Source organism: Pinus tabuliformis, chromosome 1_1 (genome assembly GCF_031772625.1).
Source record: "Pinus tabuliformis cultivar Carrire ecotype Pingquan chromosome 1_1, CPIR1, whole genome shotgun sequence".
NCBI lineage: Eukaryota > Viridiplantae > Streptophyta > Pinopsida > Pinales > Pinaceae > Pinus > Pinus tabuliformis.
The window spans coordinates 520294752-520438930 of record NC_142297.1 but is presented as its reverse complement, the minus strand read 5'-3'; the positions used below and the strand labels follow the sequence as shown (position 1 = coordinate 520438930).

The 144179-nt window shown below is 38.0% G+C and overlaps 1 long non-coding RNA gene across 1 annotated transcript; it reads left to right on the top strand.

Annotated features, from left to right (window-relative positions):
* Window positions 1-16627: 16627 nt before the first annotated feature.
* On the top strand, window positions 16628-18309 carry LOC149214081 (uncharacterized). Its single transcript, XR_016250373.1, has 2 exons — window positions 16628-17412; window positions 18005-18309. It is a non-coding gene; the product is annotated as an uncharacterized LOC149214081 (long non-coding RNA).
* The last annotated feature ends 125870 nt before the right edge of the window (window positions 18310-144179 follow it).

Below are 144179 nucleotides of genomic sequence, written 5' to 3'. Positions count from 1 at the left end.
ATAGCTGCTGGCTCATCTGCTTCTGGAGGGCAAGCTCATGCCCATATTGCCAGTGAAGCCCTAGCTCCAACCGTCCAGGTGGTCCATGCCTCACTCGATGAGGCTTTGAAGTTTTCCGAAAATTCCCTAATCTTTCGGTTCAATGGTTTTTGGCCGCAGCTGACAGCTCTTCACAATTGGATCTCAGAGGTATGGAAGCCTATCATTTCTGATGAAATTAATATCTACCCCTGTGCTAGGGGTTTCTTTATAGTAGATTTTGAAAATCCTAAAAGCAGACAATGTATTCTAGATTCCGGCCCTTGGTTTTGGGAAAAATCAGGCCTATTCATGAAGCCATGGAACCCATCATTCGATCCCTCTACAACAGTCATAACCTCAGCACCAGTTTGGGTGAGATTGGCAAGCCTACCTTTACATCTCTGGAATCTCTCCTCACTAAAAGCCATTGGAAATGCAATTGGGAAATTTTACTGCAGGTTCCCATAAATAGAGGAATATGCGAAAACCACCTATGCACACATTTGTGTGGAAATGGACTTTGGGGCTGGATTCCCAGCTGAAATAAACCTAACAAGTAAAGACTATGTGTGGAACCAGAAACTCGATTATGAAAGTGTCCTCTTCAGATGCCAATCCTGCTTTGAGACAGGCCATCTAGCCAAAAATTGCCCAAAAACATCCCAGAAAAATTCTGCTAGAAAAAACCACCACAGATCTACATGGTGGGAAGGAGCACAAAAAGAACACTACACTATCATCAAAGAAGAATACTCTAGAGAAACTCTAAATCACAAGAAATCGGGCAAGAAAGAAACAATTCTCGAAACAAGCAAGGAGAAAGCCCCGCCCAACAGATCAACAGCTATGAGGATTTGAATACCGCACAAAATAAATCTTCATTTAACAGCAAAGCAAATCTCCTATACCAAACTTCTTCTCCGACTATCTTCAAAAAGACGAACACAATAGATTACGAAGTTAAGACACCAATGTCCCAAGAACTAGAAGAGATGAAGGAGATGCAAGATAAAGGAAGTTGGAAGAAGGTAGAGAAAAAAAAAGAAAGCTATAGCACCAATCTCGCCAAGAAAGACGAGGAGCCAGATAATTAAAAACTAAGGAAATTGTAGGTCTGATAGACCAATTTGGTCTCAATGGACGTTAACCACCATCATCATCATCATCATCATCATCATCATCATAAACTAAAATGACCATATAAATTAAATTCCTAGTAAATTTTGATAGACATCAAATACATACCTCAAAATACATTTCACATGCTAAACTTTAAAAGGAATAACATAAAAAAATAACTTCATTGTTATTAAAATGATTAATATATGAATAATATATTTAAAAGAACATGTAACAGGGTTATTAACCATGTAGATTCAACACAATATATTTTGTTACAATATTATGAACTAATACCATGGTATGATATTTTTTAAATTTATTAATTTACTTAAAAGAACAAAAAAAAACATAACTATTTTCAAGATAAATCTCAACCTTTGATTTATGAATATTCTAACATATTTTTAGAGATTAAATCTTTACCATATACTTTATAGTTATTGATATTTAAATTAAAATTTTGAAAATTATATTAAAAAATAAACATATCTATTAAAATAATAATGCATATCAATTTATTATAATAAACATAAATAATGTAAGTGACTTAAATTTAAATTATTACAAATATTTATGAAAAAATAAATATAAAGATATCACTTGTTATCTCTTTTGATAAGTCCATTTTAATGGATATCAGGGTTTGTACAACTCATTTGTAAATGATATTTGAATACCATTTATTAAAGGAGTGTTGAGATTAAAAAATAAAAAGTAATGTAAAATTGAGCCTTTTTTTCTCTGTCGGTATTTTAGAAGATTCTTGGAAGAAATTTGAAAAATTATTCCTTTTAGAGGAATTGAAGTTTAAAATACAAAGCTTCTCACTATATAAGTGTATTTATTAAGGATTCCTCACTATCTTGTGAGAGCACTACATGAAGGACATCATCAAGCTACTAACAATCATGTAATCAAAGAAAGAATCGTGGCCATATACCTCATTTACTAATTATAATCATGGACATTTAAGTCATGAACTTAAGGAAAATTCCAAAGAATATATCACAAGTATAGTTGATATGCAACTCTTTTAAGGACAAAATGCACATACAATTTCAAATGTGAAAAACACTTCTCTAATACACCATTCTATATCGAGACAAAGTTTAGTCTATCAATATAATATTCATTACAAAATGAGAAAATTATTTTTACACAAAACACTAATTAAAGCTCTAAATGTCTCCAAGTTACCTAAACATGGTGAATTGTTTTAGTTCTCAAAGTGGTAAGCCTAGTGGGTTTAGTAAGAGCAATACTAGTTGAGCATATATGCTCTATGTATTGTTTTTGAGACTTGAACCCACGTGCTTTCAAGTCTTTTGGTGTAATTTTTGTTCTTTTCACCATCCCAAGATCATTTTCCCTTTTTTCCTTCTACAAAAGTTAGAACATAATCAATAATATGCAAATTGATATCAACATAATAGAAAAATGGGTTAAAAAATGTAATATAGTATGGAAATAATGAATAGATGGGCACCATGAAAAATGGAAGAAGACACAATGCATTGAAAATCTATGCAATTATAATGTATGATAAATTATATGTCAATGTATTATGAGTTATGGTATAGGGTATACAACTTACCTCTCCCAAATTCCCTTGAAGACGAGGCGAACATCATAATTGTTGCGAACAATGTGGCTTTGGATCCAACACTTGTTCGATATCTATTATATGTGGATGGCTTTGAGGATCCTTTATTATAGACATAAGATAGTAAAAAAAGATATATAATTATGAATCTCAAACCAAATTAAATGTAAAAACTAATTAACAATCATAAAGAATTATTTAAATAGTACTTAATCCATCTCACTTACGTTCTTTTCAAGACCATTATCATGTTCTGGTCTTTCAAATGATTGTATTGGTTCCAAAAACAATACCTGCATACATTTTCCTTATTATCATCCTAGTAAAATATAATAATAAATAAGAAAAGAAATCTAAAAAATAAAATATTTGTTTTCTTGCTTGTCATCCTCACAAAATATAGTAATATGTATGCTAATGTTGATGCGAAATAGTTTGTATGGAAACAAGACTTACTTCTTCCAAAACCTATTGAAATCTAGGTGAACTTCACAATGGTTCACAACTTGATGTATGTTGGGTTTCCAAGTTAACATGATGTATGTTGGGTTTTTGAGTTACTGGATTTAAAATCAGTGGCCAAATAATGTGGAGATATCTCTATGGAATTATGTTCATTATGCTAAAAATATCAATAAAAATGGGAAATTAGTTTACAATTGATAGTAAAAATAAACATGTTATTTAGTGTGAAAATGTCTTGAAAATAAATGCAAGAAAAAATTATACTTATGTGAGTGTGCATCTACCTCTTCTTCCCCTACATCATTAAAAATCACTTCTCTTTCTTTTTGTTGCAAAGTCATTTCTATGCGCTTATTTGTGTCCATACGTCTACGAGGTAGACTATTCTCCCAACGATCCATTTTCTCTTTGATTTTGAGTTTTGAGACATCATCAAACTCATCAATCGTAGAAACTGACTGCATAAAAAAATTCAACAAATTTAACATGTAATTATAAATTCATGTTATTATAACAAGACACACATAACCATGCCAATAAATACTTACAATAGAAGTAATTTCTTCATGAACAAATCTTTTATATGCTTGTTTGCGCGCACGACATGACCTTGCATCTACATCATATTATATCTTTTCATTATGTTTTTTAATCTTGCTTGGCTACTTGACCCTGCATCTAGTATTATGGTCTCTTTGTCTCCCTCTCGGACGTGGAGGAATAGGAAGGAGATTGTGCATCATTATGCGATGGTGATTAAGACTACTTAATTTTGATGAGTGAATATACCGACACAATCACCAATTAAACAAGAAAAAATATGTTTGGTACCTTGGACAATGACATTCCATTCATGTTTATTTTCCTCTATTTTCTCAATTCCCTACACATACATAATCAATTTTTGTTTTAAACAAAAAATATTATAAACTTTATTTAAAAAAAAAATCATAAAACACAAGTATATGATAAACAAGGCACAATATATCATCTCATGGTAAATTCAATTTATTGTATAAATAAAAATAATTTCTTATGCGTTGTAAAGAAATCCATCCATACATATATAGATAAATTTTGAGTCTAAGTTAGTAACCATTGGACTAATGGACATATAGCATCTATCTCCTTATAGGAAACAATCCTAGACTCTAGCTAATAGGTCACAAGAAAGAAAACCCTGGTTCCCACCAAGACCTCCCAAGACTACATTGTTGTTGTTATTAGTTGCACACAATTTGGAAATAGTACCCAAAGCAAAAATACATAATAAAATTAATATAAATATGGTAAAAGATATTTTCTCATGAGCTTTACAATATATATACAAATCAGAGATAAGGGAAGAAGCCATGTAACAAATTTAAACATATTAAAATCTTGTAAAAGAAAATTACTCATGCACTATTGTTGATTCTGTTGTAAAAGAAACCGAAAGAAATTGACATGTCATTTTCCGTTAGAGTTTTCAAGTAGCAAAGAGAGAATAGAGTTCTCAAGAAAAACGTTCAGTAGAAAATCTAATAAATAGAAAGACTATTCCAAGAGAAAATAGCAAAGTAAAGAATGTTTTGTAATTTTATCATCTTTATATAGACTTTTTTTTTTTTTAACTTTCATTTTTAGCCAAACCTATATCAATTTCCTAAAAATTGAACCTGAGTTATCCTTAAACCACAGTTCAGCCAACATTTTACATATTTTATAATACATATTATAATACTGTGAAAAGTCACATACATACATCAGTCAATTTACACAAATCACCTTTTAAAAAACAAAGCTTTGAATCCAAAAAACTAGCAACAACATGTATTGATAAAAACATGATAAACTCGCTTTATCAGGAGGCCTCAGAAGATATGTCCCTGAGATACATTCAACATTTGAAACTCTCCTTGAGTTTGGGCCAAAACAATCCACAACAAGATACAAATTAAGCCAGTAGACAAAGGTACCATGCCAATAAATTTGCAGGCCACTTAAGAAAATGAGGCCAACAAAAATTGTCAGTACTATCAACAACAGAGTTACATAAATGTAGTATGGATAGTACAACATTGAAGGTGATGTCTTGAAATAAAAAAACAAGCAATGAAAATTTATGCATAGTACCTAATGAGAGTTCATGCACTGATCCAAATATGGTGTAGGATTGACTAAATGGAAGACATAAATCTAGCATGTGGTGAATTCAAAGTTCCATTGTCTTCTCTAGCTATGCAACATGAATTTTTGAGGCAGGGGCATAGCATTGTAAATATTATATTCATGGGCCAAATTCAATTCACAAGTGTAGGCAGTGGTATTGATGAAGTGTAAGGGATGGCACTTTTGCAAAAAAATACCCTTATCACAAATTAAATTAAATTAAATGACACTCTAATAACATAAGGCCTTGTGAAAGGAAATTAGAGCACAACAGAAAGCAATATCTAAGCACTTCACAAAACAAATGTGGAGATAAAAAATTATAAGAATTTTATGTTATTAGTAACATGCATCTTAATGTATTTGGTGTTTTTTTAAATAAAGCACTAGTCTCTTTTAATTGGAATGTGGTGATATAATTTTTTATAAGATTATTATGTGTTTTATCATTTGAATTATAATTTTAAATATAAAAATACATTTTATTTTAAAAAACTATATTTAAATTATATCAATTCAACCATATAAATTTTTCATTTCTCCAAATTCTAGTTGAAGTTTGAAAAAAAAATAATAATAATAATTTCCAAAATCCACCTCTTCACACTATTGTTGTCTTACTCATTTCAATTAGAGCATGACATTCCTTAGCCTTCAGACTAGTGCTTTCCTACTCATTGCAACTGGAACAAGACAAACCTTAGACTTCAAAAATAAAGGGGTGGAATTTACTCTATAACAATATGATAATACCATATGATAGGTGTAGTAAAAGTAAAAATGTAAGAAAAATCTTGTAGTTGCAGTAAAAGTAAAAATGTAAGAAAAATCCTCCATGAAAAAATGTGCACATGTTGAATGCTTTAAAAAGAGTTTGGTGGCATACTTACTACTAAAGTGTTTGTCTAAGCATCAAGAAAATAGCCTACACAAGAGAGATAATTGACACAACTGCTAGGGAGCTTATCCTTTAACTTAATTCTTGGGCCTTAAATGTTATACATGTCGTTAATATATTGGCAAAAAAAAAAAGTCAAACAAGAGGATGTCTAACAATGGTTCTATCAACCATTACAAAGTCATGAAAGGAATTCTAATCCATGAATTGAATCAAGTGCTAGAGAACATTATGTTGGAGTTGATCTTTTAACCCATGGAGTTACTCTTGACCTTCCTATTTGCAAGGTTCCATTTACAGTTGTAACATTTTACGCAAACCTAGATTTAATGAAATAATCTGATGGCAACCCCTAATGTCCCCTTCGAACTAATATGTTAAGACAATTTATAATATATTCTTACATATAATTTGTTAGTTAGTTACGATTAATTTCAGTAAAATCTATCAAATGTGATAGTCTTTTAGTCATTTCTAAAGTATAAATATATTAAAAAAAAAATGTGTATGCCTTGACCTATTTCAGGTAAAAAGCTAATTTATCTTGATTGAATTATGATATATGATTGTTTCAAGCAGCTATAAGTGTATTGAAGTATTTTGTAAGGTTAAATATTGAAGGGCAGAAAAACTATTACAAGTACAATTAGTAAAAAAAGATTCAACGCATTTCAATTAAATTCTGAAAAATTGATTAAAAATGTTGAATGAAATTCCGGAAAAACTACATTGAATAGCTTCAAGTATAACTAGTCAAAAAAGATTCAATGCATTTCAATTAAATTCTAAAAATTTAATTAAAAATGTTGAATGAAATTCCTGAATTTTCAGTGGCTTTTGTCGCCAAAAATTTAAATTCACTATTTCTTCTAATCAAATACCTTAGATTTATCAACCTCTGCAACAACAAAACTTAAATTTAATAAAAAGATGAATGAAATACCTTTTTTCACTAACAAACTTAAAGTTACTAATAATTTGAATGAATGCCCCGAATTTAGCAGTCTTCGCAACATGCATAAATTCTAAGAAATCTAATGAAACCTAAATTTGATTGAGATTGTTTAGACATTAAATTTAGTGTTTTATCGAATTAATGCCATAACAATAATCGACCTGGTTACTATATTTGACATTATCGAATTCAAAGCCATGTCAATGTTTTGTAAGGTGAAATATTGAAGGGCTGAAAAACTAGAGTGCAAAGCTACATGTACACCTGGTGAAAAAAAATTCAACCTGGTTACTATATTTGATATTATCAAATTAAAAGCCATGTCAGTGTTTCGTAAGGTCAAATCTAATGAAACCTAAATTTGATTGAGATTATTTGGACATGAAATTTATGGCTTTATCGAATTAATGACATGACAGTAATCGACCTGGTTACTATATTTGACATTATCGAATTAAAAGCCATGTTAGTGTTTTGTAAGGTGAAATATTGAAGGGAAAAAAAACTATAGTGCAAAGCTATATGTACTACCGGTGAAAAAAGATTCAACCTGGTTACTGTATTTGACATTATCGAATTAAAAGCCATGTCAGTGTTTTCTAAGGTGAAATGCTAAAGGGAACAAAAGCTACAGTGCATAGCTACATGTACAACCGGTGAAAAAAGATTCAACGCACTTCAATTTAAACCAAATTCTGCAAAATTCACTTAAAAATGTTGAATGAAATTCCGGAAATGCCTTTTTCCGCCAAAAGTTTAAATTCACTATTTCTTCTAATCGAATACCTTAGATTTATCGACCTTTGCAACAACAAAGCTTACATTTAATCAAAAGATGAATGAAATACCTCTTTCCACCAGCAAACTTAAAACATCAGGGGTAAATTTACTAAGAATTGGAATGAAACCCAAATTTGATTGAGAGTCTTTGGACATGAAATTTATGGTTTTATCAATTAAAGCCATGACATTATCGAATTAAAGCCATGACAATAATCTGACCTGGTTACTATATTTGATTTTTTCTCTGCTTCTCCGATAAGGTTCCCGACACCGGTAAGGATTACTCTTTTTGTTCCACAATCCAGTTTGTGTTTATCACAGTGGTAATCCTTATGGTTTTGATTCCTTTAGATTTATGTTACAACCACACATATCAGAGAGGATTAAATGCATGGGGGTATTTCCATCATCTATGTTGGACCTTTGTTTCGATCACATTTGTCAACCGTAGCTAGCATGACAGACTATTCTCAGTTTTAAGTTTTTTTCATAATCAAAACCTTTGGGCATCTTCTATTGGGACCCTGGCAACGTTCTTCTTTAAAAGTAGAAATAGGATAGATTCTTTTTTGTTTATCAAGTTGTCTACGATTCTCCAAACTTGACCTATGGCTTGAGGAGCTGCGACCCAGAGGCATCTAATCCATCAAAGTCACTCGGGGATCGCACCCGACCTAGGCCACACTAGCCCTAAGATGATTGGATTTTTTAGCATGTCTCCTCCCCTAGCACAAGGCATAACCACCCCCCGTGAGGTTTGATCCTATGTGATTTCTCTTATGTGATTGCTACCGAAAGACTTTACTTAATTCATTATGGATCAGAAAAGCCTGAATACAGAAGTTACTACCCTATAAGGATAGATTTTGTCATCCTCATTTACTCCATTTCGATTTGTAAAGGTGTAACGGAAACTTGCAATTGACTCCCGCAAGGTCTATACCTACAATCAAACTTGTTCAGGGGATCTACAGTCTACCTAGCGTCCCTGAATAGAATTTGGATGTGCCCCTTATGACAGGGATGCCCCAAATTTGTTATACGTATCAATTTCATTGAACCATCATGTGATTTGATCCACGAAAACCATTACCATTGCAGGTAGCCCATGGTTAGGTCAAATATTTGAAACATTGACTGTCTGAGAAAATTGAGCCATTACAGATACAAGAGATCCAACCTATATCTACAATTACAACAATAATTTATACATGGGCAATGCAACAAACTAAAAACACCTTGCATCAGATGCCTTGAATCCAAAATGGTATGATATTGAACAAACAAAGAAAAGGCCTCCTACCGATGGAGAGGTCATAAAGGCATTTATGGCAGCAATAAAGAAGAGTTATAGTCCAGATTCAAAGAAAACATCTCTCATCTGAACTCCATTTTCCCAATTTTCATATGGGTGAGGTGTTTTGGCACAATGGAGGCATGTGTGTTGGCCATCGTCGCAAAGATTCAATAGACTGGTGGCACAGTTCCTTGACGTATTAGAGGGATTTTAATACCTAAAATTTTATTCAAGCAGTGAAGAGAAACCAGTTGGGTTGTAATAAGGCAGAAACATTCATTGTACACTTTATCTTTTTGCTCGGAAAGACCCTAGGTACAAGGATGTTCCTTCTAAAAATGGGATCAATTTACGGATGACATTTGCGGACTGTGGGGATGGGTGGGTGCTATGAGTACACAAACCACCAACAATAATCAGGCTTGGTTACTTTGTTTACTGAGGGCAATTTATCCTTGTATCCCTATGTCATATGCCATAGATCAATGGGCTATCAACTTCTTGAACTAGAACAATACTGGCAGATAATTGAACAACTGACTGGTATAAAAATCATCTAGCTTTCTCAAGTCCTTCAATATATTAAAGGAAAAAACACACGGTTGGAATACCTTTAAAGCTTTCTCCTTGCATAATTTACGATCAACATTGAGAAATATCATGGATTTTAGGAGAGATGTACCTACCAGAGAAGAGGAGAAAACGTTCAAGCTTAAAATCCTGGATATCCTGGATTTCATTGCTGCCAATGAAGCTCAAACCACAGAGCTAGAGACTTTCAAGCACAGATAAGAGGATTTCAAGCACAGATCAAAGGATTTAGTTACAATGAAGATGAGGGCAAATACGGTAAATTGGAGTAAATCGAGGAGGCTAGGAAGAGTAAATTGCGATGAAAATGTGGTGGCATTCACGATCCACATAAATTTCCACATTGAATGTGATTTGAGTGTGTACGGTACATCATGCGACCATTGATGTCAGCGAACAAGTCGACGGTTGATGTGCAAAGGAGTGGGGTGATGTGCCCTCAGTTAAACGCGACGAGCTGGCGCATGACGAGTTGGTGGGCAGTGAGCATGTGCGACAAGTTGGCAAGCAGGCGAGTCAGTCGCGGCGTTTGTTGTGATGATGGGACGAGTTTGTGTTGCGACGAGTTGGGGCGATTGGTTAAAGGCGCACGGGACATGAGTTGCGACAAGCCAATGAAGAGTCGAAAAATCAAAATTTGGCTAAGTGTGGAGACTTTGTGAAGGTAAGCTTATATGGTGCGAAGTTGGGCATGTGGACCCAGCAGGGCGACGACATGGGTGAGCCGACGTAAAGTGGGGGCATGGTTGGCCAAGTTGAGAGGTCGGATTGCACACATTATATCCTTGGAGGGGCGTATAAGTAGAGGACACCATTGAAGAGGAGAGATCATCATTCAAAGTTCAAAAATATTAGGCGATTTCAAGGCAATGGTGGACGAGCTACAAGGTGGACAGATGGAGTAAGGGCGAGGTGCAGGTGGCTCTAGATCAAACCACCGAGCCAAGGAGAAACAAAATGTGGTTTCCAGGCAGACAGGTTATAGGTTGGGCATGTCTGCCTGACGGGCGAACCGGGTAGGGCGTCGCTGTACGAGGTGGGAAAGTCTGCCCGGCAGGCGACCCAGGAAGGGTGTCGCTATATGACAGGGGCACGTCTATCATAAACGACGAGCTAGTAGGTTGCGGTAAGACTGTTCGGAGGTGAGGGTGAAGTGCTGAAGTGTTGGGGCGAGCTACGGACAGGCGCCAGAAGGGCGACACGCTGAACGAAGAGTCGAACAAGTGGAATCATAGGTAACCAGTTTGTGTGACAAGTGAATGAAAAGGGTGGCCTGAGGTGGGTGCCTTTGCCTGACGAGTTGGACGACCCGACCTAATAGGGGTGGGTGCTCTTGAACGATAGTTTGGCACTGCTGAATGATGTAGGTTGAAATGTGATGTTTGACAGAATTGTTGAAGGGAAGTTTGGGGTTCCTTCACAAAGGCTGTAAATGTATGTTTATTTATAAAAGATTATTATTGTGGGCAGACTCATATTCAGGGAGTTGCCCCTCCCATTAAATATTGTATCCGTTATGTACATGTTATAAATGATAATGATGATGAAAGAAGATTAAATGAATGTTTTCGCTGTGTTATGAATGTTAAATGCTTAGAAAATGAAAAATAAACTAAGTATGGAATGTTAGGCGTAGTCCACACTTGAAAGTATTGTTGAAAAGAAATCGAGTGGTGGTGTCGCACCTACCTATGAGCGGTTGAAAGACTACCGCCAAGATAGGGGTGTGACAGTTGGTATCAGAGCTCCGTATTCTGCGGGCTTTGTTGAAAAAGAAGAAGAAGAAGAAGTGCTACTACTACACTTCGTGACATGTTTAGCAGGAGTGAAGCATTGTGCTTGGGCCAAGTTGAACGACGAGACATGGCAAGTTTGGAAGAATGCCAAGGGAGGTTCTTGCTGACCTTATATAGGTTGAAGCGAATGAAAGAGGAGAACCCACAGATTCAAGATGAAATTGAAGTCTTGGAGGAAAATGTTGAAGACGAACTTCTTCGACTTGGTTGGGCAATGGAGCAGGATGTAGTTGCAGATTGCGATGATGAAGAAGCGGAAGTCGTGATGTTTGAGGATGTTGCAGATATGACAATGATAGAGGAGGAACTTGAAATTGCTCAAGTTGGACTAGGATTGTGTATTTTGTAGACATTGATAGATGATGACACTCACATGGAGGAGACTCATGATGAAGTAAATACTCCTATTATTATTACTTGTGTTTTATTGTAGTTTTTGGAGGATGGGCCATATGCAGTGAAGGTAAAAGTCAATTTGTTGATACAATGGACAACCTTACCATGGATGTCTATGCTGAGACCTTGTATGGAGAAGCAAGGACCATTGATTGTTGCAGAGCTTGTTGGGGTTGTTTGTGACCTTGTGGAAAAAGGTGCAAATGCTCGTGACAAGGGAGGATCATGATGATCATTATGGAGGATGGGTCATGCTTTAGCCATATGGAGAATTGGCTAAGCGCCCGACATGACTCATGGACTATTTGGAGATATGGCACACACTTTGGTTTTGATGATACTTGGGTGGACTTTTTAATGGCTGAGACCAAGAGGTAGACTTGGTGGACCGATGGAAGGGACTTATGTGACTTGATGATATATATGGTTTGGGTGACCGAAGGGCACTAGACTTGATTGAGGACTTGGATGAAGATGACCAATGTTGTGGTGGGTCTACTTAGTTGGACAACATGGGCAACTTGAGTCATGGACATCAAGTTGGATAGATGGAGCATGACAGTCTTATGCAGGGACATTATGCAAGAGAACTTGTAGAGATGTCACTTATGGGCATCCAATAAGGAGTGCCAAGGTAGGGGTGTTGTATGGACGGATTTGCTGATGTGACATGGAGATATTCTACTTATGAGCCGATGGAGATATTGTGCACTCTTGTACAACAAGGCCATGGACTGGTTGGATTTGTGAGCAGACTATGGAGTATCCATACTACATGGAGAGTTGAGGCATCTTGCAGGGACCTTTGGGCCAAGACATGTATGCTTGCTGAGATGTTGATGGAGGTGAGGACATGAGATTGTTGCAGCGATTAGAGACTTCATATTATAGTGGGCTTGGAGGATCTAATGCATTGAGTAGCTGAGGTCAGTGACTTTGATGTAGCATGGGCTGCATACTTTTGAGTACATTTATGGGTGTGCTTGGGAGAGTGACTTGATGAGGAGGATTGAGACAAGACACTTTGGAGTTGATGGAGTTACAACGATGATGATACCTTGGTGGTAACACTTAGGCATGGGTTGCGCTGAGACCTGACCACATTGATACTTGGGAGTTGATTGGTTTCTAACCATGGGCAGCACATGGATGATGAGACATGTGTATACTTGTTTCTTTGACAGACTTGAGGGATGGCACATTACAGATATGATGGAGATTGCTTCATGGACCTGGATGTGGCACATCGAAAGTCAGTTTGATGAGAGGATCTCTTCATTTTGAGGAGATGAATCCTACTCCCACATATGGATGATGATGTTGGGGTAGATGCGACTAGTTGGCATACATCACATTGACACCAACATCATGGACAACATGTTGCAGATAAGATGGAGACTACTTCATGGACCTGGGCATGGCTTACTTACATTTTGATGGAGATAGGATGGATTCTTGATCGAGTTGATGTTATGACAGGATGCTGAGAGAAAAAGCTAATGATGGCATGAGGAGGTGCATTCTCATGGTTTAAGCGCGACAGTTGGATTAGCTACCCAACTAGTTCGAGTCATGGGGGATATGTGTTAGAGTTGGGTTGGAGTACCATGGCAGTGGTTCACACGATGACGATACATGATGGGGTCGACATGATATATGTTGTAGCGAGCATGTAGCTTGAGTTGGGGGGACCAACCTTCCACGACGAGGCAACATGTGGAGTTGTGACGGAGGTGGTTGATGATCATGGATTGAAGAGAATTTCCTATTCATTGAGACATGAATCTTTATAGTTTGTACTGGATATGGCCCAAAAATATAAGATAATGCAAGTATACCCAGAAATAATAAGATAGAAATAGATAGAAATGATTCTTTATTGATATCAAACCCTTAAGGTAGGGCAACACCATACATTCACTTCTTAAAGAAGGAGAACACTCCACAAGCCATATGCCTGTTCATACAATAATCCTTGGCCTCTCTCCATGTGGAGTTTCTAGCCTCTATATAGGCCTCATACATAGAATACCATGGTTCCCTCAATACCATCTATCTAATACCATCGGCCCATTACATTATTACTAACTACTTGTGGTCCCTTACATGATACGAGTTAACCACCTTATTTATTACTATGGCCCATCCCATTATTACATTATTCCCTTGGGTACCTCCCTTTGTACCCCATATTATCCCCCCTAGGTATATAACAGTCAACATGATATATGTTGCAATGAGCATGTAGCTTGAATTGGAGGGACCAACCTTCCACGGTGGGGCAACATGTGGAGTTGCGACGGAGGTGGTTGATGATCATGGATTGAGGAGAATTTCCTATTCATGGAGACATGAACCTTTATGGTTTGTGCAATGGTAGAGCATAGGTGGGTAGCATGAACATTTTGGATGTTGGAGCTAGCAACACTTTGCGATGTCATATGATGGTGTTGTCAAGGACGACAACCGTTTAGACTGGGGGAGTATGTTAGCCCACGAGTCGGCGGTTGATGTGCAATGGAGTGGGGTGACGCGCTCAGTTAAACGCGACAAGTCGGTGGGCAGTCGCCGGTGTGACGAGTTGGAAAGTGGGGGAGTCAAATGCGATGTTTGTTGTGACGAGTTGGGGTGGTTGGTTAAAGGCGCCCGTTACACGAGTTGTGACAAGCCAATGGAGAGTCAAAAAACTGAAATTTGGCTAGGTGTGGAGACTTTGTGAAGGCAAGTTTATACGGTGCAAAGTTGGGCATGTTGACCCGGCGGGGCGACGACATGGGTGAGCCAACGTAAAGTGGGGGCATGGTTGGCCGAGTTGAGAGGTCGGTCTGGGCAGGCCAACCCACATTATATCCTTGGAGAGGCGTGTAAGTAGATGACGACATTGAAGAGGAGAGATCATCATTTAAAGTTCAAACATCTTAGTGCGAGCTCAAGGCAATGGTGGACGAGCTACAAGGTGGGTGGATGGAGTAAGGGCGAGGTGCAGGCGGTTCTAGACCGAAGCACTGAGCCGAGGAGAAACAAAACGCAATTTCTAGGTGGACAGGTTGCAGGTTGGGCACGTCTGCCCGACGGGCAAACCGAGTAGGGCGTCGTTGCACGAGGTGCGCATGTCTGCTCAGCGAGCGACCCGCGGAGGGCGTCACTACATGACATGGGCACGTTTGTCCGAAACGACGATCTGGTGCAGTGAGGTTGCGGTAACACTGTTCGAAGGTGCGGGTGAAGTGCCGAAGTGTTGGGGCAAGCTGTGGATAAGCGCTAGAAGGGCGACACACCAAAAGCAAGGCCGAACAAAGAGCCGAATAGGTGGAATCACATGTAACCAGTTTGTGTGACAAGTGAGTGTGGAGGGCGACCCGGGGTGGGTGTCTCTGCCCAACGAGTTGGGCAACTCGACCCGGCAGGGGTGGGCGCTCCTGAACGACAGTTCGGGCACTGCTAAACGATGCAGGCCGAATTGTGATGTTTGACAGAATTGTTGAAGGGAAGTTTGGGGTTCCTTCACAATGGTTGTAAATGTATGTTTATTTATAAAAGATTATTATTATCATTGTGGGTAGACTCATATTCAGGGAGTTGCCCCTCCCATTAAAGATTGTATCCGCTGTGCACATGTTATAAATGATAATGATGATAAAAGAAGATTAAATGAATGTTTCTGTTGTGTTATGAATGTTAAATGCTTAGAAAGTGAAAAATAAACTAAGTATAAGATGTTGGGCGTAGTCCACACTTGAAAGTGTTGTTAAAAAAAATTGGGCATTGACACTGCCCCTGCCTATAAATAGTTGAAAAATTACCGCCAAAATGAAGGCGTGACCCTGAGATACCTATGATCCATAAATGTATAACCTAAGTTATAACTTTAAGTGTGTACGGTACGACCCTTGAAACGCTGATGTATGACCTCCGAGAGTACTAATTAATCTATTAGATTGGAAATATTGGTTGCCTTGAATTTCATACTTTTGATCAACTTAGGTCCGTTCGTGATCAACGCGAGAGGAAAAGTCTTGACCCTGAAGAGTGCGAAACGAATCTGCTTTACGGCCATCGGCGCGCTCTCTTTCTGTCATTGTCTCTCTCCCCAGAATAGCGTGAACTGCCCGCTGTAAATCTCCCTTCTTAAAAACAAAAAGCATGAATGGAAAGAAGCGATTTCATCCACTTTTTTGGCTTTTTACCTACAGCTTTTCGTCGGTTATTTTGCCAATTTGATGTATTCTTATTATACAAAATTGTGTAAAATTAAATCAACAGACTTTTGGCTATGGGAAAATACTTAAAAAAACATATTAAAAATGTCTTGAAACTTTCATTTTCAAATATAAACAATATAAATGCAACGCCTCAATGTCCATAAGCTTATTCACTATGTCCAAGTGGTCAGTATGTTCACCAATGTTAACCAAGAGTAGTAATAAAGCTTTGCTCTAACCTTAATACAGAATCAAACCCTATCGGTCTCACCCAACCATTGCCATCATACATCTATTTATATCCATTACAACACCATATTAGAACATCCCCATTCTACCCCCACGACCTTCCTCATGTTCCCTTATCCATTCTCTCGTCTCTACCTCGACCTCCTATCTTGAGATGGATTCCCAGCTTTTCTTGAACATGGAGGACCGAGACATCCTTATTTGCATGGGAGAAGAAAATGCTATCGAAACCGCTTCTGTTGAGATCGACATTTCTGTTCCATGAATAATGTGGGGTCAAATTGGTGGTTGAATGATCATCTGCACCTCTCAAGCCTTCTGATCCTTGTTGGACCGACAGACAAAAACGGAGTCATGCTCAAGCCCTTCCCATCCATGAATGGATATCGCCAAGAATCGCTCGCCGACGGACCAATATTTTCAATCCCAGCTGTTCTGTGAGTGATAACGCCAGCTATTGATGAATGGGTTAGTGGAGGGCAACTTTCTTTGAACTTATGTTATCGAGCAGACTTCATTTTTAACCTATGCATTAAGTGCTGAAGCCGAAGTTCCTGCAAATATTTGGAGATTGAAGGCTCTCTAAACCCTGACGCACTTGTTTGTAGAAGATTGGAACAGACAAGAAAGTCAGGAATTAAAATGGGTATAATGGGAACTTGGTTGGAGATGAACCCCTTATCGTTGTGATACATGCAAGTGTTACGCGATTTGATAGAGGATTTTCTTCAGGACATGAAGAAACTACAAAGTTTCAAGATTGGAACAGGGCAGGAATGTCAGAAATTAAATTAGGCATAATTGAACGTGGTTGGAGATGAGGCCCTCCGTTACGCATATCTGGACATGAAGAAACGACAAAGTTTCATGATGGCTCACAGCTGTAAGTCTGCGCAATTTTAAATTTCAACATCTTCAAAGGTAAAATTACATCCAACTGCGAGAAACCTTGGAATTCCACGAGGATTCCAAACGGCAAAAGTCCTATTATAGTCCTTGGGAAATCCAAGGTTGGTTGAGTTGTTTAATTTGATGGACTTGAATACAAAGAGTTCCAGCGGGCAAGTGGATTGCATTAAGTTGGTTTTGCAAAACCTATACATGTTACAGAGTATTATAGGTCTTATTACCATGAATAATGAGTTGTGGAATGAACTCCATGTCTTGAAAATATATGGTTCAGTTTGTGGAAAGGTTTCCTATGGGCATGGAAACCTTACCCAATTTCAGTGTTCTGTTTGGAAAAATAGAAAGGTGGGAAACAATAAATTGGGAAGAAAATAACATTTTTTCATTTCTAGAAAGATAACGTAAAAAGTAAGCAATTGTGTTTTTTTTATAAATAAATTTCATCCATTTTTGTTTTAAATGTAACGTTGATTAATATTTTTTTGTTATTCATGAGAATTAATTCTGTAATAATGTCGATTAAATATGAGTGTATAAGATGTGAAATGTAAACGCTTGGTTAACAGTTGTTGCAGAGTAGACCGTGGTGGCATTAATGGAGATAAAGAAGAGAAACCACATTCTTAGGAAGGAGATTCTAGTGGCAGACAAACTTGAATAGCAGTGCCTTACATTTTGGGGAACTTGAGGATTTCTCATTAAGACCTGCTGAAGAGGTATTTAATATTTGTAATGCTAATAGTCCTTTGTGAAGATACTTCATATACTACAAAGAAAGCAATATGTACAAATAGAACAACATATGTACCAGAAATGAGATTGTACGATATTTTCATATAGCTACAATCTTTTATGATGATACAATTAGTAAGTTGGCCTTTTGACAGATGCATAACACTAGAATTGTGAATTTCTTTCGTCTTGGAATATCGTTTCATCTTCGTTTTATAGGGATAATGCATGTTGTTCACCGCCAAAGAGCTTGAATTTTCTTGATTGAAAAGTATATCTTGTATAATCCTACAGGCAGATGTTTACAGTGGCAGAACAAGGGCAATAATGTGCTGCTTTTCTGTCAAGCATGGATGTTAGATCTGGTATAAATGTATCTTTTAGAGTTTGAGATATGACCTGCATGAATGATCTGTTAGCAGACTTCTTGATTGCATAAATATAGGTTTCAATACTGCTGATGGGAGTTGCAGTCTTTCTTAATTGCATGAAGGTTGATTGAACTGGCATTTAATCGTTATCCATCTAGCAGTGTTTATAATCAACATTTTATGTATTGCATGATCATATTATATTTCTGAAACAGGGATAATGTTTGCTAGGCTCTGGAAAGGATAACAATAGGGATCTGAGTGGTTAGGTGTTAAGATTCGAAAAGGGCGTGATTATCTATTGGCATAGAAAATTAAGACACCTATTATAAATTATCAAGCAACCACAAACTGATGATGCTGAAAAACCAAATAGATACCATGAACTCAATCCTGCCGAAAATATGTATGGAAAATTAGCCACTTGCCAATATTAGGCACTAAAATTTTTGCTATACGAGATAGAACTTTCAATAAAAAGTCCACGTGGCAAGTTGCAGTCTTAGCCAATAGCTAATAGCCAGGTTGTATTAGCTGAAATGGATTATTCCTACCATCCCAATAACTGTACATGTTTCTCCTTGATGGTAATATCTACAATGAAAACACTTGTTTGATACAGTGCCATAATTGCCTCATGTACCATCCCTGCAAAACGAAACAAGAATGAAACTCAAGAGATGAAGTTGACAACTAAAAACACCTTAAGAAAATGCAAATGAGAAGCCTGAGAGGCTCATAGGGAGAGTTGTGTGGCATCAACAATTTCCACTTGGCATCCAAACTCTGCCTTCTCCTAGGCACTTTTGTGAAGTAGTGTAAGATTAAGACAAACACCACGCCAATTATAACTGCAAAACATAGATAATTTGCTTAACATAATCTGGCTAACTGTTATCCAGGTCTGGTTTGACCTTCAATCATCCTTACTATGTTGCATCCCTGATTGCATGGACAACATATTCCTGCCATTTCCATGCTTATCTTATGCGCTCTACCTTTACAGTCCTAATATCCATGCCAAAGTATTCCATTTATCTGGCAGTTGATGTCATTTTAGTATTTTATATTTCTTCCCACTAAATGTTATTTCATTGTTCTATGCCATTGTTTTTGCCAACTCGTAGACCCTTGTGCTCTTGCAGAGAGCAAAAGACAAAGCAGTTGTGGAAAGATTATCCTTCCGTTTTTTTACTATTTACAGGCAACTGATTAAAAGAGCCGAGTTAAATTCTCCTGTCCATTCATTATTGCATCCTATTATTTCCTTTTTTTGGCTTTTTCTCTTGTCCATTGTATGTTGGTTAATTGTTGTTTTGCTACTACTACTGTCAATTTAAGACATTTTAATCATATTGACTTCACAGTGGATCTGTCCCAGATTATTCGGCCAGGATTTGTATATATTTGTTAATGCCTTAGCTTCTATGATTTACATCTTTATTTCACAACTAATAACAAAATTCTCTAACCCTGATTCTTTCCGGTAGCCTTGCCTCTTCTTGCAGTTATAGTTATTTTTTCCATTTTAAAAGGGTAAATAACATGGAAGAAAGGCATATAAAGAAAGGAATTTGAATAGACAATATAGCAAATTTAACTTGAATGTGCCAAGTATTGAAGCACTTTTCAGACGTATTATATCTGGTATGAGAAATATTTAATCCTCTATTAGAATTGAAAATATGGTGTGAAAACTCCAATACAAAGGCAATTAGGGCACTTCCTGTAATCAGATCCCGGGGCATCTGCAAAGCGAGAAATTATAGTAATTTTTTGAATAAACGCATTCCTACTCTCAAGTGTGTTACTCAAGATTTCATCATTCAGCATTATTTTGATGAAACAGAGTAAGGATAAAGTTCGAAACAGATTGTCCGGAAGCGGATTGACAACTAAGGTGCTGGCCTATTTTGATGGTTCATGACAAAGGGACCCTGGAACCTATGGAGCTGGTGGGTAGTCACACCTGGGAGTTGATTTTTTCTTCAATTTCAAAGAAGGGCTGGACCTAGAACTAACAACCTTGCTGAGTTAATCGCTTTGAGGTTCACTTTTTCATTGGCTATTGACAAAATTGTTGACAGATTGCAAATGTTTCAAGACTCACTTCTGCTTATTAAATGTGTGGAGGAGGAGTTCATTATGAAACATTTATTTTTATAGCCTGGTTAGATGAGATTCTAAATATGTCCCAAGCTTTTGATAGGATTTTTTTCACCATGGGTGTATATGCAGAGAAGCGGAGCCACAGATGGGCTTTTCGAGGATGGTGTTTTGTTGGTTTTGGATTATTTTTTATTACTGATTCATCATGTGTTGAAAAAGATCAAAGATCAAATTCTGTGAGGTGAATTTTTTTTCTTTTTTAATCTCAAATTTTTTTCATCTGGATAGGCTTTCTCTTTCCATGTATGATCAACTTTCACTTAAGATGGATTTAAGTAGCTTATATATATACACACCATGTGTCAACTCTATATTAAGCATATGAGGTAAACATTTCCATCTTATGTAATAATATTACATGATTGAATTTTTTTACTTTGGATTGCTTTTTATATATATATATATATATATATATATATAAAGTTGATAGTGAAATATTTATTTATAACTAACATTCAAATATTTTTTCATTATTAATGTTGTTTTTAAATGGCATATTTTAGTCTCATGATAAATATGTATGTGCAAAATAAAGAGTTTTTTACTTTCATTTTATTTAAGTTGGATATTGAAAGAATTTTCGGGTTATTAATATTTTTGTTAAATGCTACTTGTCAATTCCATGTCAAGCACAAAAAAATTACACGTTGTTTTCACAGTAAGCATATCTTAAAATAATGAAAGCATATTTATGAATATAAACATCCTCTATTTATAAAGTTGATTATCAACTAAATTGATAGTCTATACCCAAGGCAGTCGCTGTAGGTATCAACATGGATTATAATACGGTTTTTGAATCATTCTGAGCTCAACACATTTGAGTTCTACACAGACTTTCCTCTGTTTCCGAGTGTTTTTTATTCTGGAACTTCATTGTCAGTTTTCAGTGTGGGGATTCGACGTCATCTATCCATTGCTATCTACAGGTTGTTGCATAGTTATTTGTATGTAGTCGCTGTATGTATCATTATGGATTATAATACAAATATAGAGTTTTTTTGTGCTGAAAAAAAATTGGGAATGTTGTATTAGTGTACATTCCTAATGGCCTATTAATTCCTATGTTAGCACACATAGAACATATCTTTGTATTTTAGTTCGATCTCTCTAGAGAATCTTATGATACATGTAGTTATTTATTGGTCATATTTGATACTATTAAGCACAAATTCTTTTATGCTTCATAGTCTTGATAAGGTTTGGTTTTTTTTTTTTTTTGGTTAATATAAAGAATGTAATTTTTGTTTCTTTTTAATAAACTTATTATTATTATTTTCATATTTGATACTATTAAGCAGAAATTTTTTTATGCTTCATAGTCTTGATAAGGTTTGGTTTTTTTTTTTTTTTTGGTTAATACAAAGAATGTAATTTTTGTTTCTTTTTAATAAACTTAATAATAATAATATTTTTTTAAATCATGGTCAACAAAAAAAAGAGAAGTTAAACAACATGGATTATAATACGGTTTTTGAATCATTTTGAGCTCAACACATTTGAGTTCTACACGGACTTTCCTCTGTTTCCGAGTGTTTTTTATTCTGGAACTTCATTGTCAGTTTTCAGTGTGGGGATTCGACGTCATCTATCCATTGCTATCTACAGGTTGTTGCATAGTTATTTGTATGTAGTCGCTGTATGTATCATTATGGATTATAATACAAATATAGAGTTTTTTCGTGCTGAAAAAAAATTGGGAATGTTGTATTAGTGTACATTCCTAATGGCCTATTAATTCTTATGTTAACACACATGGAACATATCTTTGTATTTTGGTTTGATCTCTCTAGAGAATCTTATGATACATGTAGTTATTTATTGGTCATATTTGATACTATTAAGCACAAATTCTTTTATGCTTCATAGTCTTGATAAGGTTTGGTTTTTTTTTTTTTTTTTAATGTAATTTTTGTTTCTTTTTAATAAACTTATTATTATTATTTTCATATTTATAATAATAATAATAATAATTTTTTAAATCATGGTCAACAAAAAAAAGAGAAGTTAAACAACATATTTCACCATTTAAAGATTAACTATGATCCATGAAACATGATGCATGTAAATCTTAGAGATTTATCTAAAAGAGACTTGGATCTCTTATATGATAGTCAAGAGGTCTCACAATCTTGTTATTTTCTGAACCTTTAAACGGATTTATTCCTTAGAAAAAATACACAAATGTATCCTAGTACACAACATTTACATGACACAACCCTGACTGTTTGTCAAGGAAACGTCCATGAGCAAGGCAAATAGGATTCTATTGCAGTAGAAATATTACAATCAAGCTTACTCGTTCATAAACTACCTCTATTAGAATAAGCACAACGATATTTACATAACTAAATTAGTTTTACATTTCCATTTTCTTTTAATGGTTGTTGTCATATTCTAATAATCTCCACCCTGACAACAACTTTCCTAATGCTTTGTCAATGTCCTTTCACATTTTGTGCAAGCCAAAAGAAGTCATACACCACTGTAATTTCTCTATCAACACTAGTTCTATAAATATTTCTGCATAGTTTTCTTAAGTGTGTGTTGGCATTATGGTTCAGGTGTTGTCCTTGATGGCAACCCATTCAGGTGGTAGATCACTGTTCTTCATGTCAGCAGCAAAGGTTGATGATCAGCTCTCAATTTATTGGAAAATTAAGAAGGACGCAGGAAATCAGTTCAGAAGGTGCGTACCCGCAGGTGAACCATGCAGAAGCCGCGTCCAGAGACGCAGCCCGGCCGTTCAGGAGGTGCGTCCACCAGTGCACACTTTTTAAGAGAGAGAAAAGCACACGTGGGGGTTTCTTGTGATTTACTCCTGGTATCTAGCCGACGGTATTGTGTTTTTAAGGTGTCGGCTCGTGGTATTGTTCCTTGATTTGAGGAGGAGCTTGCCTATATAAAGCAAAGGTGATCATTTGGCTTGTGTATGTCTTTGGTTGAATATCTTAATGGGTGAGATCTGGTCTAGATCTAAAGAAGGCGAATCTACTGAAGGACTAAGATCTCTTTGGCGCATGATCAGATCTGTAGATCGGACTGTTTGGGTTACTCTTAAAGTCTTGAAATCATTCATACCCAAAGGTACGCAGGTACAGTGAAAGGCAAGTGCGCCGGGACGCAGTGCAGTAACAGGAGACCTGCGTGCGGACGCAGTACAGACGAAACTTAGGTGCGTCCAGGACGCAGTTCAGTAACTGGAGATCTGCGTGGCGACACAGAGCAGAATAAGACTCAGGTGCGTCCCTGCAACAAAAAGACGCGGCGCGATAGTATCTCTGGGTGCGTCCCTTCAGCAACAGGACGCGGCGCGATAGTATCTCTGGGTGCGTCCCTTCAGCAACAGGGCGCGGCGCGATAGTGTCTTTGGGTGCGTCCCTGCAGCAAAAGGACGCAGCACAGTTGAAGGAACAGTGCGTCGGCACGCAGCGCAGCAGAAGGATCTCTGCGGGTGGACGCAGAAGAGCAGAAGGTGAACTGCGTTGCGACGCAGGCCACAGAAGGGAAAACTGCGTCTCTGTCTTAAGATGTTCTGTTGATTGAATTTCTCTGTTGATAAGGTGTTCTGGGTTAGTTCTGTGATTACTGATCTGATAACTGTAGTGGACTGTAACTGTTGTATACTTGTTGATCATTTGATGCTTTATGAAAAGAAGTAGGGGGTTGTAGCTCCCTTCCAGGAGAAGACTGGAAAACGAGAGAGAGTTGTAGCTCTCTGCAGGTTGCAGCCTGCGTACTGGTAAAGGACTGCACCAGTACAAAATCATTGTAAAAGGAGTTTCTAATTTGAAAGAAGATAGAGACATATTGCAGCAGGTGGTTTTCACCCACATTGGGTTTCCACCTTACATCTTGTGTTCTTTGGTGTGACTATCTGTTTTCTTTGTTTATGCTCATTATTTTATGGTACTGATATGCAAGAATAATTCAAAGATCAAATAAGGAAGATTTGTTAAATTTCTAGATAATACTGATTCACCCCCCCCCCCTCTCAGTGTTATTTCCAACAATTGGTATCAGAGCAGGTCCTTCAGAGAAGCTTGATCGCTTGAAGGTAGATCGTTCATCATGAGCAACTGCGAGAGAGAAGCATCAATCAGGCCACCCATTTTTGATGGGACAAACTTCAATTATTGGAAGGTAAGAGTTACTGCATATCTTCAATCTCTTGGTACAGAAATTTGGGACATTGTAGAAACAGGCTACGCTTTTCCTTCAGCTACTCCTACAGATGCAGCGGAGAAGAAGAAGTATGAAACAAATGCGAAAGCAGTCAGTACTCTATTAGGAAGTATATCCCAAACGGAATTCATGAAGGTAATGCACTTCAAATCCGCAAAAGAGATATGGGACAAAATGGTCACGAGCTATGAAGGAGATGAACAGGTAAAGCGTGCTAAACTTCAAACTCTCAGGATTCAGTATGAGACTCTCAAGATGTATAATGATGAAAGTGTGGCTAATTATTTTCTTCGGGTAGATGAGATTGTTAATTGTATGAAAAATTTGGGTGAAGAAATAAAAGAGGCTACAGTAATTGAAAAGGTTCTAAGATCATTGTCCCCCAAGTTTGAATCTAAAGTGTCTGCAATAGAAGAAAAGGAAAATCTCTGAATTCTCACTATGTCTCAGCTACATGGAATTCTAACTGCTTAAGAAATGAGAAAGGGAGGTCCATCAGATAGAAGGGAAGCTGCTTTCAAGGCATCAGGCAAAGAAGATTATTATGAAGCAAGCCATGTTCCAGAAGAAGAGGAAGAAGAATCAAATTTTGTCAGAAATCTTCAAAGGGGTTCTAGAAGGTTCAGAGGTAAGCTACCTTTCAAATGCTTTGCTTGTGGAAGAGTAGGTCATTATGCTGCAAAATGTCCTTATAAGGATAAAGGAAAGGAACCTGCTAGATGGAACAAGAAACAAAGTACAAATAAGAAAAACTACTACACCCATGAAGATAGTGATGGTTTATCAAACAGTGATGAAGATGAACAAGGTAATAAATATAAGTTGTTAATGGCATTTGAAGATGATGATTATATGGATGCTGTAGATGTTGATAACCTTTATGATGAAATTACTAGACTCAGGAGGTGTATAGAAGAAAAGAATGTGATCATTGATACTTTACAATTTCAAATTGATGAAAAGGAAAAACATCTTGAAAAACTAGAAGGTGAAATTGTTGGCCTTAGAAAAGAGATTGAGAAAACAAAAGCTATTAATCTTAAGTTTGTCAAAGGATCTGAAACTTTGGATGAGATTATCAATGTGCAACGGTCTCCTCTAAATAAGACAAGTCTGGGTTATAATGGAGAAACCTCTCAAGCATTCACCTCAAAAAGTTATCTTGATGCGGCAAGAAGAAATGAGCAAAAGAACAATGAAGATCATCAGGTAAAGCAGGGACGTATTACAAACAGAAACTATCAGGGGCAATCCATCTTAAAGGTGAACAAAAGCTACAACCAGCCACAGGTAAAATCTTCTCAGTTTGGTTCAAGAATAGATGAAAATAGAAATTACAATCAGTTGGCTGGTAGATTCAATAACCGCAGAAGCTCTTTCAATGGACAATGCTTTTCTTGCCATAACTTTGGTCACAAAGTAGCTCAATGTGTTGCATATAAAACAATCATGACTAGGGAATCTCAAAAACAAAGAAGTATGACAGGGATTACAAAAAGGACCTATAACAACTTTTCGGTTCTTGGAAATGAAGTTGAATGTTCTATTTGCAATAATTTTGGTCATGAAGACTCTGAATGCAGGAGCAGGTTTCAGCAGAAAAATGAACAAGAGCAGAAAAAGGAACAAGCCTCAAGCACCAAAACATGGAGAATAAAGGAACCTCAAACAGAAAGATGTGGGATAGCATTTTATGCAGAGGGACAGGAAAATCTATGGTACATTGACAGTGGATGTTCGAAGCATATGACAGGTGATAAAGAAAAACTTGAGTCTTATTCTACTTTAGAAAAGGGAAAGAAAGTCTCTTTTGGAAATGATACTCCTGCAACTATAAAAGGAAAAGGCATTGCTCAGTTAAAAGAAAAGGTCAAGGCTGGAAATGTTTTGTATGTTGATGGATTAAAGCATAATCTTCTAAGTGTCAGCTAGATGTGTGATCAAAAAACCGAGGTTATATTCAGATCAAATGGATGTCTTGTTCGTGATCTTGATACAGGTAAAACAGTGCTCAAAGGCAAAAGAATTCCAAATAATCTGTACATATTTGAAGAAGGACAACAACAATGCTATCTGAGCAAGGATGAAGAGAACTGGTTATGGCATCGAAGGTTGGGACATCTAAGCTTCTCACAAATAAGGAAAGCATGCAAATATCAGGCAGTTCGCGATCTTCCAGATATCAAAATTCCTGACAACACCATATGCAAATCATGTCAGTTTGGAAAACAAACCAGAACTAACTTTCCAGAGAAAGAAGGGTCAGCTAGCATGCCTCTTGAGCTAGTACATACAGATACATGCGGTCCCTTCAGAAAAAGGACACCTCGAGGAGAAGAATACTTGATATTATTCATTGACGATTTCTCCAGGTTTGTCTGGTTAGGACTTATGAAGCACAAAGATGAAGCATTCGAAAAATTCAAATCTTTCAAAGCCTTGGTTGAAAATGAATCAGGTCACAAAATTAAGTTCCTCAGATCCGACAGAGGTGGGGAATTTACTTCAAATGAATTTTTCGATTTCTATGAAGAACATGGGATAAGAAGAGAATTTTCTACAACAAGAACTCCCCAGCAAAATGGAGTTGTGGAAAGAATGAACAGAACAATCCAACAAATGGCTCGTGCTATGCTTGATGAATCAGGAACTCCCGCAACTTTCTGGGGTGAAGCTGCACATGCTGCGGTTATTATTCTCAACAAAACAAATGTCCGGGTGAACAGCACTCAAACTCCTCATGAGCTCTGGAGTGGTAAAACTCCTTCGGTAAAGCACTTCAAAATCTTTGGGAGCAAATGCTATATCAAGAATACTGATGAGAAGCTTGGCAAACTTGAACCTAGAGCAGATGAAGGCATCTTCTTGGTTACTCTCCATATAGCAAAGCATACAAATGCTACAATAAAAGACTTGGCAGAATTGTTGACAACATTGATGTAGTGGTTGATGAGAAGGGATACATTCCTAGGCAAGTACATCGTGAAGACATCGAAGAAGATGAAGGCTACCCTCAAAGACAGAATGATGAAGAAGAAGAACCTCAAGAAGAACCAGAGGAGCAAACAAGAATAGAAGAAAAGGGTCCATCCAGATATGTTCAGAAGAACCATCCAGAATCTCAGATTATGGGACAGAAAGAAGCAGGTGTACAAACTAGAAGAACAGTTGCAGAAGCCTCAAGCTATTTGGCATTACTCTCCTCGACTGAACCACAAAATGTGAAAGAAGCGTGCAAAGACGAATGTTGGGTAAAAGCAATGGATGAAGAAGTTGAGCAGATCGAAAAGAACAACACTTGGGAGCTGGTTCCTAGACCAAAAGATAAGAATGTTATCGGGACAAAATGGGTCTTCAAAAACAAATTGAATGAAAATGGAGAAGTAATTAGAAACAAAGCCAGACTTGTTTGTAAAGGATATGCGCAGCAAGAAGGGATATACTTTGAAGAAACATTTGCTCCTGTTGCAAGACTTGAGGCCATCCGAATGTTTCTTGCTCTCTCAAGCTTTCAAAACTTCAAAGTATTTCAAATGGACGTGAAATCAGCCTTTCTAAATGGAGACTTGGAAGAAGAAGTATACATTGAACAGCCAGATGGGTTCATTCTTGGAAATGATCCAAACCTTGTATGAAGATTGAAAAAGGCTCTCTATGGTCTCAAACAAGCTCCAAGGGCTTGGTACTACCGCTTGGACAAATATCTTCATCAACAAGGCTTTTCAAAAGGATCAGCAGATAGCAATCTTTATATAAAAATTGAAAATGACAAATTGCTAATTCTTGTTGTGTATGTAGATGACATTATTTTTGGCAGCAATGAAGAAGCTATGAGTCAAAACTTTGCCTTGGTCATGCAGAAAGAATTTGAAATGTCCTTGCTAGGAGAACTAACATATTTCCTTGGTTTGCAAATTCAACAAAAGGAAGGAGGAATCTTTTTATCTCAAACCAAGTATCTCAAACAGATTTTGAAGAAATATGGCATGGAAGATGCAAAACCAGTATGTACACCCATGGTCACAGGATGTAGCCTCAGTGCAAATGATGAATCTGCAGCAGTACATCAACCAACCTACAGATCTATGATTGGAAGTTTACTTTATTTGACAGGTACCCGACCAGACATCATGCATGCAGTTGGAATAATTGGAAGATTTCAGGCAAATCCGAAGGAGACTCATCTTCAGGCAGTGAAGAGAATCTTCAAATATCTTCAAGGGACTCAAAATTATGGCTTATGGTATCTTAGAGATACAGATCTTACTCTTCATGCCTATACAGATGAAGATTGGGCCGGAAGCGTGGATGACAGAAAAAGCACAAGTGGTGGTGCGTTCTTTATGGGTTCCAGACTAGTATCTTGGTTCAGCAAGAAACAGAGTTCAATTTCCTTGTCTACAGCTGAAGCGGAATATGTTGTTGCTGCATCTTGTTGCACCCAACTCCTTTGGATGATGCAGACTTTACAGGATTTTCAAATCACTTGTACACCACCAATCCCCATCTTATGTGATAACACAAGTGCAATCAGCATCTCAAAGAATCCTGTTATGCATTCAAAAACCAAGCACATGCCAATCAAGTATCATTTTCTCCGGGAACAAGTGCTTGAACAGAAGGTCAAGTTGGAGTATGTTCCTTCCAAGGAACAAGTTGCTGATATTCTCACCAAACCATTGCCCAGGGACACGTTTGAATACCTCAGGCAAAAGCTGGGGGTTGTTGATGCATCATCTTATTGTTGAACCTTTTTTTTCTGATTGATGGTACAGGTTCAGGGGGAGCACATAATGCATTGTTGGCATTATGGAGGATGGTCAAAAGGAGATCTTGGAAATAGCTGCAATATGTCTCTATCTCTTTCATGGTGGTTTATGGTTCCTTGCTGCAGAACTGGTTCCTTTTTCAGGGGGAGCATGATCTTAAGGGGAGCATACCCCTTTGCCCTTGATGTCAAAGGGGGAGAATGAAGCTGAAGATTATGAGGTCGCCATCAAGTCCAAAGGGGGAGATTGTTGGCATTATGGTTCAGGTGTTGTCCTTGATGGCAACCCATTCAGGTGGTAGATCACTGTTCTTCATGTTAGCAGCAAAGGTTGATGATCACCTCTCAATTTATTGGAAAAATTAAGAAGGACGCAGGAAAGCAGTTCAGAAGGTGCGTACTCGCAGGTGAACCATGCAGAAGCCGCGTCCAGAGACGCAGCCCGGCCGTTCAGGAGGTGCGTCCACCCAGTGCACACTTTTTAAGACAGAGAAAAGCACACGTGGGGGTTTCTTGTGATTTACTCCTGGTATCTAGCCGACGGTATTGTGTTTTTAAGGTGTCGGCTCGTGGTATTGTTCCTTGATTTGAGGAGGAGCTTGCATATATAAAGCAAAGGTGATCATTTGGCTTGGGTATGTCTTTGGTTGAATATCTTATTGGGTGAGATCTGGTCTAGATCTAAAGAAGGCGAATCTACTGAAGGACTAAGATCTCTTTGGCGCATGATCAGATCTGTAGATCTGACTGTTTGGGTTACTCTTAAAGTCTTGAAATCATTCATACCCGAAGGTACGCAGGTACAGTGAAAGGCAAGTGCGCCGGGACGCAGTGCAGTAACAGGAGACCTGCGTGCGGACGCAGTACAGACGAAGCTCAGGTGCGTCCAGGACGCAGTTCAGTAACTGGAGATCTGCGTGGCGACGCAGAGCAGAATAAGGCTCAGGTGCGTCCCTACAGCAAAAAGACGCGGTGCGATAGTATCTCTGGGTGCGTCCCTTCAGCAACAGGACGCGGCGCGATAGTATCTCTGGGTGCGTCCCTTCAGCAACAGGACGCGACGCGATAGTGTCTTTGGGTGCGTCCCTGCAGCAAAAGGACGCAGCGCAGTTGAAGGAACAGTGCGTCGGCACGCAGCGCAGCAGAAGGATCTCTGCGGGTGGACGCAGGAGAGCAGAAGGTGAACTGCGTCGCGACGCAGGCCACAGAAGGGAAAACTGTGTCTCTGTCTTAAGATGTTCTGTTGATTGAATTTCTCTGTTGATAAGGTGTTCTGGGTTAGTTCTGTGATTACTGATCTGATAACTGTAGTGGACTGTAACTGTTGTATACTTGTTGATCATTTGATGCTTTATGAAAAGAAGTAGGGGGTTGTAGCTCCCTTCCAGGAGAAGACTGGAAAACGAGAGAGAGTTGTAGCTCTCTGCAGGTTGCAGCCTGCGTACTGGTAAAGGACTGCACCAGTACAAAATCATTGTAAAAGGAGTTTCTAATTTGAAAGAAGATAGAGACATATTGCAGCAGGTGGTTTTCACCCACATTGGGTTTCCACCTTACATCTTGTGTTCTTTGGTGTGACTATCTGTTTTCTTTGTTCATGCTCATTATTTTATGGTACTGATATGCAAGAATAATTCAAAGATCAAATAAGGAAGATTTGTTAAATTGCTAGATAATACTGATTCACCCCCCCCCTCTCAGTATTATTTCCAACAGTGTGGACCTTTTTAAAATCTACTTCACCTCCATCGATAATTTGTCTTACAAAATGGTACTTTATATCAATATGTTTGGTCTTGCTATGATAAACTAGATTTGTAGCCAAATGTAGAACATTTTGACTATCGTAGAATATAATTATGCTATTATGCACTTTCTTGAGTTCAGCTAGAAGACCTCTTAACCAAATTGCCACTTTGCAAGCATGTGAGACAACAATGTACTTTGCTTTTGTGGTGGATAAAGCAACTGTTTCTTGAAGCTTAGACATCCGACTAATGGATCCCCCTGGAAGAGTAAAGACATATCTTCAAGTAGACCTTCTCTTATCTAAATCACCTACAAAATCTAAATCAACATATTCTATATAATCATTATAACCATTAAAGTTGATATATAATTCGTGCCTCTATTGTATTGAAGCACCCATTTCACTGCAACGGAATGTTCTTTTCCTAAAGTTGCCATGAACATACTCACAACACCCACTACATGTTGAAAATGGCAACAAGAAAGATTCTAATTTAATTTACCCTTGAATTAAATTAGAATAAAATTGTAATTCCACAACTCATGACAACTTGTACAAGTTAACTAAGTTAATTAGACTTATTTGGTTCAGTTAATTCGAGTTGAGGGTTTAACTTGAGTCATGTAGGGTGTTTCCTACATTAAAGAAGCCTTGGTTGAGTTTATTTTGAGTTGTAATTAATTAACTCAGATTATCTGAATTGAAGTTAGTTTAAATAGTTCTAACTAATGGATGAACTAGTGAGAGGTCAAAGAGTGAAACTTGGACTTGAACCACATCTAGTGATCAATCAGATAATTGATTATTCACTCATAAATAACTCGTGCATGTCAGTTTTGAGAAAGACCTGGTTGAGATTGGAGTTCAAGCGCAATGTACTATCAGTTGTATAATCATCCAAATTGTACAGGTGGTGCATGCAGTCAAAGGAAGACCTTAGATGAATTGCGTATTTGTGGTTGGGAATTTCCCTAATTAATAGGGCCTAATTACCCAAGGAAGCAACACAAGGAAATAAGGATCCTAGCAAGTAGAAAATTGGTTAAGTATTAGCCTAGGCTTGTCTAGGAAGCAGTGAGATAGATAGAGATAGTGCAGAGGTTTCTCAGCCTTGAGAAAAGAATTGTAATCTTCTCATATTTTATGACTAATGCAATATACAGGTAGCGGGGTTTTTAGTTGTGGTTATCCCCAGGAAATCATTGTATAATGTGTGATTGAAATTCTTTCTCTTGTATGCTTTGTGATTTTGCGATCGTAATTTATTTTCGCAATTGGTAGAGTAGATTCAAGTCTATTGTTTTAGCATATTACAATTAGAAATTTGAATCTATGTAGATTTTCTACATGGTATAAGAGCATAAATCACTATAGAAGAGAAGAATACGAGTTTGTTATGTGTAGGTGAATCGAATTTGCATATCCATTCTTCAAGACTAGCAACAGATCAGGATGTTGTTCTCTGGATTGAGACTTGTATTCCCTTGAGGGAAACTCGAATTACATAGCTTGGAAGGATAGGATGGAAGCGGTGTTGGAAGACAACGGGCTGAAGGGGTTCATAGACAATGATATTCCTAAGTCTGCACCAACTGATGTTCAAGATCTGGCGACCTGGAAGAAGAATGTAGCGAAGGCAAGAAGAATTTTGTTGGAAGGTGTTCGAGATCATATTACCTCGAACCTCCATGGAAAGGAAACTCCATATGCAATGTGGAAGGCCTTAACATATTTGTTTTAGAACAACAATGACCATAAAACGTTGACACTGAAGGACAAGCTCAGGAAAATCAAGATGGAGAAGGGCGACATAATACCAAAGTACTTGAACAAGTTCACCCAATGTTGATATGAGCTTGGAAGTGTTGGTGTTACAGTGGTCGAGGATGATCTAGTCAGCCTAACACTTCTAGGCCTTCCCAAGCGCTGGCACAACTACCAGGATTCGGTAAATGGGAGGGAGAAGCTACTAGAGTGGGAGCATTTTCGGTCTGACTTGATACAAGAAGAGATTCGACGGAACACCAAAGATGGATCCTCATCAAAGAATGATGATGAGGAGAATTGTGCCTTGGCTAGAAAGGCAAAGAAAGGGACATTATGCCACGAAGTATACACACAAGAAGGCCAACAAGAAGCCCACAGGAGGAGCGGTAGGTGAAGCTCTTGCATCATAATTCAAGTTGGATTTCACCCTCATGGCATGTATGGTGTCGTTGGTGATGGGTTCTTTGTGGTAAATAGATAGTGGAACCTGATTCCATATGACTGGCAACAAAGAGTTCTTCAACGAGTTGGAGAGGACCTCTAGATGCACATCAAGATGGGAGATGATGGGAGGTATAGCATGACCGACATCGGTACTGTTACCTTTCAGAGGGAGTCGAGTTCTCCTCTCACATTGAAAAATGTCATGTATGTTCTAGGTTTGAAGAAGAATTTAGTTTCATATGATATGTTGGAAGACCATGGCTACGGTGTGATATTTAGCAAAGGAAAGACATTATTTTGTCACAACCACAAGACAGGTGAAGAAAATTGGGGTTTGGGTAAAGAACCTCTACAAATTAGATGTAGAATATTTTGTTGTCTTGAGCATGAAAGCAAAGAAGGTGTAGAGCCGAGACATCAGTGAGTTATGTCATCGAATATTGGGCCATCTACACCACAAAGCTTTGAATATCATGCAGTAGATTTCTACAGGACTTCCCAAGGGTGAAATTGAGCAGTGTGATACATGCAAAAGGTGTACATTGGGGAATTACAACAAATCCATCTTTCATAATAAGGAAAATCAAGCGCAAGTGATCCTTGAAAGATTTCACTCAAATGTGGGTAGATCATTCTCAATAGCCTCCACAACCTAGCACAAGTATTATGTGATTTTTGTTGATAATTTCTCACGCAATTGTTGGATATTCTTCATGTAGAAGAAAGACCAGAGGTTCTCAAAATTTTGTGAGTTCAAAGCACTTGTTGAGAAAGACACAGGAAGAAAAGTGAAGGCTCTAAGGAGTGACAACGGTGGAGAATATGTGTCGAATGAATTCAAGAACTTCTGTGCATCAGAAGGCATTCGACGAGAATTGATAGCACCTCATAACCTAGAGCAAAATGGGGTTGTAGAAAGAAAGAACATAACTATTGTGGGAGTTGCACGAATGATGTTACATGATCAAGGCCTACCATTGCACTTTTGGGTTGAAGCATGCAATACAACAATATATGTGCATAATAGAAGTCCTCATTAGATTCTTGGGATGAGTACACTAGAGGAATCTTTTTCAGGTAAGAAACCAGATGTGGCGCACTTCAGAATCTTTGGTTCATCAATTTATTGTCATGTTTCCAAGGATGCACGGAAAAATCTAGAACCAATAGTTGAGTTGGGCATATTTGTGGGGTACACTGATACACCTCACAACTATTGGGTGTACCTGCCATCTCACAGGATGATAGTTGTTAGAAGAGATGTGAAATTCGATGAAGAGAAGGGCATCCAAATTTCCCTTGAGGGAGCTTCAATTGCACATTGATGAGGAGGTTTAGCTCCAAAAGAAGAACCTCAAGATTTGGAGCAACCACAAGCAGAGGAGGAGAGAGTGGAAGCACACACTCATGCAGAGACTTTCAGAGATGGAAGGAAGTGCACTAGAGATGTTGACAGGTTGATGCATAATGCTAGAGAGAATGTGGGAGCACCCACATCACAGCGTAGGCAAAGGAAGTCCCCAAAGTGGTACACAGACTGAAGTCATTCGAGGAAGAAGTGCAACAACCAGTATGGGTTGATTCCATGGTAGAGGAGTATGACTCCATTATCAAGAACAATGCATGGGAAGTTTCCCCAAGACCAGAGGATAAGTCAGTTGTAAGATCTAGGTGGATCTACAAGGTGAAGCAAGCAGCAGATGGGAGTGTCGAGAAACACAAGGCTATTTTTGTGGCCAAGGGGTTCTCTCAGGTGGAGGGAATTGATTACAAGGAGACCTTTGCTCCAGTAGCAAGGTACGCTTCAATAAGATCTATTTTAGCACTTTCAGCGCCAATGATATGGAAGATACATTAGATGGATGTGAATATAACCTTCCTCAATGAACTGATTGAGGAAGAGGTGTACATAGAGTAGCTGAAAGGATTTGATACCTTCGACAGAGAACCACGTGTCTGCAGACTCAAGCAATCCTTGTATGGACTGAAACAAGAAGCCCCGTGCTTGGTACACCAGGATCGACAACTATTTCACTGGGTCGGGCTTCACCAAGAGTGAAGCATATGCGAACCTTTACCATATTATGGTTGAAGGTAAATTATTGATTATAGTATTATATGTCTATGATTTAATTCTAATAGGTGATGAGAAGTTGATCAAATCTTGCAAAGAAGACTTGGCAAGAGAATTCGAGATGAAAGACATGGGGCTCTTGCATTATTTCCTTGGTTTGGAAATTTGGCAAAGAGATGGGGATCTGTTTGTCTCTCAGGGCAAGTATGCCAACAAGATACTAAAGACATTTCACATGGAGAGCAAAAAACCCATGGAGACTCCTCTAGCAGGGAATTGGACGAAGGAAGATGCTACTTCAGGTGAAGTGTTAGAGGCAACCATTTACATGAAGCTTGTGGGTCACTTATGTACTTGGTGAACACATGACCAGACATGTGTTATGCAGTTAACCAACTTTGTCAAACAATGGTTAAGCCAACCAAGCTATATTGGAAGACATCCAAACATGTGTTGAGATACCTCAGAGGCACCACTCAATTTGGTCTTTGGTATAGACGGACAGAGGGAGTGAAGATTCAAGGCTTCACAGATGTATATTGGGTAGGGAATCCATCTGACAGGAAGAGCACATCAAGGGGCATCTTCAATATTGGGTCAACAACAGTTTCTTGGTACAATAGGAAGCAGAGATTAGTTGCACTCAATTCAGCAGAAGCAAAGTACATGGCTGCTAGTTAAGCAATGTGTGACGCTATTTGGATGAGGAGGATCTTTGTTGAGTTGTTTGGTTAGTAGATGGACCCTACAGTGATTTACCGTGACAACCAGAGTTGCATCAAAGTATCCAATTTTTCCGAATAGGTCTAAGCATATCGGCATCCGGTACCACCATCTCAAAGATTGTGTGCAGAGGCAGATCATGATGCTAGAGTACATTCCTATAGAGGAACATGATGTAGATATCTTGATGAAGGCATTGTCAGGAGGAAAATTTGAGTTCCATAGAGGCAAGATCGGGGTATCTGATAATCCCTTTCTTGCTGAGAATAAGTTTTGAAAATGGCACCAAGAAAGATTCTAATTTAATTTCCCCTTGAATTAAATTAGAATAAAATTGTAATTCCACATCTCATGACAACTTGTACGAGTTAACTAAATTAATTACACTTAGTCGGTTCAGTTAATTCGAGTTGAGGGTCTAACTTGAGTCATGTAGAGTGTCTCCTACATTATATGAGCCCTGGTTGAGTTTATTTTGAGTTGTAATTAATTAACTCAGTTTATCTGAGTTAAAGTCGGTTTAACTAGTTCTAAGTGATGGAGGAATTAGTGAAAGGTCAAAGAGTGGAACTTGGACTTGAACCACATAAGTGATCAATCAGATAACTGATGATTCATGTAGAAATTTCTGTTTTCCCACCTCGGTTTTCAGTTTCACCTTATTTCTCCCATGTAGTTAAATTCCCTTTCCCATAACCATACATTCAACAAGCTGGAAAAATAAATTTGCTGAAAACACAAATTCTAGAAATTTTACAGAATACTGGAAAATGCAGAAATAAAAATCAGCAGGTACAAACAGCCATTAAAACACATTTAAACACAGAGATTTTTGGTCAATGTGACCCTAGGAAACCCCCCTACAACTCTTGGGGAAAACTAGTTTGAGAGCTCTTCTTTATTTATGGAAAATGCCTTTTACAGTGAGAAAATTTTCAGCAAAACAAATTTTTCAGCAAGCAAACTTATCTCCTTTTTCAGCCTCACAGTCAAACTGAAAATTGTTTTACGGATGTACAGACTGTACAGATGTACGAACTGTACAGACTGTACGGATGGCCGTACACACTGTACGGACAAACCTCGGTTTTTGTGCAGAAAATCGCCTCCTTGAAATTCGTGCCCAAAAAATCAATCTTTTACTGTTTACTCAGCAAAAATCTGCCTTTTACTGCTTGTTCTTTCAGCTGTACGGATTTGCTGAAGTGCTGCATTGGTATGTGTGCCAAGCTTCTGCCTCCTTCTCCTCCTTGTCCAGAAATCTCCCTTGCTCTCTTGCTCTCTCTCTCTCAATCTGCTCATGAAAGAATGAATGATCTTTTCCTCCTTTTCCTTCCTTAATCCAACCCTAAGTGACTTTTGGGTGATCCCTAAATCCAATGGCTGAAATCTATGGCTGAGATTAAATGCTCATTTAAATCTCACTTTCTATTTTTTAATTCACCCCACTTTAATAAATACCCACTTAGTCATTTATTTCCAAAGTCACTTTTCCTTTCTAATTTTTCATTGACTTTATAAAAGTCATTTTAAAATTAGACTTAGTAACTTTATCACTTAAAGTCACTTTTAAATTAGATTTAACTTTATAAAAATTATAAAGTCACTTTAGCAGAAAAATTAAATTCTTTTGGACACTTTTCCCTAGGCCAAAGATCAAAGCCTTAGGGAACCACCTGTCCTCTGGTACCAAATTTCAACAATTCACTCATAAATAACTCATGCATGTCAGTTATGAGAAAGACCCAGTTGAGATTGGAGTTCAAGGGCAGTGTACTATTAGTTGTATAATCATCCAAATTGTACAGGTGGTGCATGCAGTCAGAGGAAGGCCTTAGATGAATTGTGTATTTGTGGTTTGGAATTTCCCTAATTAACAGGGCCTAATTACATAAGGAAACAATGCAAGGAAATAGGGATCCTCACAAGTAGAAAATTGGTTAAGTGGTGGCCTAGGCTTGTCTAGGAAGTAGTGAGACAGATAGAGATAGTGCAGAGATTTCTCAGGCTTGAGAAAAACATTGTGATCTTCTCATATTTTCTGATTAATGCAATATACAGATAGCGGGGTTTTTAGCTATGGATTTCCCCAGGAAATCACTGTATAATGTGTGATTGAAATTATTTCTCTTGTATGCCTTGTGATTTCACGATAATTATTGGTTTCCACAATTGGTAGAGTAGATTCAAGTCTATTCTTTTAGCATATTACAATTAAAAGTTTGAATCTATGTGGATTTTCTACACTACATGTGAGATATATGGTCTAATACAAACCATCACATACATCATACTTCCTACGGTATTAGCATATGGTAAATGAGATATATAATCATTTTTTTCTTAATTATTAGGACAAAATAATTGTAAAATATTAACATGGCCACACACTTTAATAATAAGAGAAAATAATTCATAAAGCAAATGCATAAATTTCATAGCAAACGGGACCAAAGGTCTTGGGGTTCGGAGTATTTGGTGCATTCTTTTAGTTTGGGGGCCCGAATGTAAGCCCAGGTCTAGACTAGTCTGGGGGTGTGGTATATTTTATGTGCGAAGTTAGTTCGGGGGCCTCGATGTTGGCCTAGGCCTGGGTTAAATTGGATTTTTGGGGGATCGGGGAGATCATAGTGCATAGATTTAGTTCGGAGTAGGATGTGGGCCTAGGTCTAGATTAGTTTGGCATTCCAGGGGATCTAGCAAGTATTGCAAGCAGTTTTGTTCAGAGAGCCCAAACACTAAAATTTTCATTATAACGTGATTTGTTACAAAACGAGTTCAAACCGGTGGGGATTGTTGAAGATGTGACATGCTAGGTGTCGTGTGGGCACAACAAGGACATGTTGGCATAGTAAGGTGACATAGACCACCCTGGTGGGGTGGGGTTGCCACATGGGGACAACATGGGTGCCACATGGCAATACCTTGTTGACATTGCAAGAGTTTGTGGGCCAAAATTTTAATGGCCTTAACTTTCAATTCGAGTGTCAAATTTTTATAAAATTTATATCGTCGGAAAGCTTTCGACAAGTTGAACACAATGGTGTAATTTTTCTAGCTTCAGAGAGGGATAAATTTTATAACCCATTTCCATAGCGGCACCTTAGAAGCTGGGTTAGAGAAAAGCACTTTTCATCCAGCCTAGGTTATCTAAGGGGGTGGGAGGCAATGTTGCGAGGTGGTATCAAGGTAGAGGGTTCATTGTTGGACCTTTGGAGGTAAAGTTGGGACTCTGAGGTAGTATCATAATATGTTAAAAGTTTGTTGCAATTTAATGATAAAGCATTTAGGTTCAACGCTTGGAATAGATGGGTTCAATGCAAATGAATGAAAAAGTAAAGGTTTTGTGTTAGACATTTGAGGTAATGAAAATTGTGTGACTCTGTTATAGAGTGTTGTGTTCTTGGTGATTGCTTGTTCTGTGCAAGTAGGAGTTGGTTATAACATTATGATTGATGACTATGTGTTAGTTAAAAACTGTGTTGTATATGTACTCATTATGATATTATAATTGTGAAATTATAGAGATAATAAATGTTGATGTAACACACCCCCTTATCTCACCGGAGGTGGTTAATATGTTACCTGACTTAGATTGTATAGTTATTTGATTGGGGTAAAAGATTTGTGTTTTTTTTTTCCTTCGTCTTTCAGAAGTGTCCCTAAGCCAAAATAATTGCAATTTAAGGTGCACTATGCTTCCACTCACTTGGGACTGGTTTCATCTTTGCTTTGGGAAAGAGAGGCACTTGGGGGTATTGTAGTGCAACTAAGAAAATCATGGCCTTTTCATGACATATTTTGTTCACTTGTCCTTTTCTTTGATTGATAAATGACCCCTTATTCACAAGTAACCTACTTTTGGCTTAGGTGTCACAACAGATGGGTATTTGTTATGACAAGTTCACCTAGGAATTCCAACTAGTCACCGAGGTAGTAATTAGCTATGCTAGCAACACAAAAATGGCAACATGTATACCCCCACAAACTAAGCACTGAAGGTGCTTGACTTGAACACTGCACACTTGATGATTATTTGTTTTTTTTTTATTAGGGTGTAAAAGGAAGTGTATGGCTAAGCTCTATTCAAGAAAGTGATGCTATGATCAATTGGATTTCCCTGCAATGAATGCCTCTTCTGAAGATAACGTGCACGTGGGTGTCTAGAAAGCAACTATATTTGAATGCCAGATAGATAAAGTGTAGATACCTATCAACTATCCATTGTTAAAATATTATAACATAACTTACTCTATCCATAAGGGGTGGATTCTTTTCATGGAAAAATATGCCATACCAATCAAACAGATGGTAGTTTCCAAAGGCGTCTCAGAATTGTCATATTCACATTTGAGTTGGAATTTGGATGCTTAACTGTGCCTTTTTTCCAATAGTTGGTAATGCCAAAATGATTTGTCTTTCTATCCTGCTACCCATTCCAAAATTACTATCAATGACAACTCATGCAACCATTTTCTTAAACCCATAAGTCCATTGGCTTCTAGCAAAATATATGCAGGGGTTTTGTTGTAGCTAGGGTAGATAAATGACAATAATACGTGAATGATATAAAATTTGGAAATACACTACCAAATATGTATCTATTATGGTCAAAACTAAGCAACATTGACCAAACTACAAGCAAACCATGTCTAACTTCACATTAAACATGGAAAATACCTGAGATGAATATAAAAATTCTTAACACCCCTTCGCCCACCCTGACAACATACTACATAATATGCAATACCAGTGCAATCTGTTTTCTACCATTAACCCTTAAGTACCATAATTATATGTTTTCGTAACTTATGAAAGGAGAATTATAAACATATATACTGTAAGTAATCAATATATTAAATGACATGAACTCAACTTCCATAAAAAAAACAATGTTGATGAAGATACAATCATCATGCTAGGTATCACTCCCATGAACTTTTCTTGTTCATGCAATAAGCACCATGATACTATTCGAAGTAATAAAACCAGGCAAGTGTTATGCATGAGGTTCATTGATATGTCAATCTATTATCTTGATAACGGGTGGCCGAGACTAAAGAAACCATGAGACCTTCATAGCACTTGTATCATGTCAATGTCAATGAAGTTTATATATTGCTTGATTGAGGCTTGTGTAACCATCCATTTCAATAGTGCCTAACTTCTCATATTTGAGTTGACAAGACATTGCAGATCGTCATCCACTAGTCCACTTCTTTAATTAACAACAATGCCAAAACACACAGTATTGCAAGCTTGTACCCTTCACATAGCTAGGTACACCATAATCAATAAATGCTCAACAATTAATGCCTAAATGCATAGCATTGCAATTTTGGTACCCTTTCTCACACAGGTACATCATAATCACTAAAACACTCAACAATGTGTGACTTAGAATGGGCATTAGAATCAGACTCATAATTCTCCTCCCAACCATAGACACACTGCTATTACAATTGTCATCCCTAATCTTAAGAAGATTGTCCCAATGGCCAAATCTCTCGAGACTCCATAGACATAATCTGATCTCAACCCTTCTAACATATCAGTGCACACCTATAGAGAATCTAGATATCTAATCTGACCTCCACCCTTATAGCGTAACAATGTATAGGTACAGGGAATCCAGAGATGTAACCCGATCTCCACCCTTCTAGCAGCACAATGTATAGATACAGGGAGTCTAGAGATCTAATCCAATCTCCACCCTTCTGGCATAACATTGTATAACAACAGGGAGTCTAGAGATGTAATCTAATCTCCACCCTTCTGGCAGCACATTGTACAGATACAAGGAGTCCAGAGATCTAACCCGATATCCACCCTTCTAGCATAATAGTGTATATCTATAGGGAGTCTAGAGATCTAATCCGACCTCCACCCTCTTAGCAAGTGGGTAAACTCTCGACTAGTTAAAAAAAGGGTCTAAATGCCACAATAAATAGTGAGTTTAATGGTGTATTTCTCAGTGAGGTATTTTTCTCACACAGTTCAGTGGCTTACTATTGCAGGTACATTTTTCACGATTTTAATCCACATAACACACAACGGTTTTTATCCAAAAAGAAAGTCATTTCTAACCACCGAGACTAATTTATATTAATCCCAAAAATATCTATACACACAGTGGCTTGTATCAACAAGTAAATTGATTTCATCCACTAAGATTGAGTTATATTAATCCCAAAAATATCTACACACATAATGGTTTCCATCAACAAGAAAATTGCTTCCAGCCACTAAGACCACTTTATATTAATCCCAAAAACTACTCAAGACTAATACAAATCTAAATGACGATGAGAATGAGTAGGAGAAACATTAATATTAGTTTAACATATCAGGAAGTGATATCTGGAGATGGGCAGTTCATGAGTTTATTTGTAGTTATGTCGATAGAGGGGATAGAGCGATAGTACATGGTTATGACATCACAAAATGCCTCTGCAAAGATGCCCACCCTCTGTACCACGTTGCAGGGAGGAGCCACTAAAGCTATCATGTAGTTCCATGGCTATAGGTTGTGTAATTATTATGAAGTGACTACATGCAGACCTAAGAAGCCATGTTCAACCAATACTAGCTAGTTCCCCCCCCAGCTATTAGTTATTTCCCTCAAAATAAGCCACGATGCCCTTGAATGAATGGAGGGCTCCCTTCTCCCCTTCTCTTCTATTGTTCGAATCCTTCTCCTAGTTAATTAGGCTTTGTTATGCAACCAACTCACAAAATAGAAGAAAATATAGATCAACGACTTAAAAATTATCCTCTTTGAGGGGTAAACGTCCTTTACAATACATAAATGAACAATTATTGGTTGATACAAATGATAAGACCTCCTTGGTATATATAGGTGTCTAAGGGGTCATAATATAATCAAATCTTACATATCAATAATAATGTAAGGGCACAACAATAACAATAGTGGGCTTCTATGGGGCACAATAATAACAACATGGGGGATACATGGGCACAACAATAACAATAGGGGCTACACTAACAATAATAATAATGGGAATATACTAGTATTATAGGGACCTAACATGCCCCTCTCCTTCAAAAAAGTGTTGTACTCAATGCTTGAGTAGTTCTAGATGCTTTTGTATAAAATTATCATCCTCCCATGTGGAATCTTCAGCGGGTAAGTTCTTCCACTTAATGAGATACTATGAAGTTAATCGATTTCATAACTGTCAGGTTCTTGTTTCTGTGACTGTTTCAAGATCAAATATGTTTTTTCTTTCTTCATCAAGTTATGACAAAATTGTTTGAACTGAGAGCTTGTCACCGATAAGCTTCTTTAAGCATGAAACATGGAAAACTTGGTGTAATTGGGAAGATGCAGACGACACCAATTTGTATGCCATAGTACCAATCTTTTGCAACACCTTGTAAGGACCATAGTACTTGGGTGGTAGTTTATTATCCCTCTTAGCTTGCTTGGGGGACATTTGTTTGTATGGTTGTAGCTGTAAAAATATCTAGTCACCTACATCAAAACTTCTTTCACTGTGATGTTGATATGCCTGTTATTTCACTCTATTTTTCACCAGAGTGAGGTTATCCTTTAAGCGTTGTAGAACTTGTTGTTGATGCTTGATGTGATCTTCCACTGCTTGAACCTTAGAATTTTCTCTTAAAGATGATGCGATGAACGGTGGATGATATTGTTATAGACATTTTTGGGCACTGCAACCCCAATCATATATGTCCATAAACCAAGGGCTCCTAAGTCCCTAAAAGTGTTGTTTCATCCCCTAAAAGAACAAGGTCAGCTGATTACCTCATCTTCCAGAAGTTCTCCATGAAAAACTACTCAAAACTGGTCAAAACTGGACCATCTCACCTGCTCCATGGTCAAAGTGCGATGCATCCCACATAAATGCATATGGGAGGTGCGATGCATACTGAAAAGCCCTTCTATGAGGTGCGATGGGCGAGAGTGGACAAATGGCAAAGGTAGTATGCGAGGTGGAAGATCATGAAATCTTCCAGAAACTTCTCCCGTGACACTTGCCTCTCTGAATTCACCCAGGGATGAGTAAGAGATCATCATTCTCCAAGTGGAATAAAGAACTATCAGAGAGAGGACACTAATCAAATCCCAGAAGCTGACTCACCCCCCTTGCAAACATCTATATATGGATCCCTCATCCCAGAAATCCGGAGGCTGGAATTTTGTATCTTGTAAGGAAGTGTTGTTGGTTTCTTGCTGTAACATCATAGTGTTGGGTGATCTAAGCTTTTCATGAGGTGAAGAAGGGCTTCTTGCTAAGAGGATGATGCTGGGTCAGAACAATTGGTTGTAATCCTCTTTGCTCTTTCTTGATACTAATAAAGCTATTCAAGTTTTCCTCCACATTCTTGTATGTTTGACGATATATGCTTGTGTGGTCAATATACATCTGGTCCTATATTGTTTATGATTGAAGATCTCTATTCTTGGATAGTGTTATGTTGCTTTTATTCCATAGGTGCTCTTTGAAGTCGGGTAGACGAGGAAGTGAGTGGCAAAGATCTATCAGAAGGGAGAGGAATCAAATGAGGAACCAAGTGCAAGATTGAGGTTGGTGTCCTTTGTTCCCCTCTTATTTACTTATCATAAAGGAAAACAAAAGTAGTTTTAGTTTGTTTGTTTCTAAGATAGCTACTAGTCGTAGTGGGACTAGCAGCTCTGCATAGACACTATATTTTCCGATAACAAAATGGCAACTCCGCTAGGGAGTGAATAGTTTGTTTACTTCTCTATATTTGTTAGTTTTATAAACTTACAGACGGAGCCTAAAGTCAAGCCAGCTAGCCTTCGAACTGCATTTGCTATGCAAGTGCAAAGTAGATCAATGCTACTTCAGTCTATCTCCGGGTTTTGTTTATAAACTGAACAACTGATTTATAAACATTCTAATTGCCCTTGTGGTGGCTCTAGTGACCTCCTTAGATCTACCCCTGTGATTTGTTTACTGGTTATCACTTGCTCGGCCTAAATCCCTGAACTGTGCTGCAAACTGTGATCAAGAACTGGTTTAAAAGTCTCGCACTGTACCATCGCACCCTCTCTTCAAGGATCTCAGTATGCATTGCACTTCCCGTGTGCTGTAGGTGGGATGCATACTGGAATCCCTGTGTAACAGGTGCGTTGATCAGAAAAGGCTAATTTTGTCTCCAGACTTTGGTTTTTCTTCACTCTTTTCAGCTCTATTCAGGAGTTTTGCTGTCTGTAGTCAGTATACCTCTGTTGGAAATCCCCTTCCTTGCCATTATTCTACCTCTGTTGTGCAAAGAACTGTAGATGTTTTTATGTATTGTGAGCCATTTTCAGTTCTCTTTTACAAAGAAGTAGCATAATTGAACTGTCGTTTCTTGATTTGGAAGTGTCGCAAGTGTCGTTTTCAGTCATATAAGAGAATCCGATTGTTCTGGATAGTCGATTACACTGTTACTCTTGTATTTGATTTGAATTAATAGTTTTTCAAGTGTCGAAAGCAAGTTTTCAATTCTAAATCACAAAGTGTCGTCATTGTCTTCATTTTGTCTTGAAAAGAAGCTTGTTAGTAATGTCGCTTTGAAAAGTAATTCAGATTTGCACTTAGCTTTGTTTTTATCATTCACACATTAAGAAGGCTGAAAACAAATACATGCATGTGCATTTGCATTAAGACTGCTTGTTGGTTTGATTTAGGACAGTGCATATAGTGTGTGCTCTCTGCTCTATGTTGAAATAAAATCATCCCTCTTTCTTTAGTAGCTAGGATTTTCATTGCAAAAAGAAGATTAAACAATTGTTTATCATCTTAGATTGCATTTTAGGAATTATACATCTACATCACGCAGTGAACCTGAAAGGAAAATTTCTTAAGCAAGATCAACTGTAAAATAAATTTAATGAATATAAAAACGCTTTGGAACCTAACGCACAACATTTAGAAGTCTAGGCTAGAAATGTGTTCCGACGTCGTAAAACCTGGTAACTGTTGTTTTCATTGTTGGTTGGGTGATTCGTCCACTTTGAGACGACAAGTGCCAATAAGGACTTGTGCTCCCACGTACCGTCGAGTATATATTGGGAGACCACAATAGGCTATATCCTTTATCCATAGGAAGTCGTGTCTGCCGCCCTATCGATCACAATGCACTAAACACAACATTCGGGAAGATTGACTGCCGTACCGTAAAACGTATTCTGCAATTTTGCAATTGGTTTGGTAATCCTTCTGTCTAGATTTCCAGAGTAGTCTCTTTCGTTCCTTTTCAGACTCCTTAAAGGAAAAGGTCCATCTGAGCACTTGTCACTTCAGGCTCATTAAAAATTGAAGGCGACTAGAGTCATCTTTTGTTTTTTCTCGACTCTTAAAAATTGAAAAAACAATTTGTGTCAAAGAATCTAAAATTCATTTAATTCGGAAATGTATTTCCCCTTTGATTTTTAGTTGATCGAGTAATTTGCAATTGTGGAAGAAAGTCAATTGAAACCCCGTCGTTCACGGAGGCTTATGAGTCAACCATCTTTGTCTCCAGAATAAAAAAATTTACGGACAAAGCGAACTCGTTTAACCGGTTCAAAATCCTCTGGTAAAGTTGGAACAAATGTTCCGACACCACCGGAGACTCCAGTTACTCCAAACATTTCTGGTATCCCTGCCTTTACAGAAGAAGTTCCACAACCACCAAAGGACAGTAGAGCTGATCCTAGTGTGAAGGTAACCAGTTGTATTACTGAGCTAACTCCATCTATAGCTGATTTGGAAGGTGTTATTCCCCAAACATCTGTCGCTGCAGAATCTATACCTTCTTTGGCACCAGAAATATTTTACGGACCTGATGGTCTACCTCCTCCACCTGGTCTTATTGCTATAAAAGAGATTGTGGAGGATCCTCCATCTAGTACTCCATCGCAATTTGGAGTCGTGATCACCCTATATCCTTCTTCATCAGAAATTAGTCTATCGTTATCGGAAGCTCCTGTAGAATCGCTAAGAAATCTTTTGGATAGACTAGAAATGTCTAAACAACCATCGACATATAGGACTGTGTCATTTGACACAGCGACGGCAGAACTTCCTGCTGTCACTCCAACAATGTTCACCGGCATACCAACTGTCCTGACTAGCTCTCAATCGCTAGATGGGGCCCACTCAGGGGTTATTTCAACAGTGTGGTCCGTTCCCGTTTGTTCATCCGGAATAATACTTGGGAGCTCTTGTGTTGAGTCTCAGCAAATTGATCCTTCATGATGTCAATTTGGGCAATCCGGTCCACAAAGGAAAATCATCCCTTTGAGTACCGGGTTACCGCCGTATGGGGGGCAATATACCCTTTCATTGTCTCCTTCGGGAGAACAACCATACAAGAGTTCACAACAAAATCCAGGTTATGCTGGAATTACATCTAGCAGTTGGGTGCCGATACCACCTCAAAAGCCAAGAGTTGTATACTCGATGCAAAAATGTTTACCTATGTCAAATATACCGATTACGCTGGCTATTGTGACAGTGTCGCAAGTACAAGCATTGCCTGTTGCATGCCAACCTCAAGTTTCTCAGGTTGTAATGCAACAACCTATTATTCCTGCGACTCAACCACAATCGCCCACTAATGGAATGACATAGGCCCAAACGGGTACAATTACCCCTCATCTTGGTCAAATAGCCAGTATTGGACAACAACACATGGCTTCACAACCATGGCTGGTGCAATATCAACAACCGCAATTCCAACAAGCTTACCAAGGATCTGAGCAACAAATATTTGCAAATAATGGGCAGCTGTATATTCAAAACAGTCAATATCAACCATTCCATAATGGTTATACCCATCAACCTTACCAAATTTACCAGCACCAAATGCATTATGATGGTATGAAAAGACTAACTACTCAGGCAATTCCATCTTATCCTGGGTATGCTTCACCAAACCTGAATCAACAGCTACCCTTCGTGGCAACTTTAGAGTTACCAGATCTAAATCGGCTAACGAATGATCCAATTGCTTACGCCCCTTGGTGGCCAGCGATTCCGCATAAACTTCCATAAGATATTCCTAAATTTAATGGAAATCCGGGTGAAGACCCGTCGAATCATGTGATGACATTTCATCTGTGGTGTTCATCAAACACCCTAAATGATGATTCGATTAGGCTTCGCCTTTTTCAGAGAACGTTAACTGGTCTGGCAGCAAAATGGTATATCGAATTACCTAGAGCTTCGTTTGATAACTTCAGTACCCTAGCCACAACCTTTTTAACCCATTTTCAGTTACCTATAAGGTATGAAACGGGAACAGAACTTCTTACCAATTTCAAGCAAACGATAGCCACTCACATATCCGATCATATTCATGAGTGGGGACGTCGTCGTAGAATGGTAAAAACGTACGTTCCTGATCAACTTTTAGCTGAATGGTTTATTAAGTCATTGTTACCTTCCATTACAGAAGATGTGGCAAAGGGAGGAGTCGTCATTGAAGAGCAAGTTATTGCTCGTGTGCAATATTTAGACTTGATTTATACTCAGTCTGGCACGCTCTACAATAAAAGCACTGATGCTCCCAGACCGGAATTTTTCATCCCTCCTCCTCGTAAATCGAACAATGACTCTCATGTTGACGATGGCGTGATAGGCACGACAAGCACGAAATCAACAAAGGCTACATCTAAAAATGCCCATAAGATTTCTAGTCAAAATGCAAATGAGGAACTTCTCACCTCGGAAGTAAATGCTATCTCAACTGACAAAGGCAAAGAAACCAAGCAACCAGGAGGCAAGAAGAAAAATAAAGGGAAGAAGAAGAAACAGGATGAATCATCACCTGAAAAATCTTCTGCAAACCCTTTCGGGGATAAGAAACCAATTCGTCCATGTCTTATATGCGACGAGGATCATTGGGTAAAAGATTGCCCATATAAAGCGGAGATTAAAAAATTCTTCAAGAATTCAAAAACCTCGGCAGTATTAACTGATCCGTTTCTGAACCCAGGAACAAATCTGGTTGGCAGTGATAATGCTTCCTCGTCCCAAGTGCTAATGTTGTCATTTTTGAAGCAGCAAAATGATGCTTTGATAACGACAAGGAATAAAGATTACAGGAATCCACAGATATAGAACAACAAGGATAACGATCAACCTAGTAGTTCGACAACAACTTCGACAGAAGTTTTGCCACCCATCATTCCAGAGCTAACAATAAAACCGCCAAAGGGAGTACTACACAAGTCAACATTTAATCCTCATGCCAGAGTAGCACAACATTATAATATAGTGGAAGATTTAGCCCAATCGCCATCTGCTATGTCGACACTTGAGGTACTGCAAAATTGCCCCTCCCAAAAGGAGGCTTTATTATCAGCAATAGGTGGGATTGACCCAAAGGATTCTAATCTTGTGTCCTTTAATCACAAAGGATATGATCCTCAGTTACCAGCCCAACTCGCTTTCCTCATTCAAGTGAAAGCCCTCAACAAAACTGTTCATCGAACAATTATTGATGAGGGGGCATCTATATGTATTATGTCGATGAGTTGCTGGAAAACTTTGGGATCTCCAACCTTGTCGCGGTCCTCGACGACATTAAAAGCATTTGATGGATGAACATATACCCCATATGGGATTTTATGTAACTTGCAAGTTGAACTAGGGGGGAAAACAGTAGAAATGGATGTTGAAGTAATCGATGGAAACCTCGACTACAAGATTCTATTGGGAAGACCATGGATATATGCTATGGTTGCAGTTGTGTTGACCTACTTCAGGAAGATTGCATTTCCCTTTCAAGGGGGAATTACGATCGTTGACCAACAAACATTTCTCTCCAATAGTTCCCAGCTTACGAGAAGCATTCCGATGATCCATGGAAGCCCCCATTCGCTTCAAAAATATCGGAGTAGGCCTACTAAAAGACCCTGTATTAATAGGGACTTTTGCCCTAACACCTCCAATCAATCTGGCAGAAGTGGAGATGGTAGGAACCTGCAATATGGTATCTTCTACTCAAAAGAAATCAGAAAATGATATTAGCATGGATCATCTGCAGGTATTGCCTCCAAGGGCAATAGAAATATTGTAGCAATCAATGTTTTTGGCATGGGAGGAAAACCCAAATCAACGCTCATCAAGCGTTTGGATAGATAGGTCTAAGGAATATGGCACCCCTTCAGATCCTTGGTCGCAAGTATATTACACAGATGAAGGAATTGTTCAGTCAATGATAATTGACGGGGCGCCATGGAAAGATCACCACCATCGTTCCAATCTTCCAGATTGTCAAGAAGATACTCCTGATGACCTTCATCATCCTTCAATTTTTGATTTCCTATCAAATACTGTAAACACGGTGGATTTCGAGCGAAACTTGTCCAATATTGAAGAGACTATAGCCATAAATATCTTAACCAAAACAGATGTTTTAGAGAATATTTATGTTGGCAAATGTTGTTCTCCTTTAGAACTGGAAATACGAAGCTCTTTTTTGCGAATTCAGAGATGTCTTTGCTTGGTCATATGATGAAATGCCAGGGATCGACTCGAGTATAGTTGAACACGAAATCAAGATGTATCCAGATGTCAAACCAGTACGACAATGACTACGACAGGTGCACCCCAAGAACGCCGTTGCCATCAAGGAAAAAGTTGAAAAACTTCTCCATGTTGGTTTTATTTACCCGGTTCCTCTAACTGATTGGGTATCGAATATTATTCCTGTAATGAAGAAACAAGGAACGATTAGAGTGTGCGTCGATTATAGGGATGTAAATCAAGCTTGTCCAAAAGACAACTACCCTACACCCTTTATTGACCAGATAATTGATGAATGCACCGGATGTGAAATCTTTTCATTTATGGATGGATTCTCTGGGTACAATCAAATAAATATCCGCCCATAGGACCAGTCGAAGACTGCATTTATTTGTCCGTGGGGCACATTTGCGTATCACAAGATACCCTTTGGCTTAAAGAACGCAGGGGATACATTTCAGAGGGCAATGAATTGTGCCTTCCATGACATCAAAAACATCGTTCAACCATATTTGGATGATCTTCCAGCTCATTCGCGAAGACGGACTGATCATCCACAACATTTAAGAGCGATATTTCTACGTTGCCGACACTACAAGATACGACTCAATCCACACAAATGTGTGTTCTGTGTCAGTTCTGGTCATTTGCTTGGCTTTGTAGTCTCAAAGGACGGGATTCGTCTCGACCCATGTAAGGTTCAGGCAGTCGTAAATTTGCCTCCACCTGCAAATTTGCTTCAGATTCAGAAACTCCAAGGGAAAGCAAACTTTCTGAGGAGGTTCATTCCAATTACGCCGAACTTGCTAAAGGTTATACACGTCTATTGAAAAAGAAGTACCCTTCGTTTGGGATTAGGTCGCGCAAGCTTCCTTTGATGCTTTAAAGGAATCCCTAATAAAAGCATCATTAATGTACGCTCCTAATTATCAAAAAGACTTTAACCTGTATCTAGCTGCAACAGATACAACCATCACAATGGTTTTAGTTCAAGAAGACGACGGAATTGAACATCCTATATATTATTTGAGTAGAAACTTAAATGAAACAGAAAGTAAGTATTCCTACGTTGAAAAGCTAGCTCTCGCAGCTATTCAAGCGATACAGATATTTCAACACTATAACCTCTTTCGAAAAACTACCATTTTGTCATATTGCAACCCCATGACTTATATCTCGTCGCGACAGTTGCTAGGGGGAAAATATTCAAAATGGATAGCGGTTCTTCAAGAGTTTGATCTGGAATTTGTAAAATCCAAATCGAAGAAATCCCTGGTTTTTGCGGAATTAATATGCGATCTCCCATCGTCATCCAACGATGAAACATCCAAAGAAACCATCATGGATGAAGCTTTGTTTCTGATATCTTCAAGCAATCCATGGTACGAAGATATAATCATCTATCTCCAAACCCAAAAATATAGGTCTAACACGTCTCGATCGAAATAAAGACATATTCGATACCAATCAAAAGACTACATGATCATCGGTGATACACTTTACCATCGTGGTATCGATACAGTTCTAAGGAGGTGCCTCACCCATGAGGAGGCTGAAAAGTCCTGAATAATTATCATTCAAGCACGTGTGGGGGGCATCAATCTGGTTACACTACGGTGCAAAATTTTTTACGAGCAGGATACTTCTGGCCAACAATGTTCAAAGATTGCATAACCGCAGTCAGAAGTTGCCATGCGTGTCAAATTTTCGATAGCAAAACTAGAATACCACCTGCACCCATGCAGCCAGTAGTTGTTGTTGGGCCATTCACCAAATGGGGCATAGATTTCATGAAATGTAACCCCACCTCGACCGGGGGGAATGGGTATATCATAGTCACGGTTGACTATTTTACCAAATGGGTCGAGGTGATGCCTACATTAGACAACACCGACGAAACGGCTGCCCTTTTCTTTTTCAATCATCTAGTCGCCAGATTCGACGTTCCACAGGCCATAGTCAAAGATCATGGATCGTATTTTCGCAATCACATGATGGTTGAATTGGCTACCAAATTGGGGTTGTCCCACGACAGCTCTACTCCATATTACCCACAGGCCAACGGACAGGTTGAGGCAATCAACAAGGTCCTAAAGCGGATGCTACAAAGGATGATTGGAGTCCACAAAAGGAGTTGGCACCTGATCCTGTACTTAGCCTTGTGGGCATACCGAACATCGGTAAGGAATGCAACCAGGTTTACACCTTTTCAACTGGTGTATGGCCTAGAAGCAATCTTACCACTTCAGTGTGAAATCTCATCCCTCAAACTCGCAGTCGACCTTCTCCCTGGAACTTCAGAAGAGGAGGCTCATTTCTTGGAATTAATCCAGTTGGATGAAACCTGTCGTGACGCTGCTTTGGCTAACGAAGCCCATAAGAGACGAGTCAAGGCGCAGTTTGATAAGAATGTCAAATCCCGTGTCTTCTCAAAAGGTGACTTGTTCTTACTTTACGACCAGGAATCCGATAAATTGGGAGCAGGAAAATTCAAGTCTTTGTGGATGGGCCCCTATATTGTTAAGCGTGTATTAGCAAAAGGGGCCTACGAGTTAGTGGATTATGATGGGATTTCGCTAGCGCAACCCCATAATGGGTTGTACCTTAAGCGTTACTACGCATGATTCAGTGTAGTAACCCTTATGCTTTTGTTACATTTTTGTTTTCGCTAAGGGTAATTGTTTTGGTCAGGTAATCCACTTTTTACATGTGTTGTAGATGTTGAACCTATGGGAATCATTTGTTGGATATGCCGACGGAGCGAGTCGTAGTTCGCAGAACCTATTTTCTGCAGCCTGGGCCATTTTTTGATACAAGCGGCGAGTTAGTAAGTTTCAGAGGGGTATGTATTGGTCGATCAACAAATAACATTGCTGAATATAGCGCGTTGATAGAACTCCTCTCCGATGCCATCACACATGGCATATGCCGACTTGTTGTCAGGCTAGACTCACAACTCGTCATCCTACAACTCACTGGTATCTACTCTGTCTGAAATCCAGCTATCTATCGCATGTTCCTAAGGGTCAAGATTTTGGAAAGGCAGTTTGATTCTATTCAATACCAGCATATTTCTAGAAATTTAAACACATTAACAAACTCATTGGCAAATTATGTGTTAGATAGAAATTTGCAACATTTATAGAAAGAAGCATTTCATCAATATTTGCATCAGGATCATGTAACTTAACCAAAATAAAGCTCCGAAAATAAAATATATATATATATATATATATATATATATATATATATATATATATATATATATATATATATATATATATATATATGTTTATGATTTATACATAATGTTTTGTAACCAAGACAAAATTAGTCAGATGACCCGAAACTCAAAATGCTAGGGGGCACCCTAGTCTAATGATGCTGGTGATAACAAGTCACCGCCTGTGCAATCATGCGTAAAAGCCTAGTCCATCGACTTGGCACACCGGTAGTATGTCGCTGCAACCTCAGAGGCAGCTCGTCAATCCTCACGTTTGGGATACCAAGAGTGAGGCCCTCAACCTGATCCTGCAATGCTGAAAGAGTCTCGGCCGCATCAAGGTCGCGAAGGATAGCCCTTCCCACAGCCTCTCCTACTGGAGCAACAGCTGACACTCTCAGGCGTACTACTGGCCGAACTGGTCCAACATCTGCATGAGCACATGAGTTTTGATTAGTCTTGATAGAAGAAATCACAAGAACATTATAAAAAGAAACGATAAATAGAGATATGGTCAGAAAATTTACCGATAGCACCCCACTGCTCGCTAGTCGGCAGCACCAAATCCGGGTCACCCCAGAAATCCATACCAACATATGGATACTCGGAAAAAACCATCTCCTGACAGTTGAACCACTTGAAGAAGGTATCAGAAAAGGAAACCTGGGACTGACCAGCATGTCGGGCCATAAGGTCGACCCATATCTGCATCTGTGGCTCAGTCAGTGGAGGTAAACCAAGTGAAACGTACTGCGGTTGCATCAGTGGGATCTTTTCCAAGGCAAAGGCGGTCAAAATAGAACCATAACCAAAGTTCTTCAATCTTCCATTCTTTACCTTGGTCAGTGGTTCTTTCATCACAGAGATTACTACATCACACTAGTTGAACACCTTTGGTTCAAGGCATTCCAAGGCGTACTGCATATAAGACTTGTTGGCCAGTGATTCTAGCAAAAGTGAACAGAATGGTCCTCAAGGACCTGTCAGTGAGATCTCAGATATTGATCTTGCCATCCTTACTCGGCTGAGATCCCTCTCTGTAGTACCAGCGAATATAATCTCTCACGGATTCACCCCCACGGGCGGAACCTGATAATGAGATAGGGGCACCACGCCTCGATAAGCCAGTCAAAAAATAGATGTCCACGATAGTCAAGGGGATGGATTTGCCCCTAATCTGGAACACTTGGTTGGTAGGATCCCATGCATCGAGAAAATACTGCAACAAGTTGATTTGTTGCCTCATGCTAGAGATGCGAAAAAACTTGAACAGGGCACAGTTCCGTAGTGCATTTACCGTAATCGGATCATGTAAAGCAAGCATGTCCTCTTCTTCATGCTCACGTTCTCACCATGTAACAGGAATTTTTCTCCGATGAATCTCTGAAAACAAACAAGAGAAGAGTCAGGACCCTGATTTGGTGAAAAACAAGCAAAATTTCCATAAAAAAACTGTGCACAAGTTTCCCTCCTTGCGCCCATCGCACCCCCAGTAGTGTACTGGGTGGGATGCATCCCTATTGGCCAATGGCCAAGCTGGAATGCATCGCACCTTTCGATCTAGAAAGGGTGCGATGGAGCCAGGGTGAATTTTTCAAACCCCAGAGGCTCAGAAAAACCAGGAAACATGCTCAGAATTGAAAAAGGAAAGGATGAAACTGAAGAGCTTAGGTTTAGCTCCTACCTGATCCAGACGGTGCCAAGAATCGTCCACAGAATCTCCTAGAATCAACTGGTGAAAATCAAGGGGGAAAAGCACCTCCAGAGCTCCAACAAACCAATGTTCAAATGAAAGGGTAAAATGAGAGGTAAAAACCACTTTTTAAGTTACTTTTCACATTATTCAAGTAACGATTAGTGTTTTATTTCATTTTTGAAACATATATTGTTCATTTCTAATTGGTTTGATGAAGCAATTGATAGAAAGTACAACCTCTGAAGGAACAAAGCGATTAACGATGAAATTAAATCAATGACCATTATCATCGAGCAATTTTTTTTGTGGAGTTCAAGCTCGTTAAAATTAAACATAAGCAGTGAGCAAATGTTTCCCCCAGAGTTCAAGCTCATTTGTTCAAAAATGAACCAATTTCCGGTAAATAACCATTGTGAATATATTATCATTAGCATTCGAGCCATGGTCGTGTTCTCATCATCACCTCCACTCTGTTTTAGCCGATCATTCACCTCCATTTGATTGTTTACCCCTTTTTGAGGAACAGCTGCGAAGAGTGATCCTGTTAGCCATCCTTGTGACATTGCCGTGATTGGAAAATTCCAAAACTTACCTGGAACTAGCTGCTACCTGAATTTATCACTCGTTCCTCGAAAAATGAGTCTCCTTTAAGCTCTTTTCATCTGAATCATAAAATATGAAAAGATTGCCGAGCAATTGGCCTCTCCAGCTCGTTAAAGTGACTGGAAGTGCTATCCCTTCTCTAGATTTTAATCTTTTTTGACCTAAGGGATTATTACACAAAAAGATCGAGCGCTTGTCTTGTTCGGCTCGTTAAAATTACCAAAAATTCATCTCTTTCGTATTATTTTATACCTTTTTGGACCTAAGGGATTATATGATGAAAAAGAATTATTGGAGTTTCCTTTACGTCCCTTTCAGACTCTCTAAAATTGAAAAGGACTGAGTTATCTTTGTTGTTAAACTCGTTAAAACCTAATAGTGACAAACTCATCCATACAGACAAGAACGAGTTTCACTATCGCTAGGCTCGTTAAAACATAGCGATGGGTTTGCCCAAAGGGCGAATTATAGAACAAGCATATGTTATCCTCCTCAAGCTTGACAAAAATAAAGAGGTACTGGTCAGCAATGACTAGGGAAAAATTGGGAAGAAAACTTGAAGAAACTTTATTGGTAGCAAGTCGCTCTTGAACATGACACTTCCACTCTGCATCGGAGTCGGGTTGGGTTGTTCCGTTCACTGGTCATATCACCATTGGTCCATCACACCATCCACATTTGGGGTTAACGCTACCAATCCATCATGTTAGTGTCACCAGTGTGTTCAAGAGAAGTCGCTCAGATAATTCACCTATGTCTCATCCGCTGCAATACATTTAAGCTCCATCCTTTCATGACCGCCACCCTGAACCTTATATCATCATATCGTTTTCACCTCCATTAAAATCATTTGCTCTGTTCCGTGTCGTAGATGTGGGATTCATTAAGACCCTCCTACGATGGATTGCTTCTTGTCGACATCAGCTCATTATCTAGGAAGTTGATTTAGGAACAACTCTTTCAGTACTTTGAAGCTTACATGCCTCAATGGCAAGTTTCTCACTTCCGGCGACAAGTTTACATCATTGGCCTTCGACCAAAAGATTTTGCATGGTGTTCGACACCAAGTCACTTTTTCACACCATGCAAATTGTACTACAGTACCTTGAGGGTCATCATCATTATCGGTGATTCCTCTCATGCTTGTTAACAACTTACATCATTGGCTGGTAATCAGGCAATGTCTTTCCATGTTCAACTCCAGAACATCTTTCACATGGATCGAATTGTACTATGAGTGAAGATCGAACGAGATTGAAGACCCCGTATCTAGTTTCATCCATCCGGGCTATGATATGTATTCAATAAAATAAAAACATAAAATTTACATCATTACTGCACAGATAATCATCCAAGCTAAGGGATGATGGCTCTACCAGAATCATCAGTCTGTACTTAGACGGTTGTCTGTCCTATGTACATGAAAATGAATTTATAAAGCTGAGCATGGGAATGCCCGACTCAGCCAGGCCATGAAAATATTATGAAGATAATGTATTATATTGTATCTTATTACAGGTCGCCTTCCAGCTCGAAAAACTTCGGATCCTCATGATAAAGCATTTCACCCGACATCAAAAGATTAATGACCTCATGCTTTAGAGGGCAACTGTTATAGACATTTTTGGGCACTGCAACCCCAATCATATATGTCCATAAACCAAGGGCCCCTAAGTCCATAAAAGTGTTGTTTCATCCCCTAAAAGAACAAGGTCAGCTGATTACATCATCTCCCAAAGGTTCTCCATGAAAAACTACTCAAAACTGGTCAAAACTGGACCATCTCACCTGCTCCATGGTCAAAGTGCGATGCATCCCACCTAAATTCACACAAGAGGTGCGATGCATACTGAAAATCCCTTCTATGGGGTGTGATGGGCGAGAGTGGACAAATGGCAGAGGCAGTATGCGAGGTGGAAGATCATGGAATCTTCCAGAAACTTCTCCTGTGACACTTGCCTCTCTGAATTCGCCCAGGGATGAGTAAGAGATCATCATTCTCCAAGTGGAATCAAGAACTATCAGAGAGAGGACACTAATAAAATCCCAGAAGTTGACTCACCCCCCTTGCAAACATCTATATATGGATCCCTCATCCCAGAGATCCAGAGGCTGGAATTTTGTATCTTGTAAGGAAGTGCTGTTGGTTTCTTGCTATAACATCATAGTGTTGGGTGATCTAAGCTTTTAATGATGTGAAGAAGGGCTTCTTGCTGAGAGGATGATGCTGGGTTAGAACAATTGGTTGTAATCCTCTTTGCTCTTTCTTGATATTAATAAAGTTATTCAAGTTTTCCTCCACATTCTTGTATGTTTGATGATATATGCTTTTGTGTGGTCAATATACATCTGGTCCTATATTGTTTATGATTGTAGATCTCTGTTCTTGGATAGTGTTATGCTGCTTTGATTCCACAGGTGCTCTTTGAAGCTGGGTAGACGAGGAAGCGAGTGGCAAAGATCTATTAGAAGGGAGAGGAATCAAACGAGGAACCAAGCGCAAGATTGAGGTTGGTGTCCTTTGTTCCCCTCTTATTTACTTATCATAAAGGAAAACGAAAGTAGTTTTAGTTTGTTTGTTTCTAAGATAGCTACCAGTCTTAGTGGGACTAGCAGCTCTGCATAGACACTAGATTTCATGATAACAGATATCCATAAAGTGCATCAAATGGGGTCATTTTTGTTGTAGTATGGAAGGAAGTGTTATACCACCATTCAGCTAGAGGTAACCACTTGACCCATTGTGTTTGTTTATGAAATACAAAGAAATGAAGATATCCTTCCAAAAATTTGTTCACTATCTTAGTTTTGCCGTCAGATTGAGGATGATGAAATGAACTATGAGCTAATTGGGTACCAAGGCAAGAAAATAATTCCATCCAAAAATTTCAAGTGAAAATAGGATCTCTGTCACTTACAATAATCTTTGGATTTCCATAAATGCAACAACAACTGTACTAGCCTTAAAAGGATGAGATAATGCACAAAAGTGTGCATACTTGGTAAGTCTATCAACTAACACCATGATAACACTCTTTCCTCCTGATTTGGGTAAACCTGTGATAAAATCTATTGATGCCTCCTCCTAACACTGACTTGGACTAGCTAAAGGTTGTAATAGACCTAGGTTCTTAATTGTCTCAACTTTATTTTGTTGGCAAACCAAATATTATTCCACAAACTTCTCAATATTGGATTTAAGGCTATCCCAAAAAAATCCTTCTTGACCCTATGGTAAGTTTTTAAAAATCCTAAGTCCCCTCCTAAGGGGGAGGTGTGCAATTCCAAAAGAATATTTTTCTTGAGTTGGGAATTCTTACAAATATATAAGCGATCTTTGTACCATAATGAATTATTTTTCCAGCTAAATGTATCAGATATACTGTGATCTTGCTGCAACTTTTGAATGAGTTTCCACACCTATTCGTCATTATTCCATTCATCCCTTGCTTCAATTATCCAATCACGTTAAATAATAGAAATGGCACAAAGCAATGCTTCCATATCCCCATCCTTTCTTGAGAGTGCATCTGCAACAACATTTTGCTTCCCTTTTTTGTAGATGATTTCAAAGTCATAACCCAACATCTTTGTGACCCATTTTTGCTGCTCTTTAGAAGATTTTTTTTTTCCAAAAAGTATTTAAGACTATCATGATCTGTTTTTACCTTGAAGTGTCTTCCCATTAGGTAATGTCTTCATTACTTTAGTGCATGCAGCATTGCCAACATTCCCTTCTCATAAATAGGTTTGTGATAATACTTTCCTTTGATTGGACGACTTTCAAAAGCAATGGATCTCCCTTCTTGCATTAAAACAACACCAATTCCATTTCCTGAGGTACCAAATTCCACAATAAAGATTTTTGTGAAGTCTGGCGTAGCTAAGACCAATTCTTGGCACATTGCTTCTTTAAGATGTTCAAAGGCCTTATTTTCTTCTGGAGTCCAAGAAAATGCATCTTTTTTTTAATAATGTTGTTATAGGTGTTGCTATTCTCCCATACTCTTAACAAACTTGCGATAATATTCTGTCAACCCGAGAAATCCTTGAAGATGCCTTATGGTTGTGGTGATTTTCCATTCCTTAATGGCTTTAATTTTGTTAGGGTCTACCTTAACACCCTGATCGGATACAATATGACCCAAATATTTCACCTTCTATACTCCAAAGAAACATTTGGAGGTTTTTGCATATAATTTTTTTCATCCAATAGTTTGAGCACCCTATCAACATGTTGAACATGATCTTTCCAAGACTTTCTATAGATTAGTATATCATAAAAAAATACTAACACAATTTTTCTAAGGGTTTGAAAGTCGAATTCATCAAACCTTGAAATGTGGAAGGTGCATTAGTAAGGCCAAAAAGCAAGACCACAAATTCATAATGACCCTCATGAGTTCTAAATGTTGTTTTCAGAATGGCTTTAGTCTTTATTCTAATTTGATGATATCTTGAACGAAGATCCAACTTGGTGAAGTGAATTGCTCCATGCAATTCATCCAACAATTCATCAAATGACAGAAATGAAAAAAATTCTCTTTAATAGTGATCTTGTTGAGGTCCCTATAATCCAGAAACATATGCCATGATCCATCCTTCTTGTGCACCACTACTATTGGAGTGGAGAAAGAACTTTGACTAGGTTGAATTATACCAGCCTCTAGCATTTCTGCAACCATACAATCAATTTCACTCTATTGGGGATATGGGTATCTGTAAGGTCTAATGTTTGGAGGAGAACTTCCTGGAATCAAATGAATAGATTGATTGATTAGGCTCATCAATAGGTATATCACAAGGGTCATAATGGCATCCTCCAACTTTAGAATTATTTTTTTCTCACATTTATTTACAATTTTTGTTATATTATGCTTAGTGAGGAGGATACATGATGCGTTGCTATGCCATGTTGCCTAACATGCTTTAAATGCAGGAATTGGGACAATTTTGAGATAATTTCAATGCAGGAGCTCAGAGTAAACAACAAGGAGGGATTCTAGGAGGTTGTCTACCTCCTTAACTCCTTCAATCATCCAAGATCACCACTTTGTCTCTCATCAACTCGGATTCATTGGTAGCCAAGCCAGTGTAGTTCAAGGAAGATCTAGATCTACCTTTCTCAAGTTTTGGGAGACAAACATCTCTATTTTCTATGGAGTTGTTGGTAGCTACCCTTTTGTATAAATAAACATGCCAAGGAACTCTTTAGGATTTAAATTTTGGTTGCAACTAAGAAGTTATTGAGCTCAACTCTTGTGACTGCTATTTTTTTACTTATTATGTATTTGACATTTTTGCAATGATAATGAGTAGTTTCTGATTGATATATCACTAAGTTAGTTCATAGGGTTTATGCTCTTCGGTTTGGACGCAACCCCAGTAGCTTAGGTCCCTCTTGTGTATTGATATTATTCTTTAGCTTATAATTTTTATTAATTATTTCATTTTAGTAGAATATAATTCCTCAAAAAGCTTGTGACTGTGCCTCTATCTCATCTCTCTCATGGGAGCATGACTAAAGGAATCCACAATCACAGTCCAAAAACATTATGTGATTATTTCTTACGTATGATTTCTTGGAAAAATATCTACATTAGCTATCTTGTTTCCATATTATTGATGTAGCTTACAAATTAATTCATTGCATAGATCAGGGTTTTTAGCATCAATTAGATCATTTCTAAATTCAACTCATATTTTCCACCATTGGTTATGATATTTTTCAAATGAAAAGAATAACATGTGCATGCGATGTTAGAAGACTGTTGGACTTGTAGGAAAGGGATTTTTTCACCATCTCCATATAGAACTTCTCCACTCTCTTTCGATGAATCCCAACCATTGTCTTGATCTCTATTTGTTTGGTCACCGTGAGCAGCCCTCTTAGTCCAAAGGTGGCCTTCCTGAAGTGTTGAGCTTAGATAGGGGTGTTGGTCACCTTCCATCCATCCTCCATAACATTAATCCATATTTCCATCATCCTTACCCTCCAAACCCTCTTGGCAAACTTCATATAGCATTTCAGAACTTCCTATAGCAATACAAGAACCCTGTAGTAGCCTGCTTTTCCCTTGTTTTGACCTGTACTGCCAATGTATCTTAGTTTAGGAGTAGGTTGACCCCCTAGCTTGGAATCCATGATCAGAGGTACCACCTAGGCCATTCCATCCATTGTTTGTCCTTCACTGCAAGAGAAAATAGCATTAGTTTCTTCATCACAAATTTGGAAAATAGAACATTACTTAATATGCAAGTGTGAATTAGATAAATGATGCATGAGATATTGAGTTGTGAGTTGGTAGAATAATATTATGTTTTCAAGTGAATTTGCAAGTGGATAGCTTTTACAAGTTGGATTTGAGAAGCATTTTGTTTTTCTACACTAGGGCTATCTTTTGAATTCCACTTTCAGTAGTTAATTCCCCCTAATTCAGTAGAAGAATGGTCTTGGAACCCTAATGATGAAATGACCTAGTTGAGGGTGGCATGAGTAAAATTTCATCTACTATGTATACAACAATGCCACCTCAAAGTTTGTACAAACCCCAGGTTGATAAAGAGAGTTGAGGAGCCTCTGGGAGTTGCATCATTCCTAGTGAAATACAAAGTCTCACCAATGATCATGATCACGAATAGGTGGGAGGCCTTTGGGAGTCTCAAATACCTTGGAATAAGTGTCCAATTTTTTTGGAGATCTGGAGAAATAGATGATTTCATTGTTTGATCCTCTAGTGAGCATAATTGTGTAATGAAGCCTCATTGTTATTTCTTCAAAAGACTTTTCATGCCATTAGAGCTAATTATATTTCCTAGTTTCCCTGTGATACCCCTTAATTTGACTTCCTTTCCTTCCCAAAAAAAATTCAAGAAAATTTCTTGAAAATTAAAAGTTGTTATCCCTAAAGATTGTAACCATTAGACTCCTAGTACAACATCAACACCACCCATTAGAATGGAAAGAATTGGACTATTCAATACATATATTCCCATGGTAATCTTGATATTATGGCACTTTCGAGAGAAATTTATAGTTCATCAGTTTGCAACCATCACTTGACACTCTGGTGCTAGATATAGGAAGCAATTCAATTCCTTGGCTATATTACAATGAATAAAATTGTGGGTACTTCCCGAATCAATTAGAAATATTACCTTTTTATTCTTGATATATACTTCTATCTTGAGAGTTTGAGGAGTGGTAATTCCTGCCAATGCATTACAAGATATGGCCGGATTCATTTCTTCTTTCTCTGGGGTTGGTTCCTGGTGTAAATCTTCATTTTTTGACATTTCTTGTTCCTTTTCTTCCTCCTCTTCACAATCTATGTATAATAATTTATTCTCATCATACTTATGGCCATTAGTGTATTTTCTATCACAACTATAACAAAGCCCTTTTGCTCTTTTTCCTCCAATTTTTGTGGTGTCAACCTTGTAGGTTGTGGAAGACTTGGAGCAACAACACTTCCAGCTTTATAATTGTGAGTGGTAGACTTCCTTATTGTCATAATTTTGCTTTCAACTTTTCTTACCACCCTGAATGCCTTCTCCAATGAATTAGGTTCCCAAAGATGAACCTCATGTTGGATGTTATCTTTTAAAGTCCCTATGGAGACATCAATCCTATGATCCTCTGGAATATCAGTTACCCTAATATTCAATTTTTGGAAGTCTTTAATGTGCTCCGTCATTGAACCCTTTTGTTTGAGATTTATCGATTGGCTAAAGAAGATGTTGTCCTTTATATCTTCATAATGTGTTATCATTTCCTCCATAAAAATTGACTAGGTGACAAGTGGTTTATGAGGACAAATCCATCTATACAATACAAACTCAATGGGTTCTAATATAAAGATGCAATACGTACCTTTTGTAAGCATTGCACATCTTGTAGATCAAAATATTTCTCCATCTGTAGTATCCATGTTGTCGAATTCTTTCCATCAAACTTACTCATATCTATATTTGGAATGTGGTGGTTCTTAAACCCCACATTGGAGTCTCTAAAATCATAATTCATATATCTTTTTTCCTCATCATGATTTTCATGGATTACCTTGTCATCACCGGGAAGCCTTTCTTGCAACAACTTTTTCAACCCTTCCAACTTGACATTCATCGCATCCATGTCTATTTTAAAAACCTCCATGTTGCCTTGTATACCATCCATGTCCCCTTTTAATCCATCCATGTCATCTTTGGTTTCTATTTGTGAGAGTGAAATTTGTTGCACTTGGTCCTGTAACTTTGATATATCATGTTGCAATCCTTCCTCTTCATGCATCATAGTAGAGATTTTTGAGGGCTTAATGGGCGTAGAATTCTTTTATTTTACAGGAATTTTAAAACCAAATGATGATATCTATGCTTCAATATGCCCCTTGAATAACTTTAAACTGATTTTTCAAACAAAACTTATGCAAAATTAAAAAATACACACATTTTTCTTGCTTTTTAGGAGATTGATATTGAAACTATTGTATATATGTGATTTTTGATCTCCAAGATCTAAAATTATGTCCTATTGTAGCCCTATGATTCTTCTTTGCAATTCCATAAGTCAGACCAAATTTGGATTCTTCAAGGTAAAGTTATTCCCAATCTCCCACGATGACCTAATTATGGATTGGTTCAGTAGAGTGAAATTGTACGGAGTGCCATTTGTCACTGTTTTGACTTCGACACTTAAAACAATACACAAGATACTAAAGTTCATGTAATTTCCTCCACTTTTTACGAAATTCAAAAATGATGCCTGTAGAGAAAGTTATGACGATTTTCCCAAGGTCACCTATTTGAGACGAAATTCTAAAACATGCAAACACCCTAAATTCGTCGAACCATATCTCTGAAAATAAAGCGAACAAAGATCTGAAATTTTTAGTTATAGGATGTTCAACAGGAATTCGACTCCTTGTGGTAAAAACTTCAACTTCTGAACCTTTGTAGAAAAAAAGTTATAGTGAAAATTTCAAGATGAACTATTTGCAGTAACAAAACCCTAGAATCCAAAGCTCTGATACCAAACTTTATGAAACCAACTCACAAAATAGAAGAATATATAGATCAACAATTTAAAAAGTATCCTCTTATAGGGGAAACCTCCTTTACATTACATAAATTAACAATTCTTAGATGACACAAATGATAAGACCTCTTTGGTATATATAGGGGTCTTAGGGGTCACAATATAATCAAAGCCTACATATCAATAATAATGCAAGGGCATGCAAAAGGTCCCACCCTAAGAAGGGAGTTACAAGTACTTTTCCAACAAATCCATGGTATGATGAAGAATGCAAGGCAGCTAGGAGATCTCTAAACGAGAGAAAATGGAGCAAAGAAAACAAGAAAAAATATGAAAAATTAGTACAATAAAAAAAAAGAAGAATATGTAAATGGAAGAAGAAATGAGTTAATCTCTCTTGGAAAGCACAACCCCAAGGGATTTTGGAAAGAGCATATTGAAAAAAATATTACAGGTGGCCAATGGCTAGAGTATGCAAGGCTCCTCTATGAGTGGGTGCACGAGAAAGATAAGCCCCCCCACAATGAACAATTCAGTGGAACTATTCAGAGAGGATGATATCAAGCAGGGAATAAATAATTTAGCAAGCAGTAAAGTAGAGGACATAGACATGCTTAAAGTTGAGCTCCTTGCTCCTCACTTAAAAGGAATTTTCAATGGGATCATCCATGACGACTTTCCGGGAGAGTGGAATACTAGTGTGGTCATTCCTCTCTTTAAGAGTGGAGATATCAATAACCATTTTAACTACCGCACCATTATGGTCAATCCCCTCATGGGAAATATTTGTGGGAGCATGATAGAGTGAAGAATCAATAGTTGGGAAAAAAGTGAGGGAAAAAAGAAAAGCAGGCTTTAGACCTAGACACTATACCATTGACCATTGTGTCACACTTAGACATTTGATAGATAAATTTTGGGACAAGCAAGGTGAAAAAACCTAATTTTGTTTTGTGGACTTCAAGAATGTTGGCATTATGATGTAAGTGTTGTACTTGATGGAAACCCACTTGTAGCAAAACAACTCACTTGTATATGGTAACTAGATGAATCTACAGAAGAGATATCAGATGTGACAGAATGCATGACAGTAGTGTTTACAGATGTGATGAGATGCAGGGTAGCTTCAAGGAATCAGTTCAGAAGGCAACTCACTCAGATGAAAGATCACAGTATCGCAGGTAAACAACAAAGAATTACAGATCAGTCTTCACAGGATGGAGAAAGAGAGGTATATGTAGTTTCACCATTGACCAAGCTGCGTATATACGCAGGTTCACTATATACAAGTCACATATATGTACACATGCACTTTCACAGAAGGAAAAACGCGTATACCTTGGAAAACTAAATTTTTGGTCCGAAGTATTTGGTCCATGGTATTTTGATCCATGGTATTGGTCCAAGGTATCTAGTCCAAGGTATCTAGTCCAAGGTATTTACCCTAGGTATTTGGTCTAAGGTATTGGTCCTAAGTAGTTTTGGTCCATGGTATTGAGAAAGGCTTAAAACTATAAAAGGAGGAGAAGATCATTAGGCCAAGGTGTGCAAGTATCGAATATCTGATGAAGTGTGAGATCTAGTATGCAGGTTATTGGGTTATCGTGCATTGTTGGATCTAAGCCAAGGATGAACCTTAGTTGATGATGAGAGATCAGATCTAATGATTGATCGAGAACTTAAGGCGTAAAATGGACTATCATTATGTGTTTTTTCTCATGTATATTCTAGATCTGAATACTGACACATATATTATTCTATAAATGATATGATCTGGGTATAACTGAAGTCTAGAATAGTTGCAGAACTCTGAATTTGTATTTGCATATGTATACGCTGGTTGGCTTTGAGCAAAGCGCGTGTACACGCAGGTTCGACACATGGAAATAACGTATACCTTATAAAACATATTTCAATTGTTTCTTTTTACTGTTGCAGAGTTTTGGGTTCTGGCTTGGGTTTTGGTTACTGTATTCTAGTGAGAACATTCCAAATGATCAGATTGATGGGTTGTCAAAGTGATTGATTGATTCGGTTGTGGTTGGTGCAAAAGGAGATTGGTTGATGAAAATATATTTGATGATTGAATGATGTTGTTGATGGATCCAGTCTGAAAATTTATGAAACGTGGTCCCTGGTAGAAAGAGAAGGTTGTAGCCTTCTGTAGGTCGGCACCTACATACTAGTAAACATATCAGCTAGTACAAGAGCTAGGGGGTTGTAGCTCCCTTCCAGTAGAAGCTGGAGAATGAGAGAAGTTTGTAGCCTTCTGCAGGTAGAAGCCTTCGTACTGGTATAAGACTGCACCAGTATAAAAATTGTAAACATAATGTTCTTATTATTAAAAGAAGACAGAGATGACAGCAGTAGTTGGTTTTTACCCACATTGGGTTTCCACCTTATATCTTGGTGTTCTTGTGTGTTGCTTATGTGTGATGATTTATTCTACTTTTACTGCACTGTCTAATGAATTCTTGATATACTGATTAAAGCTCAATACATGATAATTTGGGTAAATCTAAAGATCTCTGCATATACGCTGGTTGCATTAAGTACAGTGGCGTATACACACTAGTTCACTGAGCTGAAGTAGCGTGTACAAATCAGTTTTGAAAATTAAATTATTTCCAACAATTGGTATCAGAGCAGGTCCTTCAGAAGAAGCTTGATCGCTTGAAGGAAGATCCATCATCATGAGTAATCAAGAAAGCGGGGAATCCATCAGACCGCCAATCTTTGATGGGAGCAACTTTGTTTATTGGAAGGTAATAACCACATCCTATCTTCAATCACTTGCAACAGATGTCTGGGAAATCGTGGAAGGAGGATATACATTTCCATCAGCAATTCCTACATATACGATAGGTAAAAAGAAATATGAAATCAATGCCAAGGATGTCAATACATTATTTGGAAGTCTGTCACAATCAGAGTTTGTCAAAGTTATGTAGCTCAAATCAGCCAAAGAAATATGGGACAAAATCGTTCTAAGCTACGAAGGAGACTCTCAGGGAAAACGTGCTAAACTGCAAACTCTCAGAATTCAATATGAAACTCTCAAGATGCACAATGATGAAAGTATAACTAGTTACTTCTTACGTATAGATGAGGTTTTTAATTGCATGAAGAATCTGGGTGAAGAGATAAAGTAATTTACCTTAGTTGAAAAAGTTTTAAGATCCTTATCTGCTAAATTTGAATCAAAAGTAACTACCATAGAAGAAAAGCAAGATCTTCAGACTATTACTATGACACAGCTTCATGGAATCTTAACTGCCTTTGAGATGAGAAAAGGAGGACCATCAAATATAAGAGAAGTCGCATTTAAAGCTTCAACAAAAGGAAAAGAAGAACTCAATGAATCAGGACATATTTCAGAAGAAGAAGAGGAAGTAAACTTTGTCAAGAAGCTTCAACGAGGTTCCGGAAGATTCAGAGGTAAACTACCTTTCAAATGTTTTGCCTGTGGTAGAGTCGGTCATTATGCTGCCAAATGTCCTCATAAAGATAAATATGATAAAGGGAAGGAATCTGCAAAATGGAATAGAAAACAAAGTATAAGTAAAAAGAGCTACTATACTCATGAAGATAGCAATGGTTTATCATATTGTGATGAAGATGAAAATAGTAATGACTATAGACTTCTGATGGCCTATGAAGATGATGATTTTTTGGATGCTTTAGATGAAGATGACCTTTATGAATAAATCACTAAACTCAAACTCTGTTTAGAAGAAAAGAATATGATTATAGATACCTTGACATACCAACTTGCTAAAAGAGAAAAACACAATGAAAAACTAGAATGTGAAATTGTGGGTCTAAGAAAGGATCTTGAGAAAAAAAAAGCTCTTAATCTTAGATTTGTTGAAGGATCAGAAACCTTAAATGAAATTATCAAAGTGCAACATTCTCCTCTAATAAAGACAGGTCTTGTATATACTGAAGAAGCATCTCAATCACAGAAGCGTCAACCTCCACTAAAAGCTATCTTGATGCAGCAAAGAGCAATGAATAGTTTGACAATCATCAGCAAAGGCATAAAGCAAATCACCAGGTAAATTAGGCTCAATTTACTTCAAGGATGAGTAGAAGCCACAATCAACCTCAGGTAAATCATACTCAATTTGCTTCAAAGATAAATATCAATAGAAACTACAATCACCAAGTTAGTAGATTTGATAATCGTAGGAACTTCTTTAATGGTCAATGTTTCTCATGTCATAATTTTGGATACAAAGCTGCTCAATGTGTTTCTTACAAAACCATCATGACTAGAGAAGAACGAAATCAAGGGGATGTGACAGGGATCAAGAAAAGTTCCTATAATAATTTTTCTCTTCTTGAAAATGAAATAGAATGCTCAATCTGTAACAACTTTGGCCATGAAGAATCTGAATGTAGGAGTAAATTTAAAAAAATATCTCAAAAGAAGAAAATTCCATTAAATCCCAAAATATGGAGAAAGAAAGAACCGCAAACAAAAATATGTGGTATAGCCTTGTATGCAAGTGGCATATCGATAGTGGATGCTCAAAACACATGACAGGTGACAAAGAAAAACTACACTCATATAATGCCTTAGAAAAGGAAAAGAGTGTCTCATTTGGAAACGACACTCCTACTATCATAAAAGGTAAAGTCTCTATTTTCTTGAAAGAAAAGTTTAAAGCTGGGAATGTTATGTATGTTGATGGCTTAAAGCATAACTTGTTGAGTGTGAGTCAAATGTGTGATCAAGGAAATGAAGTAGTGTTTCGATCAAATGGATGTGTTGTTCGTGAGCTTGATACAGGAGAAACCATGATCAAAGGTACAAGAACTCCAAACAACCTATACATACTCAAGGGAGGACAACAACAGTGCTATCTAAGAAAAAATGATGAAAACTGGCTATGGCACAGAAGATTGGGACATCTAAGCTTTTCTCAAATAAGAAAAGCATGCATATTCCAGGTTGTTCGTGATCTTCCAGATATCAACATTCCTGAAAATACTATATGCAAATCATGTCAATTCGGTAAGCAAACTAGATCTCACTTCATCGAAAAGGAAGGGTCAGCTAGTAAGCCTCTTGAACTTGTTCATACTGATTTATGTGGACCATCAAGGAAAAAGTCACCTCGTGGAGAAGAATACTTTATATTGTTCATTGATGATTTTTCCAGAATGTGTTGGATAGGTCTTCTAAAGCATAGAGATGAATGTTGGGTCAAGGCCATGAATGAAGAACTTGAGCAAATTGAAAAGAATAATACTTGGGAATTAGTTCCTAGACCTCGTGATAAGAATATCATAGGAACCAAATGGATATTCAAAAACAAGCTAAACGAAAGTGGAGAAGTTATTAGAAACAAGGCCAGACTCATCTGCAAAGTATATGCTCATCAAGAAGGTATAGATTTTGAAGAAACTTTTGCACTTGTTTCTAGACTTGAAGGCATAAGAATGTTTCTTGCTCTTTCTAGTTTTCAGAAATTCAAAGTATACCAAATGGATGTAAAATCTGCCTTTTTTAATGGAGACTTAGAAGAAGAAGTCTATATTGAACAACCAGAAGGATTCATTCTTGGAAATGACGCAAAACTTGTATGCAAACTCATAAAGGCTCTCTATGGTCTAAAACAGGCTCCAAGGGTCTAGTATTACCGTCTTGACAAATATCTCCACCAAAAGGGTTTTTCAAAGGGGTCAGCAAATAGCAATCTATATACAAAGATGGACACTGATAAATTGCTAATAATTGTTGTGTATGTTGATGATATCATTTTTGGTAGCAATGGAAAATCCATAAGTTAGAATTTTGCTTCAGTAATGCAGCAAGAATTTGAAATGTCCTTGCTTGGTGAGCTTACCTATTTTCTTGGTCTACAAGTTCAACAAAATAAAGATGGTAATTTTCTCTCACAAACCAAATATCTCAAATAGATCCTGAAAAAGTACGGCATGGAAGATTCTAAACCAGTATATACCCCAATAGTGACAGGATGCAGTCTTAGCTCAAATGATGAATCAGCAACAGTACATCAACCAACTTACAGATCCATGATTTGAAGTCTTCTTTATCTAACAGGTATCCGACCGGACATCATGCATGCAGTGGTAATAGTTGGAAGATTCCAAAAAAATCCAAAGGAATCACACCTTTAGCTAGTCAAAAGGATTTTCAAATATCTTCAAGGAACACAAAAATTTGGTTTATGGTATCCTAGAGATACAGATCTTACACTTCATGCATATACAGATGCAAATTGGGCAGGAAGTGTTGATGACAGAAAAAGCACTAGTGGTGGTGAATTCTATATGGGTTCTAGGTTAGTGTCTTGCTTCAACAAGAAACAAAGTTCAATTGCATTATCTACAGTTGAAGCAGAATACGTGGTTGATGCATCTTGCTACACACAACTACTTTAGATGATGCAAACCTTGCAAGACATTCAGATCACATTTACTCCACCCATCTCCATTCTATGTGATAATATAAATACCATCAGTATTTCAAAGAATCCAGTCATGCACTCCAAGACTAAGCACATACCCATCAAATATCATTTTCTACGTGAACAAGTGCTTTAACAAAAGGTCAAATTGGAGTATGTTCCATCCAAAGAACAGGTTGTTGATATATTCACTAAACCACTGCCTAGAGAGACATTTGGATAGCTTAGGAAAAAGCTGGGAGTAGTTGCTGCATCATCCTGTTGTTAAAACCTATTTTCTTCAGAGAAAGGTGGTTATACGCGAGTTTCATACAGCGCAGTCATGTACATACGCGGGTTTTTGTGGGCACAGTCACGTATATGTTGGTTTAAAGAAAAGCAATGGGCTAGACTCAGGAAAAAGGGGTCTAATATGGTTCTGTCAATTATTTGCTTTGTTTGATGATGGTTTCAATCTGCTGATAACATGTGGAAATATATTGGTCCTCATAAAGTTGTTGATAACTTGATGTATATCTGATTGATGATGATGCTTTGATATCTCTTACTAACATATGCAATGATCAGATCTGACAGCGAACAGGTTGAACAGTTTTAGGGGGAGAACATGGTTGATGATATTTCGGGAACTAATGATGGACATATACAGGTTTCCGATCTGGATGCTATTAACAAATGCTGCTAATGGTGCAGATCATATGATAGTTGTTGATGACTATCATGGTCTTGTTTAAGATATTTGGTCTCTGTTATATATGTCATGTATATATTTTAATGTAACGATCATGAAAAGACCTAATTTGTAACCCCACTATGCATGGGATGGATGATGTAATGTTTCTTGTTTTTGACATGTATAAACAATTGATATATCCCCACTTGGTTGGGTGGATGAGTCAAATTTGGTATATCCCCACTTGGTTGGGAGATGGATGTATGTATGAGTCATTGGTGATAGGAAGGTCATTTGTGATGTATGTATAGAGTCATGTTCTTCTTTTAGAACATCTTTTTGCAGAATTTGCTTATGCTCAGGGGGAGCATGGACTCGATCATGGGAGCTCAATCAGCACACTTCAGCATATCAAAGAATTCAGCATGCACTCAGGGGGAGCATGACCCTTTGCCCTTGATGTCAAAGGGGGAGAGTGACTTGGTGTGGTTGTTGCCATCAAGTCCAAAGGGGGAGATTGTTGGCATTATGATGTATGTGTTGTACTTGATGGCAACCCACTTGTAGCAGAAAAAACTTACTTTTATATGGTAACTAGACGAATCTATGGAAGAGATATCAGATGTGACAGAATGCATGACAGTAGTGTTTACAGATGTGATGAAATGCAGGGCAGCTTCAAGGAATTAGTTCAGAAGGCAACTCACTCAGATGAAAGATCACAGTATAGTAGGTAAACAACAAAGAATTACAGATCAGTCTTCACATAATGAAGAAAGAGAGGTATACACAGGTTCACCATTGACCAAGCTACGTATACACGCAGGTTCACTGTATACAAGTCGCGTATACGTACACACACACTTTCACAGAAGGAAAAGCGTGTATACCTTGGAAAACCAAATTTTTGGTCCTAAGTATTTAGTCCATAGTATTTTGATCCATGGTATTGGTCCAAGGTATCTGGTTTGAGGTATTGACCTTAGGTATTTGGTCCAAGGTATTGGTCCGAAGTGGTTTTGGTCCATGGTATTGAGAAAGGCCTAAAACTATAAAAGGAGGAGAAGATCATTAGGCCAAGGTGTGTAAGTATTGAATATATGATGAAGTGTGAGATCTAGTATGCAGGCTATTGGGTTATGGTGCATTGCTAGATCTAAACCAAGGATGAACCTTAGCTAATGATGAGAGATCAGATCTAATGATGGATCGAGAACTTAAGGCGTAAAATGAACTATCATTATGTGTTTTTTCTCATGTATATTCTAGATTTGAATATTGACGCATATATTATTCTATAAATGATATGGTTTGGGTATAACTAAAGTCTGGAATAGCTGCAGAACTCTGAATTTATATTTGCAGATGTATACGCTGGTTGGCTTTGAGAAAAGCGCGTGTACATGCAGGTTCAACACATGGAAATAGTGTATACCTTATAAAACATATTTAAGTTGTTTCTCTTTACTGTTGCAGAGTTTTGGGTTCTGGCTTGGGTTTTAGTTGTTTTATTCTGGTGACAGCGTTTTGAATGATTAGATTGATGGGCTGTCAAAGTGATTGATTGATTCCGTTGTGGTTGGTTCAAAAGGAGATTGGTTGATGCAAATATATTTGATGATTGAATGATGTTGTTGATGGATCTAGTCTAAAAATTTATGAAACGTGGTCCCTGGTAGAAAAGAGAAGGTTCTAGCCTTTTGTAGGCCGACACCTACGTACTAGTAAACATATCAGCTAGTACAAGAGCTAGGGGGTTGTAGCTCCCTTCCAGTAGAAGCTAGATAACGAGAGAAGGTTGTAGCCTGCGTACTGGTATAAGACTGCACCAATACAAAAATTGTAAACATAATTTTATTATTATTAAAAGAGGACAAAGACGACAACAATAGGTGGTTTTTACCCACATTGGGTTTCCACCTTATATCTTGGTGTTCTTGTGTGTTGCTTATGTGTGATGTTTTATTATGATTTTACTGCACTGTCTAATGAATTCCTGATATACTTCTTAAAGTTAAATACATGATAATTTGGGTAAATCTAAAGATCTCTGCATATATGTTGGTTGCATTAAGTACAGTTGCGTATACATTCTAGTTCACTGAGTTGAAGTAGTGTATACAAATCAGTGTTGAAAATTAAATTATTGATATGATAATACTGATTCAACCCCCCCCCCCCCCCCCCCCCCCCCCCCAGTATTATTTCCAACAAAGAAAGCCTTCGAAACAATGCCTAGAGACAAACTATGGAACAAAATGGAAGAGTTGGGTATCCCAGATGAGTATAGGGCAACAGTTCATAAGACTATATGAGAAGGTTAGAGCTAAAATTAGAACAATTCAAGGAATGTATGAATGTTTTGGTAGCGATATTGGTGTTAAATAGGGATGTCCTCTATCCCCCACCTTATTCAGTTTATATATTGATAAGATGGAAGCTTGGTTAAGCAAAGCAGATGGAGAAGGGGTTCATCTAGCAAGCTATGTGGTAAAGTTGCTTCTATACACAGATGATCTTATTCTAATATAAAAAATAATGCATGGATCAAGAGAACACTTAAAGGCCTTAGAACATTTGTCAGGAGGTGGGAATGCAAGTGAACATTAACAAGATCAAAATCATGATTTTCTCTTTAAGTATAAAAGACAAACCAAGCACTTTTCTTTTTGAAGGTAGTCCTTTCGAGACAGTGAAGGAATACAAATATCTTCAGATTGGCTTCCACCATAAGCTCAGTTGGGAGACTTGTAGGGTGAAAAGAATTCAGGGAGGATGGAGAGCCTCATACTTACTCCAAAATAGGTGCAGAAAAGTTGAACTTTGGGATTGGAAAACCAAGAAAACCGTTTTTGGTTTGTTGGTTACGTCGGTTGTTCTCTATGGTTGTGAGGTATGGGGAAGTAGCATGTCAACTTGTAGCTGAAGATAGTTAGAAATAATACAGAAACAACTAATTACTAGCAATATCAAAGTTAAAGCCACAGTCCCGTATGAAATCCTTTTGGCTGAAGCAGGTAATTTCCCATTGGAGGCAACAACCATAACTAGGTTAATAAGCTATATAAAGAAGGCTAAAAGCATGGATAACCAAGATTGGCCCAAGATATCTATGGAAGAGGAATTAGATCATAGGAAGAAAACTTGGATGAAGAAAAACAAAAAGTGGTTGAGTAAGTGGGATATCAAGCTACATGAATGTCCTAGCACCAACGAAGAAAAAAAAAAAAAAAAAAATTGTGATGGAAAAATTTAGGACTACCATGTGGACTAACCAAAATGGATATAAAAAAACTTACTACATCAAATATTTCAATCCAACTTATGACCATGGGGAGATAATATATTTAGGGGCAACTATTAAATGAAAAAAAGGGTGCTAGTGGCATAGTTGAGGACAAGGTCACATCACCTTAGATGTGAGACTACTAGGTGGAAGATTCTGAAGGAGGTATGGGAAGAGAGAACTTGCATTTTCTGCGATAAGGTTGTGGTGGAGACATAATGAATGTTTTTCATGGAGTGTGTAGCCTATGAAGATGTCTGCAGTCAATATGAAAACAATATAAAATTTGACAACATGCACCATTTATTTGACGAAGATAAGATCAATCAAATTGTTAGCATTCTAGTAAAGACTCATAGCAGAAAATCCGACATCAAAAAGAATATAAAGATGAGTTAAGGTTATTATTATCTTGATATTTTAGACTCTTCAAATCTGTGTGTGTCATTAAAATCATTCACTTGTGGACGAGAGGAAAAATCTTCATGGTCAAGCGTGCAAGGAGAATTTGCTTTATGACCATCAACACACTCTCTTTTTGTAATTGTCCTCTTTCACAAGAAAAACATGAACTGCCAACTGTAAATGTCCCTTCTTAAATTAAAAAATAAAACATGAACTGAAATATGTGATTTCATCTACTTTTTTGGCTTTTTATCCACAATTTTTCGTCGGTTGCCTTGTGGATCCGATGAATTTGGATTATAATATACAAAATTATGTAAAAGTAAATCAACAAAATTTTGTCTATGGGAAAATACTTTTAAAATGAATTAAAAAATACTTGAAAATTTAATTTGCAAAAATAAACAGTTTAAATGCAATGCCTCAATGTCCAATTGGGCATTATGATTGATAAGCTTATTCACTATGTCCAATTGGGCTGTATGCTAACCAATGGTAGTAATAATAGCTTACTCTAACCTTGAAACAAAATCAAACCCTATCGATCTCACCCAACCATTGCCATCATACATCTACTTATATCCATTACCACACCATGTAAGAACATCCTCATTCTCACCCCCACTACACCCTCTTCCTCATGTTCCCTTATCCATTCTTTCATCTCTACCTCAACCGTCTATATTGAGATGGATTCCTAGTTTTTCTTGAACATGGAGGACCGCGACATCCTATAATTTGTGAGGTAGAATAAGGCACTATTGAAACCTCCTCTGTTGAGATCGACATTTTTCTTCCATGAATAATGTGGATTCAAATTGGTGGTTGAATTATCATCTCCACCTCTCAAGCCTTATGATCCTTGTTAGACAGACAGACAAAAATGGAGTAAAAAATGGAGTCCATGCTCAAGCCCTTCCCATTCATGAATGGATATCAACAAGAATCGCTCGTTGACAGACCAATATTTTCAATCTCAGCTATTCTGTGAGTGATAACCCGAGTTATTGATCAATCGACGGGTCGGTGGAGGGAAACTTACTTTGAACTTACGTTGCTGGGCAGAATTCATGTTTAACTCGTGGATTAAGTGTTGAAGCCGAAGTTCCTACAAATATTTCGAGATTGAAGGGTCTCCAAACCTTGACACACTTGTTTGTAGAAGATTGGAACAGACAAGAAAGTCATGAATTAAAGTGGGTATAGTGGGAACTTGGTTGGAGATGAGACCCTTACGGTTGTGATACATGAAAGAGTTACACGATTTGATAGAGGATTTTCTTCAAGACATGAAGAAGCTACAAAATTTCAAGATTGGAATAGGCAGGAATGTCAAAAATTAAATTAGGCATAATTGAATGGTTTGGAGATGAGGCCCTCAATTACGCGATTCTGGACATGAAGAAACGACAAAGTTTCATGATGGCTCATAGCTGTAAGTCTACACAAGTTTTAAATTTCAACATCTTCAAATGGTAAAATTACATCTAACTGCGAGAAACCTTGGAATTCCGCAAGGATTCCAAATGGAAAAACTTCTATTATATGTTGAAGAGTCAAAGGAAAATGGGATTGTTGTGATTCTTCTAGACTTGATAAAAATTTGTGAAGTGATTTTGCAATTTACCTTAGCTTGATATTCTTATTATTATTAGTGTGTGTGTTTGCTTCATCAAACTGCTACAAAAAAAAGAGACAAGAACACAAGATGTTTGGCATTCTGCCGGGGCCAAAACCTCTCCCTCTTGGAGAGGAAAACCCGTATGAAATTATTCTTATGGAGATTCAATTGATGAACACCAAGACCATGATACTTGAACCTCTCTACCATGCCAAGACCAAGACACCATTCTTCTTCCTTGTCACCGCTAGCATCATCATTATTGTTGCATTATTGAGATCTTTATTGATGCAACTTCATTGATATACTCTCATCAAGGTCTTCACCATACCACTAAGATCTCCATGAGGTCTACTCTTGGATTCACTGAGATCATGACTTGTCTTATCATAGCTCTTCCTTCAACGAAATCATGGTTGCACTCTTACATAACATGTCTTCACTAATGCACCGAATTCTGTGTCTTATCTTCACTAGGATTATAACTGAGAACTTCATCTACATAAGGATCATGATTGATGTCATGATAATAGTGATGATTGTGTCTATACTTCACCAAGATCCTTATGAAGGCCAAAACCATTACTGTAACCATGTGACTAAGCTCAAATAACAAAGAGATATGTGAGGGCTTCATTGTAGTTATCATCAAGACTGGACCTTGCCATCCTACACCTGACATGTTGTCCTATACCATCTGAGATTCTTTTTTGTACCATCCAAGATTCTGCCTGCACATATATGAGAATTTCAAAGCCTTCACTGAGATGTCTTCTTGTCTTTTGTGGATACCCCAACTGGCTATAGATAGTGGTTGTGTCTCTAGTTTGATCTGACTTGTTCAGGTGAACCGACATGTCATTCTTTAGTCATTAATATATATATTTTTTCAGGCCAGCATGATGTCTTTTCATTTCTTTGTTTCCAGGATTCTTGTCTAAATAATGGTGCTTGTCTTGGATGGATACTTGACACTAGGTCGACTCGTGTTTATTACGTAGATGCTCAAGAAGAACTCTTCAATATAATTTTGACTCTTTGACTTTCCTAGACCTATAGAATGAGCAAGAAACTCATTCATATAATTTATAAAAATAATAATTCTTTTTCTTGACAAGTACAAAGATCAAAATTATATTGACAAATACAAAACCTAGTTACCCTTTTCTTTAACACTCCTTCTTAACTAGGGAGGTATTTACAATGGTACTTGGTTATTCTTAATCTGAATAATTTCTCATAAGAATAACCGGATTGGTAATCCCACCTCTTAGCATCATATCAATCAGAATTGTCATAGCGCAAGGCCTTGATTAACATCTCCATCTCCCCATGAGACCATGAGCTACAATGCTGGCGAGACCAATGATTTATAGACACCTTTATCATTGTCTCTAAAGATAGATACCCACCCGGGTGTTCACTAAGTATGACCTTCTAGGATTATTCTTATCTTGGGTTCCCAACACTCAAAGAATATCGCTCCTCTTTCCTACTCTTGTATTGGATTCCACACACATCCTCAAATAGTATCAAATGCCAGATGATTACCCAATCCTACCATTCTTTCTTCCCAAGTGAAGACAAGAATTTTGTGTCTACCATGTGTCTTCATTTCCATTTGTGGCCTTCATCTAGACTTACGGTTGTAGGGAAAATTTTAAGAACCCCCCCTAAATTTATATGTATAATAAATGGGCGAATCTCCATGGTATATAGGAAAAATGGAAGGCGATTTTATCAATAATGTAATATGTATATATAATTTTTTGGCGAATCTCTCGCCAGGCATGGCGAATATTTTACTCAATTATAAAATATTGTAAGATCTTGGCGAGTCTTTCACTAAATAATAAAACCTTGTAAGGTCCTAGTGAATCTTAGCATTGTGAACTCTTAGAGAATTTTTTGAAAAAGTATAAAACCATATATGACAAGAGCCACATGGTGGCAATATCACTGTTTTTTTTTCACATTTCCATGACATGGAACTTGTTTATAAAATTATAAAAAAACCAACCAAGTCCCTTATAATATGCAGGTAAGCTTATAACAGAGTCTGATACATCTACTATGCTTGTCTTCATTCAAGTGTCATAGCTGCTATACTTAACACTATGAATCAAAACTCTCTCAGAACTCAACTCTATAATGTAATTAAAACCTTTGGAAATTGAATCTGAAAATTCTATAAAAAGGATTAGTGAAATAGAAGCTTTTGTGAATGAGCCCACTAATTATTACTGCTAAACAATCAATCTAGACTATGAAGTCTTCCATCTTGATCACAATCGTGCTCACGATCAAGGGAGTGCGACCACCTGGCCTGACATAATGGCCATCATAGCTTCCAATAATAAACAACCACCTTGCAAGGACATCCTAGCTCATGTCTCATGAATTTTATTCATCAATCTTGACTAATATAAATCTTATAAAGATAATATTATAATCCTCTCCAGATTCACTGTTAATACAAGGGTAAAGGAAATTTTCTAGCTCAAGGCACTAGCCAATACCAAATTTGGTATTTGTGACCCCTTTGTGGTGATGCACCTACCCTGCCCTGTTGGGTTTCTGCAATGTAACATAGTTCAAGGATCACAAGACTTTCCAATCTTCCTACTCCATTAGACACACTTTATATGCTATACATAGTGAATGGAAAAGGAGCATTATAGAACACACAATTTCACAGAAGGAAGAAAAATATTAGCCAGTTCAATATCAAAATCTTAACCACTGATTAATAAAGAAAAACAAGTAGTGTAATGAATTGTTCCGAGTTGTTTATTTACAAGCTATAAAGAATGTAGTGGAATGGAAAATATTACTTAGGCAACCCTTCAATATTTTCAACTAATATGTCTGTGCATGTACATATGAAATTAAGAGCATTGTTGAATACAAATTTTCCTTTTCTCTTGCCTCCATTTTGACAAATCAGTGTCACTTTGAATCTCCTTTCCTATGTGGATGTTTTGACAAATCAATGTGAAATAAAAGTCACTTTGAATTTCCTTTCCTGCGAGGGATCACATACACAGTTGATTAGTAAAATATAATCTACTATATATTATGTTCAAGAAATTGACTGCAATCTACAGTGGAAACGAGACCTTAATTCTTATTCTGATTTGAATATCTCAGGACAACATAAGAGATAAAAATGCATATGGCCTTAGTAGCTAGAAAACAATCACTCCATCATTACAAGACCACCTAGATTTCGGCACTTAATCTAAATAATGGCACTAGTTGTAGTGCTTATTTGCATTAACACTATGGAAAAGCAAGAACAATGTTTCAAAGCACACTTACTGGAAAAGTTGTAACGTTCCGAGAATATTTAATGATAGCATCTAAACCTCGTAGCTATGGTGGGGAAACTAGGGAACCCAAATATTGGAAGATATCTCATACCAAATCTGAGAAAAAAATAAAAAGGGAAAAAATCAAAATCTATAAATCAAGCAATGAATTGTTTACAAACTTAATACAATTTCTTTAACTAACAGTTAAATTGTGGTGATATATTTAAATATTTAGTAAGAGGGTAACTTCAAACCATGTAATATTACCTTTGTCATTACTGTCATCCATCAGTGACTGAGATTACAAATCAATACTTATGGAAAGATTGTAGGAAATTCTTTGAAATAGTAAAGCGTAACCTCTATTTTCAAGCAACAAAATCAAGACATTGTTACATCAAGAGCCATAATTAATACATAATCAATGAATCAAGTCCTTGCATGGCACAAGCTTGTTTCACAACCTCTATTTTCTCAATAAAAAAATCAAGACATTGTATGTGGTTATTGCCAAAAGGAAACTGCGTTCTAATTTGGAAGAGGATCTTATCAAAAGACATGGATTTATTCAAAGCTACAAAGCCTAATGGGTTACTGAAAAATAAGTCGGAATATGGGATCATGACACTTAAATTGAAAAAATATGCTTTCCTTTTAAAAAAATTACAGTTATACAATGTTTTTTGAAAGCATTAGAATTTGAAATTGGGCCTTTCTATAAAGACAAATTTTCATTAACAGAATGTACTTTCCTACTTGAAATGTTGTAGACATCCAAGAAAAACTTGAAAAGCATAAGATAAGTTAGCATAATGTACTTTCTTTCCTTCCTTAACATTCCTAAAGAGTTGAGGTTCCCCGAGTCGTCAGGAAACTTTCGAAGGAAATGACAGTTAGTAATAGTCCAATTCACAACTGAAGATGTGTCACAAATACGAGGGGGCATCTTCTCCAAATCACAAAAGTGCTCCAGCTTAAAATCTAGCATTATTGGAAGCTTAATGCTCGACTGGGTGTTATCAAACCCAAACACTTTTCCAATCTTCACTAAAAGCTTAAAGATAGCTTCTCTAAGTTCTACATGACTTTACTATGCTCTTGAAGTGGGGGCACATGCAGCCTCTCCAAGTGAATAGTCTTAAACTAAGTGAAGATAAGGCCGATAGATCATTCAGTGTGGATCTCTTTAACCCATAATTGAATACTATGTCTCTTTTGAACCCATAATTGAATACTATTAGGACTTTCAAATTTTTCATGGAACTCAAAAATGTTGGAAGAAAGTATTTGCTTCCCAAAAAGAGTAAAACTAAAGCCTCTGCTTGAGGACAATTGATGTCACACCACTAATACTTCTCCATGGAATCTGTATAGGTAAACCACAAATGCAGAATTCCATTAGAATATTGTGTTTATTGAATACACAAATGAAATCATTGCATTTCTTTAAAATATCTTTTGAAATCAAAGTTACCGAAATTACATATCGATAACCTAGTGGGTGTAGGATAAAATTCACCCGTGTCATTCACAGAAAGCATGAGAAAAAACCTAATGCTATATATAAAACCAAGAAAAATTCAAGTTCATCACTTCTAGGGACCTCGTAACCACCCTGCCAATACACAAGTATGTTCCTGTTTGCAGTTAGAAAAATTACCCAAATTACAATTTGTTTACTCCAGCATATGTTGGAAAGTTATAGAAGGATGACTAGTGCAATCAATCCATTCCTTTTAGCCCTAGATTTGTTTCAGTTTAAAACAGAAGTATACAAATATACTTGTCCAATGTCTATGCTTTAACCATTCACCTTAAGATGTTTTTACAATATAATTTCCCAAGTCTATTTAATATCTTCATTATCATAAAAACCAACCTATATCCATTTTAACTCCACATCTACCACTCTTAGGGGGATGAAATCTATTTATCCCTCTGAGCACTTGGTAGACCCATAATTAAGATGGATCTAAGATGATAGAATTTCCCCTTTAAATAGTCTATGATCACATGAATACCATGGTATTACCATGGGTCAATACCATGGGTTATCATAAACCTGGAGCTTAAAAATTACTGTTAGTAATTTATAAAAATTAATAAAATTAATAGTTGATTTTTATTTTATTTTTTATTGTAACCAAGCTAAAATGTTTAACATACATTAAATTACAACATCCATTTTTACTCTTGATCCACCAAGCCCCAAGAGGGATCAAATATTTTTTCACTCTATGCTAGTTTGCATATCACGGAATTAAACCAGCATAGATCCATCTTTACTCTGGATCTAATAACCCCCGAGAGGGATCAAATATTTTTTCACTCTATGCTAGTTTGCATATCACGATATTTGATACCTCTCGGGGGTTAGTAGATCCAGAGTAAAGATGGATCTATGCTGGTTTAATTCCCCTATTTAAATAGGCTATATTCTAGGTGAATACCATGGGTCAATACCATGTGCCATTTTGGTGAATACCATGGGTCAATACCATGTGCCATTTTTATTTTTATTAATACTAATATTAGGGTTAATAATGTTTTTTTGCATGGTATTAATAACAATCTAGTCCATGGTATTTGTCCCATAGTATTTTTCCCATAGGTTTCACCTAAATATAAAGCATTTTTTGAGTGTTCGTAAATATAAGGTGACTTATGGAGTAAATATAAAAAAATGTTTTATTTGTTTACCATACCTTTCATTTATTTATATTTTTAGTAATTTACCATACCTCTTTTACAAATATATATTTGGCCCATAGGATTCACTTAAATAAAACCTCTTTCTTGAGCCTTCATAAATAGAACGAGGGTTATGCACTAAATATAAAAAGAGGTTTTATTTATTTACCATACGTCTAGTTTATTTATATTTTTATTTATTTACCGTACCTTTTGAGTAAGTATAAAAAGACGTTTTATTTATTTACCATACCTCCACTTTACTTATATTTTTATTTGTTTACACCCTTGCATGTATATAAGGTGACTTATGGAGTAAATATAAAAAATGTTTTATTTATTTACCATACCTCTCATTTATTTATATTTTTATTAATTTACCATACCTCTTTTATAAATATGGTATTTGGCCCATAGGATTCACTTAAATAAAACCTATTCTTGAAAATGGGCAAATGGAAGGTTGTAACTCCTAATTTCAAGGGCTAAATTGACCTTTTTTACCCTCTCCTTTAAAATAAGGTGGGCTATTTGAGGTGATTTGTAAAAATGTACTATTATACAAAATATTCGCCCACTAAAAATTTAAAACCCCTTAATTTGCGCCAAAGGGTGAACATTCGCCCCTAAAATTTTCCATGTACGGTTGTTAGTCATGTTCTAGTGCATGAGACATGACATGGAAAAACATAATTTTCACTCCTTTGTAATCAGGGGTGATCTTAATTCAAACTCCCTCTTGATCAAGGACTTTTCAGAGCTCCCTCTTACCAAAGGATTCTATTTTTCATCAACAACTTCTTCTTCATGGGTCCTTCAGCTGCTTGATCAACTTCTTTGCTTGATGTCATAAAATTCAGTTGAGCTTCTTTCTTGTAGGGCATAGGCCATCCATCGCTTTCCTTCTTGGTTTGTCATGTCATTCCTTTCTTCATGGAAAGTGGCCTTCTTGATACATATCTAGAACCTTCATCATATGGCTACTTCTTGATCATTGTTTCTTTCAAGGATTTTTATCCACCACATGAATGCTAGTTGTACTTGTACTTACAACTTTTGTGTTAGTAGCCCTGCATGAATACATCCAAATATTATTCAAGAAATCAAAACATTAAATCAAATTGTACCTTTCGAGATGGCTCTTCATCATGACGTCTTCCTGTAGGTATCAATATCCTGCATACATGTTGACACATATCCCAAAGATATCTATTCTCAAGGGTCTTCATCTTTTTCATATTTTCATCAAAGTCTACATATCTTTCCACAAGATTTCCGAGTCAAATCTTCTTGGTCTTTTGGATGTTTATTGCCTTCATTATGGTTGCATATCTCACAATCTCTTCCTTCCTCACACATTTCATTTCCAGGAGATTTCAATCAGAGTTTCTTAGTCAACTACCTCATAACTCATATGAGGACATATTATGTTGATTTCATCTAGTACGACTTATGCCTTTTTGCATCTTTTCAAAGGAGGAGATAATTTTATCTTGATCATTCTTCTTAATATAAAAGTGGTGATATATATTACTTGCAACCATATGACATGACATTATAAAATTAAATACACGCGTACATACCCTAGTTTATCTTTAGATCATCTCGACTTCTTCCAGCAGCGTCCTTGATTGAAGATATCTTCAATCTCTTGATCTACTTCATGTCATCACACTATTATATTATGGATTCCATAAGTTGGAGATCTTGTTGAAACACTTGCTTCCTCTCTAGATTAGTGAACCCAATGATTAGGATTCTATCAGAGAATTTTCGAGGATCTTGTATATCCCCAGATGGTAGATGTTTCCTTCTTTACTTGATGTATGATGAGCCTTAGATGAATTATTTATTTTCTTCAGTGTCCACTGAGGTTCCCAAGAGCTTTATATCCTACATGTCTGTTTTCCATGGATTTTGTCCTTCATGACTCCCATGGTGACGCACGATCTCTTGTTTCTAATGCTTCCATGACCCCATGATGCATCTTATTATCATTGTCATATCTTATATTACAAGATTTAGGAGCTGAAGATAGAACCCTTTTGTGAGGGATACTATCTTATTCATAAGAGAGATTTGATTGATACTCCCTCTTTCCTTGGCCCTTTTTTTAGCTTCCTCCATTTTTCAGTGATATGAGCTTTCAAAATCTTTCTATAGCATTGAGTTTTTACTATACTTATTTTTGCCTTTGCTTGAGGACCAACCTTGCTTTTCCTTTCTGCACATGGTTGAATTCTTTTATCCTTTAATACTTTTGTGTGCGACTTGTCTTTCTCTATCTAGCATAGAGACCAAAAATTGTCAGATGAGGTAACCTTCTTGTTCACCACCATTAGTTACCTTTCTTATCAATGATGAATGCCTTCTTATCATCTTTCCTAGATCTCTCAATTGAGATCTCATGAAGATATTCCTTAATTCTTAGATACCTTCAATTAGGTCTAAGTGATATGATCTTCTTTACTTCATTTCAGAGAGTATATCTTCTAGTATTTCACATATCTCTTTTATGTCTCCTTTCTTACTGCATAGGGATGAGAGAACCTTAAGAGTTCCCTCCCATGAATTCAAAGGAGGCCTTGATATGTTCAATGACTTCTCTTAACTGTGAGGATAATTACAATCCTCCTTTTTCCATGCAAGGACCTTTAAGTGATTTCATATGAATCCTATGAGTCTTCTTGATGCATTCAAACAATGCTTCTCCTTCATAGACCTTTTGCATAGACATCAATGATTTCTCTTTTCTATGAGGATTATGACAATCCTCCTTATTCTATGCAAGGAATTTTGATTATCTAACCGATTTATAAATCCCCTCGCAATCATGAAATCATTTAACCAAATCTAATTATAAAATTGAAATATACTTACTTGGTGTGTGAAGAGGAGATATTCACCTTGATGCTTCTTTTTCTTGAGCTACCCATCATTAGTATTATTTCAGCACTAATTTCTTGGAGGCCGTTGTTATAGACATTTTTGGGCCCTACAACCCCAAGCATGAAATGTCCATAAACCAAGGGCTCCTAAGTCCCTAAAAGTGTTGTTCTAACCCCTAAAGGAACAAGGTCAACAGATTACAACTTCTTCCAGAAGTTCTCCATGAAAAAATGCTCAGAATTGGTCAAAACATGATCTTTTCAGCTGCTCCACTAGCTAAGTGCATTGCATCTCACCTAAATACACTGTGAGGGTGTGTTGCATTTCAAAAGTCCCTTCTATGGGGTGTGATGGGCGAGAAATGACAAATGGAAGTGTCATTCCGCGAGGTGGAGAGGAAATGGAAGCTTCCAGAATCTTCTCCTATGACACTTGCCTCACTGAATTCGACCAAGGATGAGTAAGAGGCCCTCAGTCTCCAAGTGGAAGCAAGAACTATCAGAGAGAAGACACTAATCAAATCACAAGCTGACTCATCCTCCTTACAGATATCTATATATCGATCCCTCATCCCAGAGATCCAAGGGCTAGAATTTTGCATATTGTAAGGAATTGATGTTGGTTTCTAGAGACAAACATCAGATTGTTGGGTGATCTAAGCTTTGTTTGAGGTGAAGAGGGGCTTCTTTGCTGGGAGGTTGATGCTGGGTTGGAACAACTGGTTGTAACTCCTCCTGGCTCTTTTCTTGTTTATCAATAAAAGCTATTTGAGTTTTCCTCCATTCTTTTGTATCATTGATGCTTGTTACATTTGTATGGTCAATTTACATCTGATCCTAGATTGTTTATGATTATAGATCCATGTCTTTGTATAGTGCTATGCTTATGTGATCTTACAGGTACTTTGTGAAGCTGGGCGTGCAAGGGAGCAGGTAGCTGAGGACTATCAAAGAAGAGAGGGATCGAATCAAGGGATTAGCGCAAGACAGAGGTTGGTTTTTCTGTTCCTCTCTATCTATAATTCATAAAGGAAAAACATAAGTAGCTTTTCTCTATTTGTTTCTAAGGCAGCTGTCACACCTTAGTGGGATAGAGCAGTTCTATATAGACACTTTTCCCTGTAACAAAATGGCGACTCCGCTGGGGAGATAATTAGTTTGTTTGTTTATCATTATTTGTTGTCTATTTCATAAACTTACAGACGGAGCCTGAAGTCGTGCCAGGTAGCTTTCGAACTGCATTTGCTATGCAAATGCAAAGTAGATAAATGCCGCTTCAGTCAATCTCCGGGATCTGTTTATGATTTAAACAACTGATTCACAAACTCTCTGATTGCCCTTGTGATAGCTCTTAGATCCTCCTTAGATCTACCCCTGATTGTTGCATTACTGATTGCTTTTTACTCAGCCAAAAACCAAGAACTGAACTGCAAACTGTGACCCGGAACCCGAACAGAGTCTCGTTTCTGGCCCAGCGCAGGTACTATTCAGAGATTCTGAATTTCAGCGCACTTCCCGAGTGGACAACCTGCACTGCATTTCAGATTCTCTGTGTTGCAGGTGCGCTAATCAGACTAGCTCTGTGAAGTTTTGGATTCTGTGATTCATTCTTTCCAGTTCTATTCCTGAATTTTGCTGCCTGTGATCAGTATATGTCTGTTTGAAACCTCTTTTCCTTGTTGTTATTCCACCTCCTTTGTACAAAAGAACTGTAGATGTTTTTGTGTGTTAGTTGAGTCATTTTCAGTTCTCCTTTGCAAAAGTAGCATAATCGTACTGTCGTCCTTTGATTTGAAACTGTCGCAAGTGTCGATTTCGATCATAGGAAAGAGTTTGATTGCTGTTAATGGTCGATTATCCTGTTACTATTGCTTTTGGTCTGAATTTGTAATTTTCTTGTGTCGAGAACAAGTATTCATTTCAAAATCGTAAGGTGTTGTGATCGTCTCCATTTTTGATTTCGAAAGGAAACTTTTTGATATTTGTCACTTGAAAAGAAATTCAGATTTGTGCATCAACTTTCTTTTTAGCATCCATATACTAAGAAAGTCAAAAACAAATACATGCATGTGCATTTTGCATCTAGACAGTCTGATTGGCTTGATTTAGGAAAAGTGCATTTAAAGTGTGCTCTTTGCTCTTTGTGAAAATATTGTGCCTTTCTTTTCCCTAGTAGCTAGGATTTTCATTAAACAAAGAAGATAAAAAGTTTGTTTATCATCTTAGATTACATTTTAGGAATTACATCTACATCTCGTGGTGAACCCGAAAGACAAACTTCATAAACAAGATCAACTTAAAATAAATTCAATGAATCTAACAACACTTTGGAACTTAACGCACAACATTTAAAAGTCTAGGCTAGAGACGTATTCCGGCATCGTAAAGCCTGGTAACTGTTGTTCTCACTGATGGTTGGGTGATTCCTCCACTTTGAGACGATAAGTGCCAGTACGGACTTGTGCTCCCATGTACCGTCGAGTATATTTTGGGAGACCCTAATAGGCTTAATCCTTTATCCATAGGAAGCCGTGTCTGCCGCCCTATCGATCGCAATGCACTGAACACGGCATTTGGGAAGATTGACTGCCGTACTGTAAAAAGTATTCTGCAGTTTTGCGATTGGTTTGGTACTCCCTCTACCTAGATTTCCAGAGCAGTCCCTTTCATTCCTTTTCAGACTCTTTAACAGAAAAGGTCCATCTGAAAACTTGTCACTTCAGGCTCATTAAAAATCGAAGGAGACTAGAGTCATCTTTTGTTTTTTCTCGACTCTTTAAAATTGAAAAAACAAGTTGTGTCAAAACGTCTAAAATTTATTTTAAACGGAATATTCATTACCCTTTCCTACATTGATCTTGGGTTGAGAAAATGGAATCCACCAACCAAGGAGTTCCCATTGGAGGAAATCCTAGTCCCTTCTCCTCTTGGGGAGATGTTGGTGCACCCCATATGGCCACATTGTCGCTTCCAGGACTGACAATTGGTTTTCCTGTATGGCTCTTCTCAACCTCTGTCGTTAAGAACACCACAATTCCTGAACAATCAAATCAGCAATTAGACGAATCCAGAGTTACCCACCAACCTTCTACTTCCTCTAATTCTTCCTCTCCTCCTTCCTCTTCGTTTGATGGGGCTAGTAAAGCCAAAAGTCAAGTACCTAAGGAGAAGAAGGAAAAGAAGAAGAAAGAGAAGAAGAAGAAGGAGCCAAAAGCGAATGGGAGCAAATGAGTTTCGTCTAGCGAAAATCCACACACTGCACCGACCAGGCCTAAATCGCCATGTGTCATTTGCAAAGGAGACCATTATCACAGAGATTGTCCTTGCATCCCTTGGATCTTAAGGGACTGGTCTCCTCGTATGCACAACCCGGTGTCGTCAACCTCTGGTGATCATGTTGAAAACACACCGTCGACTAGTGAAAGTGAAGCCCCAGGACAAAAAGGAAGATATAGATTTCCTTGTAAGCTGTGCGAAGGTGATCATGCCATCCACCGTTGTCCCTTCTTAAACGAAGCTAAAAGAGTTTTGGATGATCGTCCAGTTTCACCGTTACGACTTCCTCCTGGATATAAAAAACTCTTGCCGAGTCCGTCACTAGTTGAAAACCCGGCTGGCCCGCTCAGGTGGTCGGCCGAAGCATCTATCTTTGAAGATAAACCATCTGAATCCATACCAGACGAAAGTCAAAAGGTCGAGACGGCAGTTGACCCGGTCTTGCCTTCAGAGGTTCTGTCTTCAGATGATACAGTCACTGAAGAGAACAAGGATGACACCGTCCAAATTCTTTTCATAAGCACAGACTCCAACGAACATGGGGGAAATTTAACCATTCCTTTACTGCAGGAAGGAAGTTCGTCAGAGTCGTACCCGGCCGTCTATTCGGTCCCACCTCCAAGCAACCTAGTTGTCTCCTTCGACTAGAATCAACTAGGCAGACCCCGTTTACCAGCTAGTATACCATTCTGGATTATTGTTCAAATATATAGAATGGTTATGGCTAGTACCATCATAGATGAAGGGGCTTCTGTGAGTATCCTTTCCTCGACTACTTGGAAAGCGCTTGGTTCGCCATCGCTTTTGCCTGAGATGAGAAATCTAACAGGCTTTGATAAAGGAACCAGTCGACCGTTAGGGATCCTTCCCAATGTACCCATAACATTGAGAGGGAAAACCGTTCACATGAATGTAATGGTAGTCCAAGGACCCCTGGATTATAATCTACTCCTTGGACGAGACTATATATATTGCATGGGAGCGATTGTCTCCTCGCTCTTTAGAATAATGTGTTTTCCGCATGAAGGAAGAGTGATCAAGCTCGTAGACCAGCTTTCATTCCCCGGTTCACGCATAGCAAATAGTCATATACCATCCCTGAATGGTCTTTTCACGCAAGAAATGTCTCCATCCCCAGTCCATCCACCTGATGAGCGCGAGTGATTCAGGGGACATGACTGAAACCCAAGGGGCATGTACCCTGGTCTGCTTCGGCAGGAAAACTTCGGGTATAGGGTAGGTTTCCGCGAAGGATATATGACTAGTCTGACACACCCGTCCGTTTTGGAAAATGGGATTAGACTGTAAGATTCGCTCGTCAAAGTTATGTGAGTGGAGGCGTCTGCGCCACTCGCCTTTGTCTATTTAGGTAGACATCGCCGAAGAAGTGTTTTTTTTACGTCGTGAATAGAACAATCTTTGGTAACCTGTAAGAGGTAGGCCTTTCCCGATAAAACAAATGTTTTATCTGCAAATTGAGGGGTAACCTTGAAACTCTGTTTTATACCTGGGGGCATGCAAACCTTTTGGCATGCAAGCGAAGAGCGACTATTTATATTTTTAAATTTTTAGGACCTCTAACCCTCTAAACTCGTAGGATGGGTCGTTTCCTAACTTGCATAAAGAAAGGATGTGGGGCAAAAATCTAAAAGTTTTCATTTTTATATGAGACATTCTTATCATATGACTGGATTAATCGAGCATTTTTAACGCGGACTTCATGCTCGTTAAAAAATAAACATAAGCAATGAGCACATGTTCCTCCAGAGTTTAAGCTCATTAAAAAATGAACCAATTTCCGGTAAATAACCATCGTGAATGTAGTACTTCAGCCATTAAAGCCTTGGTCGTGTTTGCACCGCCACCTCCACTTTTGCATTGGCCGATCATTCACCTCCATTTGATTGTTTACCCATTTTGAGGAACAGCTACGAAGAGTGATCATACTAGCCATCCTTGTAACACTACGGTGATTGGAAAATTCCAAACCTTACCTGGAATCAGTTGCTATCCATTTTATCACTCGTTCCTCAAAAGACGAGTCTCCTTTAAGCTCTTTTCAACTGACTCGTAAAATATGAAAAGATTACCGAGCCATTGGCCTCTCCAGCTCGTTAAAGGGACAGGAAGTGCTATCCCTCCTCTAGATTTTAATCTTTTTGGACCTGAGGGATTATTACACAAAAATATCGAGCGCTTGTTTTGTTCGGCTCGTTAAAAGTATCGAAAATCCATCCCTTCTGTATTGTTTTATACTTTTTCGAACTTAAGGGATTAGATGACGAAAAAGGAATTTTGGAGTTACCTTTACGTTCCTTTTCAGACTCTCTAAAATTGAAAAGGACCGAGTTATCTTTGGTGTTAAACTCGTTAAAAATATTAATAGCGACAAACTTGTCTATAGACGAGAACGAGTTTCACTATCGCTAGGCTCGTTAAAACATAGCGATGGGTTTGCCCGAAGGGCAAATTATAGAACAAGCATATGTTATCCTCCTCAAGCTTGACAAAAATAAAGAGGTACTGGTCAGCAATGACTAGGGAAAAATTGGGAAGAAAACTCAAAGAAACTTTATTGGTAGCAAGTCTCTCTTGAACATGACACTTCCGCTCCGTGTCCGAGTCAGATTGGGTTGTTTCATTCACCGGTCACATCACCATGGTCACGCCATACCATCCACATTTGGGGTTAATGCTACCAATCCATCACATCGGTGTCGCTGATATGTTCAAGAGAAGTCATTCAGAGAATTCACCTGTGTCTCACCCACTACCATACATTATTCTCCATTCTTTCATGACCGCCACCCTGAACCTTATATCACCAGATCGTTTTCACCTCCATTAAAATCATTTGCTCCATTCCATGTCATTGATGTGGGATTCATTAAGGCCCTCCCATGACGGATCACTTCTTGTCGACATCAGCTCATTATCCAAGAAGTTGGTCTAGGAACACCCCATTCAGTGCTTTGAAGCTTGCATGCCTCAATGGGCAAGTTTCTCACTTCCGGCGACAGGTTTACATCAATGGCCTTCGACCGAAATATTTTGCGTGGTGTTCGACGCCAAGTCCTTTATTCACACCACGTGAATTGTACTGCAGTACCTTGAGGGTCATTATCATTATCGGTGATTCCTCTCGCGCTTGTTAACAGTTTATATCATTGACTGGTAATCAAGCGATGTCTTTTCATGTTCGACTTCAAAACATTTCTCACATGGATCGACTTGTACTTCGAGTGAATATCAGACGAGATTGAAGACCCTGGATCTAGTTTCATCCATCCAGGCTACGATATATATTCAGGGAAATAAAGACATTAAATGTACATCATTGCTGCACAGATAATCATCCACTCAAAAGGATGATGGCTCTATCAGAATCATCAGTCTACACTCAGACGATTGTTTGTCCTATGTACATGAAAATGAATTTATAAAGCTAAGCATGGGAATGCCCGCCTCAGCTAGATCATGAAAATATTATGAAGATAATGTATTTTATTGTATCTTATTACAGGTCTCCTCCCAGCATTTAAAGAACTTCAGATCCTCATAATAAATCGTTTCACCTGACACCAAAAGGTTAATGGCCTCATACTTTAGGAGGCAACTGTTATAGACATTTTTGGGCCCTACAACCCCAAGCATGAAATGTCCATAAACCAAGGGCTCCTAATTCCCTAAAAGTGTTTTTCTAACCCCTAAAGGAACAAGGTCAACAGATTACAACTTCTCCCATAAGTTCTCCATGAAAAATTGCTCAGAATTGGTAAAAACAGGATCATTTCAGCTGCTCCACTGGCTAAGTGCGTTGCATCTCACCTAAATACACTGTGAGGGTGCGTTGCATTTCAAAAGTCCCTTCTATGGGGTGCAATGGGCGAGAAATGACAAATGGCAGTGTCATTCCGCGAGGTGGAGAGGCAATGGAAGCTTCCAGAATCTTCTCCTATGACACTTGCCTCACTGAATTCGACCAAGGATGAGTAAGAGGCCCTCAGTCTCCAAGTGGAAGAAAGAACTATCAGAGAGAAGACACTAATCAAGTCACAAGCTGACTCATCCTCCTTACAGATATCTATATATGGATCCCTCATCCCAGAGATCCAGGGGCTGGAATTTTGCATATTGTAAGGAATTGTTGTTGGTTTCTAGAGACAAACATCAGATTGTTGGGTGATCTAAGCTTTGTTTGAGGTGAAGAGGGGCTTCTTTGCTGGGAGGTTGATGCTAGGTTAGAACAACTGGTTGTAACTCCTCTTGGCTCTTTTCTTGTTTATCAATAAAAGCTATTTGAGTTTTCCTCCATTCTTTTGTATCATTGATGCTTGTTACATTTGTATGGTCAATTTACATCTGATCCTAGATTGTTTATGATTATAGATCCATGTCTTTGTATAGTGCTATGCTTCTGTGATCTTACAGGTACTTTGTGAAGCTGGGCGTGCAAGGGAACAGGTAGCTGAGGAATATCAAAGAAGAGAGGGATCGAATCGAGGGATTAGCGCAAGACAGAGGTTGGTTTTTCTGTTCCTCTCTATCTATAATTCATAAAGGAAAAACATAAGTAGCTTTTCTCTATTTGTTTCTAAGGTAGCTGTCACACCTTGGTGGGATAGAGCAGTTTATATAGACACTTTTCCCTGTAACAGCCGTCTAGTATCATGACATCAATGGTCTTGACATGACCGAGACTGCTTCACGACCTTCCCAATTCATTTTGAGGTATTTTTGACTTCAACATATTGTTGTTATGTTGGAGATACTATGTTTTTCCCTAAGCACTATGCTATTGAGATCATAATCATAGACAGAATTTGAAATTGTGATAAGTGTATTGGTATGGCACTGCATTGTGATGTCTATGTGCATTATGTAGAGAGGCAACGTACTAAGAGCCCAAACTTGTCAGTGAATAACATAACTGAAATGTGGGTGGCACTATATAGATATATAGTCTCATCACTGAAAGTGCCTTGATGTGATAACTATACTGAGATAGTGAAGTAATCATGGATTGTAAGAGGTACTCCTTGGATTACTTCTGCAATATATATATACCTGAGACTATCTTTTATGGCATGGACAAAGTTCAGTGATCAAGAAGTGAGGCTCACTGACATACTTCATCAAACTGAGAAAGTGCATGACTGTAATTATGACTATTGTTGACCTGCTTGTTGTATACTTTCTCTTCTAATTCTTTCAACCTGCTTTGATATCCTTGAAGACATATCCTTGTATGTCTCTTTCGTTGCCCTTCATTTGAATTTAGCAACTTAGCTCTGATACCATGTTGAAGAATCTAGCGAAAATGGGATTGATGTGATTCTTCTAGACTTGATAACAATTTGTGAAGTGCTTTTGAAAATTATCTTAGTTCTATCTTCTTATTATTATTAGTGTGTGTGTTTGCTTCATCAAAATTCTACCAAAACAAAGAGACAATAACACAAGATATTTGGCATTCTTCCAGGGCCAAAACCTCTCCCTCTTGGAGAGGAAAACCCACATGAAATTTTTCTTATGGAGATTCAATTGACGAACACCAAGACCATGACAATTGACCCTCTCTGCCACTCTAAAACCAAGACACCATTCTTCTTCCTTAATGTTGGAATCATCATTATTATTGCATTAATGAGATGTTTATTGATGCAACTTCATTGATGTACTCTCAAAAAGGTCTTCACCATACCATTGAGATCTCGATTAGGTCTGCTCCTGGATTCATTGTGATCATGACTTGTCTTATCATTGCTCTAACTTAAACGAAATCATGGTTGCACTCTTACATAGCATGTCTTCACTAATGCACCGAATTATGTGTCTTTTCTTCACTAGGATTATAAAAGAGAACTTCATATGCATAAGGATCATGATTTATGTCATGATAATAATGATGACTGTTTCAATACTTCAATGATATCCTTATGAAGGCCGAAACCATTACTGTAACCCTATGACTAGGCTGAGATAGTAGAGAGATATATGAGGGCTTCATTATAGTTATCAACGAGAGTGCACCTCACCATCCTTCACCTATCTGAGATGATGTCATGTACCATCTGAGATTCAGTTATGTACCATCCAAGATTCTACCTACACCTATCCGAGAATTTCAAAGCCTTCGCTAAGATGTCTTCTTGTCTTTGGTGGATACCCCAACTCGATATATATAGTGGTTGTGTCTCTAGTTTTATCCTACTTGTTCAGGTGAATCGACATGTCATTCTTTAGTCATTAACATATATATTTTTGCTAGTCGACATGATGTCTTTTCATTTCTTTGTTTCCATGCTTCTTCTTTAAAGGATGGTGCTTGTCTTGGAGGGTTGCTTAACACTAGGTTCAATCACGTTTATTACATAGATGCTTAAGAAGATCCCTTCAATATAATTTTAACTCTTTGAATTTCCTATAATTTATAAAAATAATAATTATTTTTCTTGACAAGTACAAAGATCAAAATTTTATTGACAAATACTGAACCTAGTTACCCTTTTCTTCAACGCTCCCTCTTAACTAGGGAGGTATTTACAATGGCATTTGGTTATTCTCAATATGAATAATTTCTCATAAGAAGAATAGGATTGGAAATCCCATCTATATAGCATCATATCAATCAACATTTTCATAGTGCAAGGCCTTGACTAACAAGTCCATCTCTCCATGAGACCATGAGCTACAATGTTGGTGAGACCAATTATTTATAGACATCTTTATCATTGTCTCTCAAGGTACATACCCACCTGAGTGTTCACTAAGTATGACCTTCTAGGACTATTCTTATCTTGGGTTCCCAACCCTCAAAGAATATTGGTCCTCTTTGTTACTCTTGTCTTGGATGCCCTACACATCCTCAAAGAGTATTAGATGCTAGATGATTACCCAATCCTCCCATTCTTTCTTCCCAAGTGAAGAAAAGAATGTTGTGTCTACCATGTGTCTTCATTTCCATTCATGGCCTTCATCTAGACATATGGTTAGTAGTCCTAATCTAATTCATGACACTGACATGGAAAAACACAATTGTCACTCCTTTGTAATCAGGGGTGATCTTAATTCAAACTCCCTCTTGATCAAGGATTTGTCAGAGCCCCCTCTTACCAAGGGATTCTACTTTTTCATCAGAAACTTATTCTTCGTGGGCTCTTCAGCTACTTGATCAACTTATTTCCTTGATGTCATAAAATTTAGTTGAGCTTCTTTCTTGTAAGGCATAGACCATCCATCACTTTCCTTCATGGTTTGTCATGTCATTCCTTTATTCATGGAAAGTGGCCTTCTTGATACATATCTGGAACCTTCTTCATCTGGCTACTTCTTCATCATTGTTTATTTCAAGAATTTCTATCCAGCACATGAATGCTAGTTGTACTTGTACTTACAACTTTTGTGTCAGTAGCCCTGCATGATATCATCCAGATATTATTCAAGATATCAAAACATTAAATAAAATTGTACCTTTCGAGATGGATCTTCATCATGACATCTTCATGTAGGTATCAACATCATACATACATGTTGACACATCTCCCAAAGATATATGTTGTCAAGGATCTTCATCTTTCTCATATTTTCATCAAAGTCTACATATCTTTCCAGGAGATTTCTTAGTCAAATCTTCTTGGTCTTTTGGATGTTGATTGCCTTCATTATGGTTTCATATCTCACGATCTCTTCCTTCCTCGCACATTTCATTTACAGGAGCTTTCAATCAGAGTTTCTTAGTCAACTACCTCACACCTCATATGAGGACATATTATGTTGATTTCATCTAGTGTGACTTATGCCTTTCTGCATCTTTTCAGAGGAGGATATCATTTTCTCTTGATCATGCTTCTTAAGATAGAAGTGATGATATATATTTCTTGCAACCATACGACGTGACATTATAAAATTAAATACACGCATACATACCTCATTTTATCTTTAGGTCATCTCGGCTTCTTCCAACAACATCCTTGAATGAAGAGATCTTCAATCTCTTGATATGCTTCATGTCATCATACTATTATCTTGTGGATTCCATAAGTTTGAGTTCTTGTTGAAACACTTACTTCCTCTCTAGATTTGTCAACCTTGCGATGAGGATTCTATCCGAGAATTTTTTAGGATCTTGTATATCCCCAACTGGCAAATGTTTCCTTCTTGACTTGATGTATGATCAGCCTTAGATGACTTCTTTATTTTCTTCAGTGTCCACTTAGTTTCCCAAGAGCTTTATATCCTACATGTTTGTTTGCCATGGATTTTGTCCTTCATGACTCCCATGGTGATGTCACAATCTCTTGTTTCTAATGCTTCCATGATGCCATGATGCATCTTATTATCATTGTCATATCTTATAATACAAGATTTAGGAGCTGATGATAGGACTATTTTGTGAGGGATACTATCTTATTCATAAGAGAGATTTGATTGATACTCCCTCTTTCCTTGGCCCTTTTTTTAGCTTCCTCCATCTTTTAGTGATATGAGCTTTCAAAATCTTTCTATAGCATTGAGTTTTTACTATACTTATTTTTTCCTTTGCTTGAGGATTAACCTTGCTTTTCCTTTCTACACATGATTGAATTCTTTTATCCTTTAATACTTTTTTCTGTGACTTGTCTTTATCTATCTAGCATAGAAACCAAAAATTGCCAAATGAGGTAACCTTCTTTGTTCACTGACATTAGTTACCTTGCTTATCAATTAGGAATACCTTCTTATCATCTTTCCTGGATCTCTCAGTTGAGATCTCGTGAATATATTCCTTCATTCTTTGATACCTTCAATTAGGTCTAAGTGATATGATCTTCTTTACTTCATTTCAGAGATTATATCTTAGAGTATTTCACATATCTTTTTTATGTCTCCTTTCTTGTTGCATAGGGATGAGAGAACCTTAAGAGTTTCCTCCCATGAATTCAGAGAAGACCTTGATATGTTCACTGACTTCTCTTAACTATGAGGATAATTACAATCCTCATTTTTCCATGCAAGGACCTTTAAGTGATTTCATATGACTCCTATGAGTCTTTGTGATGCATTCAAACAATGCTTCTCCTTCATAGACCTCTTGCATAGATATCAATGATTTCTCTTTTCTATGAGGATTATGACAATCCTCCTTATTCTATGCAAGGAATTTTGATTATCTAACCGATTTATAAATCCCCTTGCAATAATGAAATCATTTAACCAAATCATATTATAAAATTGAAATATACTTACTTGGTGTGTGAAGGGGAGATCTTCACCTTGATGCTTCTTTTGCTTGAGCTTCCCATCATTAGTATCGTTTCAGCACTATTTCTTGGAGGCCTTCTAGTATCATGACACCAGTGGTCTTGACATCACAGAGACTACTTCATGACATTCCCAATTAATTTTGAGGTATTTTTGACTTCAACATATTGTTGATATGTTAGTGATACTATGTTCTGACCCGAGCACCATGCTATTGAGATCATAATCATAGAGAGAATTTGAGACTATGATAATTATATTGGTATGACACTGCATTGTGATGGATATGTGCATTGTGTAGAGAGGAAATGTACTAAGAGCCCAAACTTGTCAATGAATAACATAATTGATCTGTGGGTGGCACTGTATAGATATATTGTCTCATCACTGAAACTGCCTTGATGTGATAACTATACTGAGACAATGAAGTAATCATGGATTGTAAGATGTACTCCTTGGATTACTTATGCAATATATATATATATATATATATACCTGAGACTATATTTTATGGCATGGAAAAAGTTCAGTGATCAAGAAGTGAGGCTCACTGACATACTTCATCAAACTGAGAAAGTGCATGACTATAATTATGATTGTTGTTGACCTGCTTGTTGTATACTTGCTCCTTTAATTCTTTCAACCTGCTTTGATATCCTTGAAGACAGATCCTTGTATGTCTCTTTTGTTGCCCTTCATTTGACTTTAGCACCTTAGCTCTGATACCATGTTGAAGAATCTAGGGCAAATGGGATTAATGTGATTCTTCTAGACTTGATAACAATTTGTGAAGTGCTTTTGCAATTTATCTTAGCTTGATATTCTTCTTATTATTAGTGTGTGTGTTTGCTTCATCAAACTACTACCAAAACAAAGAGACAAGAACACAAGATGTTTGGCATTCTTCCAAGGCCAAAACCTCTCCCTCTTGGAGAGGAAAACCCGCATGAAATTCTTCTTATGGAGATTCAATTGACAAACACCAAGACCATGACACTTGACCCTCTCAGCCACTCCAAGATCAAGACACCATTCTTCTTCCTTGTCACTGTTGACATCATCATTATTGCTGCATTATTGAGATCTTTATTGTTGCAACTTCATTGATGTAATCTCACCGAGGTCTTCACCATGCCACTGAGATCTCCATGAGGTCTACTCCTAGATTCACTAAGATCATGAATTTTCTTATCATAGCTCTGCCTTCAACGAAATCATGGCTGCACTCTTACATAACATGTCTTCACTAATGCACCGAATTATGTGTCTTATCTTCACTAGGATTATAACTGAGAACTTCATCTGCATAAGGATCATGATTGATGTCATGATAATAGTGATGACTGTGTCTATACTTCACTGATATCCTTATGAAGGTCGAAACCATTACTGTAACCCTGTGACTAGGCTGAGATAGCAGAGAGATATGCGATAACTTCATTGTAGTTATCACCGAGACTGCACCTCATCATCTTGCACCTATTCGAGATGATTTCTTGTACCATCCGAGTTTCATTTCTGTACCATCTGAGATTCTACCTGCACCTATCCGAGAATTTCAGAGCCTCCGCCAAGATGTCTTATATCTTTTGCAATACCCCAACTGGGTATATATAGTGGTTGTGTCTCTATTTTGAGCTGACTTGTTCAGGTGAACCGACATGTCATTATTTAGTCATTAATATATATATTTTTGCAGGATGACATGATGTCTTTTCATTTCTTTGTTTCCATTCTTCTTCTTTAAGGGATGGTGCTTGCCATGGAGGATTTCTTGACACTAGTTTGACTTGTGCTTATTACCTAGATGCTCAAGAAGAGCTCCTCAATATAATTTTGACTCTTTGACTTTCCTAGACCTATAGACTGAGAAAGAAACTAATTCATATAATTTATAAAAATAATAATTATTTTTATTGACAAGTACAAAGATCAAAATTACATTGACAAATACTGAACCTACTTAGCCTTTTATTCAACACTCCCTCTTAATTAGGGAGGTATTTACAATGGTACATGGTTATTCTCAATATGAAGAATTTCTCATAAGAAGAATCGGATTGGTAATCCCATTTGCATAGCATCTAATGAATCAACATTGTCATAGTGCAAGGCCTTGACTAACAACTCCATCTCTCCACGAGACCATGAGCTATAATGCTGGCGAGACCAATGATTTATAGACACCTTTATCATTGTCTCTCAAGGTACATACCCACCTGGGTGTTCACTGAGTATGAACTTCTAGGACTATTGTTATCTTAGGTTCCCATCCCTCAAATAATATCAATCCTCTTTCCTACTCTTGTATTGGATGCCCTACACATCCTCAAAGAGTATCAGATGCCATATGATTATCCAATACTCCCATTATTTCTTCCCAAGTGAATACCAGAATGTTGTGTCTACCATGTGTCTTCATTTCCATTCATGGCCTTCATCTAGACTTATGGTTGTTAGTCCTTGTCTAGTGCATGACACATGACATGGAAAAACACAATTGTCACTCAATTGTAATTAGGGGTGATCTTAATTCAAACTCCCTCTTGATCAAGGACTTGTCAGAGATCCCTCTTACCAAGGGATTCTCCTTTTTCATCAGCAACTTCTTCTTTATGGGTCATTCAGCTGCTTGATCAACTTCTTTCCTTGATGTCATAAAATTTAGTTGAGCTTCTTTCTTGTAGTGTATAGGCCATCCATCGCTTTCATTCTTGGTTTGTCATGTCATTCCTTTATTCATGGAAATTGGCCTTCTTGATACATATCTGGAACCTTCGTCATATGGCTACTTCTTGATCATTGTTTCTTTCAAGGATTTCTATCCAACACATGAATGCTATTTGTACTTGTACTTAGAATTTTTGTTTCAGTAGCCTTACATGAATTCATCCAAATATTATTCAAGAAATCAAAACATTAAATCAAATTGTACCTTTCGAGATGGATCTTCATCATGAAATCTTCCTGTAGGTATCAACATCTTGCATATATGTTGATGCAGGAGCATTCAACCCAAGGAAAATCATTGTATTTTAGTAGACATAGGGGGGTCATGTGTTTTAGGGAAATTGGTTTCCTAAGTGTTAAGTCAATGTAATGTTTAGGATTTTAAGTGAGTAGGATAGGAATTGATTAGATGTGTGAGGATGTTTGTAAATGCTCTCGAATAAAGGAGAACATGAGTGGTTAATAATGACAAAAGAGTTAGAACTCAATTATAACTCTTAATGGTAGTTTCATGATTCGAGGGACTAGAGAGAGTTCTTAGAGATTAAATGAAGTTAGAAGTGGACATAGAGGACATTTAGGAGTTAATTCAGTAGATCTAGGATTTGAACTAGAATTAGTTCAACAGAACCTTTTTGGTATAAATGTAAGCCTATGGGCAGAGTGAAGAAGGGGAGAGGCCACTGATACTGAAGATTAGGCCTGTGAGAGATAGAGAGTCTCGGATATGTAATTAATTTTTCATATTTATATATACAAAGGTTTATTCCATAACTATGTAAGTGTGTGGAACTTATATCGAATGATTGAATTACATGTAATTTATGAATTCATAGGTTCTGTGACAGAGGTTGTAGGTAGACTTCTATAGAACGCAGAGAGAGGAAGAATGATTCAGAGGAATCATAACGGATTATCGAATCGAGTTCAAGGATCAGAGTGAAGCTCTGGAGAGAAGTAGTGAAGTAAGGATTCAAAAAGGTTAAGCTCAGAGAAAAGGTTGAGCAGCGGAAAAGCGGAATTCAAAACCCTGAAGAAAACCCCAAAACCACAAAGAAAACACTAAAAACAGTGTAAATTCTAAGTAAAAGGGAAGAGCGAAGAAGTGAAGTATCAGCATACAGGAACCGTTGGATCTCGGAGATCAACGGACAAGGTTGTCAGATGAATAGCGGCTAAGATTAAATCACGAGCATTAAGATCAAGGAATGAATGGTGGATGTTAACCAAGAAGAAAGGCAGTTATAAGTGGAAGTGGTATTTCGAGCGAGGTCAAACCCACAAGTGGTATTGAAGGGTGAGCACCCAATTCCACTCACCATTCGACACGTAGCACAAAGTTGGTGAAGGGAAACCGCTTTATCAGGTGGTTAATCCACGTGCTCATTGTCTATCTGAAAATAACATCAACCGTTAGATATGAAGAAGGAAGATTGACAACGGAGGGTCATCATTATGTTCTGTTGATCTGGTGAAATTCCTACTGTCGAATCGAGTCTAGATCGACGGTCATAATTTGATCGTCAATCGGAGGTTGAATGGAGAGCGCAATGGAAAGGCGATGGATGAGTGCAGACCCAACGATAATTATAGTCGCGAGTGTATGATATTTGAAGTTTGGTCTTAAGCGTTCGGGTCGATTTTCCGTGTTTTCCTTTGTATTGCATTAAAGTTCGAAGGAGCGATAAGAAGTGGAACTGAGACGGTTTATAAGTGCAACTGTATAGTATTTGAAATCCGATAGTGTAATCAGATAAAGGATGCGGAGGAGGTGTGTTAATATCACCACGAAGAGCCCCGATTGCAATCAACGATAAAAGGGGAAACCTTGGAAATTGTACAAGGCTTTAAAAAAGGCGAAAAGGTAAGTTATGCATGTTTATGTTTATTTCTTTTTATAATGGAAAAAAAAGCGCCGATAGAGGGTTTTTATGGGTTAAGTCTGCATTAACCAAAGTTTAAAGAGAAAAGGTTATATATATGTGGTTAAAGGGTTAGTGAAAGCTTAAACTAAGGTTTGTCCCGATAGAAGGGTTTAATGAAAGGCTTTAATAAAGTCATAAATGAAGGCTTGAGGGTTGATTAAAATCCCGATAAGTGGATATTGCCTATGGGTTAGGCTATGTTGGGTTAAATAAACTATTCTATAGAGATTAAGAAAGGGGGGCCTTAACCATATTCTAATTGAAGATTTGACTCCTTTGAGAGTTAAATTCCTAGGAAAAATGTGCATATGCATTTTACATGCATACTGTGGGTGTAAGCGGGGGTAGCCCTGCATCATTTGGTATCAGAGCCGAATTGTAATTGAAATAATTGGTGTTAAAACAGAACAAAGAAATTCTATGTGAAATAATTGAGAACAAAGTTATGTGTCAAAGATGTTTATGTAGGCAAGGAAGGATCAGATTCTAATCTGACAGAAAGTAGGCACACAGAGGTGATGTGTAGCAGAACTTGCAGATGCAAGAAATAGAGGACAATCCATTCAAGGTACAGGTGGAATGGTGAAACAAGATCATGCTGAGATCTTGAAGGTGAGGTGATATGTTCTATTTTGATTTGCGAATGTATGTTTATACATTGATATGCAGGTGACAGCATAAGAAGGTGAGAAGGTTGCAACAATCTAGAGTAAGGAGTGCTCAATTGGTTCCAAAGGAAAGAACTAGAGAGATGCTAAACGACTAAGCTCAAAGGAGAGAAGCTTAGTGAGGCATATGTAGCAAGAAGGAGACTTGTTACTGCAGAGGTATTTTTGCAGCTAACAAAGGTAATTCACAATGGATGTGGGTAGAATTACCAAGGTAATAAAGCTAGCTGGTAAGACTTTCTAAGTGGAAGACGAGGTGGTCAGAACCAAGTATTTCATTATAATTGAAATACAAGAGGATAGTTGTGTTCTTGAGAAGTGCAGATGAGTTGAAGCCTAGAAGGAGCAGAGAGAAGTGCTCAAAGGAGGTTCCAGAGATAGAGAACCAAGGGCTTTCCAAAAGACCAAGTACAGAGGAAATCTTGGTGAGGTAAGTTGCAACAAGGAGGACTTGTTGTTGCAGAAGCTTTAATGAAGCTCATAGTGAGTGAGTGAGGAGCTCATGAAGATAGAGAAGAAGAATATGGCTATTGATAATCATAGTAGAGGTTCTAAGGAACACCACAACAGAAGAAAGATGAAGAAAGAGGATGCCAAGGCAAATGGCAAGAGGATGAGTCAAGAGGAAATTGACAAGGAGATTTCAGAGTTAAAAGAACAAATCGATGCATTAAGGAGAATACTTGAGGAAAGCCAGAGACTAGGATGGGTCTCGAGGAAGAAGCTGGTGAAGTCACATAAGTTGCAAAGAAGGCTACAGCAAAGGCAAGTAAGATGGCTGATGGAAAAACTCAAAGCAGCTGAGTTGGAAATGAAATGGAAGTGTCCATTTGTGAAGCAGAACAGGGTGAAGTTCTGAGTGAAGATGAAGACTTGAAGACTGAAACTTCAAGTGAGGCCAAAGGTCACATGGTTTTAAATATGAAAATTTGTGTATGTTTGCAGGTGAAACATGTAAAGAAGGACAATTTGCTGATATTGTCATAAAGGAGGAAGAAGACAAGCAGAATCTAAATTTTGTTCTGGAAGAAGATGAGATAGATAGTCTCATATACAGTTGGGGATAGATATCAAGCAACCAAGTGAGGGGCTTGAAGAGATTGAAGAGGAGACCATCGAAGAATTTCTGAGTCATAAAGAGAACTTGGAACAACAAGGAGATATGATCGCTGAAGCATCAAGTGAGACCACAAGGTCTTATGTTTTCAAGATTAATAGTTTGTGTATGATGGCAGGTATTGCAGGAGAAAAGCAACCTTTTGAAGATATCTTCAGAGCAGATGAAGATCTAGAAATAAAATGTGACAAAGAAAACTTCTCAGAAGAAGAATAATTTGACTACATACAGAAGGAAAAGTCTATGGATGAGTCTAGAGAAGTTGTCATAGAGATGAGGAATCAGGGTCTTATTCTGATGAAGAATGAAGGAATATTGTCTCAGAAAGGTAATCAAATTAGTTTGATTAATGATTTTGATGAAGAACAAATGCAGGAGAATATTAATGTAGATGGTGAGACAAGGGTAGCTCTTGGAGAAGGTAAACAACAAGAGATTAAAGGAAAACTTGAAGAAGAGACTATGTTAGTTGAAAACATAGTAAAGGATCATCAGTTCACTATGATGATAGGCATAGTGGAAATAGCCATGGAAGTTGTTGAGACAGTCAGAAAAAGATAAGGACATCTACTGAAAGATGTTAAGAAGGAAGAAACCTATGCAAAGGATTTAACCTTGGGAAAAAGGACATCTGATGATTTATCAATAACAAAGGAAGGTATGGGAAATTGTGTGAAATTTCAAAATTCTACTCCAATTGAAATGATTGAGTTATATAGAAAACTAGACTTTCAAAGAAGGGAGTTGGAAAAACAGAGGATATATAACCAAGATAGATTGCTAAAAAAGGAAGACAAAAAAATTGTCATGAATGACAATCATAAGAAAAAGGAGATGGTAATGAAAGTTCAGCAAATTGACACTGCAAAACAAGAAGTTCACTACAGCGAACAAGGACCAAAAAGACATCATTAGATCAGATGGTGTGGAAGGGAGACTAGTTGACAGCCTCATGAATTATTTTGAGAATTCAAAACAACATACTAATGTGCTGACAGAGGAGAAAGAAACAGAGAAGCAAACTGAATTGTTGCCAAAGGAAGATAAGGCACAAAAGCCTTATGTTTTTTATTTTAACAAGTGTTTTGTGAGTGCAGGATTAGTTGCAGATGCTGGAGGAAATTTGGCATAGATGAGAAACCAAATAAAGATGAAAGAAGAATATTTTGTGGAAGAATTCAATCCAAATTCAATCCATGGAACAAAGATGCTCAATTGCTGGAGAGAATGCTGGAAAGTCATGACTCAATACTGTTATAGAAATTTTTGGGCACTGCAACCCCAATCATATATGTCCATAAACCAAGGGCTTTTGAGTCCCTAAAAGTGTTGTTTCATGCCCTAAAGAAACAAGGTCAGCTAATTACATCATCTCCCAGAAGTTCTCCACAGGAATCTGCTCAGAACTGGCCAAAACTGGACCATACAGGTTGCTTGGTGCTAAGGGTGCAATGCATCTCACCTGCCCAGTGCAAAAAGTACAATGCATACTGGAAATCCCTTCTGTAGGGTGCGATGGGCGAGAATGGACAAATGGTAGAGACAATTTGCAAGGTGGATGATCATGGAATCTTCCAGACACTTCTCCTGTGACACTTGCCTCTCTGAATTCGCCTAGGGATGAGTAAGAGATCATCAATCTCCAATTGGAATCAAGCACTATCAGAGAGAAGACACTAATCAAAATCCCAGAAGCTGACTCACCTCCCTGCAATCATCTATATATGGATCCCTAATCCCAGAGTTCCAGAGGCTGGAATTTTGTATCTTGTAAGGAAGTGTTGTTGGTTTCTTGGTGGAATATCATAGTGTTGGGTGATATAAGCTTTTCATGAGGTGAAGAAGGGCTTTCATGCTGGGAGGATGACACTGGGTCAGATCAATGGGTTGTAATCCTCTCTTCTAATCTTTATATCAATAAAGTTATTCAAGTTTTGCTCCACATTCTTGTATGTCTGATAGTATGTGCATTTGTGTGGTCAATATATATCTGGTCCTATATTGTTTATGATTGTAGATCTCTGCACTTTGAAGGTATTATGCTGCTTTGACTTTACAGGTACTCTTTGAAGCAGAGTGGTCAAGGGAGAAGCGACAAAGACCTATCGGTGAGGAGAAGGAACAAGCAAAGAACCGAGCAAAGGATTGAGGTTGGTATTCTTTGATCTTCTCCTATCTACTTCTCATAAAGGAAAGCAAAAGTAAATTTAACCTGTTTGTTTCTAAGATAGCTACCCATCTTAGTGGGACTAGCAGCTCTGCATAGACACTAGATTTCCCGATAACAAAATGGTGACTCCACTAGGGAGAGAATAGATTGTTTTCTTGTCTGTATTTGTTTTTTTTATAAACTTATGAATGGAGCCTGAAGTTAAGCCAGCTAGCCTTCGAACTGCATTTGCTATGCAAGTGCAAAGTAGATCAATGCTACTTCAATCTATCTCCAGGTTTTGTTTATAAACTGAAAAGTCGATTTGCAAACATCCTAGTTTCCCTAGTGGTGGCTCTAGTAACCTCATTAGATCAGCCCCTGTGATTTCTATTTACTGACTATCATTAGCTCGGCCTAAATCCCTGAACTAAGCTACAAATTGCGACCAAGAACCAAGTTGAAGTCTCATCCCTGGACCATCGCACTTTCTCCTCTTGGGAATCTGGATGCATCGCACCTCCCGTGTGTAGTAGGTGTGTTGCATCGCACTTTCCCTATTTTGCAGGTGCACTGATCAGATAAGACCTCTTCTACTCTCAGATTTTGGTTTCTGTGTTCACTCTCTTTAGCTTTATTCAGGAGTTTTTTTGTCTGTGATCAGTATACCACTGTGGAAACTGCCTTCCTTTGCATGATTCCGCCTCCATAGTACAAAGAATTATAAATGTTTTTATGTATTGTGCGCCATTTACAGTTCTCTTTTACAAAAAGTAACGTAATCAAACCGTCGTCTTTTGATTTGGAAGTGTCGCAAGTGTCGTTTTCAGTCAAAGAAAAGAATTCTATTATTCTTGATGGTCGATTATACAGTTACTCTTGTATTTGATTTGAATTAGTAGTTTTTCAAGTATCGAAAGCACTTTTCAATTCAAAATCGCAAAGTGTCGTCATTATCCTCCTTTCGTTTTTGAACAGAAATTTGTTAGTACTGTCACTTTGAAAAGATAATTCAGATTTGTACTTAGCATTCTTCTTGTCATTCACACATTAAGAAGGCCGAAAACAAATACATGCATGTGCATTTTCATTTAGACTTCTTGTTGGTTTGATTTAGGACAGTGCATCTAGTGTGTGCTCTCTGCTCTATGTTGAAAGAATAATCTCTCTTTCTTTAGTAGCTAGGATTTTCATTGCAAAAAGAAGATTAAACGATTGTTTATCATCTCAGATTGCATATTAGGAATTGTATATCTACATCACGCGGTGAACCTGAAAGGAAAATTTCTTAAGAAAGATCAATTGTAAATTAAATTCAATGAACATAAAAACGCTTTGGAACCTAACGCACAACATTTAGAAGTCTAGGCTAGAGACGTATTCCAGCGTCGTAAAGCCTAGTAACTATCGCTTTCATTGTTGGTTGGGTGATTCCTCCTCTTTGAGACGACAAGTGCCAGTACGGACTTGTGCTCCCACGTACTGTTGAGTATATATCAGGAGACCACAATAGGCTATATCCTTTATCCATAGGAAGCCATGTCTGCCGCCCTATCGATCACAATGCACTAAACACAACGTTCAGGAAGATTGACCGTCGTACCGTAAAAATTATTCTACAGCTTTGCGATTGGTTTGGTAACCCCTCTGTCTAGATTTCCAGAGTAGTCTCTTTCATTCCTTTTCAGACTCTTTAAAGGAAAAATTCCATCTGAGCACTTGTCACTTCAGGCTCATTAAAAATCGAAGGCGACTAGAGTCATCTTTTGTTTTTTCTCGACTCTTAAAAATTGAAAAAACAAGTTGTGTCAAAGCGTCTAAAATTCATTTAATTTAGAATCATTTTCCCCTTTATTTTTAGTTGATCGAGTAATCCGCAATCGTGGAGGAAATTCAATTGAAACCCCATTGTTCGCAGAGGCTTACGAGTCAACCGTCTTTGTCTCCGGAAACAAAACTATTTCGGACAAGGCGAACTCATTTAATCGGATCAAAGGCCCCTGGTTTGGTTGGAACAAGTGTTTTGACACCTTCAGAGACTCTAGTTACTCCAAACATTTCTGGTATCCCTGCCTCTATAGAAGAAGTTCCACAGCCACTAGAGGACAGTAGAATTGATCCTAGTGTGAAGGTAAACACTTCTATTCCTGAACCGGCTCCATCTACAGCTGATTCGGAAGGTGTTATTCCCCAAACATCTATCGCTACAGAATCTACACCTTCTTCGGCACCGGAAATATTTTACGGACCTGACGGTCTACCTCTTCCACCTAGATTGATTGCTATAGAAGAGATTGTGGAGGATCCCCCATCTAGTACTCCATCGCATTTTGGAGTTGGGATCACCCTATATCCTTCTTCGTCAGAAATTAGTATACCGTCATCAAAAGTTCCTGTAGAATCGCTAGGAAATATTTTGGATAGACTAGATATGTCTGAACAACCGTCGACATATAGGACTATGTCATCTGACACAGCAGCGGCAAAACTTCCTACTGTCACTCCAACAATGTTCGCCAACATACTGTCTGTCCCAACTAGCTCTCAATCACTGGGTGGAATCCATCTAGGGGCTGTTTCGACTATATGGTCTGTTCCCGTTTGTTCGTCTGGAATAATATCTGGAATCTCTTATGTTGAGTCTCAGCAAATTGATCCTTCGCAGTGTCAATTTGGGCAGTCTGGTCCTTAAAGGCAAATCATTCCTTTGAGTACCAGATTACTGCCGTATTGGGGGCAATATACCCTTTCATTGTCTCCTCTGGGAGAACAAACATACGAGAGTTCACAACAGAATTCAGGTTATGCTGGAATTACATCTAGCAGTTGGGTGTCGATACTGCCTCAACAACCAACAGTTGTATACTCAGTGCAACAAAGTCTGTCTATGTCAAATATCCCCACTACACCGACTATTGTGACGGTGTCACAAGTACAAGCGTTTCCTATTGTATGCCAACCTCAAGTCTCTCAGGTCGCAATTCAACAGCCTCTTGTCTCTACGACGCCACCACAATCATAGATTAGTGGCTCCTTAACTAGAGTGACCCAGGCTCAAACGAGTACCATTACCCCTCATCTTGGTCAAACAACCAGTATTAGACAACAACAAATGGCTTCACAACCATGGCTGGTGCAATATCAACAACCGTAATTCCAACAAGTTTACCAAGGATCTAAGCACCAAATATTTGCAAGTAATGGGCAGTCGTATATTCAAAACGGTCAACATCAACCATTTCATAATGGTTATGCCCATCAACCTTACCAAAGTTATTAGCATCAAATGCACTATGCTGGTATGCAAAGACCCACTACTCAGGAAATCCCATCTTAACCTAGGTATGTTTCACCGAACCTGAATAAATAGTTGCCCTTCGTGGCAACTTTAGAGTTACCAGATCTAAATCGGCTGACAAACGATCCAATTGCTTACGCCCCTTGGTGGCCAGCGATTCCTCATAAACTTCCGTCAGATATTCCTAAATTTAATGGAAATCTGGGTGAAGACCCATCGAATCATGTAATGACCTTTCATCTGTGGTGTTCATCTAACACTCTAAATGATGATTAGATTAGGCTTCACCTTTTTCAGAGAACGTTAACTGGTCCAGCAGCAAAATGGTATATCGAATTGCCTAGAGCTTCATTCGATAACTTCAGCACCCTAGCCACAACCTTTTTAACCCATTTCAGTTACCCATAAGGTACGAAACAGGAACAGAGCTTCTTACCAATTTAAAACAGACAACGACCACTCACATATATGATCATATTCATGAGTGGCGACATCATCATAAAATGGTGAAAACATATGTTCCTGGTTACCTGCTAGCTGAATGGTTTATTAAGTCATTATTACCTTCTATTACGGAATATGTGGCAAAGGGAGGAGTCGCCACTGAAGAGCAAGTAATTTCTCATGCACAATATCTAGACTTGATATATACTCAGTCTGGCACGCTCTACGATAAAATCCCTGATGCTCCTAGACCATAATTCTTTGTTCCTCCTAAATCAAGCAAAGACTCTCATGCAAGTGATGGCGTGATAGGTGAAATTAGCACAAAAATCGTAAAATCTACACCAAAGAAGGCTCGTACGGTTCCAAGTCAAAATGAAAATGAGGAACTTCTCACCTCAGAGGTAAACGCCATGTCGACTGACAAAGGCAAAAAACCAAAACAACCAAGGGGAAAGAAGAAAAAGAAAGGGAAGAAGAAAAAACAGGAGGAGTCGTCTCCTGAAAAATCTTCTGCAAACCCTTCTGGAGATAAGAAACCAAGTCATCCATGCTTCATATGTGATGAGGATCATTGGATGAAAGATTGTCCACATAAAGGCAAGCATAGAAAATTCTTTAAGAATTCAAAAACCTCGGCGGTATTGACTGATCCGTTTCCAAATCCAGGAACAAATCTGGTTGCTAGTGACAATGCTTCCCATCCCAAGTGCCAATGTTTTCAGTTTCAAAGCAGCAAAATGATGCTTTGATATCGACAAGGATTAAAGATTACGGGAATCCATATTTGTTGAACAACAAGGCTAATGATCAACCTAGTAGTTCGACAACAACTTCGACCGAAGTTGTGCCACCCATCATTCCTGAACTAACGATAAAGCCGCCAAAGGGAGTAGTACACAAATCAACATTTAATCCTCATGCCATAGTAGCACAACATTATAATATAGTGGAGGATCTAGCCCAATCGTCATCTGCTATGTCGACACTTGAGGTACTGCAAAATTGACCCTCCCAAAAACAAGCTTTATTATCAGCGATAGGTGGGATTGACCCAACGGATTCTAATCTTGTGTCCTTTAATCACAAAGGATATGACACTCAGTTACCAGCTCAACTAGCTTTCCTTATTCAAGTGAAAGCCCTCAACAAAACGGTTCATCGAACAATTATTGATGAGGGGGCATATACATGTATTATGTCGATGAGTTGCTGGAAAACTTTAGGATCTCCACCCTTGTCGCGATCTTCAATGACATTAAAAGAATTTGATGGATGAACATACACCCCATATGGGATTTTAAGTAACTTGCAAGTCAAACTAGGGGGGAAAACAGTGGAAATTGATGTTGAAGTGATCGACGGAAACCTCGATTAAAACATCCTACTGGGAAGGCCCTAGATATATGCTATGGCTGTCGTTGTGTCGACCTAATTTAGGAAGATTTCATTTCCCTTCCAAGGAAGTATTACAATCATCGACCAACAAACATTTCTCCCCAACAGTTCACAAGTTACGAGAAGCATTCTGATGATCCATAGAAGCCCTCATTTGCTTCAAAATATCAGAGTAGGCCTACTAAAAGACCCTATATTAATGGGAACTTTTGCCCTTCTACCTCCAATCAATCTGGTGGAAGTGGCAACGGTGGGAACCTACAATATGATATCTTCTATTCAAAATATGTCCGAAAATGATATTAACATGATCATCTGCAGGTATTGCCTCCAAGCCCAATAGAAATATTGTAGAAATCAATGTTTTCGGCATGGGAGGCAAACCCAAATCAATGCTCATCAAGCATTTGGATAGATAGATCTAAGGAATATGGCACCCCTTCATATCCTTGGTCACAAGTACATTCTACAGATGAAGGAATTGTTCAGTCAATGATGATTGACGGGGCACCATGGGAAGATTACCACCATCGTTCCCATCTTCCAGGTTACAAGGAAGATACTCCTAGTGACTTTCGCCATCCCTCAGTTTTTGATTTTCTACCAAATACTGTAAACACGGTGGATTTCAAATGAAACTTGTCCAATATTGAAGAGACTATCACCATAAATATCTCGACCAAAACAAATGTTGTAGAGAATATTCATGTCGGCAAATTTTGTTCTTCTTCAGAACTGGAAATATATTACGCTCTTTTTCGTGAGTTCAGAGATGTCTTTACTTGGTCGTATGATGAAATGCTAGGCATTGACTCGAGTATAGTTGAACACGAAATTAAGATGTATTTAGATGTCAAACCAGTACAACAACGGCTACAGTAGGTGCACCCCAAGAAAGCTGCTGCCATCAAGGCAGAAGTTGAAAAACTTCTCCATGCTGGTTTTATTTACCTAGTTCCTCTAACTGATTGGGTATCGAATATTGTTCTTGTAATGAAAAAACAAGGAACGATTAGAGTGTGCGCCGATTATATGGATGTAAATCAAGCTTGTCTGAAAGACAACTACCCTACACCCTTCATTGACCAGATAATTGATGAATGTGTCGGATGTGAAATCTTTTCATTTATGGATGGATTTTCTGGGTATAATCAAATTAACATCTGCCCACAGGACTAGTCAAAGACTTCATTTATTTGTCCGTGGGGCACATTTGCATATCGCAAGCTACCCTTTGGTTTAAAGAACGCAGGGGAAAAATTTCAAAGGGCAATGAATTATGCCTTCCTTGACATAAAGAACATCGTTCAACCATATTTCGACGACCTTCCAGCTCATTCGCGAAAGCAGACCGATCATCTGCAGCATTTGAGAGCGATATTTCTACGTTACCAACACTACAAGATACGACTCAATCCACACAAATGTGTGTTCTGTGTAAATTCTGGTCGTTTACTTGGCTTTGTGGTCTCAAAGGATAGGATTCGTCTCGACCCATGTAAGGTTCAGGCAATCATTAATTTTCCTCCACCTTCAAATTTTCTTCAGATTCAGAAACTCCAAGGGAAAGCAAACTTTCTGAGGAGGTTCATTCCAAATTATGCTGAACTTGCTAAAGGTTATACTCATCTATTGAAAAAAGAAGTACCCTTCATCTGGGATCAGGTTGCACAAGCTTCCTTTGATGCTTTAAAGGAATCCCTAATAAAAGCATCATTAATGTATGCTCCTGATTATCAAAAAGACTTTAACCTGTATCTGGCTGCAACGAATACGACCATCGCAATGGTTTTAGTTCAAGAAGACAATGGAATTGAACATCCTATATATTATTTAAGTAGAAACTTAAATGATATGGAAAACAAGTACTCCTACGCTATTCAAGCAATACAAAGATTTCGACACTATGTCCTCTTTCGAAAAACTACCATTTTGTCATATTGCAACCCCATGACTTATATATTGTCGCGACAATTAATGGGGGGGAAATATTCAAAATGGATATCAATTCTACAAGAGTTTGATCTGGACTTTATAAAATCCAAATCAAATAAAGCCTTGGTTTTTGCGGAGTTACTATGCGATCTCCCATCGTCGTCCAATGATGCAACCTCAAAAGAAGCGATCGTGGACGAATCTTTGTTTCTGATGTCTTCAAGCAATCCGTGGTATGGAGACATAATAATCTATCTCCAAACCCAAACATATAGGTCTAATACATCTCACTCGGAACAACGACGCATTGAATACCAAGCAAAAGACTACATGATCGTCGGTGATACGCTTTACCGTCATGGTGTCGATACAGTTCTGCGGAGGTGCCTCACCCACGAGGAGGCCAAAAAAGTCCTGAATGATTTCCATTCAGGCGCGTGTGGGGGGCATCAATCTGGTTACGCTACAGCACAAAAGATTTTACGAGAAGGATACATCTGGCTAACAATGTTCAAAGATTTCATAACTACAGTCAGAAGTTGCCATGCCTGTCAAATCTTCGATCGCAAAACTAGAATACCACCTGCACCTTTGCAACCAGTAGTTGCTAGTGGGCCATTCGCCAAATGGGGCATAGATTTCATGACATGTAACCCCACCTCGGCTGGGGGGCATGGGTATATCATAGTCGTAGTAGACTATTTTACCAAATGGGCTGAGGCGATGCCTACATTAAACAACGTCGGCAAAACAGCTGCCCTCTTCTTTTTCAATCATGTAGTCTCCAGATTCTGCATTCCACAGGCCATAGTCACAAATCATGGATCGCATTTTTGCAATCATGTGATGGTTGAGTTGGCTGCCAAATTAGGGCTGTCCCATGACAGCTCTACTCCGTATTATCCGCAGGCTTACAGACAAGTTGAGGCAATCAACAAGGTCCTGAAGCAAATGCTGCAAAGGATGATTGGAGTCCATAAAAGGAGTTGGCACCTGATCCTATACTCGGCCTTGTGGGCATATAGGACATCGGTAAGGAATTCGACCGGGTTTACACCCTTTCAATTGGTGTATGGCCTGGAAGCAATCCTACGGGTTCAGTGTGAAATCTCGTCCCTCAAACTCGCGGTCGACCTTCTCCCTAGAACTTCAAAAGAGGAGGCTCGTTTCTTGGAACTAATCCAATTGGATGAAACCCGTCATGATGCCTCTTTAGCTAACGAAGCCCACAAGAAGCGAGTCAAGGCGCAGTTCGACAAGAATGTCAAACCCCGTGTCTTCTCAGAAGGTGACCTGGTCTTACTTTACGACCAGGAGTCCAATAAATTGGGAGCAGGTAAGTTCAAGTCTTTATGGATGGGCCCTTATATTGTTAAGTGTGTATTAGAAAAAGGATCCTACGAGTTAGTGGATTATGATGGGATTCCATTGGTGCAACCCTGCAACGGGTTGTACCTTAAGCATCACTATGCTTGACTAAAGATAGTAACCCATATGCTTTTGTTACATTTTTGTTTTCGCTAAGGGTAATTGTTTTGGTTAAGTGATCTACTTTTACATTTGTTGCAGATGTCGAACCTATTGGAATCATTTGTTGGATATGCCGACGGAGCGAGTCGTAGTTCGCGGAACCTATCTTCTGCGGCCTGGGCCATCTTCGATCCAAGCGGTGAGTTAGTGAGTTTCAGAGGGGTATGTATTGGTCGGTCAACGAACAATATTGCTGAATACAGCGCGTTGATAGAACTCCTCTCTGATGCCATCACACGTGGCATACACCGACTCGTCGTCAGGCTAGACTCACAACTCGTCATCCTACAGCTCACTAGTATCTACTCCATATAGAATCCAGCTATCTATCGCATGTTCCTAAGGGTCAAGATTTTGGAAAGGCAGTTTGATTCTATTCAATATTAGCATATTTCCATAAACTTAAACACATTAACGGACTCATTGGCAAATTATGTGTTAGATAGACATTTGCAACATTTATAAAAGAAGCATTTCATCAATATTTGCATCAAGATCATGTAACTTAACCAAAATAAAGCTCCAAAAATCAAAAATATATATATAACTGTTTATGGTTTATACATAATTTTCTGTAACCGAGACAAAATCGGTCAAATGACCCAAAACTCAAAATTCTAGGGGGCACCATAGTCTAATGATGCTGGTGATAACAAGTCACTGCTTGTGCAATCATGCGTAAAAGCCTAGTCCATTGACTCGGCACGCCAGTAGTATTTCGCTGCAACCTCAGAGGCAGCTCGTTAGTCCTCACGTCCAGAATACCAAGAGTGAGACCCTTGACCTGATCCTGCAATGCTGAAAGAGTCTCGGCCACATCAAGGTCGCAAAGGATAGCCCTCCCCATAGCCTCTCCTGCTGGAATGACAGCTAGTGCTCTCAGACGTCTTGCTGGCCGAACTGGTCCAATATCTGCATGGGCACATCATTTTTTATTAGTCTTGATAGAAGAAAGCACGAGAAAATTATAAAAAATGATAAACGGAGATATGGCCAGAGAATTTACCGATAGCACCCCACTTCTCACCAGCCGGCAGCACCAAATCCGGGTCACCCTGGAAATCCATACCAACATATGGACACTCGGCAAAAACCATCTCCTGATGGTTGAACCACTCGAAGAAAGTATCAAAGAAGGAAACTTGGGACTGACTAGCATGTCGAGCCATGAGGTTGACCCATCTCTGCATCCATGGCTCAGTCGGTGGAGGTAAACTAAGTGAAATGTATTGCGGCTGCATCAGTGGGATCTTTTCCAAGGTGAAAGCGGTCAAAATAGAACCATAGTGAAATTATTGGATTTTCCGCTTTTTACCTTGGTCAGTTGTTCTTTCATCATAGGGAGTAATGCATCACACCAGTTGAACACCTTTGGTTCAAGGCATTCCAAGGCGTACTGCATATAGGACCTGTTAGCCACGTGAAGAGTCGCACCACTAGCCAGTCTAGCAAAAGTAAACAGAATGGTCCTCAAGGACCAGTCAATGACATCTTGCATGTTGATATTGCCATCCCTACTCGGCTAATATCCCTCTCTGCAATACCGGTGAATATAATCTCTCACAGATTCGCCCCCACGGGCGAAACCTGATAATGAGAGAGGGGCACCACGCCTCGATAAACCGGTCAAAAAATAGATGTCCATGACAGTCAAGGGGATGGATTTGCCTCTGATCTGAAACACCTGGTTGGTAGGATCCCATGCATCTAGAAAATATTGCAACAAGTTGATTTGTTGCCTCATGCTAGAGCAGGCCACAGTTCTGCAGTGCAGTTACCATACCTAGATCATGTAAAGCAACCATGTCCTCTTCTTCATGTTCACGTTCTTGCCATGTAACAACCATTTTTCTCCGATGAATCTCTACAAAACAAGCAAGAGAAGAATCAAGGTCCTGATTTGGCAAAAAACAGGCAAAAATTCCATGAGAAAACAGTGCAAAAGTTTCCCTTCTCGCGCCCATCACACCCCAGCAGTGTACTGGGTGAGATGCATACTGACTGGCCAATGGCCAAGCCAGTATGCATTGCACCTTTCAATATAGGAAGGGTGCGATGGAGCCAGGGCGAATTTTTCAAACCCCAGGGGCTCAAAAAAATAGGGAAACATGCTCAGAATTCAAAAAGGAAGGAATGCAACTGAAGAGCTCAAGTTTAGCTCTTACCTGGTCCAGACGGTGCCAAGAATCATCCATAGAATCTCCCAGAATCAGCTAGTGAAAATCAAGGGGGGGAGGCACCTCTAGAGCTCCAACAAATCAAAGTTCAAATGAAATGGTAAAATGAGGGGTAAAAACCACTTTTAAATTACTTTTCACGTAATTCGAGTAAGGTATTAGTGCTTTAACTCATTTTTTAAGCATGTATTGTTCATTTCTAATTGGTTTGATGAAGCAATTGAACAAGCAGTACGACCATCAAAAGAATAAAGTGTTAGTGGTGAAATCTAATAATAAATGACCATTATCACGAGCAGTTTTTATGTGAAGTTCAAGCTCATTAAAAATTAAACCTAAGCAATGAGCAAATGTTTCTCCCAGAGTTTAAGCTCATTAAAAAATGAACCAATTTCTGGTAAATAACCATTGTGAATGCATTATCATTAGCTTTTGAGCCTTGGTCGTGTTCTCATCATCACCTCCACTCTGTTTTAGCCGATCATTCACCTCCATTTGATTGTTTACCCCTTTTGAGGAACAGCTACGAAGAGTGATTCTGTTAGCCATCCTTGTGACACTGCCATGATTGGAAATTCCAAACCTTGCTTGGAATCAATTGCTACCCGAAATTATCACTCATTCCTCAAAAAATGAGTCTCCTTTAAGCTCTTTTTGTCTGACTCGTAAAATATGAAAAGATTGCCAAGCAGTTGGCCTCTCCAACTCATTAAAGCTACCAGGAGTGCTATCCCTCCTCTAGATTTTAATCTTTTTGGACCTGAGGGATTATTACACAAAAAGATCGAGCGCTTGTTTTGTTCGGCTCGTTAAAATTATCAAAAATTCATCCCTTTCGTATTATTTTATACTTTTTCGGACTTAAGGGATTATATGACGAAAAAGGATTATTGGAGTTTCCTTTACGTCCCTTTCAGACTCTCTAAAATTGAAAAGGACCGAGTTATCTTTGTCGTTAAACTCGTTAAAACCAATAGCGACAAACTTGTCCATATAGACAAGAACGAGTTTCACTGTCGCTAGGCTCGTTAAAACATAGCGACGGGTTTGCCCGAAGGGAAAATTATAGAACAAGCATATGTTATCCTCCTCAAGCTTGATAAAAATAAAGAGGTATTGGTCAGAAATGACTGGGGAAAATTGGGAAGAAAACTTGAAGAAACTTTATCGGTAGCAAAGTCGCTCTTGAACATGACACTTTCACTCCATGTCTGAGTCGGGTTGGGTTATTCCGTTCACCGATCATATTACCATTGGTCCATCGTACCATCCATCTTTGGGGTTAACGCTACCAATCCATTTCAAGTGTCACTGATATGTTCAAGAGAAGTCGATCAGAGAATTTACCAACACATCTTGTGTCTCATCCACTGCAATACCTTTAGGCTTCATTCTTTCATGGCCACCACCCTAAACCCTATATCATCAGATCGTTTTCACCTCCAAAAGTCACTTGCTCCATTCCGTGTCATAGATGTAGGATTCATTAAGGCCCTCCTATGACAGGTCACTTCTTGTCGACATCAGCTCATTATCCAAGAAGTCGACCTAGGAACAACCCTTTCAGTACTTTGAAGCTTGCATGCCTCAATGGCAAGTTTCTCACTTTCGGCGACAGGTTTACATCAATGGCCTTCGACCGAGAGATTTTGCGTGGTGTTCGACACCAAGTCCCATTTTCACACCACGTGAATTGTACTGCCGTACCTTGAGGGTCATCATCATTATCGGTGATTCCTCTCACACTTGTTAACAGCTTACATCATTGGCTGGTAATTAGGTGATGTCTTTCCATGTTCGACTCCAAAACATTTTTTACATGGATCGACTTGTACTTTGGGAAAATATTGGACAAGTTTGAAGACCCCGAATCTAGTTTCATCCATCCGGGTTGCGATATATTCAGGAAAATAAAGACATCAAATGTACATCATTGCTGCACAGATGATCATCTGAATCAAAGGATGATGGCTCTATCAGAATCATCAGTCTGCCACACAGACGGTTGTCTGTCCTATGTACATGAAAATGAATTTATAAAGCTGAGCATGGGAATGCCTGCCTCAGCTAGATCATGAAAATATTATGAAGATAATGTATTGTATTGTATCTTATTATAGGTCGCCTTCCAGTTCGAAAAACCTCGGATCCTCATGATAAAGCATTTCACCCGACATCAAAAGATTAACGACCTCATGCTTTAGGGGGCAACTGTTATAGACATTTTTGGGCACTGCAACCCCAATCATATATGTCCATAAAACAAGGGCTTCTGAGTCCCTAAAAGTGTTGTTTCATGCCCTAAAGAAACAAGGTCAGCTGATTACATCATCTCCCAGAAGTTCTCCACAGGAAACTGCTCAGAACTGGTCAAAACTAGACCATACAGGTTGCTCAGTGCTAAGGGTGCGATGCATCTCACCTGCCCAGTGCAAAAAGTGCAATGCATACTGGAAAGCCCTTCTATAGGGTGCGATGGGCGAGAATGGACAAATGGCAGAGACAATTTGCAAGGTGGATGATCATGGAATCTTCCAGAAACTTCTCCTGTGACACTTGCCTCTCTGAATTCGCCCAGGGATGAGTAAGAGATCATCAATCTCCAAGTGGAATCAAGAACTATCAGAGAGAAGACACTAATCAAAATCCCAGAAGATGACTCACCTCCCTGTAATCATCTATATATGGATCCCTCATCCCAGAGATCTAGAGGCTGGAATTTTGTATCTTGTAAGGAAGTGATGTTGGTTTCTTGGTGGAATATCATAGTGTTGGGTGATCTAAGCTTTTCATGAGGTGAAGAAGGGCTTTCATGCTGGGAGGATGACGCTGGGTCAAATCAATATTGTAATCCTCTCTTCTAATCTTTATATCAATAAAGCTATTCAAGTTTTCCTCCACATTCTTGTATGTTTGAAAGTATATGCATTTGTGTGGTCAATATATATCTGGTCCTATATTGTTTGTGATTGTAGATCTCTGCACTTTGAAGGTATTATGCTGCTTTGACTTTACAGGTACTCTTTGAAGCGGAGTGGTCAAGGGAGAAGTGGCAAAAACCTGTCGGTGAGGAGAAGGAACAAGCAAAGAACCAAGTGAAGGATTGAGGTTGGTATTCTTTGATCTTCTCCTATCTACTTCTCATAAAGGAATGTGAAAGTAACTTTAATCTGTTTGTTTCTAAGATAGCTACCCATCTTAGTGGAACTAGCAGCTCTGCATAGACACTAGATTTCCTGATAACAAATACAGACAAAAATAATCATGAAAGAGGGTAAGGATGAAAGGGAGGTAGTAAGCATAGGAGACAAAGAAAAAGTTGGAACAAGAGAAAAAGTAGAAGAAAAAGTAAATCGACAACTACAAAGTAAAAGTAACCAACAACAGTTTGAAGAGTTAGTGGACAACAACAACAGCCTAAAACAAAGAGAAAGAGGCAGAAGTAAGAGGCACAGTATGGACTGGTCCAAAGATGTGCTGGAAAAAGAAATTGAAGAATTGTGGCAGCTGATGATGAAACAGGCCATAGAGAGAAAGTTGATGACAACAGGAAGGATGATCAATCAAAACTTGAACCTGATTGACAAGGAGAAGAAGATGGAGCAGAAGACAGTAGAAGTACAGCAGCAGCAAAAGAACAAAGCATTTGGGTAGCTACAAACTAAAGTTTGGGACCCTAGAGGTTTTTTCAATCAACTTATGAAGACACATGATCAGGAGATCATGAATATTTTCTACTTTGGGAGTCTAATGCAGGAGCATTCAACCCAAGGAAAATCATTGTATTTTAGTAGACATAGGGGGGTCATGTGTTTTGGGGAAATTGGTTTCCTAAGTGTTAAGTTAATGTAATATTTAGGCTTTTAAGTGAGTAGGATAGGAATTAATTAGATGTGTGAGGATGTTTGTAAATGCTCTTGAATAAAGGAGAACATGAGTGGTTAATAATGACAAAAGAGTAAGAAGTCAATTATAACTCTTAAAGGTAGTTTCATTATTCGAGGGACTAGAGAGAGTTCTTAGGGATTAAATGAAGTTAGAAGTGGACATAGAGTTCGTTTAGGAGTCAGTTCAGTAGATCTAGGATTTGAACTAGAATTAGTTCAACAGAACCTTTCTGGTATAAATGTAAGCCTACGGGCAGAGTGAAGAAGGGGAGAGGCCACTGATACTAAAGATTAGGTCTGTGAGAGATAGAGAGTCTTGGATATGTAATCAATTGTTCATCTATATATATATATATATATATATATATACAAAGGTTTATTCCATAGCTGTGTAAGTGTGTGGAACTTATATCGAATGATTGAATTACATGAAAGTTATGAATTCATAGGTTCTGTGACAGAGGTTGCAGGAAAAGTTCTATAGAACGCGCAGAGAGGAAGAATGATTCAGAGGAATCATAACAGATTATTTAATCCAGTTCAAGGATCAAAGTGAAGCTCTGGAGAGAAGTAGCGAAGTGAGGATTCACAAAGGTTAAGCTCAGAGAAAAGGTTGAGAAACGGAAAAGCGGAAGTCAAAACCCTGAAGAAAACCCCAAAACCACAGAGAAAACACTGAAAATAACGTAAATTCTAAGTAAAAGGGAAGAGTGGAGAAGTGAAGTATCGGCATAGAGGAACCGTTGGATCTCGAAGATCAATAGACGAGGTTGTCAGATGAATAATGACTAAGATTAAATCGCAAGGATTAAGATCAAGGAATGAATGGTGGACGTTAACCAAGAAGAAAGGCAGCTATAAGCGGAAGTTGTATTTCGAGTGAGGTCAAACCCACAAGTGGTATGGAAGGGTGAGCGCCTGATTCCACTCACCATTCGGCACGTAGTACAAAGGTGGTGAAGGGAAACCGCTTTATCGAGTGGTTAATCCCCATGCTTGTTGTTTATCCAAAACTAACATCAACCATCATATATGAAGAAGGAAGATTGACGGCGAAGGGTCGTCATTCTGTTCTGTTGATCGTGTGAAAGTCCTACTGTCAAATCGAGTCTAGATCGACGGTCATAATTTGATCACTGATCGGAGGTTGAATAGAGAGCACAATGGAAAGGTGATGGATGAGTGTGGACCCGACGATAATTATAGTTGCGAGTGTATGATATTTGAAGTCTGGTCTTAAGCATTCGGGTCAGTTTTTCCATGTTTTCCTTTGTATTGCATTAAAGTGTGAAGGAGCGATAAGAACCAGACCTGAGAAGGTTTATAAGCACAATTGTATAGTATTCGAAATCCGACAATGTAATCGCATATCGGATGCGGAGGAGGTGTGTTAATGTGACCACAGAGAGCCCCGATTGTGATCAACGATAAAAGGGGAAACCTTGGAAACTATGCAAGGCTTTAAAAAAGGTGAAAAGGTAAGTTATGCATGTTTATGTGTATTTCTATTTATAATATAAATAAAGCGCCAATAGAGAGTTTTTATGGGTTAAGTCCACATTAACCAAAGTTTAAAGGGAGAAGGTTATATATATGTGGTTAAAGGGTTAGCAAAAGCTTAAACTAAGGTTTATGGGAGTGAATGAGTCCCGATAGAAGGGTTTAATGAAAGGCTTTAATAAAGTCATAAATGAAGGCTTGAGGGTTGATTAAAATCCTGATAAGTGGATATTGCCTAAGGGTTAGGCTATGTTGGGTTAAATAAATTATTCCGCAGAGATTAAGAAAAGGGGGCGTTAACCATATTCTAATTGAAGATTTGACTCCTTTGAGAGTTAAATTCCTGGGACAAAGGTGCTTATGCATTTTACATGCATAATGTGTGTGTAAGCAGGGGTAACCTTGCATCACATGTTGACACATATCTAAAAGATATCTATCTTCAAGGCTCTTCATCTTTTTCAGATTGTCATTAGAGTCTACATATCTTTCCAGGAGATTTCCTAGTCAGATCTTCTTGGTCTTTTGGATGTTGATTTCCTTCATTATGGTTGCATATCTCACGATCTCTTCCTTCCTCCGACATTACATTTATAGGATCTTGCAATCAAAGTTTCTTAGTCAACTACCTCATACCTCATAGGAGGACATATTATGTTGATTTCATCTAGTGTGACTTATGCCTTTCTGCATCTTTTCAGAGGAGGAGATCCTTTTCTCTTGATCATTCTTGTTAAGATAGAAGTGATGATATATATTACCTGCAACCATACGACGTGACATTATAAAATTAAATACATGCATAAATACCTCATTTTATCTTTAGGTCATCTCGGCTTCGCCCAAAAACTTCCTTGATTGAAGAGGTCTTCAATCTCTTGATCTGATTCATGTCACCACACTATTATCTTATGGATTCCATAAGTTGGAGTTCTTGTTGAGACACTTGCTTCCTCTCTAGATTAGTGAGCCCTGCAATGAGGATTCTAGCAGAGAATTTTTAAGGATCTTGTATATCCCCAACTGGCAGATGTTTCCTTCTTGACTTGATGACATATGATGACCCTTAGATGACTTCTTTCTTTTATTCAATGTCCACTGAGGTTCCCAAGAGCTTTATATCCTACATGTCTGTTTTCCATGGATTTTGTCCTTTATGACTTCCATGGTGATGTCACAATCTCTTGTTTCTAATGATTCGATGATGCCATGATGCATCTTATTATCATTCTCATATCTTATATTACAATATTTAGGAGTTGATTATAGGACCCTTTTGTGAGGGATACTATCTTTTTCATAGGAGAGATTTGATTGATACTCCCTCTTTCCTTGGCCCCTTCTTTTTTAGCTTCCTCCATCTTTCATCGATATGAGCCTTCAAAATATTTCTAATGCATTGAGTTTTTACTATATTTATTTTTGCCTTTGCTTGAGGACCAACCTTGCTTTTCCTTTCTACACATGATTGAATTCTTTTATACTTTCATACTTTTGTCTGCGACTCGTCTTTCTCTATCTAGCATAGATACCACAAATTTTCAGATGAGATAACCTTCTTGTTCACTAACATTAGTTACCTTGCTTATCAATGATGACTACCTTCTTATCATCTTTCCTTATTCTATGCAAGTACTTTTGATTATCTAACCGATTTATACGTCCCCTTGCAATCATGAAATCATTTAACCAAATCTGATTATAAAATTAAAAGATACTTACTTGGTGTGTGAAGAGGAGATCTTCACCTTGATGATTCTTTTGCTTGAGCTGCCCACCATTAGTATCCTTTCAGCACTAGTTTCTGGGAGGCCTTCTAGTATCATGACATCATTGGGACTGCTTCATGACCTTCCCAATTCATTTTGATGTATTTTTGACTTCAACATATTGTTGATATGTTAGTGATACTATGTTCTGACCCGAGCACCATGCTATTGAGATCATAATCATAAACATAATTCGAGACTGTGATAAGCATATTGGTATGACACTGCATAGTGACGTTTATGTGCATTGTGTAGAGGGGCAATGTACTGAGAGCCCAAATTTGAAAATGAATAACATAACTGATTTGTGGGTGGCACTGTATAGATATACTATCTCGCCACTGGAACTGCCTTTTGTGACAACTATACTGAGTTAGTGAAGTAATCATGGATTGTAAGAGGTACTCCTTGGATTACTTCTACAATATATATATACCTGAGACTATCTTTTATGGCATGGACAAAGTTCAATGATCAAGAAGTGAGGCTCCCTGACATACTTCATCAAACTGAGAAAATGCATGACTGTAATTATGATTATTGTTGACCTGCTTGTTGTATACTTGCTCCTCTAATTATTTCAACCTTCTTTGATATCCTTGAAGACAGATCCTTGTATATCTATTTTGCTGCCCTTCATTTTTGTTAGGCCCCTATACTACTAGTGTAACCCCTTATTGTTATTAGTACAACCCACTTATTATATTGATGTACCCATGTAGTGCCCATATTGTTACTATTGTGCCCCATAGAAGCCCACTATTGTTATTATTGTGCCCTTACATTATTATTGTTATGTCAGCTCTGATTATGTTATGACCCCTTGGACTCCTATATATAGAAAGGAGGTCTTTTCATTTGTATCATCCAAGAATTGTTCATTTATGTAATCTAAAGGAGGTTTCCCCCTTGAAGAGGCTGAATTCTAAGGCGTTGGTCTATCTTTTCTATCTTTTCTTGAGCTAGTTTCATAACATTTGGTATCAGAGCTTTGGATTCAAGGGTTTCGCTGCCCCAAATAGGTCTTCGTGGAATTTTCACTATAACTTTTTTTCTGCGACGTTTCAGAAGTTTCAAAAAAACCCATTTGAGAAGAAATTGCGCTGAACCCCGGGTCCGAATTTCAGAGCTTTTCGCACTATATTTGCGGAGATATGATCTGAGGAAGTTGGTCTTTTTGTAGACTCCTGAATTACATTCCAAACAGGTGACCTGGGGAAATCGTCATAACTTTCTCTCTGGGGATCGGATTGAAATTTCATAAGAAGGTACAGAAAGAGGACGAACTGTAGTTTCTTGTATGCATTTTTCAGATCCAAAGGTCAAAACAGGGACACGTGGTACGTCGTACAAGTTCGCTCTACTAAATTTGTCTATAATCAGGTCATTGTGGGAGATTTAACATAACTCTTCATTGGAAAATCCAATTGGGATCAAACTGGTGGCATTGGAAAGAGGACACAGAGGGCTAGCATAGGTAGCAATTTCAGAACTTAAAGATCTGAAAGTACAGAGTTACAGTCGTTTCAAGATCGAGCTCCTAAAATCAAGAAAAAGCAAGATGAGGAAGTTTGATGGCAAGGATCCGGTAAATTGGATACTTCAGATGGAGCAATATTTTGATCTACATGGTGTACAACTGTTACAAAAGGTATGTATTGCATCTTCATATTTAGAACCAGATCAATTTTTATGGTACGAAGGGCTTTTTTCTCGTAAACAACTTGTTACGTGGTCAATTTTCACGGAGGAAATGATAGCACATTATGAGGATACAAAGAGCAACACCTTCTTTAGAGCAACACCACAACAATTGGAAAGAGTAAAAGGGCTTTGTGACATAGTGGAAAGAAAAATTATGGAAACCAGGAAGTGTACCCCTCACAACTATAAAGATGGAATTGTTGTTTCTCCTAGCCTTCCACAACCTACAAGGGTTACACCACAACAATTGGAAGAAAAAAGAGAAAAAGGGCTTTGTTACAATTGTGATAGCAAATGCACTAAAGGTCATAAGTGTGCTAAGAAGAAATTATTTTGCATAGAATATGAAGAGGAGGAAGAAAAGGATCAAGAAACATCAAAAGAAGAAGATATACGCCAGGACCCCACCCCAGAGAAAGAAGAAATGAATCAGACCATATCTTGTAAAGCATTGGCAAGAATTACCACTCCTCAAACTCTCAAGATAGAAGGACATATCAAGAAGAAAAAGGTGCAAGAAGTGAAAGATCACATCGAGAAAGAAGAAATGAATCCAACCATATCTTGTAATTCATTGTTCGAAATTACCACCCCTCAAACTATCAAGATAGAAGGACATATCAAGAAGAAAAATGTTCAAGAAGTGAATGATCACATCGAGCATCAACAACAAGTTCTCCAACTTTTAAAGGATAAGGCCACTTCGGTGCAAAATCAAATGAAACAACAGGTAGATCAACATCGTAGTGAAAAATGTTTTGATGTAAGTGATTGGGTATTTTTACAGCTACATCTCAAGCAAGCTATTTATGAGAAGGAAATGTTGGCAATACTACATGCACTTAAAAAATGGTGACCTTACCGAATGGGAAGACTCTTCAAGGAAGAGGATGTGGAAGCATTGTTTTGTGCTATTTATATTATCCAACCAGATTGGGTAAATGAAGCAAGGGATGAATGGAAGAAGGACGAAGAAGTATGGCCAATTATTCAAAAGTTGCAAAAGATCCCAATTCAAACAATATTTCCAGAAATTGAAGAGGAAGGAAAAATCATATTGGAACCTGGAGCAGTCAAAGAAACAAGAACCCGACAGCTACGAAATCGATCAATTTCAGAGTATCTCATCAAGTGGAAGAACTTACCCGCTGAAGATTCCACATGGGAGGACAAGAATTTTATACAGAAGCATCAAGAACTACTCAAGCGTTGAGGACAACGCTTTTTGAAGGAGAGGGGCATGTTAGGCCCCTATATTACTAGTGTAACCCCTTGTTGTTATTAGTACAACCCACTTATTATATTGATGTACCCATGTAGTGCCCATATTTTTACTATTGTGCCCCATTGAAGCCCACTATTGTTATTATTGTGCCCTTACGTTATTATTGTTATGTCGGCTCTGATTATGTTATGACCCCTTGGACTCCTATATATAGAAAGGAGGTCTTTTCATTTGTATCATCCAAGAATTGTTCATTTATGTAATGTAAAGGAGGTTGCCCCCTTGAAGAGGCTAAATTCTAAAGCATTGGTCTATCTTTTCTATCTTTTCTTGAGCTGGTTTCATAACAATTTCACTTTAGCACCTTAGCTCTGATACCATGTTGAAGAATCTAGGGCAAATGGGATTGATGTGATTCTTGTAGAATTGATAACAATTTGTGAAGTGCTTTTGCAATTTACCTTAGTTTGATCTTTTTCTTATTATTAGTGTGTGTGTTTGCTTCATCAAACTACTACCAAAACAAAGAAACAAGAACACAATATGTTTGGCATTCTGCCAGGGCTAAAACCTCTCCCTCTTAGAGAGGAAAACTCGCACTAAATTCTTCTTATGGAGATTCAATTGATGAACACCAAGACCATGACACTTGACCCTCTCTGCCACTCCAAGACCAAGACACCATTCTTCTTCCTTGTCACTACTGACATCATCATTATTGTTGCAGCTTCATTGATGTACCCTCACCAAGATCTTCACCATATCACTAAGATCTCCATGAGGTCTGCTCCTAGATTCACTGAGATCATGACTTGTCTTATCATAGCTCTGCCTTTAACGAAATCATGGTTGCACTCTTACATAACATGTCTTCACTAATGCACCAAATTTCGTGTCTTATCTTCACTAGGATTATAACTGAAAACTTTATCTGCATAAGGATCATGATTGATGTTATGATAATAGTGATGATTGTGTCTATACTTCATTGAAATTCTTATGAAGGTCAAAACCATTACTGTAACCCTGTGACTAGGTTGAGATAGAAGAGAGATATGCGATGGCTTCATTGTAGTTATCACCGAGACTGCACTTCGCCATCCCGCACCTATCTGAGATGATGTCCTGTACCATTCGAGATTCAGTTATGTGCCATCCGAGATTTTGTTATGTACCATCTAAGATTCTACCTGCACCTATCTGAGAATTTCAGAGCCTTTGCTGAGATGTCTTCTTGTCTTTTGTGGATACCCCAACTCGGTATATATAGTGGTTGTGTCTCTAGTTTGAGCCGACTTGTTCAGGTGAATGACATGTCATTCTTTAGTCATTAATATATATATTTTTGCTGGCCGACATGATGTCTTTTCATTTCTTTGTTTCCAGGCTTCTTCTTTATAGGATGATGCTTGTCTTGGAGGGTTGCTTGACACTAGGTTGACTCTTGTTTATTACATAGATGCTCAAGAAGAGCTCTTCAATAAAATTTAATCTTTGACTTTCCTAGACCTATAGAATGAGCAAGAAACTCATTCATATAATTTATAAAAATAATAATTCTTTTTCTTGACAAGTACAAAGATCAAAATTACATTAACGAATACCGATCCTAGTTACCCTTTTCTTCAAAATTATAGTCCTTGGGAAATCCATAGTTTGGTTGAGTTGTTTAATTTGATGGACTTGAATACAAAGAGTTCTAGCAGGTAAGTGGATTGCATTAAGCTGGTTTTGCAAAACCTATACATGTTACAGAGTATACATGTTAATATAGTTGACATCAATGCCAACACAATTTTTTCCACTAGCTCAACATCTACTGCCACCAACTAGAATGCTAATTTGGTTGAAATCAATGCCAACACGCTTGCTACCAGTAGCAATCGAGACACTACCAACTATCCAACAACTATTCAACACATGATAATGGCTCGAAATCAACTTGAAGTCTTCTGATTGATGGACTTGAATACAAAGAGTTCTAGCAGGTAAGTGGATTGCATTAAGTTGGTTTTGCAAAACCTATACATGTTACAGAGTATACATGCTAATCTAGTTGACAGCAATGCCAACACAGTTGTTTCCACTAGCTCAACATCTACTGCCACCAACTAGAATGCTAATTTGGTTGAAATCAATGCCAACACGCTTGCTACCAGTAGCCATCGAGACATTGCCAACTATCCAACAACTGTTCAACACAGGATAATAGCTTGAAATCAACTTGAAGTCTTCTGATTGGATTTTTATTTTTAAATTATAACTATTTTACTATTTTATGCATAGCTTGTTTTAAGTTCAGTTGAAAGAATATTAGAGGCCCGGTTTCTCCATTTTGGTTGTAAAAATATTATAAATAGAGCCCTTGAACTCATGCAAAGAGTTCTAAATTTTTGCAAAAGAGCTTCAGTTGCACTATTGTACTCAAGTCCTTTTTATTAATAAATCTAAACCACTTTGATTCCAGTGTGCAAAGACAAATAGTAAAATTGGTACTTTTACCTTCTGTGTTTTATGTTTATCTTTAAAAGTATCAATATACATATATTTAAACTGTGGCATTGTTCCTTGCACTTTGATTTTCATTGATTCAAGCATAATCACTATTGGCAAATCTTTGAATGACCATATATTTTGATAAATGAGTAGGATCGACATAAAGTTTATATCGTCGGAAGGTCTCGATGAGAAGAACACAATAGTGAGGTCTATTTCATTTTAAAGGGTTCAAAAAATGTCAAAAAAAAAGACACCATTTCCATAAGTAAACCTTGTACGTCGAGTCATCATGGTCCTTTCATCTTTAATGTGGCCTATATGGGGTAAGGGAGAGTGTTACAGTTGATATTATGCGGCAACGTAATATATATTAACATTCAACTTCTAATCCCAAAATTTAGGACAAAATTTGTCAGACATTTTCTAAAAATTTTTTATGGTTATTAATATTTTTCTTAGATTTAAATGAAAAATATAAGTGTGTTAATGTAATACAATGTAAAAACTGCAGAGTTAAAAAAGTTGTAAGTAGAAAAAAAAAAAGGAAAATAATACATGATCTGATAAGTAAAAAAATTGATAATGTTATATAGAATTTTATTAAAGAAATTCTTCCATGGTTAAAGAAAAATGTTTTCAAAACAAAGTAAATGGGTATATAGGAAAACATAATTTAAAAGACAAACAATTTAAAGGAATGATATAATATGGAATTATATCAAAGAAATTCTTTGACCATTAAAGTGAATAAGATGCGTTAGAGGAAAATTGGGTTGTCAAGCACAATCTTTTCCCAAGAAAATAAATCTCTTTTCTTTGTTATGTTAACTGGCCAAGAGGTGCTCTACAACCCAATTTAGGGTGGATGGGTGAGCATTAGATGTAAAATATTTTTTAAATTCAATTCTCTTCTTTTCTTTTTGTAAATTTTTTAGTTAATAAAATTACAAACAATTTTTTAGATAAAAGAAAGTATAATATACATATCACATTAAAATATATAACATGTAAATAGTACTTATAGATTAACACCCATTTCATCATATAAATTAAAATAATGATTGCATAACCATCTTTAAATTTAATTAATAAGTTTATAAAAATTTAGTATGTACAATATAACAAGATTTTTAATCATGAATATTTACCATGGATATTATTAACTTTTAAATTTTTTTTTTTACAATACCATGGGCCAATACCGAGAAGAGAAAGATAGAGAGAGGGAGGGAGAGAGGGAGAGGAGGGAAGAAAATCATAATACCCTGGGATAATACCATGGTTTATCAATACCATGGGCCATCTATGTTTTTTATTATTATGTTATGGATCTAGGCTTTTAATTATTCTGTTACAATACCATGGGCCAATACCATGGTTTATCAATACCACATGCCCAAAAACCATAACTTAATTCAAAATCAAAATATTTTACAAATACTTTATTTTAATTTAATTTTATAACATTTTTGAATTAAATCTAAAAGAAAAAAGGTTATAATTACTTTTGAGGTATATCTAAACCCTTCATCATTAGGGGAATTTTGAGATCTAAAATGGGTCTCCTAAGGAAATTATAAAATAATAGTGGAAATAATAAAATAATATTAGATTACGTCGTCAAATTTTAGAGGGAAAAGAGAAAAACTATTTTGTCAATTGGTATTTTCAACTCATCTTCCTATGGGTTTACTCAAATTTCTAGCAGAAACACTCGTTGGATGCAAAATTTGATTCTTCATCCAATGAGTACCCTTACACGAAAAATGAGAAATACATGAAAAGGGTGATTGCAATCACGTTTTTTCATGTATTTCTCATTTTTCATGTACCAAATTCCATCGAAAGTATGCAACATGGGTACTCCTTGGATGAGGAATTAAATTTTGCATCCAATGAGTACTCCGGCACAAAATTTGAGTAAAACCTTAGGGAGATAAGTTGAAAATACGAGTTGAAAAAGTAGTTTTATTATTTTATTATTTTTTAATCCTTTTATTTTTTTATTCAAAAAATGGTGAATCGTTCCCATGGTTCACATTATCATCTTGAATCCTATTGGTTCTTATAAAGTTTATTTTGGTTGTACAGTTTTTTAGGAGGCTCATTTTAGACCTCAAAATTCCCCTAATGTCTCGCGAGTATTAAACATATTCCCATAGAGATTAAATCGAGGATTGATGCATTTTAACCAAGGATCTAAGCAAAGAGAGAAAACAAAGTGACTAACAATGATAGAGGAAAGACAGTGCATACTTCTTTTAAGTTTTTTATTATTGTATTTTCTTTGACATGATTGATCCAAAATATAGGTTTAATATTTTACAACTAATTATATATTTTTTAATTTAGATACTTTCTTAAATACAATACAATGAGATCATATTTAAGAGAGAGAGTGTGAGATGGAGGGGGAATAGAGTGGGGGAGAGAGACATAGAGGTGGGAGAGATAAAGAGAAAGAAGAAGGAAGAGAGAGAGGAGGGGGAGAGAGGAGGAGAGAGGGATGGATTTGGAGGGGAAAATAGAGGGAGGGAAGAACAAAGACATTGAGAGATAGAGGTGGAGAGAGAGAGAGGGAGTGATAAGGGAGAGATGAAGATGGAATGAGGAAGAGAGGAGACAAGGGAAGGGAGAGAAAAGGAGAGGATAAAGATAAGGAAAGAAGGGGAAGAGAGAGATAGGGAAACACAAATATGAAGGCAGGGGAGCGAAAGGGGAGAGAGAGGGAGATAGTGATAGAGTTGGAGGGTGGAGAGAGAGAGTATGTGTGATGGGGGGGAGAGACAGAGGGAGGTGGGAGAGAAAGGGAGAGAGAGGAAGGAAGAGAGAGGGGACTTGAGAGAGAGGAGAGAGGGGGGAGAGAGAGATGGAGTTGGAAGGGGGAAAGAGAGGGAGGGAAGAATAAAGAAATTGAGAGATAGAGGTGGAGAGAGAGAGGGAGTGATAAGGGAGAGATGAAGATGGAATGAGGAAGAGAGGAGACGAGGGAAGGGAGAGAAAAGGAGAGGATTGATCAGGTACTCAGTGTTTATCTCAAAAATCAAAGTTCTCAGAATGGATTGAAACCTGAACGACTGCGTATACCTCAGAAAAATGATTCTAATGCAACTAGTTTCATTGAAAACTGAGTTTGTATGAGTAAGTTATTGAGTTATGTTCGCTTTGCTAAATAAGCAAAATTTTGCAAAAAAAAATCCTAGTCACTACACAGTCAGCAGTCCGTACTGCTGATGTGGCAAGTGACTAGGAAGGGTCAACTTGGTCAACATTCAATCATGTCTCGACAAGTGTCACAGTGTGATTGGTTGCAGTTGGTGATGTGGCAGGTGTGTTGGCGCATTTATATTGGTTAGTTTTGGACCAATGAGAGAATTCCACTTGGAAAGCTCAGAGGCCACCACATGGCACCTCACAACGGCCTAGCGCTTGGAGCAGTTCAAAAAAAATATTATGGAGGCACCAGGGTTCAATGCCATGACCTGCCCCCCGCATACCAAGCTCTCTACCACCTCCACTACCGCATGTTCCTTACCACCATAGTTCTTCATATATATTTGAAGTGTAATTTTTATGGAATGGGCGGTTAGGAGGGCCATCCCTCCACATGTGAACAGGGTACAGTTACCGAAAACAGTTAGGTAGGTGGCTTTATAAACCGTCACCCCAACAGTTACTGCAAAACATGTGGACACCCCAATGGTTACCACAAAGGGTTTATGCAACGACTCCACAAACCATTACCCTGACTATTACCGAAACACATGTGAACAAGTCATGGTTACGTTGGAGGTTAGTTAATGTGACAACTAGCTCTACGAAACCCTGCTACTAACCACAGCATGTGAACCCTCCACAAAGACTGCCAATGGTTTCGGGAAGAAGTTAACCTAATCCACGCAATTAGCGCTAATCTTCCAGCTAATCACGGTTAGAATTTAATTAATCTGGAGTTAAACTGACGGTGTTTTAGTGAACTCCATAATTTTTGGTGCCAAACCCAAATTTAGCGACCCTAACTGGACTTATTCCAGTTTTAGAGGAGCTTTTCCAGGGAAAAACTGTCAGAGGCATAACTGGAGAAATTTTCAACTAAATTGAGCTCAGGAAAAGGTATTCCTAGCTAATTTCGACATTATGAACACATTGGTGTAGGTATCAGGAGAAACAAAGCTTTGTAATCAACATTTTTTTCCATATTAAGCTAATATAGAGGCCCAAGCCATGGAAGATGGACCAAGGAGATGTAGTCAAGGAGGGGTGAACTCCTTCATCAAAACACTGTATTAAAGAGTCTCTTTGATGGCTTGCTGTACTTTTTATTGTTTTTGTTAAAAATTGTTCTTTTAAGCTATTTTGGTTATGAATGTCACGTTAAACTTGATGAAATTTACTTGTTTCAATCACCAAACAACCTAAGGAAACTTATGCACATGAAGCAATGAACAAGAACATGTTTATAAATTTGTAATTGAAATTAGCATAGAAAAACTAACATTGAATAACAAATCAAGTTGGTATCAGAGCAAAGGTTTATTTGCTTGATTGCTTGAGTTGTGTGCAATTAGGGTTTTAATGGTTGCAAAATTGTGATGCTTACAAGGTTAAGGTTGCAGAGAGGAGAAGGGAAATTGTTGGTTGCAACTCCTGAGGTAATTCCCAAAAGAAGGAGAGCCACAAGGCCAAAATCTCCACCACCCAAGTTCTGATTCCAACTGCACTTGAAACTCCCCAAATTTTTCCTTCAATTGAGATTGAAGAGGTACAAGCAGTACCAATTTATGAGCCTGAATACAAATCCATTATGTCTGGAGAAAGAGAGCATGAAGGTCCTTCTTTAGAAGAGGAAGAATTCAAGAAAGCTTTCTTCACTTTAACTGAGATGGTTAAAGTCTTCTATGAAGAGAGGAACACTAGAATGGTTGGAGAAAGTTCTAAACCTCCACATGGAGAAGGAAGCTCAGGAAACAAAAAAGATGATAAGAAGGATTCCAAGGGTAATGGAGGGAAGCCACCTCCATCTCCACCATCTTCATCATCTTCCTCATAATCTTCGTCATCCTCAACATCTCAAACATCTTTCACTTCCACCACCAAAACTATCCATACTCGTTCCCAAACCCCAAAAGGAAAAACTCTCTTACTCAAATTGGACATTAAGTTTGAACGTCCCATGTACAATGGAGAGGTGAATGCGGCAAAGTTAGACATTTGGATTCAACAATTGGAGGTAGACTATAGAATTCAGAACCTTCAAGAAGATGACATAAAGATCCAGTTGGCTTCATTGAGGCTAGAAGGAGCAGCATTAGTCTGGTGGGAAGCAAAGACTCAAAAGGAAATGCAAATTCATGGTAAGATATCCATTTCTTGGGTTGAATTTGTTTCTGCAATTAAAATACAATTTTATCCTTTATCCTATATGCAAAAAGCCATTATGAGTTGGCAGAATTTTAGGCAGCTCAAAGGCCAAATAGTCCAAGACTATACACAGGAGTTTAGAAAGAGGGCTTTGTTGTTAGGAGTAAATTTGAATTCCCAAGATTCACTATTGAAATATATTGGGGGTTTACGTTCCTATTTGAAACATACTATCCTTATGTTCAAACCAAGCAATTTGCATGAGGTTTGTGTGCACACCACACACCTTGAAGCAAAGGGAAAGAACATTTAGGAAGAGGGTAGTAAGAAGAAGCCTTTCAAGGGTGAGGAGAAAGAGAAGGGGGGAAATGGAAGGGAAAGAAGAATGAAAGTGTGAAGAAAGAATGGAAAAAAACCATATGCCAAAATAGTTCCAAAGCTGGGCATGATGAAGCCCATTGTTGGAAATTACATCCCGAACTAAGGCCCAAGAAACAAAACAATAAGGGAAAACAAAAGACGACCGCTACCACACAACATGACCTTGGTTCAGATTTTGGTGATGAGACCAAGATTTCAGCCATGGTCACAAAAGGGAAAGAAGTTGTTGCAAGCACTAGTTCCTAAAACAGTTTAAAAAACACGAATCAAGAATATAGTTGTTTCATGTAAGGCTAATTTCAAATCATACAAAGATTGATGCATTATTTGATAGTGGTTCACAATCAAACTTAATCTCAAAAGACTTGGTTAAAAAGCTCAAACTTGAAATTGTACCTCATCATAAGCCATATCCATTGGGTTGGATAGTTAACAATGCAAACTTACAGGTTACAAGGAAGTGTTTGTTCAAGTTCGCGATTACTGAAAAGTTCATTGACGAAGTTGAGTTAGATGTAGTTCCACTTGACATCTCAGGAATCATTTTGGGTAGTCCTTATTATTATGATATGATAGTAGTGTTTTATCGCCATGAAAACAAATACTTATTGCTCAAGAATGGGGTGGAGTACATTGTGAGAGCCCATCGCAAAAAGCTAAAAATTTCTTTGGTTAATCCAGGGCAGATGAAGAGACTAGTAAATGCAAGTAAAACTTTTGTGCTTCTCATGATCAAGAAAAATAATGATATTGATTATGAATCTTTTGAAGGTTGTGATGACAAATAGAAATCTGATTTGTTTGATGTGGTAAGAAAGCATGGCGAGATGTTTCAGGAACCAAAGGCGTTACCTCCCAAGAGGGAAATTCAGCCTGAGATAAAGCTGCAACAGGATGTTCCACTTCCAAACATTGGCATGTATCGCATGTCAATTATGGAGAGCATGGAAATCAAGAAGCAAATTCAAGAATTGTTGAACAAAGGTATCATACAACCATCTACTTTTCCATGTGGTTCGCCCATTGTTTTGGTGCCAAAGAAGGATGGAACTTGGTGCATGTGTGTGGATTTCCGTGCACTGAATAAAATCATGGTAAAGAATCGATATCCACTCCCAAGAATTGATAATTTTCTTGATCAATTGAGGTATGAAAAGTATTTCACTAAGTTATATTTAAGAAGTTGTTATCATCAAGTTAGAATAACTGAAGAGAACATTTGGAAAACTGCATTTAAAATTAAACAAGGATTATTTGAGTGGCTTGTTATGCCTTTCAGTCTTACAAATGCTCCAGCTACTTTCATGAGAGTAATGAATGATGTATTGAGACCATTTCTAGATGACTTTTTCATTGTGTACTTAGATGATATACTCATATTCAGAAAATCCAGAGATGAACATGTCATGCATGTAAACAAAGTACTTGATGTCTTAGAAAAAGAACAGTTGTTTTTAAAGATGTCAAAGTGTGAAATTGGGAAGACTACTTTAGTGTATTTGGGGCACATTGTTGGAGGAGGTGAGTTGAATATATACCCCTCTAAGGTTGAGGTCATTTTGAATTGGCCTAAGCCCAATACATTTATAGAGGTAAGAAGCTTTTTAGGGGCACCACAATATTGGAGATAGTTTATTGCTAATTTTACTTCCATTGCACCTCCATTACATGCATTAACAAGTGTTAAGAAAGTCTTCCATCGAGGAGATGTACAACAGAAAGAATTTGATGCTTTGAAACAAAATATCAGTTCAGCACTGGTATTAGCTCTTTCAAATCTTAGACAACCATTTGAGATTCAAACGGATGCTAGCGATTATGCCTTGGGAGCAGTTCTTATGCAGCATGGTAAGCCCATTTCATTTCATTCTGAAAATTTTAATGGAGCTGTAACTAACTATCCCACTTATGACAAATAAATTTAAACATTGGTACAAAGTGTTAAGAAATGGAAACATTACTTGATGGGAAAAGAGACCATTATCCATATCGACCATAAACCATTGCAGTACTTATAGTCACAGTCAAAGTTGCAACAGTCATGACATTTTAGATGGATGGGTTTTCTACAACAATTTCATTTGGTTATCAAGTACAAAAAGGGAATCTACAATAAGGTAGCTGATATGCTTTCAAGGCCTATTGTAAATTCATCTGTTATACTCAAGCATAATTCTGTTTTGCATGAAAGTTACATTGAACAATATGCAAATGATAGTGACTTTCAAGATGTGTATGCAAGCTTGAGTCAAGGAAACCAAATTGAAGAGTTGGATTATCATGTACATAACAATTTGTTGTATCATTTGGGAAAGTTGTGTATTCCACAGGGAGAAAGAAACAATATCATAAGGGAGGTGCACACTTCATTGATTGCTGGACACTTTGGTGTAGGCAAGACAATAGTGAATCTCCAAAGGTATTGTTATTGGCCACGCATGTTTGATAATGTTTCTCGTTTTATAAGAGGATGTTCTTTGTGTGCAAAAAGTAATCCTAGTAATAGGAAACTTGGATTGTACATTCCACTTTTGTTACCTTCACGTCCATGGGAGATTATCTCAATGGATTTTGTAGGAGGTCTTCCATTGTCAAGGAAATGTCATGATTACTTGTATGTAGTTGTAGACAGGTTCAGCAACATGTGTATACTAACACCATGTAAAAAGAAAATTACAGTTGAATAAACAACTCATCTTTTCTTCCAAAACATTTGGGTTCATTTTGGTCAAATTTGTGGGACATGATGGACACAAAGTTGAAGAATATTACAAACTTTCATCCGAAAACAGATGGACAAACCAAGGTGGTCAACAAAAAAATTATTCATCTTCTTAGAGGATATTGCAACAAACATCCCAAGTTGTGGGATGAACAGTTGCATTACATACAACATGCATACAACAGGGAAAAGCATTCTTCCACAAACACATCACCATTTGAGGCATGTTATGGGTACTTGCCAAGATCGCCATTGGACTTCATCTTTGAGAAAGATGTCACCATCGATGGTCACATTGACATCAATAATGCAAGGAAATTCATAGAGAAAATTTAGTTGATACATCATACAGTGCAGGAACATCTTGAGAAAATTCAAAGCAGCTACAAGACAAGGCATGACAAACATAGGGTTGATCACAAATTTCAAGTTGGCGATGAATTTTGGTTATATATTAGAAAAGAGAGACTTCAATGGGAAGGTAAAAAGCTTAAGACAATCCATTATGGTCCTTTTAAAATTCTGGAAAATATTGGTAACAATGCATTTAAGCTTAATGATCTACGTCTGGGTGTGACGAAGGACCCTTCCAAGACCTTTTACTTTTGTGATGTGTTAGGTTGCATTTTTAAAAGAACATAAATGAATACATCTCCATGCTATAAAGAATAGGAACATGGCAATCATCAGCACATGAAAACATAAGACATTGATAATGGAGTTCGTCCAGGAGGGACTATGTCTTCGGGCCCTAGTGTCAAGATGGTGTAGGTTGCTACATTAAGTGTTGTCAATAGTGATGTCGTACATAAGAGGTGATGTCGTTATCATACTAGGAAAATGCCCTCATGCAGGAGTGGCACCACGAGATGTTCCACTACAGGAACTCTCAGTCAAAAGACTCCTATCAGTATGACACAAAAACTCATGCATGATGAGCATCCTGCTAACATGGCACAAAAGGGACCTCAAAACAAACATGCATGACGACACATGAGTATCCTGTCAACATACAACAAAGGGATCTCAAAACATAACCTAACGAATCATGACGACAAGTACATCACATAGATGATTTCGCGTCACATCAGGCAGGAATCATAAAAACAAGTAATAAACAAGATCCCACATCAAACATCAAACAGGGATTTGTGCAGCACAATACAGAACAAAAGAAGTACATGAACACATTGCATATACCTCAAAACCAAGGGCCATCTGAAGAAGCAGATTTCAAACTATTGAAGTTGTTCGGGCCATCAATCTCACGACATCAATCACATGGCAATGGCTGCTCGCACATGAATGATGACACCTGCATCCCACTTAGAAAAGTGGTTGAAGAAAATAATGAGAAAATGAAACATCCAAACACACCATTAGATTTGTGATGTCGAATAGTGCAAAATTGACTGTCCAATTTTTGAATTTTGAGAAGTTTAGAATCTAGGGCTCAAGGAATATTTTAGATTTCCCTTAGATTCCTCAAAGATTTTGCTCCATGGGTGGACTGGAAATCTGCAACTCTAAAGGCGAATCTGGCCTTGGCATTGCGATCCTTGTGGAAAACCATGAAAATTGACTATAAACTTGACTATATTCTAACATGGAGAAAAATTACCTCCTCAGGAAAATTTCATGGATCATGGTTCCACTCCCTGTTTCTGCAGCAGTCATGGTTCCACCCTCATACTGAAAATGGCCGAAAAATGCAGAACTTTGATGGAGACATGGATAGCGCCATTACATTCGTGGCGTCGAGAAGTGCTGAAACCATATAAAATTTGTCAAAATCTGACAAAGTGGAATTTCACCCCTCCTGCAAAATGTTGCCTCGAACTAACTGCATACCAAGATTCTGCCTCCTCTGTCTTGAAATCTGTGCCCACTCTTGGTTCCTCCTGAAAAAATTAATTAAAAATTATGTCTCGGTCCACGTGCACACTCCTCCGCTCTTCCATGCCTCAGACGTACTATGAGAAAATTTTATATAAACAAGTGTTGGAGAATAAACCAAGGAATTTCATTGGCACATTGGTTAAACTTAGCAATGGAGGTCATGGGGTCTGGGGTTCAAATCCCCACCCCTTCCAAACATGGTGCGTAATAATTTTACGGTTTCGGCACATTGTGTTAAGTTACAACCGAGCACACACTTTTATGGTTGTATTATGGTGTGTGGTTAATATTTGTTTGGTTGTATTATGGGGCCGCCCAGTGGGGGCCGGCCCATGTGGGCCGGGCGGGTTCAATCCCCGTCAGCTCCACCTTAATTACGGAATAATAAATGGTCGTTGGTTGGGGTGTGGGCCGGGTCCACCGGAGGTGGCCCGCCCACCCCTTTGTAATATTGTTTAATATGGTATGCGGGTTGGAGGTTGGAGGGCTCGGCGGGGTGATGGCCGTCGAGCCACATTTGATTTTTAATGTGGTTTTTGTGGTTGCGGGAGGGCCGGTGGGGGTGATGGCCCATCGACCCAAAAATTTTGATTTTTGTTATGTGGGGATTTTTGGGGTGGCAGGGGTGGTGGCCCGCCACCATAATATTTTTTTATTAATTTTTATTTAAAAATAAGGTTTTTTTTTTTAATTCTTTAGCACATAAGGGATATTGGGCAAATTAACAAGGCCACAATTTTGACTGATTTTGGGAGCTAGGTTTCATGCCTCGGGGTCAGTCAAATTGTAGGACACTTAAACCTGGCCCACAACCCAACTTTGACCAAAACTTTGACTAGCTCGTTCTCCCTCATATGAGCTCAGATTGACGAATTGTTCACACCTCCACAATTAGGACAACGAGATCTACGCTCTAGTCCTGGGTCGACATCATTCTAAGCACTTTTATTTTTGAGTGTTCATAAGCCCTGTGTATCTCTGGAGCCACCTGGATCAATCCTCCCCACTAAGGAGATTTTGGTCCTCCAAAAGCATGAAAAATAATCTGCAACTTTTATGTACCTTTTCTGCATCAAAAGCGTCCTTAAAAGGTATCGCTTCCATCTTCTTCACCTTTGTTCTTCGGAGCCTTAAGTGACGAGCCAACACCTGCTACCACTGCAACCTGTAGTACATTGTTTGCAAATTACATGCTTTACTTTCAAGACCAACTAATGACCCAAACGTCCCACACTTGCCACAAGTTTATAACACATACTCGGTGGTCAAGTTTACATCAAGATGGACACAAGACCCCAGTTGCGACAACAAGGCCAACATATCACTGTTGCTTCAGCAAGTGATGGAAAACACATCATCACTGCAACACATGATTTACAAACATAAGGCCAAACACTATTGTTTTGACAAGTGATGGAGTCACGACATCACTTTCACAGTTTATCATGCAACTCAAAATAATACCAGACATCATTGTTGCTTAACAAGTGACGGAAAACACATCATCACTTTTACATTTTCAAATGCAAAAAATGATTTACAAAAGAACGACCATGAAACAATAACATATCTAGAAACAATTTTCACTTATCAATGTGAACGAGTCACCCCCTTGCGGCGCATTCGCTTGTCGAATAAATATTTCATCTGGTTCATGCACCGACACTTTGCCTTTAAGGTGCTGCTCTGGATGGAGCCTCCAACAAGTGGCTCTTTGATGGCCACTTCTATCGCAATGACTGCAGTAGGTTTTCTTCCTCCAGATCCGTTTAACATGTTTCTTTTCCTGCTATTGAGAGGGTCTTTCACGTCTCATCCTTTTGTGTGCTACCATTCTTTTCCAACACTTAGAAAATGTATGATTATGTAATCCACAAAAGGTACATGTTTTTTGATGCCATGTTTTATTCTCATCATTAAAAACATGATTATAATCGAAATGAACATTTGAAGATCGAAAGTGGTTATACCTTCCCTTGCTGTCTGTGATATCATTATGGCGATGAGAGCTTGCCTCAGCTCTTTCCTTGCCATGGAAACTTCCATGGCATGATGGGGATGTGTTCCCATCATTCTCTTTCCTCGATGATTTCAACGATGTCTCAGAAACACATGACACCTTCGAGAATTCTCCTTTGGTGTATCTCAAGCCTAAAAATTGAGGTCTATGCACAACCTCCAATGGTTGAGTTACGCCTTGGTTATTAACACCAAGTTTTCCTTCCTCCTCATGCCTTGTCCTTATAAGGAGCCTCATGTTTGTCCCTGTAATCGAGATCTCCAAATCTCCAACAGAAATCATACTATGTGAAGGCGAAACCGAAATGAAATCAACATCTCTTACCTCCTCTATCGATTTGTAAAGAACTGATGAGATCTTCTCATCATTTGTTGTTGGTGGTTCGCTAGCTATCTCAGTGCATTCCCCAACTTCCTTTCTGACATATCCAAGTCCTATTCGACAGAGTAATTCTTCTACTTTGATGGGGTTGACAATGCCTTGGCCATTAACGCCCAAGACTTTCCCTTCATAC